At 44.5% G+C, this 144,179-nt stretch overlaps 1 protein-coding gene across 1 annotated transcript; it reads right to left on the bottom strand.

Moving 5' to 3' along the window:
- Positions 1-51,632: 51,632 nt before the first annotated feature.
- Positions 51,633-115,810, bottom strand: LOC147725230 (vomeronasal type-2 receptor 26-like). The gene is made up of 3 exons (XM_086918217.1): positions 115,589-115,810; positions 112,120-112,243; positions 51,633-52,534 (listed from the first exon to the last, which is right to left on the bottom strand). The coding sequence occupies exons 1-3, from the start codon at positions 115,808-115,810 to the stop codon at positions 51,633-51,635; spliced, it is 1,248 nt and encodes a 415-aa protein (XP_086774343.1).
- Positions 115,811-144,179: the final 28,369 nt, after the last annotated feature.

Here is a 144,179-nt window from a genome sequence, read left to right as displayed (position 1 = left end):
CAGCCTTAGCCGGCTACATACCTGACAAGGACATTGAAGCAATGTCAGATGAACAATTACTTAGTAATATATCAAATATAATAGAATTATACAGTTAAACCCCAACTGTCTGAAAATCCTGAAGAGGTCTTTACTAAATACACTCCTACTCCTTCTAAAAAGAAGTGGGAATACACAAAACAAACTTCTAAAGAGAAGCATTCTTATTCCAGGGGTAGGTCTCCTCAAAAGGAGCCCTCTGAAAGGAGGTATAACCTCAGGAATAGGGATAATTAGAGAAAACCTGATAGATCTCAAGATACTGATACATGTTTCTCTCGTACCTTTCAGACTTTGTCACAGAAATCCGAAAGAAGGGGACGGACAGAACACAAGGAAGTCCAAAGACGATCAACACGTTCAGAAAAACAAGAAACCTAATTTCACCAAAAAGAAGGTAGCAGGTCTGAAAATCAGACATGCCGAGGATCTTGAGGACACCACTCAAGAACGGAGAATGGGCTCAGACAATGTTGGACAGCGCAGCAGAAGTCACCATAGCTCACAATAACTTGAAGGATCATCTGGAGACAGTGGACTTGAATGAATTCATTCAAGTTGAAACTGCAGATACCAGGTTTAGTTCTCCATATAAGTTATATGAAATAACACTCTGGTTAGAGGGATTCATACCAAGAAAGATAAGAGCACTCTTTTGGGAGCGACTTTCTAAGGGTTATGATATTCTTCTCGCTGAACAGTACTGGCCACAAGAATTTGTCAGGGAGTGCCCACATAACGAAGACATCATTATGCCAGCCTTCTTCAATCACATTCCAATTCATTTAAAATATACTTATGCCAGGAAATGGGCAGTTGCCCAAGCACCAGCATTATACAAAAATCATGTAGGATGGGAACACGACTCTCTTCACCATAAAATTCAACTAAAAAAATCAACCAACTGCACGAATACACTATCTAGTTAAGCAAGAAGCTAAAAAACAGGTCAAGGAGATCTTAGATCAACTTGAATACCAGGGGATGACTGAACCATGCACCTCACCAATGAACAATCCTTTGTTATCTGTCTCCAAACCAGACAGTACATATTGTCTAGTTTTGGACTGTAGACATTTAAACTCTTGTTGCAAAACATTTGCAGTACAAAATGCACACAGTGCAGCATTAATGAATAACATTGTGCGAAACAAATATAAAACCACATTAGATATTTCAGTTTCTTCTGTCTAAACATTGCACCTGAAAGAAGGTATTTGAGCATGTTTTCAATTATCGGGACACAGCGTCCTTGCTGTCGTCTCCCTCAGGGATGTAAGAATAGTCCTAGATTATTCTCAGCAAGAGTAACAGAGTTACTACAAACTTATGATGATGAAGCATTGTCATATGTGGATAACATCTATCTAACGGACGATGACTTGGACAGGCAATTGAACAGGGTGAACACCATTATATTGGGCTTTGCCTCTGTAGGGTACAAATTCAACTTTAAGAAATCAAGAATTGCCCATCTCAACAACCTTTTTCTAGGATAGGAACTTTCAAGTGAAGGCAAATGCCTGGCAGCAAACTTTCTAGAGAAATGTGCGCTGCTCCAACCTCCAAAAAGGCTGAAAAACCTACAGTCCATTCTAGGTTTTCTGAATTTCTGAAGAACATACATTCTAAACTACGCAGAAAGGGTAAAATCTCTCTACAAATTAATCAAAACTGATTTTAAATCAGTAAATTGGACACAAAAACACACTGAAATTTTGCGTTCATTACAAACAAACATGTTAGCAACGAACCGTTAGCAAACACGCGTAAACATACACAACTTAGTGATCGGAATCATTCTAGGACAATGCGGATTAACATACTTAACTTTTAACGAAGTTAAAAAAGTACCAATAGGTTACAAATCACATTTGTACACACAAGCAGAAATGATATTCACTTCTACAGAAAAAAACTGACAGCTGTTCAAACTGCAGTAGCAAAAGAGAGAGCCCTCGCACAGGGTAAGCACATTATGGTTGTTACACCTGTACCTGCCCTAGAGGCAGTGACAAAAGTAATCATTCCTAATGCTAAAGCTTTACATTGAGATGGATGCAATGGGTTAATTCTCTTGCTGCGACTGACGTTGATTACGTTTTTGATCCTTATTTGAAAACACAAGTATTTTTACAATACGAGCAAGAGTGTCCTCTGCCTACTGAAATTCTGCCTCTAGAGCAGTATAAATCTATACATTATACTGAAGGATCAGCTCAACCCACTATGGGGGTAAACAAGCCTATAGTGCGGCATGCCCGATCGTTAAAGGTAAATTGCACGATGGCAAATCCATACCAATGGTCACTAAAACACAATCTCTAGGAGATTGTACAGCTCAGTGAGCTGAACTACAAGCATCCAAGATGGCACTTGAAAATACGGATCGCAAATTCCCCACACTCATAGTGTGCGATTCGTATTATTTTGTTCAATCTTACAATGAATATTTGCAAAATTGGCTTCAAAACGGTTTCAAAGATTTAAAAGGTGGCACAATCAAGCATAAATTGCTTTGGGAACAAGTAGTTCAGTGTCAGAAACCAACCAAGACCCTTGCAGCGTAGACAATTTAATGTGCGATTTCGCCCTCAATTGCGATCTAATGCAGTAATGCGGGCAGAAGACAACACCAACATGGCTGTCGTGCGGGACGCTGAAGAGCACTCGCTGAGCGGTCTAGTTGTTTAGGTGAAATCTCATCAACCAGGTGAAGCGCGTTGGGAAGTGCGCACTTCACCGTGAGGAGTCGGAGGAGCAGTATCGAAGAAATTGGAGTCTGAAGAAAATCCTAATTGTAGTTGGAATCTTTGTTTTGAGAGCAGTGAAGCGCAGTTTTGGACTTTGAACGGAGAGTCGTCGAATCCGGAGGCGTCTGAGAGAATAGTCTAAGCCTTGAAGAGAGACAGTTCGGAGTTCGGAGGGTGGCAGGATAATATTTAGTTTTGCAAAAAATACGGAAACGAACTGTGATGTTAAAAGTAGACGACAAGAGAAATTGAGAATTGTTAACTGACTTTAGTTAGCTGAGGAAACTATCATTGAGAGAATAATTACCGCGCATGGTGGGCAGTGAGGTCAATTGACGCACGTCGTCCTCCATCTCGAGTCTTCTGTGAAGAAAAGATAAAACAGATTCAGGTTACTAGTTAATCACAATAGTAGTAAGGAAATACTGAAATATCATAATGGAAAGTAGAAAGGAAAGAAAAACAAGAACAGAAACTTACCTGGAAATAGAAAGAACCCCACATATGCAGCAAGCTTCAGTAGTAGGACAGGTGAGCAGTCTCTTCTCTGTCCTATTCCCCTTTCCCCGCAGCTGTCTTTTGGCATTCCGCAGTAACTCTTGTGGGTGCTGGGGATAGAGGTTGGGAGTTGGGAAAAATGCATCATTCTGCTCCCGCGCAAGTTGGTTAAAGAATCCAAAGGCAACTCTGACAGAGTGAAGTGCCCAAGTGATTTTTGCACCTGAGCAGAATGGCAAAGGGTCTGGATTTTAAAAGGTTAGGAGAGATTCTGGAAGCGTTGCAGAAGGAGGTAGTAGCAGTTAGAGAGGAGAACCGAGAACTTAAACAAGAACTATTATCCTCAAAAAGGGAAACCTCAGATTTAAATGTAAAATTAAATACCCTAGCCTCTGAAGTGAGTTTTAAAGGGACCGCCTCTTCTTTAGCTTTTGGGGAAGGTACAGAAACTACCACGTCCCTTAAGTCTACTACACAGGTTATTCATTCCCTATCTCCAGTGATTCCCCGAGCAGCCCCAGAGAGGTTCAATGGAGACCCGCAGAAGGCTCAAGTGTACCTTGCATTTTGTGTGCAGACCTGCCTTATTTCCCGATCCACAGTCGCGAGTGGCATTCATACTGTCGTATCTCAGTAGTGACGCAGCAGCATGGTCGATGCCGCTAGTATTCCGGAATGATCAGGTGCTGTATGATATTGAAGAATTTAAAAAGGAATTTTTGCGTATCTTCGATCGGCGTAAGTCCGCCCTAGCAACTGATAATGAACTCTTGGAAATTAAACAAGGAAATCGAGATTTGATCGCGTATTTAGAGCAGTTTAATAAATTGGTGGTCGAGACAAATTGGCCAGAGGACAAGAGGGCTGCGGTGTTTTATCGTGGATTACGAGATGAACTGAAGGATGCCCTAGCGCAAGTACCAAATCGGCCTACCGAGTTTTCAGCTCTAATAGACCTGGTATTGGAAATAGATTTTTGCCAGAGCGAACGTCGTGGAGAGAGATGAAGAGATTATCGTGTGTCCACTCCCAGATTTGATCGAGTTAGGATAGAAGGCAATAAGTGAAACGATTCCTCCTCTGCAGGAGAGCATATGCAAATAGGAACAATCCAGGGACCACTGTCCACGGAAGAGAAAAAGCGAAGACGAATGAACAAACAGTGTCTTTATTGTGGATCTGGAGGGCACTTTGTTCGAGAGTGTCAAATAAAACCAAAACAAAAGCGGGCGGAAAACTTGCAGCACCATCAGTAAGTGGAGTTGGCCTGATGGTTGCAAGAGAAGATACAACTCCAAAACAACATTCAGTGGCGAATACTTTACAAGCAGCCTCTCCGCATTTGGTGATTTTGGTGACATTACAGTTCAGTGAGGCAACCTTGAGTCAGGTCACTGTCATGGTGGACTCAGGAGCTACGGGCAATTTCTGCGACTTAAAGTTCGCTAAGCGAGTGGGTCTTAGGGAGATCATAAAAGAAAAGTGTAAGCCAGTTCGAGTGGTCGATGGGACTAATCTTTCATCAGGGCCTATTACCAGTCATACGGAATTGGTGAAAATAACAACGGTAGAGGGACACAGTGAAAGTCTACATTTTAATCTCATCGACGCGCCACAATTTCAGTTAATCTTGGGGTTACCGTGGTTAACTGAACACAACCCAACAATTGATTGGAGTGCTCGAACAATTACCTTGGACTCTCTGTATTGTAAGGAGCATTGCCAGTCCACATTGGAGAAAGGCTTGGAGAAGTCACCAGCGGAGTGTTTGAGTTTTGACGCAAGAACTGTGTGTGTGATTCAAACTCAGGAATTGCCGGAAATGTATCAGGAATACCTGGATTTCTTCAGTGAAGTCCAGGCAGAGAAGTTACCACCCCATCGGGAATTTGATTGCCGAATTGATTTGGAGCCGGGATCAAATTTACCCTATAGTAGAATTTATGCGCTTATTGAGAAGGAAGATCGTCATTTAAAAGAATATCTACAGAAATACTTGGAAACTATTTTTCATCCCAAAAAAGGATGGCAGTCTTCGAACCTGCATTGATTACCGGGCAATCAATCGCATAACTGTTAAGAACCGGTACCCGCTGCCACTAATATCAGTATTGCTAGACCAGGTAAAGCAGGCTCAGATCTATACCAAGCTGGATCTGCGGGCGCTTATCACCTCGTTCGAGTACGAGAGGGGGATGAGTGGAAGACTGCTTTTCGCACCAAGCAAGGTCTCTATGAATATCAACTGATCCCTTATGGCTTGTGCAACGCACCGGCCTCTTTTAAATATTTCATCAATGACGTACTAAAAGAATATCTGGATAGAAGTATAATTGTATATATCCACGATATATTGATTTACTCGAATTCAGAAGAAGAACATGTGCGGCATGTGAAAGGAGTTCTGCAGCAGTTGAGAAAAAATGATTTGTTTGTAAAGCTGGAGAAATGCGCCTTCCATGTAGACACAGTGGAGTTCTTGGGCTTTGTTCTGACCCCAAAAGGGATAACTATGGACGAAAAGAAGGTTCAAGCAGTAAGAGAATGGGAATCTCCAAAATCTGTGAAAGGGGTGCAGAGTTTCATAGGTTTTGCTAACTTCTACCGGAGGTTTATTCGAGACTTTTCCATGAAAGTGGTGCGAATGACTAAACTGGGGACCCTTTTGGTGATTGCGTACCTGGCCCTTGGCTCCTTCTTTGATCTCTGCGTGCTTTCCAGCGAGGACTCGCCCAGCGCCTCGCCGGACCCGCTTCGCGGCTCCCGCAGCGCTCGTGGACTTTGGAAGCTGCTGGCTGCTGACTGCTGGGAATACCTCAGAGGGGAGCGCGGGGCAGGCGAGAGTGTCGGAGGGGCGGCGAGCATACAGGCAGGGACTCCAGTGTCCAGGAGTCCCTGCGCGCCCAATCTGCTACACCTGGGCTGCTCTCCCCGCTGGCCACGCCCCCGCCAACGGAGTAAAAGCGGATCCTGCCCACGGCCCACTGGGACCCTTTTGGTGATTGCGTACCTGGCCCTTGGCTCCTTCTTTGATCTCTGCGTGCTTTCCAGTGAGGACTCGCCCAGCGCCTCGCCGGACCGGCTTCGCGGGTCCCGCAGCGCTCGTGGACTTTGGAAGCTGCTGGCTGCTGACTGCTGGAAATACCTCATAGGGGAGCGCGGGGCAGGCAAGAGTGTTGGCGGGGCTGCGAGCATACAGGCAGGGACTCCAGTGTCCAGGAGTCCCTGCGCGCCCAATCTGCTACACCTGGGCTGCTCTCCCCGCTGGCCACGCCCCCCGCCAACGGAGTAAAAGCGGATCCTGCCCACGGCCCACTGGGACCCTTTTGGTGATTGCGTACCTGGCCCTTGGCTCCTTCTTTGATCTCTGCGTGCTTTCCAGCGAGGACTCGCCCAGCGCCTCGCCGGACCGGCTTCGCGGGTCCCGCAGCACTCGTGGACTTTGGAAGCTGCTGGCTGCTGACTGCTGGGAATACCTCAGAGGGGAGCGCGGGGCAGGCGAGAGTGTCGGCGGGGCTGCGAGCATACAGGCAGGGACTCCAGTGTCCAGGAGTCCCTGCGCGCCCAATCTGCTACACCTGGGCTGCTCTCCCCGCTGGCCACGCCCCCGCCAACGGAGTAAAAGCGGATCCTGCCCACGGCCCACTGGGACCCTTTTGGTGATTGCGTACCTGGCCCTTGGCTCCTTCTTTGATCTCTGCGTGCTTTCCAGCGAGGACTCACCCAGCGCCTCGCCGGACCCGATTCGCGGGTCCCGAAGAGCTCGTGGACTTTGGAAGCTGCTGGCTGCTGACTGCTGGGAATACCTCAGAGGGGAGCGCGGGGCAGGCGAGAGTGTCGGCGGGGCTGTGAGCATACAGGCAGGGACTCCAGTGTCCAGGAGTCCCTGCGCGCCCAATCTGCTACACCTGGGCTGCTCTCCCCGCTGGCCACGCCCACCCACCTATTAGCCTATGAGTCTGTTGTTTCTGTGTTTAAAGGTGACCAGTGCTACCGCTTCACAGGAGCGTGCCGGGAGAAGCCCGGGACAAGGGCGGGACCGTCTAAGGCCATCATAGGCCGGATTAGGCTGGGCTGGGCCTACCCTCTTTAGTTTGTTTCCCGAACATTGGTTTCTTTTCCTGCTAAATTTCTCCCTAGTACTGCACCTACCACGGTTAGTTATGCCTTCTCCGGCTAGGGAGGGCACTCCCATGAAGCAGGGAGGGGCTAAAAATAGGACCCTAGATAACTATTTTCACCGGGCTGCGGGAGAAGGGGACAAGGAGAGTACCCTGATCAGGCTCAGGGCGGAGCGTAGACGCTCTATAGAAAACATGAAACATAGGCCCCTTGGTGAAAACTCCACCTCACTTAGGGAGGAGCCAACCCCAATAGACGATGTTCCCCTCATGCTGAGGGAATGTATCAACATCCCACCGGACCCAACCATGAGTTTAACCCCTGCTAATAGCCCAAGCCCAAGCAGGGTGACCATCGACCTAATTTCCCAGCCCCCACCGGCCTCCAAAGCCAGGAAAGCAAAAACCAAGCCAGCCACTGTGCAAGGGGTATATGGGCCTCCACCGAATAAACGTAGGAGGAAGTCGAGGGGTGCTCAGGGTAAAAATAAATCAAAAATCTCTCATTCTGAGTTTGAGCGGACATCAAAACCCCCCCACCTACTGAGAGATTAGCGGAAGAGGTACACCCTAAACCACTGTACAGGCTGCTACTGCACCCGTTTTGATAAATGACACAGGAAATAATGCTACTAGTGTCCCCCTCTCTGTTGTCCCGTTAGGAAATGTGGATTTTTTGCTCAGGTCCTTATTATTACCAATCAGCGAGAGCATCAAAAAGGTTGAGATTAGACTCACCATCCTGGAGTCTACATTAAACAGCATGAAAACCTCGGCTGGCCTCCAGGGTAGATATCCTGAGATTATTCCCACTTCCACGGCTCCCCAGCAGCCCCTAAATAGGGCAGCGAGTTTAGCCCCCCACAGGCCGCCACTGTTGGGGCCCCGCCACAACCCACCAGGACTAACTCTGTACCAGCCAAGCCACCTAACTCCAACAGGTCACCTTCCCCTGTAGTCCCAGTTCCCTTAATACAACCCATTGACAGCATTGCTCCCACACCTTTAATGAAGCCTCCCCCCAGGCCACGTAGGCCTAATCTACCCCCAGAGGCAAATGATTATACGGTTGTTATGGCTGGTGTTCCCCCACTTGAAGCTGGCGAAGCTGAGAACTTTTGCTCATTAAAAAGTAGGGTACTCAAGTGGTTGAACGTGAACAGACCCCTCCCGGTATATCTTAATAATGAAATCATAATGGTTAGAAGGGTGCCCTGGGTGGGAAAAACACACAAATCCATAATAGGGGATTGCATACTGGTGAATTTCAGAGATGCTGGAACTGTTACCCATATATGTCAAGGGAAGAATAGATCACTGGAATCAACCATTCAAACCCTCCATGTGTCTTTCTTTTTCCCCCCTATCCCTATACACCCCACTCAAACCCATGACAACTGGACGAGGGTCGTTCGGAGGGGAAGACATCATGAATTTAACCCCTGGCCACCATCTCGCCGTCCGGAGCTACCCTTTCACAGCTTCAACCGATTTAGTTGTCTGAACAGTCTTGAGGGGGTTGATTGACACACGGGCAGGCTTTCTAACTCAATAGGTACTGTCCCTCTAGGAGACGGGAAAAAAGGGGTCTTAACAGGGGAGTTGGAGCAGCAAAGCCCCCGTGTAAAGCAAACCTCATCTAGCTGGGTCGGGAGGACTGCGCCAGTTGTGTCCATGGTTACAGATATTGAAGGCACAGGAGGAAGACAGGGGCGGGATACAGGATGGGCAGAGATAGAGACACAAACGTGGTTCCAAGGGGGAACAGAGCAGGTCTATGAGGCACTGAGAATTATTTCCTGGAATATAGCAGGTTTGGCAGCCAAATTTAACAACAAAGAGTGGCGTGATTACATTAGTAAATTCCATGTAATCAGCTTGCAGGAGACATGGGCCCTTGATAACAACTTCCACATGCAGGGGTATAAGTGCTTTTTTGTACCAGCGCAAAAATCCAGATCAGGGAGAGCCATGGGAGGACTATCCATTTATGTAGATTTAGACCTCCCAGGCAGCTGGTCCACCCCAGATTGGAACTCCCAGGATATTCAAGCAGAACGGTTTTCTGGGAAGGGGCTAGGACTCACTGTTTTCAACATTTATAACAATGAGGTCGGGGGAGACCACGCCTCATTTGCAGGAGAGCTGGAAGACAGACTGGGCCAGGAAATAACAGTCCAGAAAAAAGGGCAGTCATACGCGCTGCTGGTCATGGGAGACTTTAACTACCACCTATGTTCGGCACTGGTCCCAACAGATACAGACTGGTCTGAATGTCCTGTAGAGAATGGGCCGCATTTCTCCCACACGCCGACAGGGTCAGCTTTCAGGAAGCTCCGGCTTAACTACGACCTAGAGCATACTATCAATATGATGGGTACGCAGAAGGATGGTACACTCCCACCTACATTTAAGGGCAGAGGATGCTCATCTATTATAGATTACATCCTGGTCTCAAGACCCCTATTAAATAGAATCATTAGCGTAGGGATTGAATGGAGCAGTTTCCGCGACCACAACCCACTCGTTCTGGAGCTGATGTATCGGGTGGGTTTAAAAAGTAGAGACCAACGCACAACCACGGAGAAGGTAACAGATCAGGGCAGAAGATTAAGGTGGGCCAAAATAAACGGGGATACATTTTATAAGTCCCTGGTGGATGCTGGTAAATCCGCTATTAATGACTGCATAGACATAGATGTCCAAGGACCGAGGCTACTCGAAGCATTCGGTCAGATAGCTGACCTGATTGATGGCCTATTAAAAACTAGTGCGCCCACAAGGAACCATTGTAACCCTCGATGGTTTGATAGAGAGCGCTCAAAGGCTCTGAGGGAGCTTAAAAGCAGCCTTAAAAATAAACCAAGGGATTCCCAAAAAATTAAGGCGTGTAGGGAGAAATATAAGAAAGAGACCAAGAGGAGGAAACTTGCTCTGCAGGGAGAAGCGTGGGCAGACCTGAGGGAAGCAGGGGAAAAAAAGGATATGTCCGGATTCTGGAGAATTATTAACAAACCTACTTTCCAGGAAAATGACACCCCGGAGATAGGGTCTAATATCCTCCCAGAACAGTGGGTCACTCACTATAGGGGCCTGTATAATTATGAGCCCGGTACTTCCGATGAGCCACCTGAGATTCCACTTCAGGTCTCAACTGCAGTATTTACCATTAAGGAGATCACTGCTGGGATAGAGGGTTTGACCAAAAATAAAGCCCCTGGCCCTGACGGAATACCCCCTGATTTGTTCATGAGCTGTATAAAACTATGGGCTCCCTTAATGACCAGGGTCATAAATACTGCCATCACCTGTGGTCTGCCACCGTCCTGGTTCAAAGCCATAATTGTGCCGATTTTTAAGAAGGGCAACAGGGACGACCCCAAGTGTTATCGTCCTATCTCCCGGATTGATGTATGCGCCAAACTCCTGGGTAGGGCGATCCTTAATAGACTGTCCGAGTGGACCGAAGAAAATAACATCTTTTCGGACACTCAATACGGATTTAGGACGGGGAGGTCCACTAGTGATCAATGCCTGAACCTTTATATGCTGACTACCAAATACATTAAGGCTAGCGATGAATCCATTTACATGGGATTCATGGATTTGGCAGTGGCATTTGATCACGTCACCAGGGAGAAACTTTGGGCCATGATGTCTCACATGGGGATAGAGGGTGACCTAATTAACATCCTAAGGGAACTTCATAGTGACACCACGGCCAGGGTTTGATTCAACAGGGAGGGGGGGCTGACTGACTCATTTCCCTGCAAGAGTGGAGTTCGGCAAGGCTGCATTCTTGCCCCATTTTTGTTCTCCCTTTATATAAACAATCTGGAGCAGTTTTTGTTAGATTTAAAGGCAGACTGCCCAAGGGTGGGGTCGCGTCATATTCCCGTTCTGCTTTATGCAGATGACGCGGTCCTGCTTGCACGCACACCCAGGAGCTTACAAATCTTGATTGACGGATTTGTTAAGTTCATGGGCTCCCTAGATCTTTTTGTTAACCTGGGCAAATCTTATGTGCTTCTGGCTGGTAAAAAACCCTGCTCTAAATTTACTTACACAATAGGAAGCCACATAGTAGAAGAGGTCAAAACATTTCCCTACCTAGGTGTAATTTTTGATGGTGCCTTACAGTTCAACTCCCTGGTTGAGGAGCGCTGGAGTAAAATGATCGCTTCTAATGGGGCTATAGCAAGCTATGGCAGGAGGTTAGGTAGATGGAGCCCGGAACAGGTGATGAACCTGTACAGCTCCATATGCTGCTCCAAAGTAATCTATGGGGCAGAGGTATGGGGCTTTGTTAATACTACAAGAATCCAACAGGAAGAAAACAAATACCTAAAAACCATCCTGAGGGTACCCCCAAGTACTGCTGGTTTCATAGTACACAGGGAACTAGTGAGGCCCTACCTAGATGATTTGGTAAAACTAAGGCCAATTGTGGCCTGGTTAAAAATCTGGGTTAATCCTGATGCGTCTCTAAGTAGAGAAATTTTAAAGGATTGCTTAGAGAGGGACAAATGTATGTGAATAACATGGCTCAACTATGTAAAGAACACCTTAGAGGAACTAGGTTATGGGAATCTCTTTACCAACCCTCTATTAATTGCAGCCCAGCACAAGATGCTAGTAAAGAAAGCTTTTCTGGAGCAGAAATCACTACGGAGAGCTGAGGCTGAAGGGCTTAAAAAGACAGTGAGGGCCCACAACCTGGTTAAGAGTATTGAGGAAATGGAGCCTTATTTGTACCTTATGCACAATGCACAGGACAGATTTTTGATGTGCCGTTTTAGACTCAACCTACTTCCATATATATTGGCATCACCAGCAGGGTTTTCAACAACAATTGAGCAGAAGGGATCCTGCGGCTGCGACAACAGGTCTCCGCAGGATTCCCTTCACTTTGTTTTACTCTGCCCTTTTTTCACAATGCCCAGGCGCAGATTCCTAGTAAAAATTTTAAAACAAGCTAAATTGGAACATGCTAGTGAGGCACTAGTCTTTTTACAAAAAGCATCGGACCCTTTAACACTGTGCTGTATAACGAGTTTTATCAAAGTGGCAGTCCGACTAAGGGTAACCGGGGGAGAAGAATGATGTTTTAAAAATGGTTATTGATTCTTTTTTTTAATGTGTCGCACTCCTTCTTCGCTTTTGTCTCATGTTAATATTAATTTTTAGCATTGGGATCTTGAAATTGTTTAATGACTTTTTATTCATGTAAATATGTATGTGCTTTTATGGTGATTTTTAATCATTGAATAACATTTCCTTGAATTGAATTGAATTGACTAAACTTCTCAAGAAAGGAGTGCCCTTTGCTTGGACAGAAGGAGCAGAAAAGGCTTTTGAGGACCTCAAGCAGGCCTTTACATCTGCCCCTATACTTTTGCACCCAGATCCTGCCGAACCATTTTTTGTTGAGACTGACGCATCCAATTTGGCCTTAGGTGGGGTGTTATCCCAACGTCATAAGTCAACTGGCCAGTTACACCCTGTGGCTTTCCGTTCCAGGAAACTAACATCCGCAGAAATCAATTACACGATTACTGAGAAGGAATTACTCGCCTTCAAAGATGCATTCAAAGAGTGGCGTCATTATTTGCTGGGAGCGCAGCATACAGTGACGGTCTATACAGATCACCAAAATCTGAAGTTCCTGAAGTCGGCTCGCACATTAACGCCCAGGCAGCTGCGTTGGTCGTTATACTTCGCAGACTACGATTTTGTGATAACTTATTGACCAGACGCTCAGAATGGCAAGGCAGATGCATTGTCACGACTGGATTATGAGGAAAATCCGGAACAGGTGGTTCATCAAAACATAATTGCAGAGGAACGAATCATTGGGTCAGTACTTCTGGAGAGTTCAAGTGGAGAACCATCCTCAGGCATGAAGGAGGAAGAACTTCAGACTTGGGCACGGCAAGATCCTAGCAGAGAACTTCGAGGACATCTGCCTTATCACAATGGAGCCTTATACTTACCCACTACTGAACTGCAACAGAAGGCACTTTATGAATGTCACGATCATTTTTTAGCTGGGCACAAGGGAATGCAGAAGACTGAAGAGTTGGTGAAGAGAAGATTTTGGTGGCCAAATATGACTAGAGAGATTCAACAGTATATTGCTACCTGCGAAAATGGTGCAAAAGGGAAGTCAGAGAGAATGGCCCCAAAGGGATTGTTGCACCTATACCTCGCCCCCAGGCCCATGGCATACAGTCACAGTAGATTTAATTGTGGAATTACCCTCAAGTCAGGGTTACAATGCCATATTTGTCTGAGTAGATGCCTTCACCAAGATGGTTCATTTTATTCCATTAAAAGGTGTACCAACTGCTAAGGAACTGGCACAACATCTTCGTCAGGCGGTGGTTAGAGCTCATGGGATTTCAAAGGGTGTTTATTTCTGATCGAGGCTCTCAATTCTTGTCTCACTTTTGGAAATCTTTCACAAAAAAGTTGGGCATTGATACTAGGTATACAACTAGCTACCACCCAGAGTCAGATGGGCAGACAGAAAGGGCCAACCAAGACTTAGAGCAATATATCCGATTGTGCCTGTTTGATCATGAAGGGGATTGGCCTGACTACCTTTGGGCGGCGGAGTTTGCTCATAACAATGCGAAGAATGTGTCCACTGGGTTTACTCCTTTCTACCTCAATTCTGGGAGACATTAATTTGAAGTTAAGGAGGTGTTAGACACTAAGATAAGAAAAGGGCAACTATACTACCTGTTAGAATGGAAAGGTTATGGACCCGAAGAGAGATCTTGGGAGTTGAGTTCTGATATACATGCCCCATGTTTAATTCAGAATTTTCATAAGAAATATCCTTTGAAGCCACATCTGGGAGGCCCTTCCTTGCGAGGGGGTACTGTCAGAAACCAACCAAGACCCTTGCAGCGTAGACAATTTAATGTGCAATTTCGCCCTCAATTGCAATCTAATGCAGTAATGCGGGCAGAAGACAGCACCAACATGGCTGCCGTGTGGGAAGCTGAAGAGCACTCGCTGAGTGGTCTAGTTGTTTAGGAGAAATCTCATCAACCAGGTGAGGCGTGCTGGGAAGTGCGCACTTCACCGTGAGGAGTCAGAGGAGCAGTATCGAAGAAGTTGGAGTCTGAAGAAAATCCTAGTTGTAGTCGGAATCTTTGTTTCGAGAGCAGTGAAGCGCAGTTTTGGACTTTGAACGGAGAGTCGTCGAATCCGGAGGCGTCTGAGAGAATAGTCTAAGCCTTGAGGAGAGACAGTGAGGAGTTCGGAGGGTGGCAGGATAATATTTAGTTTTACAAAAAATACGGAAACGAACTGTGATGCTAGAAGTAGACGACAAGAGAAATTGAGAATTGTTAACTGACTTTAGTTAGCTGAGGAAACTATCATTGAGAGAATAATTACCGCGCATGGTGGGCAGTGAGGTCAATTGACGCACGCCGTCCATCTCGCGTCTTCTGTGAAGAAAAGATAAAACAGATTCAGGTTACTAGTTAATCACAATAGTAGTAAGGAAATACTGAAATATCATAACGGAAAGTAGAAAGGAAAGAAAAACAAGAACAGGAACTTACCTGGAAATAGAAAGAACCCCACATACGCAAGCTTCAGTAGTAGGACAGGTGAGCAGTCTCTTCTCTGTCCAATTCCCCTTTCCCCGCAGCTGTCCTTTGGCATTCCGCAGTAACTCTTGTGGTTGCTGGGGATAGAGGTTGGGAGTTGGGAAAAAGGCATCATTCTGCTCCCGCGCAAGTTGGTTAAAGATCCAAAGGCAACTCTGACATTCAGTTACGACAAGGACTACAAAACACTCATGTGGTACATATGCTGAGTCATCAACGTGATGGCGTTCACGTTGAATGGAATTCATTGCTGATGAAGCCGCAAAGGGAGCTGTGCAAACAGCTTCCCTAGCTGCAATCACTCATTCAAAAACGAAAATAGGTGGCAAAATAATGCTAGCTGTCAATGCGACAAGCAAAGGCAGCTTGCAGCTTTTTACCTAATACGTTTCAACTCAAATACTCATATATAATTGATCCAAACACTGTTCCTTTTGCTCGAATCCCTGGAGTGGGGATAGAAAGATTCCAAACAGGAAACGTAGAGTAACTTTGATATACAAAGCACATTTGTGAGAGGGTCTGATACATCAAGGAATCTAAAAAAATTATATTAACTGTAAAAGAGACGTACTGGTGGCCTTGAATGAATGCTCACATTAATATGGTTGTCATTGACTTCATAGACTACAATAGAGATCGCAGCACAGAACGCCGCCATATACCTGAATATAGCATAGCCAGCCCAGTACAGACACCATTGTTAGACAGCATTAGATTATCTACACTCAGACGTTCCTATGGACAAATGCAATCCCACAAATATTGAGACAAGATTCATTTGGATGTGGCCTCAGGTCTTGGCTGACACTCAAACTGTTATAAATGATTTGCAAGTCTTTATCAGCACATACGCAGTCGGCCGGCTACATTCTGACCAGGGTCCTGCGTTTAGCTCTCAAGCTTACAAGGAGGCCATGGGCGTTGCATTGCGGTACTCTAGTTTGTGAGAGTAAAAAAATGGGACATCAAGCAATTTATAGCAGCTAGGGTATTAGGCTTGGGTGATGGGTGGGTCAAACATCTAATAAGTGTCTAACATAGCCTTAACAATTTGCCAAGATGGGGGGCGTGGCCAGCAACATGGCCGGGTAAGACTTGTGCCTGTGTTGCTCTGGCTACCCATAATGATCCGACAAACTTAATGGCGACCTGAAGTCCTGGAAATCAAAGTTTTGCAGCTTGCGGGGCTCCTGCTCCTCCCTGAAAGTAGCAAGCGTTGCTCGAGGGCTGTGGTGTCCCGTTTTTGAGAGAGGCGGGGATCGGGTTGGAGGCCCGGTGTGCGACCGAAGATGGTGCTGACGAAGAACTGGAGGTAGTCAAGGGGGTTTTGGTGGTGCCGCTGATCACCGGGCGCATCGTAACCAGAGCGGTGCTTCCTTGCCAGCCTGCTTGTGACCACGGGGCAGACAGCGTCCTGAGGAGCTGGTGGAAGTCCGGAGGAGGAGCAGACTCAGGACTTGGCCCGTGAGCCCATCTGAGGCCTGCAGTGTTGAAGGAGGCGGGCTGGCACTGAGGTGAGCGGCGAGACCTGTGGAGGCCCACGAGGAGCTGAGGCCTTTCTGTGAGAGGAGCGGGCTGCAGATGGGGCCCTGAACCTTGACTGCGGCCGGAACATCCCCAGGAGCTGTGTAGGTAATGGGGGGAACCTGGATTGCCGGCGTCTTCGGACGGGAGGAGATCGACATACTGCAGGGCTGGCAAGGAGTTTTGGAGCGGCCCTTCCCGTTCCCGCACCCCCCTCGCTCATCTGCCCACGTGCTGTGACTGGTGCTGGACCGAGAAGGCCCTGGAATGTAGCGGAGATATTGGCGGGCGCTCCGCAAGGAGGAAGCCCACATTACACACGTTTTTTGAGAAGGTTAGGCTGGAGGGAGAGCGCCGGCCCCGGGGAGCGATGCATGGAAAACTGAGGCCCTGATGATCGCAGGGCAGTGCATTGAGTTGGAGCATAGCACCCACCCTGTCTAGTGGCTGGAGAGAGGGCCAGAGAGGCAACCAAGGCCCGTTACCTTGTGGGAGTCTGGAGATACCAGCGGTAGTGCGGCACAGGTGTGGGGGGAGCCAGAGGGTTGATGTGACTTTACGGGGGGGCAGCATTGAGAACTCAAGCGGCCCGTCATTCCCTCCCCCTCCTCACCCTTCGTCCCCCTGTCACAGTAGAGTAGCCGACTGTGGAGAGAGAGGTCCGGCGGCGTTTTCTTGAAAGGCGACGGGCGGTGCTGCCTTGATCCGGGGCTCAGACTGTGAATCCCTCTGGACGCAGGAGAAGTGAAGAGGTCTGCGATCCACTCACGGGTCAGGAGCTGGGCATACTCTTAAAGCATCCTTGGTGTCAGTGGGCAGAGTTGTTTGTGTGGCATCTGGTGAAGGTCGGAGGCAGCGGAGCCCGACCTGCTAAGGACTGTGAACCGTGGTGTGAGGCGAAAGAAAACAACGTGATCCTGATCAGTGGGGTCACTGCAGGGATGCGGCCAGCACACAGAGCACCATGGGTAAGAAAAACTCGGTTCCCAAGCCCCCTAGACAGTGTACCCTGGACCGATATGCCATGGCACCCCCCCCAGGGGGGAATTCATCTGGATCGCAGTCGGATACAGCCCTTCTGATGGGGGTCATACAAGCGTCTCGGGAGGCCCTGGAGAACAAGATTGGAGAGGTGGGCACGGAGGTCAGGACCTCACAAATTTAGCAGAACGAGTGACAGTCTCGGACACTAGAATAGGGGAGGCTGAAGACACCATACTGGACTTGAAAAAAGGTATGGCGGACCTACATTCCTCTCATAAGCAGCCTTTGTGCAAGGTGGATGATGCAGTAAACAGGGCGAGATGCAACGACCTCCGCTTTGTGGGCTTTAGAGAGGGACTTGAGGGTGCAAATTTTGTGGAGTTCCTGCCCTCCTGGCTTCTCTGCACTTTCTCAAAAGTCAAATTTTCGATTTGTTTCATCATAGAAAGGGTGCACAGAGCGCTGCTGGTGGAGCCACCGGCAGGAGCAAGACTGTGGCCAGTTATTGCTCGCTTTCTAAATTTTTTGGACAGAGACATGATTCTGCGGGAGGCTCGAAAACTGGGGGAAATCCGCCATAAAAATGCCCACATAATGATTTTTCGGGATTAGAGACGGGAGGTGTAGAAGCAGAGGCGCTCCTTTGACTTGGTTAAGGCTAAGCTGAGAGACCTCCGAACCCAGTACATGTTGTTATTCCCTGTAAAGTTGAAGGTGATGTACAAGGAGAAAACATATTTCTTTCAATCTCCGGAGGAGACATGGCAGTGGCTGGAGGACCGACCTCCTCTGTCGCGACAACAGTCTGGGGTTCAGAAGACATCAACAACGGACCGACCCGGGGAAGGCCCGCGAAGATCACCAAAGCTGCAGAGATTGCGGCAAAGACATGGCAGCCAAAAATTGGCGGTTACCGCGTACCACAAATAAGGATCGGCACGGAGGAGGCTGCAGAGTGCTGTCTCTCTTGACTCTAATCAACCAACGGGTTCCCGGTTCTGACGGATGTCTGGAGATGGCTCCACCCGGACGCTAGGACTTACTTATTCTTCTGGGGCCCATGAGGTGTATTCTAGGTTGGACTATGTCTTCCTTCCCCGTCATGCTCTCAGCTCTGATGATCAGGCAGAATATCAGGTGCGGGCGTATTGGACCACTCACGACCAGTGTTCCCTCGAACCTGCGCGCATGAGCACCCGCACACCTCCGTGCCCCGGAGTGCGCACTGCTGTGTCTGTGGCGCGCACACAGCGCACACATCCCTGAGAGCATTTGCTCCGCCTCTGCATTTAGCAATTGCTCCCTCCTGCTAAATGTCTTTTGTTTTCTAGAGTAAGGCTGTGGGGTTCATTGCGTCGTTTTAAGTGCACAGCCCGTCACGAGCTGCGATTAACACTAATGCTTTAAAGAAAAGCACAAATCTGTCCGCAGTCACACTCTAGAAAACAAAAGAAATGCTGCACCAAACACAGCGTGTGCTTTTAGAATCACTTAAAAGCACACGCTCTGTTTGTAAGCTAGCTGCATTTCTTCTCTAAATAGAGCTGGGCTGCGGGGTGATAGTGTGCCTTTTTTATAAAGTTTTCATGTTAATTGCAGCCCATGAAAGGTGCTGCCATTAACATGAAAACGTTAACAGAGGCGGACAATCACCCCGCAGCTGCGCTTTGTGACAGAATTCATTTTAAATCCATAAATAACTTCAGTGTTCCAAAAGCGTTTATGCCAAAACATCTTTCCTTTGATTCTAACAAGTTTAGTGGCATCTTCCCTCTGAACACCTGCATTCTAATGGGCATTTTGTATTTGGAAATCCTTATGACTCCAACCTCCACTTATAAAGATAGAGCATTGTAAGTGGTCTCTGCTAATAAGTACACACTCTTCTCTCCATTTATTTAGAAAGCTGATAAAACTCATTTAAGTCGTTTTTATTCTACAAACGTTTTACAACAGTTTTTGAGCTTAATCTCCTTAATAATTCTAGCAACAAGAAACCAATTTGGTTTACCTTGCACTTTATAAATTAACTAAAGATAATGGACACAATAACAGACCGAAATAATGTTCATGGCATACTGAGGGCATCTAACTAAACAACTTGCCAATTCACAGATTACTGTTACCCTTTGTTACAAGAGATGTCTCACAGTGCACCCCCCTGAGACGCACAGAGCTCAAAGGTCACAGATCAGACCAAGCAGTCGGTATTCATTTAAACCAGCAGCATTCTTTGCTAATCATCTTTGAACAAATCCATCAACAAACTTGCATCACAGAAGGGTGCCACCAGAGAAGGTCCTTACCAGTCTTCTGCGAGATTAGGATGGGGTCAGTGAGGCATCCCTTATGTTGGGAACCCTGGGATCTCAGGCTCCTCTGTAGGGCCATATATGTCGCCTGACATTTGAGATGAGAAGACTTCTAAAGGCCTGGAGATTACAAAACTACAGACCCTTCCTAGCCCAGAGCCAGGAGCAATCCCAAAACACTGGGCTCATATCATGAATGTCCAGACTCACTGCGGCAGAGGAAAGACCCTGAATGCTACAATGTCCAGAATTAGCCCAATGAATAGAAGTTTTTGTGTGGGGCTTAGAGCACTTTACATCACACTCATTACACAGAGACAATTAGTCATATGTGTGTAAATCTCTGTATAGGAAATTTTACATAAGACAAAGGACTACAAGGTGTAGGAGTCACATGACATCCATACTAGAATGCAGTGCAGTTTAATAGTGATTGATCTGCAGAAACACACTGAATTTAGAACGTAATACCATGGTTGAGGGTAATTAATTGCTATTCACATGAACCCTTTTTGCAACATTAGGATAATCAGACTGGGGAAAAAACATGCAGCTCTTTGATGACAGTTAATAGCTCGTTTGTTCTATGTAGGATTTTGACTTATAAACTGTACAATAACCCACTGACCCATTTACATTATGTGCACGTTGTGATCTGCATTGTACATGTGATTTGTAGCAGGCAAATTAGCCCCCTGCGCTACCATTCCATGAGTCAAACTTGCCACTTCACACATCATCTCTCTCAGGAAGAACATTCATCACTGGAGTTATCATGACATTTTTATTGTTGCCTAAAATTGCTGGAGGCCAGGAAGGAGGCAGCAAGTGCTTTTAGAAACATAATATACTTCCAAGCATGTCACCCCACCCGAAGTCAGCGCCCGGTGCGATCGCACTGCCCTGGAGCCACCTTGCTCAAGGGTCCTGTGACCTCAGTGACTGTCGCGCTAGGGTGTGCTGGTTCATAGGCCTGCCTGCAAGTCTGGAGTCAACTTTGGTATGGTTTGCGGTTGACAGGCCTTTAGGATGAACCCGCAGTTGCCACCGTTAGGGTACACATGATGGTGCAAAGACACCAGGGCTTCTAAGGTCTAGCAAGGGAATGTGCTCCCTCAGGAGAGTGGTCTGGTGGACTGGTCATGAAGGCTGAACCTGGTTCCCCAGTTCCAGATTCAGCAGCTCTGACCATAGTGCCACATCCTATCCTCCACTGAACACCATACTGCCCCATTGACAGAAACTTGCACTGCCTTCGGTTACAACCCAATTGTGGCCTGCTATAAACTCCTAGATGCAACACAATTCAGATTACACATTAGACAAACGTAATATGCTGCCTAAAAAAAAAAGTTACAAAATCATGGATAAAGCAAACACTCATAGGGAAAGCAAGTTAAGTAAAGCATGTGAAATGTAAGCAGGAGCAACATGGTTACCTTGATGCTTTTACATGAATTATTCAGATATCAGTGAGTGCTTTTGCCAGCGGCAGAGGAGAAGTGGACACTGCCCTTGTCTTCTCTGGGCAAGAAGGAAGAGACAAAGTCCTTTTCCTTCCCTACCCGGCCGCCCCGAACTGCCACAAACGCTGAGTTTTATCTTTGGGACTTGGCTATTTCTGCTATCCTGGGATGCATGTTCAAAATAAAAAAGCAGGGGAGCGGAATCTATCAAATTAAATTAATTAATTAAAGAAGTAGGGGCACTCCATGCCTTGACGATCCCGCCCACTTCAACCACTGCATGTGTGGTGCTTTTAGGAAGCAAGCAGACTACTTCGAGGGTTAATGATCGTCTTTCTACTAGAATGGCTGAGCTAGAGTGCATGAGGTTATTCAACATGATTGGACAGAGTCAATAGAAAAAAATGTTTGTACTTGGAGTTGGAAAAGAAAGGGAATCTGATGGACATAGTTTGTTTGGCAGTGAGAGGCGAAAACCCTGGCAGAGCTGTATTTTCATTCTATTGCTGACAAATGTTTTATTCCCTTCTCTGTGCAGAATGCAGAGTATTCTAATGAAAGCTTTACTCTTGGGGTCCTGAATCACCTGTACCCCTAAAATGATGTACCCTCACCAGCAGTTACCGTGTGACAAAGCGTAAGACTGCGGCTCCCCATGCTTGTGGAGGTGGTAGCTGAGGTAAGGGTTAGGTAACGACCTGAATCTCCTGAAGTCCATTTTTCAAGATTTTGTTTTTGACTTTTGAGAGGTAAAGCAAGGTTCATTGACGGTGAGACTAGTTAAACAACGCTGATTCGAGAAGTGTGGCAAAGCAGATTATTTCAGGTTAATCACAGCGCCTATCATGAGCTGAAATTAACATGAAAACGTGAACAAATGCACACAATCACCCCGCAGCCCAGCTCTATTAAGAAAACAAATGCAGCAACATAGCTGCTAAGGTTTCAAATTGCTATGTTTGATGGTTTCAAAGCTGCCTTAACACTGTTCCCGTGGATCTGTATGTGAGAAAATGCACCGTCTTTTCACTTTTTTAAGCAAAAGTTTGGAGTGATATTTTGCGCTGCACCAACACGCGTGCCTGGTTACTGGCGCTCATAGCCTTGGTAGCAGCGCACATAGATCTTACACTTAGAGGGAACATTGCTAGTGACAATAAGGACTAGACATAGGACAAGGGGCAGGAGCTGGCGACTGGCGGCATGGGATCTTCAGAATAAGGACTTGCCGCGGGATTTAAGGCAGATGTGAAGGTGTATTTTGTGGAAAATCTGGGCTCAGTACAGGCAGGGGTGATGCTATGGGAAGCTTTAAAGACAGTCATGCCCAGAATAGTCTAGCGGGGGAGAAGAGGAGAGTGCAGGGTGATCTAGATGACCTTGAGACTCGTATATTAGAGCTTGAGCTGTGACATGTGGTGGATGAGTTCTTCAAGGCCAGGGACCTAGGCTTGACGGCGGAGATAGGGCAGTATCTGGATAGCATTGAGACCCCCATCTTAGCAGAGGAGACTCAGGTGAGTCTGGAGGAAGAGATAACAGTCACGGAGGTTAGGGAGGCTATAGCTAGACTTCGCCCGGGGAAATCTGGTCGAACGGGCTCCCCGCAGAATTTTGTTTTAAACGGCTGACCTACTCAATTTCTATTTCAAAAATACTTTATTCGGTTTACAAGTTTGAAAACCATAAAAGTTCACATTTCATTCCTAAAAATATAAAAACCACAAATATACATATAAAAAACATATTACACAAATTCCCATTACATACAAAAAGAACTTCATTGGTTTTATAAGAGAGAGGAAAGATATTCAAGGGCACAACTTAATCAACGGTTGGAAAATTACTTGATAGAATACATTAGCCACATTTTTTAGGGGTCCACGCTATTTCTGTACCTAAAGCAAATTTTCAAAAAAGCAACCATAAATGGTATACACTCTGGCTTTAACAGTTGCATAAAATAGAGAGCGGGCAAACCTGATAAGATTTAACTTTTTTAATAATGGCTTTAAAAAGAACCTCCGAGGGGCATCATAGAAACTACAAAAGAACATAAAACGCAGCAAATCCTGAGGAGACAAATTGTCGCAGCCACAGGGTGCTAACACTTGTCCTTTATGAAACCCTCTCGGGACAGCCAGTAAAAGATGGAAATAATCCAGTCGGAACCTAGTTAATAAAAAACGCTTGTGAGCCGACAAAGGCCACAACAGGTATGGCTCCATATCTGGGGTAGACTTAGGCATTAAATATTTGCGGACACTGTTTTTTGACAATTCCATTCCATCTCGGTTTAATCTTTTTACGCATAATAAAAGATTACTTCACAAAAACCGCGTCTGTTCTGGTGATGCAATCGGGTCTTAAAAAAAGGTCCGGTCGGCCCAACTCTCCAAAACTGCCCTTTGAGTATTTCAACCAAGGTATCCGGATCTTATGATCCAGGCTCAAGATTTCTTTCAATAACTCTTGGGTTATGCCGAGAGCTTCATTCAGCCAGCAGTTCAGCCAAAAAAGTAATGGGCGCATAGCCAGAATATCACTAATAAAAGTTAATCCGGTCTCTTCGTGGATTACTAAATTTGAGGTGCCTTTCCGGACCCCCAACAACTGTTTTAAAAAGTTATTTTCTACCACCTGAATACCCTCTAGGCCTGAGTATCCCCACAATTCACTGCCATAACTGGCAATCGCAACCCTCTTTGCTTCGTAAATTTTTATCATTGCAGCTATGGGGTGCTTACCCATTTTTCTAGCGAAATTAAAAATCGCACCATCGGTCCTAGACAATTTTCCCCTTTTCTTCCTAAGTAAGGGACCCAATCCAGACGATCATCCATCAAGACACCTAGGTAGGAGAAAATTGATGTTAAAAGTATTTTTTCTCCATTCACCCAAAAGGAAGACTGCTTCTTGGGGCGCAACCCTACTTCCATTGCGTACGATTCAGAGTTGCTTTTGGTCAAATCACGTTCAGCCATAAACCTGTGAAAACTGTCAACCAAGATCTGCAGGCTTTTTTGGAGTGTGAGACAGAAGAACTGCGTCATCTGCATATAGCAAGACGGGCAGTTCCCTGCGTCCTACGGATGGAAAATCAGCCCCTGTTTATCTCAAAGTTTTATCTAGATCGTTAATTTAAAGATTAAAAAGAAATGGGGCTAGGATGCACCCCTGCCGTACACCCCTTTCCGTATTAAAATTCCTAGAGACCCTCAGCTCCTGGGTGTATCTAATGTTTGCCTTGGTGTCTTTATGCATGTTCAACAGGAGATCCACCAGATTTGCCTCCACCCCCATGGCCCTCATGGATTGCCACATCTTCCCCCGATGGACACAGTCAAATGTGGAGGAAAGATCCATGAAGGCCATGTAGATGGTCCCCTGGCGGGCAACAGTGTACTTTCCAAGGATCAAATACAGGTTAAGGCATTGCGCTAGAGTAGAGTGACCTGGGCAAAAACCATATCGGATATCCGAAAGAATCCTATCTTCTTCTGCCCAGGCCGTCAATCTATTTAAAACAACCCCGCCGACAACCTTAACCACGGAGTAAATGAGGGAAATTGGTCTATAATTCAGAGTACTGTTGCTATCGCTCTTTTTGAAAACAGGTACGATTGTGGAGATTCCCCACGACTCTGGACATCCTTCCCTCGCTGCAGCATTAATCACTGCCACCAGGATCGATGCCCAGAGAGTGGGATTAGATTTAAAAAGATCCTGTGTAATACCATCCGGGCCTGGTGCCTTATTACTTGTAAGACTGACAATACCTTCCTTTACTTCTCTTTGGGTAAATACAATCACATTGTTTTCCTGAGTTCTTTGCTGCAACCGGGGTGTAGTTGAGGCACTTTTGAAAAAAATGCTGAAGTGAGACACCCATTCCCCTTCTGTTATGTTGGTACTCAAATCTTCAGCTCTGTCCTTTTCAAAGAGGGGTCTGTTAATTGTGCTCCAAAATCTAGAACAACAGCGTAGAGTTGAGGGTTCTAAAAGTTCCTGCCAAGTAGCCTCCTTCAATTCTGACTTCCGATTAGCCAGTATGTTTTTGTAATTATTACAGAGACCACTCATCTGAGATCGATCCCTGGGATTTGCTTTCAAAGTAGCTTTTAATTCTCTAGCCGCTTTAGAACACAAAGGATCAAACCACCTGGGGTCATCGAGCAGCCTATTTTGTACCGGGACTGATAGTAGTGCCCCCACCTTAGAGGCAATCCCTTTAAAGGCATTTAAAATACCTTTGGTGGAAGAATCTGGGTCCACACAATAAGCGAATTCTGCCGCACATGCTTCACAAGTCTTTTCATGAAAAAGGGACGTGCGGCCACATGCATCAACCTATTTAGGAAGTGCAAACGGTGCGAATCGGTAAATTCGACCGTTTGCGATTCCTAAATAGGTTTTTGGGATGCATGAAACAGTTTTGGGAAAATCGCTATTTTTAGCGAATTCCTAAAATGGGATTGCTTTTAAGGAATCGCAAATTTGCGATTTCTTAAAAGCAATGCATAATTGCTTTTAAAATTGCGAATCCGCAATTAGGGGGTGCATATTACCACGAGGGTGAACCGCGTGGTAATTTGCGTACATTTTTTAAAATGCTCAAATTAGCATTTTAAACACTGTCATGTTACAGACACACATGTCCTTAGGACAAGTGTGTGTGAAACATGCACTTTAAAATAAATTTATGGGGTGCAGGGGGGGTTCTTTGGACCCCCCTGCACCCATGGAATGCATTAACACTTTGCGAATCGCTAATTGCAATTCGCAAAATGTCAATGCCTTCCCATTGATTCCTATGAGCTGATTAGAAACTAGAGAAACCTTTGGCAATTCTTAGCAAAAAACTAAACCTATGCTAAAGACCATACTTACTTCTTCCCTCGTACTAGACTTAGGGTAGGTACATTGGGGTAGGCGTATTTTAGAAGCACCAGTTAAGTATTTTAGCCTGTGGTATTTATGTATGTATTTTTATATGTCATAGCACTAGAAAATCTTATTACAGTATTATTTTATATCTCTGTTTATGCTGTACTTATGGCACCAGACAATGATATTACTATTTACGCTGTACGCATTATACAATGCATTCTGTATAACGATTGTAGCAGTTCACCTCTCTTGTATGAGAAAGAAGACTGTTCAATAAGCCCCTTTTATTGAAACGCCCATCTCTCTATTTTCTCTGCAACTCTGTAGAAATGAAGCATGCACGATTGACTGAGTAAAATAGTTATCTATTGTTTCCACGACTCTGAAGATATTTGTTCCAGTCCTAGAGAAACAAAGTTGTCATGTTTATGCGGTTCTCTGAAACGAATCCCTTCTTGTGTATTCGCGAAAGTTTCTAGTGACCTCTGACCTAGCTGGCACTCACAATTAAGTATAGTATATTTGATAGAGACATACTGACCTAAGTTCTATGTCAAATCTATGGGGTATATTATTCCAATGTGCAGAGCCAATTGGGAATATAGGAACTACACTACACTCCTACCTAGTAGCTCTTTCTGCACCTTTCCAGTTACTTATCCTACCTAGCAGTTCCTTCTACCTAGCACCTCCTTCTCCTACCTAGCAGCTCCTTCTCCTACCTGGCAGCTCCTACTCCTACCTAGCAGCTCCTTGTCCAATCTAGCGGCTCCTTGTCCCGCCTAGCAGCTCCTTCTCCTACCTAGCAGGACATGGAATGAGCTACCCTTTCATCTACGGACCTCCCCATCTCTTTCAGAGTTCCAAAAGTCCTTGAAGACTTAGCTATTCAGCTGGTCCCTGCCAGTGGCTGGACACCCTCACAGGTGACAAGCAGAGCTGTACAAATCTACTGATTGATTGAATGATTAATTTAGAGCCAAGTCAAAAAACTTTGACTTAGCTCTAGGTCCGTTTATTCATTTTTCCACTGGCACACCCATCACTATTTGCAACTTGTCAGGCACTTGATAAAATGATTTGTAAAAGTCAGAGATTGCCAACATCGAGCCCTGCCCGAATCACCGATTTGCAAACTTTACCATCAAGGTTTCTCGTAGCAGAGATGAAGAAGAGCGCGAGCAGTGAGCGATCCCTGGTCAGACACTTCAAGCGTTGTGTTGTGCGTGACCACAGTCATGAGTTTCCAGGGAGAGCTATCAGGAATGGGACGGGCAGGGGCATAGATTGAGGGACGATGTTCAGGGTGTGACACCCCAGATGCATTCTTGCCTGGGTAGTTTGGTATCGGGTTTTGTTGTCTAACCACTGCATGTAGTCGTTTCTAAATGCGAACTGTGCATTTTGAAAATGCTAATTAACATCAACTTCTAGTTGATGGTAATATGTGCATGCTTTGAAAAATGCACAAAAATGCATTATTCAAAGTGCCATGTAGGGTACACATGTGTGTGCTTTACATGTGCACACTTACCTTTTTTTGTGGGGTGCCTCACGGGTGCCTTGGGCCCCCGGGCTCCCTTGAATTTACATTTGCTATTTGTGATTACCAATTAGGTAACTATAATTAGCGAAAGCAATACCATTCCTTCCTATGGGCCTGTAGGCGCATAGGAATTAATGGAGTCACATTGCCGAATAGCGATTCGCAATTTTTGAATCGCTATTAGGTTGTGTGAAGGAATCGCAATTTTTTTTGCGATGCCTACATGCATAGCATTTTGCGATGTACAAATAGGGAATCGGGAAAAGGCTTGATGCATGTGCCCCATACATCTGTTTTTAACTAGCACGAAGGACTGTAGATTGTTGAAAAAGTGTCAAGATACAACATGATCTCTTCACATGGACTCGCTCCCCCTCCCAGCTCCTCTTCAGACCTCAGCTGTGGTCTTCCTTCAGAGGATGCCCCCTCAGGGGCTGTTTCCTGGATCCTGTGCCCTGGAGGATAGTCCCTGTTTTCTTCTCTTCTCTGTGCCTCTGTTGACTGCGACAGAGTCCCCTCGGACTGCGCGGTCCCTGCTATGTACAGTCTGTCGCGGAACAACAAGCGTCACCATGAGGCGGACGTTAATGGCAGCGACTGTTTTAGACGCAGCCCTTGTCTGAGGTCCCCTGAGCCTGGCTCTCTCCATCCTCAGTGCCTTGAAGGCACAAGAATCTGCAGTCAAACTCATATCAACAGAAAATACATGTTATTCAATTTACCATTTATTGATTTCACATAATAAAGAAATGTGTTCTGCTCTGTTGGACTGAAGAAGGTGGTAGGTCAGTGACTGACAGCCTCTGAGGTACAAGTATTCAGTCACTGATGTCCTGAAGTGGGGCAATAATTGATTTGTTAATCCAGATGGTCCTCTTGTATCTTGCACTGTCACCAAGTCACCTTGCTTTTCAAACAGGAGGGACATTGAGCCAAGCTCTGGTCGGCTGTCTGGATGAAAACAGAACCCAACTACAAGAGAGATTCAAAGTGCAGATCACAGAAGCATTGCAAACGTGTAAAAAGCAGGGCAAAGCTGGGTCCATAATGTTGAATGTGAAAAAATCTATTCAGCAAATGCAGCAAATGTGTTCCATATTCTACTGTTTGGATTACAAGGCGTGGATTTAAAACATAGAACTAACCTGCCCCTTTACTGCATTATATGAGAAGCAAAAACAAGCAAAAAACAGTTTGCTTCATTTCAAACCAAGACTGAAATATGCTCCCAACTTTTGAAACAGTCTAAAGTGACTTCTTCCTCTTAAAATAAACTTGCAGCTCCTTGGTAAGGTTAGTGTGTGTTACACATACTTAATAACATTCACCGCACACTCAGGCCCAGATTGATGCAACACAGGGCATGAAGCAAAGTTGTTAAGCTGTGCTGCATTAAATGGAGAGAGCAGAACGTTGCCATATATACAAAGAGGCGGCACACATCTGCCCTCTCCATGCGCTGGTGAACTGCCCATAGCTGTGCACTCTTGTGCCATGGTGCAAGGGTGTCTGCATTAAATGGAGAGAGCAGAGCGTTGCCATATATACAAAGAGGCGGCACACATCTGCCGTCTCCATCCGCCGGTGAACTGCCCATAGCTGTGCACTCTTGTGCCATGGTGCAAGGGTGTCTGCATTAAATGGAGAGAGCAGAACATTGCCATATATACAGAGAGGCGGCACGGATCTGCACTCTCCCTCCGCTGGTGAACTGCCCATAGCTGTGCACTCTTGTGCCATGTTGCAAGGGTGGCTGCATTAAATGGAGAGAGCAGAATGTTGCCATATATACAAAGAGGCGGCACACATCTGCCGGCTCCCTGCACTGATGAACTGCCCATAGCTGTGCACTCTTGTGCCATGGTGCAAGGGTGTCTGCATTAAATGGAGAGAGCAGAGCGTTGCCATATATACAAAGAGGCGGCACACATCTGCCCTCTCCCTGCACTGGTGAACTGCCCATAGCTGTGCACTCTTGCGCCATGGTGCAAGGGTGGCTGCATTAAATGGAGAGAGCAGAATGTTGCCATATATACAAAGAGGCGGCACGGATCTGCACTCTCCCTCCGCTGGTGAACTGCCCATAGCTGTGCACTCTTGTGCCATGTTGCAAGGGTGTCTGCATTAAATGGAGAGAGCAGAATGTTGCCATATATACAAAGAGGCGGCACACATCTGCCCTCTCCCTGCGCTGGTGAACTGCCCATAGCTGTGCACTCTTGTGCCATGGTGCAAGGGTGTCTGCATTAAATGGAGAGAGCAGAGCGTTGCCATATATACAAAGAGGCGGCACACATCTGCCCTCTCCCTGCACTGGTGAACTGCCCATAGCTGTGCACTCTTGTGCCATGGTGCAAGGGTGTCTGCATTAAATAAAGAGAGCAGAACGTTGCCATATACACAAAGAGGCGGCACACATCTGCCCTCTCCATGCGCTGGTGAACTGCCCATAGCTGTGAACTCTTGTGCCATGGTGCAAGGGTGTCTGCATTAAATGGAGAGAGCAGAACGTTGCCATATATACAAAGAGGGGGCACACATCTGCCCTCTCCATGCGCTGGTGAACTGCCCATAGCTGTGCACTCTTGTGCCATGGTGCAAGGATGTCTGCATTAAATGGAGAGAGCAGAACGTTGTCATATATACAAAGAGGCGGCACACATCTGCCCTCTCCCTGCACTGGTGAACTGCCCATAGCTGTGCACTCTTTTGCCATGGTGCAAGGGTGTCTGCATTAAATGGAGAGAGCAGAACGTTGTCATATATACAAAGAGGCGGCACACATCTGCCCTCTCCCTGCACTGGTGAACTGCCCATAGCTGTGCACTCTTGCGCCATGGTGCAAGGGTGGCTGCAATAAATGGAGAGAGCAGAACATTGGCATATATACAGAGAGGCGGGACACATCTGCCCTCTCCCTGCACTGGTGAACTGCCCATAGCTGTGCACTCTTGCGCCATGGTGCAAGGATGTCTGCATTAAATGGAAAGAGCAGAACATTGGCATATATACAAAGAGGCGGCACACATCTGCCCTCTCCCAGCACTGGTGAACTGCCCATAGCTGTGCACTCTTGTGCCATGGTGCAAGGGTGTCTGCATTAAATGGAGAGAGCAGAACGTTGCCATATATACAAAGAGGCGGCACACATATACCCTCTCCATGTGCTGGTGAACTGCCCATAGCTCTGCACTCTTGCGCCATGGTGCAAGGGTGTCTGCATTAAATGGAGAGAGCAGAATGTTGCCATATATACAAAGAGGCAGCACACATCTGCCGTCTCCCTGCACTGGTGAACTGCCCATAGCTGTGCACTCTTGTGCATTGTGGTCAGCATAGATTGTGTACAGGAAGGGATGCCTTCCCTCACAAATACAAATCTTTAAATGCATGTCCTCTTTGTATGTGTGCTGCAGGATGCAACATACATGCAAAGAGGGAAAACAAGGAGAAGTATAAGTATTTCTCCTCATTCCGTCAGCCTCAGGGAGGATCAGGAGTTTGTCAAAAATCAATGTCTACAATTCTTTGTAGATAAGGCGTTGCTTCAAAATCCATGGGAGGATGCATGGGAAGGCATGTGCTCCACAAATAGAACGCATCAGTAGCACAAAGCAATGCACTGGCTTGCCTTACTTTTTGGAAACATCCAATGCAAAACAAATAAATCTGATGCTCATGTCAGTATGACTCCGAATACCATTTTGCAATGTGGCTGTGCAGAAAAGCAAGATGGAGATTCCTGACCACCTTATTGCATTGACTGTAAGGTTGCGTGAGGGAACTTCTGTAGAATCTTAGGGCCACACAGGCCCTAAGATTCTACAGATTAGAATTACTTTCTATACCCCACCTAGATGCTCTTTAGCACTAGCTAAAATAAACGAATTAGTAGGAGTAGGACAGGTGGACATTCCTTTTCGCACCTCGCAGCACTGCATTGGAATGAGCTGCCTCTGGAGTTACGACTAACCGACGAATTCACGACGTTCAAGAAGAAACTTAAAACATAACTATTTCCCTAACCACCGTCTGCCATGACCCCATCAATCACAACATGCTTCACCATTTCTCTGTTACTCCTAGCGCCGTGATATCCCTATGGGATGAATGTTGAGCATTATAAATAAATAAATAAATAAATAAATAAATAAATAAATAAATAAACTTATGCTCAGGTCAGGTGTGGTTGTTTGGGTGAAGGGACCGAGGCTTTCCCCATCAAGAGGAGGGCTGAGGTTTTGTGAATTCTGAACCCGTTTTAAAAATGTCATGGTTTTGTTATGAATTTGATAGTAGCAAACCGTAACTAGCGAGTACGGCAAGTACGAGTGATTTCGTCATGTTTGAGCGAGGGATTCACTGTGAATTTAGGTATTTTGTTCTGAACCCTGGGTTCAATTTTGTGTATGGCAGCCATTTTGTGGTTGCCCTCACGTAGGCAGATGACTGCGGCCGAACGAGTCCTTAGTACACGTACACGTTAGCTGACTTCTGGATGACCCGAGTGAACTGACCTCGTTGCCTGAAGCTGACCTTGCTAAGCCAGTTCCTTGCCCGGTAGCTGATCAAGATTGAGGATCAAAGCACAGGACATTGTAGAGTTTATTGCACACACACACACCCCTTATCCTGCTCCTTATCTATTTATTTTCCTTCATTTATGGTCTATTTATGATATGGGTTGTGGTCTTTTATTAGGGGTTTTTTCCGGCTTGTGCAAGAAGGAATGTTGGGCTTTCCCGTGTAATTATTGGTGGGCCGGACAACTGAAAAGTGGATTTGTCGTCATGCGATACCTTTTGTAATGTTACCTATGATTGGACAAATTGTAAATAGTGGGTGTTTGTCCAGAATGTGATTTTTGGCATAAAAGAGGATGACTTGCCTTACGAATTTGAGCAGTCTCCTATGAATATACCTGTGTTGTACCTCGTGGACTTCTGTTTCTGGTTGCAGCCAATAAATTCGATCTTTGACGTCACCGAGAATTATCCCGTGTCTCTGTATTCTAAGACAGGTGAACCCGAAGACTTTGGGCGTGCCCCTGGCTCCGCTGGGTTCTAAAACCCGGTTCTTCAGTTGGCGCCCAACAAGGGGCGACTTCAGCTGTACCGGTCCAAGCCTGAAGATCATGAGGAGCTTTGTGAGGAAATTCTGGAAGAGGGCCCCCATTTCATCAACCCTGGCATGTCGAACGTGGACTGAAGATTTTTGCTACGAGGCTTCCCTCTTTCCGACGGCTACGAACGACTGCTGCCCTGACTGTCGCCCAGTCTTGGACCCTTTGTGATGATTTGTATGGCAAAACGATAGACTGGTCTTCTGGTTACGTGACTGATACCTTAGTTAAGTATAAGTGGGTCGCTCCCAGTCCTTTGTTTTGGGTTTTCCTTGGGTCTTTGATTTGGTACTTGCAAGCACCAAAGCTGAGGGACTCGTATATTTATGAGACTATCGTTTTTGGTAATCCCTTGAAGTTTGAAGCTAGATTAGTGAGCGAAGATGCCTGGTCTTAGCAAAATTTGGAATTTGTTTTGTTGTAGTTGTAACAGGGATTCCCGATTGGAGGACTGGTGTCCGATACCTCCGGTTGGAACTCCGACTTATGAGCTCTACTCTAAACATGGCGTGGGCCCCATTACGTTTAATGAAGTATGGGTCCGCTATACTAGGAAAGATGGTGTATTAAAATGGCCACATCATGGTAGTTTCGAATCAGAGATCTTGGATAATTTGGAAGTTAAACTATTTAAGAAGAAAGCCCGTCCGGCGATGTTTGACTCTTTCCGCCTCTGGCGTAAGGAAGCCAAACAGCGAGAAATTAAACAAGCTAAACGAGATAAGAGAGAAAAGGGTATATCGATAATGCAAGCTGCTAGGCAGTTTAAAGAGAATGAAGAAGATCAAGCGATTGAGGAGTTACATAGGCAACATAAAATGGCTATCGATAAATGTTATCCAGCTTTGCCACCTCTTCTACAAAGTGCAACGAAGCACTCTGAAAAGGATCCTTTGATGTCACATTTGTTGAGATTACCATCCCCTTATGTGCAGAGTGCTACGGCACCTCCGCAACCTCTAGTTGTTCAGCCTCCCTTTGTTGCTCAGCTGCCAGCTCCTCTTCAGCTGGTTCCTCCTCCTCTGGCGCACCCTCCTCTAGGGCCGCCGACTTTGCTATCAGTTCTGCCTCAAATTCCTTTGTCTTCTTCTCCTGTACTTGCGACTTCTCCTGCTACTACTCCTATGTTTATTTCATCTCAGAATACTTTGTCTCCTGTCCTTATGACAGCTTCTCCTTCTGTTCGAGAAAGAATGACTGATACTGTTACTGGTCTTTTGTCTCCTTTCTTTGGGTCATTGAGTGTGACCCCTGTTTCTGCATGTAAACAATTACGTAGCCAGGTTCCTGGTCCCGAAGAACGGGCAGTGTTAGATCTTTTGGCACATAGATGGGTTTTGAATACTTTGAGATACAATCTAGAGTCAGTTATGGATGTCTTCCAGCAATGGGAAGCACCGAAGCAAAGGTACGTCTTCAATGTTATGTGTACTTTCCTATGTGAGGAATGGGAAGATAGTGAGTTGGGTCAGATCCCATTGGAGTTACTTAATGTACAGTCCGAGTTTGCGAAAGGGACGATAGTGGGTCCCGATGTTGAGAAAGCAGTTGCGACGTTTCTTGAGTTTAGGAGTGAGTTTCCTTCTCAGCCACTGTTTGAGCCTGATCCTTCAGTTAGGAGAAAAGTGTAGCAGTATCCAATGAGAGAAGTTCCTCCAGCATGGCGCGAAGCGGTAGCTGCTGGTCTGAACAATAATCCCCCAGCTGTAGCAGCTCATTTTCATAATGTATGGGTACATGTTCCGTAGAAGAGAGCTGAAGTTTTGGCTCTTAAACAGTTTCTACCTGACCCCCATAAGAATCCTGAAGGGTATTATAAGGAGTTGTCCCAGACAGTTGACGCATGCATCATGAAGTTAGCTGACATAGATATGTTGTTGGGTAACGTAGGGTGAATATTGTTGCTGCGGATGGTAGACAGGTTGGTGGAGCTAAGCCTGAGCCTTTAGTTGCAGAATTACCTGGCAGGATTATCAATCTTATGAAGATGATGATGCCTGCTATGCGAGTGAATTGGGATAAGTTAGCTGCATGCAAACAGAAGAAGGATGAAAGTGTGTCTGATTTCTTCACAAGGTTTGAAGAGATGTTTATCGATCACAGTGGTCAAGATATCAGTACGGAAGGTGGCCAAAGGTTGTTTGTGGACAAGTTTGTTCATAATTTGCTTCCCGATTTGTGTAATAAGTTGAAGGATTCTGAGAGCTCATGGGCTGTTTCTTCTTCGGCCCAGATATTTGCTACTGCACAATATTACCAGAATACAGATAAAGACGAGAAAGAAAAAGCAGAGAGAAAGACTAAAGATTTAAAGACGAAGGTTCTTTTGCAACAGGCGTATCCGCCTCATTATAATCAGCGTGAGTTTCAACAACCTCAACAGTTTCAGAGAGGATCACAAAAGCCCGAGTCTTTTCAGCAGCGTGTTCCAGTAGGCCCTAATCAGTGTGCGGATTGTAAGGAAGAAGGCCATTTCAAGAATAGTTGTCCGGTTCTGTTACAGCGTGCAAATGGTGTGTCTGGTGTGAGAGGTCGAGGTGTTCAGCAAGTACCTAGGGGTAGAGGACGTGGTGTGTTCCCCCAGAATGGATGTTCCTTTCCTCCACAGAATTCTATGGATTGTTTTGATCAACAGAATGTCGCGTCTGGTCAATCGACTCAATACTATGCTGATGATTACTATGTTGAGAGTGAGAATGCTGACGGTAATGATTGCTAGTACAGCCAGAGACAAAGAGAGGGAGTAGTGTCAGTTCCAGTAGATCAGAGTGGACCTTATGTTGAAGTGATTACATCAGGTGTGTCAGAGCCTTTTCTGTTGGAAACTGGTGCAGCGAAGAGTTCTATCATGCACTCTAAACTCCCTGGCGCACCTTTGTCTGGCGCCCCAGTTCGTAATCCCGTTTCTAATCCCTTGTCTCTTTCTGTTGGGCCTTGTGAATTGGGAGCACCCCTCATTCTGATGATAGGTTGTGGTGAGAATTTGTTGGGTTTGGATTTATTGAAGAGATTGCATGCAACATTGCATTGTTCTCCTTCGGGAGTGCAGCTTACATTGGGTAAGAGAGTGATCTCTCCGATGTATTTGTCTAAAGATCGGCTTCCATTGGAATTGCGTTCTCTCCCTGATACTCTTTGGGCTACTGGTCCTAACTACGTGGGTCTTTTGGAGATTCCACCTTACGTTGTGACTCTTAAAGCGAATGCTAGATTGCCACGTATTCCCCAATATAGGATTTCTAGTGATGGTGAAAGAGCGCTTTTAGCGATCATCTATGATCTGATTGAGAAAGATGTGATTGAGGAGACAAAAATTGATGTTAGCAACAATCCTGTTTTGCCTGTCCTGAAACGCACTGACTCTTCTCAGCCGCCTGTCTGTAGGTTTGTGATCGACCTTCAAGAAGTGAATAAGATTGTTTTACCACAGTTTCCTGTTGTTCCGGACATTACTGCTTTGTTGACTATGATCCCTGCTTCAGCTGCCTGGTTTTTGGTTATCGATCTGAAGAATGATTTCTTCAGTATCCCGATTGCCGAGGAGAGTAGAGATATTTTTGGCTTCTCTTTAGCAGGCCGAAGCTTCCGGTTTAAGCGCGCTCCTCAAGGCTATTGTGAAAGTCCATCCATCTATAGTCAGGCTTTGAAAACACAGCTTGATATGATTGTCTTGCCTGCTGGTGCTGCTCTTATTCAGTATGTGGACGATCTGTTAGTTGCTGCTGATGATGAGGAGATTTGTAAAGAAGCTACTCTTTCTTTGTTGTGACATTTGTCTGACCTTCATCATAACGTGTCACCTTCGAAGTTGCAGTATTGTCGACAAGTAGTGACCTACTTAGGTCATCTCTTATCGAAGGAGGGAAGAAGGTTGACCCCAGAGCGAATTCAAGCGATTGCGCAAATGACTGTGCCAACCACACAGAGAGAAGTGCGTGCTTTCTTGGGTATTACCTCGTACTGTAGACAATGGATTCCGAACTTTTCGTTACTTGCGAAACCTTTGTTGTCACTTACTCTTAAGGATACTCCGAATCCTCTTCCTTGGTCTGACGAACGTCAGAAAAGTTTTTCTGAATTGCGTGATGCATTGTGTTCGGCTCCGGTGTTGGGTACTCCTGACTACAGTAAGCCTTTTACATTCTATGTTCACGAGAGAGAGGGTTCTGCATTGTCAGTTCTGACACAACAGTTTGGTGACAAGCAGCGTCCATGTGCGTATTTCTCGTCGACTTTGGATCCGGTAGCGAAAGCGTTTCTGAGTTGTTTGAGAGCTACAGCGGCAGCGGCTGTTTCTATTCGACAGTCTGCTGGTTTGGTGATGGATAGTACGTTGATTGTGATGGTTCCACATGCAGTGGATACTTAATTAAACAGGACCAAAACACAGCATTTGACTAGTGCGCGATTGTCAGGTTACGAGTTGACGCTTTTGGCGAGTCATGTGCATATAAAGCGATGCAACACGTTGAATCCAGCTACGTTGTTGCCGATTTCTGTAGAGACAGATGTTCAGGAACAGCATGATTGCTTTCTTAGGACAGAGGTAGAAATGAAGGGTAGGATTGATCTGAAAGATACTCCTCTTTCGAATTCTGATGGTACCTTATGGGTGGATGGTTCATGCTTTAAGCTTCCGAATGGCGATACGACTACAGCGTGTGTGGTTACGACTTTGCATACGATTGTTGAAGCTTCACGTATACCACAGAATTAAGCTCAAGCAGCAGAGTTGATTGCACTAACGAGAGCGTGTGTGTTGTCGAAAGGAAAGAGAGTGACTGTGTATACTGATAGTCAATATGCGTTTGGTGTTGCCCATAGTTTTGGGCGTTTGTGGAAGGAACGTGGATTCCTTACTTCACATGGTACAAAGATTCCGCATGGACAGTTGGTGAATGAACTTTTTGAGTCACTTACGTCGCCGACACAAGTTGCGATCGTGAAATGTAGTGCACATAAGAAGGTTACCGATGACGTTGGTCGTGGTAATGCGTTTGCGGATGAAGTAGCGAAAGAAGCGGCGAAAGATGTGACAAGTCGAATGTATGTTGCGGGTCCAGCAAGATGGGTTCCTGATAGAGGAATGTGTGAAGAGTGTGAAATCGATTCAGGCTGAAGCTACTGAGAAAGAATTAAGTGTGTGAAGAGAGAGTACGGGAATGTTGGATTCGACTGGTTGTTGGATTGAGTTGTCAGAACATCAGCAATGGTTGTTGCCTGATGCGTATGTGCTACCAGTGGTTACGATGGCACATGGAATGGCTCACATTAGTGCGAAAGGGATTTGTAAGTTGTTGGCTCCAGTATGGGAGAATGCTGGAATTCCTAAGGGTGCGGAGAATCTGGCCAAGAATTGCATGGTTTGTCTGATGTATAATCCTGGCAAGGGAACTCCAACTCCAGCTGGTCACTTTGCGCCTCCGTCGTATCCGTTCAAGGTGTTGCAATTGAATTTTATCCATATGGAGAGATGTAACAATTTAAAATACGTCCATGTGGTTGTCTGTGCCTTTTCAAGATGGGTAGAGGCTTACCCCCTAAAAGATAATACTGCCTTATCTACAGCCAAAGTCTTGCTCAAGGAATTTTTCCCTAGATTTGGTTTGCCAAGGATGGTGTGGAGTGATAATGGAAGTGAATTTGTGGGCCAGATTATGAAGAGAGTGTGCGAGGGTTTGGGCATTAGGCAGAAATTCCATGCTGCAAATCACCCCCAATCAGCTGGTTTAGTTGAATGCTATAATGGCACTCTGAAGCTGAAGTTAGCCAAGATTCAGTCGAGTTCTGGTCTCCAATGGCCCGATGCTTTGCCGTTGGCACTTTTGTCAACTAGAACTACAGTGCATTCCTGAGTAGGACTTAGTCCATACGAGATCGTATTCGGCCGCCCGGCTAATGTGTGGGGAGTGCCGAGGTCGACAAAGTTTAGCGAGATTGAATATCCTGTGTTGATTGATTACTTGTATGACCTGACGGCTAAATTGTGTGTCTTACATCAACAGGTTCATGATAACCTCCCACAAGCATCTGAAGATCCAGGACACGTCAATAATCCTGGTGACTGGGTTCTAGTGAGAAATTTTCAATGGACCAAGAATGATCAGCCCCGGACCACATCAGGTGCTCCTATCAACACGAACATCAGTGAGAGTCCACGGCAAGAAGAACTGGATCCACGGCGTACATTGTAAGAGGGTCCCGTTACCTCTGCCGTACGACCAGTGGGTCCGTGAAGGTGTTGGTGATTCAGAGACAGAAGGAGTGCTGAAATTTGTGCCGTTTAGCGACGCACGCTTGGTTGGAACAAGGTCTGAGCGAGAGGACGACGATATTTTGCAAGCAGCAGTGCCTCCTTCTTTGAGACTGGACACCACTGAGCCTGAGTTGTTGTTCCGAGATCAAACTGTGCCTGGTAAAGGCCGCTATAATTTGCGACCAAGCAACAATGGACAATTAAAAAAATGATTCTTTTTTGTTTTTGAAAACTGCACTCTCTCATCCAAAAAGCTGTTTTGATCTATTTTTCTTTTTCAAACCGCCATCCGGGTTCAGCTGTAGGGTCGCAGTATCAAGACTTAGAGTGGCAAACCATGTAGACATAAGGTAGACGGTTCTGATTTGTTCTAGGGCATTCCCTGGACTTACAGAAGCACACCTGAGCGAAGAGAACCACCTGCCACCAACAGAACGGTTAAAGGAAGGAGTTTTTTGAGATCGAGAGAGTTGTTGCAGAAATGAACTTTAAGACAAAACTGTGTAAATTGATGCGTAGCAAATGTTTCTTAATAACGTGTCTTTTGGTATTTCTTAGCATGACGTTGTCTTTGGTGGGCTGGATTGTTTTCACTAGCCAATTGACATCTGCACCCACCTCCCAACCTATGTCTTTTCCTACTACTACTTCTTTGCATTCTTTTCATACTTTGCCTGAACATGAATTAATTAGAAGATCAGAGTTTGTTAATAATTCTTTTGTACAGCTTCTGCATCAACACCAGTTAGTAGTGAACACCACTAATTGTTGGGTGTGTAGTCTTATGCCACATACTATGGATAGAGGTATTCTTATCTGGTTCTGCCATTCAGTTATAATGGGTCTGTATGGGCGTATCAGATGATGTTTATTTATGCCTAAAAAGTCTATCCCCTGCGTTCCTTGAAAGATAGCTCGAGTAATAGTGCCTTAGTGAAGGGAATCGGAGATATGATCAGAGGTATTGATACATATGAGACTATTCCTAAAGATGAGGCATTAGCTTATATCGGATGGAACGCGACTGGATATATGTTAGTCTGAGTGAAAAGCAGCGACGGAAAAAGTCACCTCCGATTTGGATCGTACCCCATCGTGGTTATTTTTGTCTGCAAGGTAGTGGCAAGAATCCGAGAGCTCAATTGGGGAAGAGCGTTTGTACTCGGACGTATGTCTTTGCGTCCCAGACTTCCCCACCATTTTTAGCAGCTAAGGGCACGTCTTTTGTCTGCTATGATAGAGCATATACATGGTTGCCCCCTGATTTTTCGGGAACCTGTTATGTTGCGTATTTGTTACCCCCTACGTATACTGCTGCTGCAGATTACCACAGAACGAGAGTTGTTAGGGGTGTGTTCGATAAGGAAGATCCTGCTGGACAAGAATTGGGAGACTTTCTCAAGGGTTTCCTGCCGCTATGGGGACCTATGGCAAACAGTAGAAACATACGGCAATTGATGAGAGTGGTTGAGTCCACTATGAATGAAACTGCCGGTGCCCTTAGTAATTTGACTGCCGAGCTTCAATCAGATTCTCTTATGACATTACAAAATCGTATGGCTTTAGATGTCATACTTGCAGATCGAGGTGGAGTATGTAAACTGATCCAATCGAGCTGCTGCGTTTTCATACCAGACAATGCTCCTACAGTATACCAAGCCATTTCTAAGTTACATAATGTTAAAATCTAGTTTGCAGCGTGAACATTATCGGCGCCATCTTGTCCCTTTTCTAGGCCCATACGTGTGAGTAAGCGACAGCCATTTTGCGAACCATGGCCTCTCTACCCATTGCCGATCAACAGCGCATCTCTCTGACTTCGCAAGCATTCCCCGCGCACAGAGCGGTAGCCTAACACTACTAAGGTTATCAGGAGAGAAACTAGACGAAGTTTGTGGTCTTGCCCGTCACCGAGCCTCTTGAAGGTGATGGAAGCTACCAACAAGAAGATGATGGAAGCGCCTGACATGAAGGTGATGGAAGCAACCGGACGTCCGAAGACCCACTACAAAGACCCAAAGACTGACAAAATGCATAGATCAAAGACAATTGCCCTTTTCATCGCTCTTCTCTTTTGCCTCCTCCTTATGGCCACCTTCTGGATCGTGGAAGAAAGTGCACCCGCCCATGAGACTTTGATACCCACTGTGCAACCCACCACCAAGAGAGAACACTATCTCATTTCATTTTCACCCCAGCTCTGAGAAAGACGCAAAGGAGTTCTGGAACAATTCATTCATGCAGTTGCTACACCATCACAACCTTGCTGCCAATGCCACAAACTGCTGGATCTGTGGGCTGCTACCACATGCAACTGAACACACTATCCCTTTCATCCCCTTGCCTTTTTCCATTCATGGGTCCTGCCTTGCCTGGTAGATACTCTTGCAAGAGAGTTACAAGGACAACGCAACATCTGGTGAAACCATTTCGCACTTCTACAATGAGTTCTGGCTGAACAAGACTGGAAAGACTTCTGCTCCCTTTTGCCCTTTGACATCCAACACCACCTTTCAAATTAACATCCCTGCAAAGGAATGAATTGAAATTCAGGTGTTCAACAATCCAGCCAGAGCCACCTTCTCTTATCTCCGGAAGCGAACTGCTGCCACACTGACTGTGGCCCTATCTGTGGTGAACGTTTCAGGCCTTGTCTCCATTGAAGGTCATGGAACAAAACCAGTGGGTCACAGCTACGGCCACATCACAAAGACCTCCACACGCCTGATCCACCCTCCTTTGTTGCCTCCCCGAATATGTACTTTGTCTGTGGAACCAAAGCCTACACCTAGCTCCCAAACGGCTGTGAAGGCACCTGCTACATCGCTTTTGTCCTTCCTCCGACATATGTGGCACCAGCAAATCATCACCGATAAAAGCAAGCAAAGGACATTGAACAAGCAGACTCAACTGGAGCGCAGTTCCTAGATGCAGTAAAGGGACTCGTTCCATTCTGGGGCCAGATGGCAAACAGCCGTGCCATCCGACATTTGACCCAGGCATTTGAAATGACTATGAACATCACAGCTGGCATCCTCACGAACAACACAGCTGAGCTTCAGGCGGTCCGCCGGGTGGCTCTTCAGAACCGCCTTGTCCTGGATGTGGTTCTAGCCGATCGTGGAGGAGCATGCCGCATCATCGGATCTAGCTGCTGCACCTATGTGCCAGACAACTCACCCTCAGTCTACAAGGCAATTGAACATCTCCACAGACTCTCCTCAGAGATTCACCAAGAACAAGAAGGATGGTCGTTTGGAAGCTGGTTCTGGAGTACTGTAAAAGACTGGGGGTGGAGGTTGTTTATGATCATATTAATACCAATTGTAATAATACGTGGATTCTGCCTGGGTATTCAATGCTTGCCATCTCTGTGCTCACTTTTTGCGAACTGTATCTGCCCTAAGACTCTGGATTTTGAAGCTGAATGAATGAAAGCTTTATACGAAGTGGAAGTCCGTAACATAATGGGGATAAATACAGACTGACAAGCGGGCTAAATATGTTAAAAGGGAGGACTGTTAAAATCTAGTTTGCAGTGTGAACATTATCGGCGCCATCTTGTCCCTTTTCTAGGCACATACATGTGCGTAAGCGACAGCCATTTTGCGTACCATGGCCTCTCTACCCATTGCCGATCACCAGCGCGTCTCTCTGACTTCTCAAGCATCCCCCGCGCACTGACAGCCCCTGCATTCTCATGCCCGGGCCATAAACCACCCCTTCAGCGCAGCCCTACCTCGGAACTACATCCCGTACCAAACCAACACCTCCCTCCATCTCTTTCATGACCACAAATCCTTTGATAACCCACTTCCCCCGTGCCCAATTGTCCGAACTGATCCCTGGTCATCACCTAGCCCTGCGGATGTAGTTTATTGCTCCTACTGTAAAACTCACCCCTCTTCAAAGGAGCTAAGATTAATCAATGCTTCCACCCCATGAGATCTGATCGATCGCACACATTCCGGGAACCGGCGGAATGTCCAGCTGTGCGATAGTCATCACCTACTGAGATTGGGGTGGGGACTTCTACTGTAGATATGTGTGGGAACGGGCCTGAAGCGGGGATTCCGAGGATGTCCCTTCCTTGCATTAAAGCATTTGCAAGAATGTGCCCTATGTAATAAACTGCAATAAAGTCATAAACCTGTGTATATGAGGCCAGGCCTCGGAGATGCAGTTAGAGCACCTCGAGACGATACCCTGTTTGTCTGATCTGACGTGTTCTGTTCCGACGGAATAAACCTTGTTTTCCTGCTTTCCAGTTTCCCGCGCTCGCCTCTTTATTTGGTAATCTTCTAATGGTATGAGAGGCGACTAATGCTAAATCAGTGTCAGAAGGTTGTCTACAGGTACTGCTTTTTCCACAATAAGATCTCCGAGTCTGTACATGTGGACGAAGGAGATTGGTCATTGACTGGATGCTTTTGGGGATTGTTATCTACTTGGGGATGGAAGATTCTGATGATCATTGGGATGGCTTTAGCTATTATTTTCTTGTTTTGTCTTTGTGTACAGTGTGCTCCTGCTATATGTAGCCTTTGTGCTACTACGTGTGTAAGGAGACCTGTCTCGAGAGAAGTACTGAGTAATAGGATGATGCTCCAGCAACATCTTGATGATCTGATGAAGATTGATATAGACCTAGAATCAGATTGACGTGAGTTTAGGTTATTGCCTATGAATTCTGAACCCGTTTTATAAATGTCATGGTTTCGTTACGAATTTGATTGTAGCGAACCGTAACTAGCGAGTACGGCAAGTACGGGTGATTTTGTCATGTTTGACCGATGGATTCACTGTGTATTTAGGGATTTTGTTCCGAACCCTGGGTTCCATTTTGTGTATGGCAGCCATTTTGTGTTTGCCCTCACATAGGCCGATGACTGCGGCCGAACGAGTCCTTAGTACACGTACATGTTAGCTGACTTCTGGATGACCCGAGTGAACTGACCTCATTGCCTGAAGCTGACCTGATTGAGGATCAAAGCACAGAACATTGTAGAGTTTATTGCACACACACACACACCCCTTATCCTGCTCCTAATCTGTTTCTGTTCCTTCTTTTATGGTCTATTTATGATATGGGTTGTGTTCTTTTATTATAGGTTTGTCATACTATTGACTAGCTTGGGATTCTGCCAATGGAGTTCATATTCAAGACTAGTCTTCTGGGTGGTACAGGTTTATAATCATCAAGCCTTGGGTCTGCGTTGTATGGTGCAGTGCTGTGGGGTCATAATGATATGAAAGCTCCTGAGGTTGCAAAAAATTGGTCCCTAAGACAATTGCTGAGTTTCCCTGTCAGTACCTCACTGCTGCCCCCATGGCTGGATATGGGGCTCCGATCAATCACTGAAGGGGTGGGCATTGGACCGATCTTATACTGGAGAAGGATCTGGGCCACCCCAGAATTGGAGTCCTATTGATTATGGTTGGAGGAAAAACTCAATCAATCCAGGTCAAGAAATCTACCCGGGAAAAAGTTTTTGGGTGAAACCATGAGAGCAATGAGTACTGTTAGTCTTACGGGGGCCCCTTGGGAGGTTTCTGTGCCTATCCCTAAAAAGGTCCTTGAGAGACATTATTAGCAGCTTAAACTGAACTCCTTGTTATCTAGGACAGCCCAGGGATCCCTGACTGACATTTTTTTCCAATTGAAGGATGGGCAAAAAAGCAGAGGCGTGTCTTGAGGAGTTTCACCCTGCACAGGTGTGGATGCTGTGTATCTTATCTCAGTTTGGGACTTTGCAGCCATATTCATTCACGGCTGGGTGGGCTGGCACCACAAGAGGAACACGGCTGCCTTCCCGTCTTGTGGAAGGTCTTCAGAGGCAGTGGTCCATGTTGCATATAAGTCGGCGAGGGACAAATGGTTTGTTCCTTTATGCCATAATTTAGGAACCCGGAGACACGTGAAGGCATTAGGATTTTGCAGTCTGTTACAAGCCGAACCCCAGTCTACCTCATGTCAAGATTATTATTTTGGCTGTAGAAAAATAGTAGCAATCATTTAATCCTACTGAGTAGTAACACATGCGTCTCCAGAGGTGTCATCTCCTTTCTCCACTTAGTAAATGTAAATATGTTTGTATTTATATAGCGCACTTCTACCCTGAGGTCTCGTAGCGCTGTATTTATACCGCTGTGGAACCCTTCCTGGCTTTCCTGTGAGATTTCCACTCCTGGGCACCCCCAAGGTGAAGCCAGGCATCCAAGCGCTGCTAGGGCCGTTGTGGAGATTTAGCAAGCTATTGCCCAGAGTGGGACCCATGATTAGACTAGGCACCGAGGCAAGAATTATCAGGTCCAGGGAGATTGAGTCCAAGAGCCGCCGAGGTGGGAATTGAACCCAGGTCCCGGGCCAGACCTCTGCATCAGGGTCTGCAGCTCAAACCATTGAGCCACGCTTTTCCACTTAGTCCCTTGACTAAACTTGCGCAGTTTTGTAAATTTACCGGGACTGTCACTTATAGTTGGTACTTTTTAGTCACAGCCTAGCTTCACTTTTTGGCACTGATTTTAGTATCTTATCAGTGTTTTATTGATTTGTTTATGTTTTTAATTGTATAACAAAGTTGTATCAAAGTTGAATATTTTAAATTGGTCTTTTATTGATGATATGCTGAAATAAAGATCATCTTGCACACTCAATACACCCAAAGGGTTTTTAAACAAAACTGGAATCCTTGAGCACACGTCATACAGGAAGTCCACAGAAAGCATAAGTCCAATTACCAGTTGTCCAACTTTCATGTCTTTATTACTTCTCTACCAGTTAACACGGCGTGTATTCTCCAAACTGCAGACTACACAAAGGTTTTGATATTCTCTTTATTTTTGTGATAATGAGGTGTGTGAAGGATTATTACCTAATAGTCTATAGCAAGCACAGACTAATACTAATCCCTGATGAAGTCTTGGGCGATACGCCTTTGTGACGAAACGGTAAATCCAACCACTACCCAACTAGTGCTGTAAACCTGTGTGAACAGTAGGTTTGTAGTTAGGAATAAGTTATCTGTAAAGGAGAGGTGTGACAGGCCCTTTGCTGAAATACTGAAATACTGAAATATGTCTACTCTAGACGAATATTTAAATGCCCTTCATCAGGTAAGAACACATCCTTTCAGCTTCACCCACCTGTAGCTCTTAAAGGAAAAATCTGAGAATCTGAAGGCTGATGCCAGGGACACACGTATGTGAATCTCCACTGTCCCTTCACAACTGACTACAGAATCAGTGTATGATCAAACACACCTGGACACAGGCATTAATTTGTACATTGATAAATAGACATTCAGGCCCACATTTCTAAAATGATCTACAGGGGAACCTTAAACTGATATTTTGGACTTCTGTACATACATGAACAAACATTCCTGTATTTAAAATCCTGCTCTCCAATGCAGCCTGAAGACAGTGTCCCTTAGCCAATGCAATTTAGCAACATAGGAATCAAGAGATGTCCACATGTTAAAAGAAAGAACGTGTGCGTTTTTAGGGCTACAAAGTGAGGATAATTGGTGTCTGTTAGGATAAATTACCCTATGAGCAGACAACAATTTGTTTTAATAAAGTAAGTTCTGTTAGAAGCCATTCTGGAGGAGCAGACAGGTTATTCTTGTGAAAGCACAATGAACTCTGTGCAGCGAGGAAGCAAGAGTGATATTTTTTAAGTTAGGGAGACTATTACCACCATCTGTTTTAGTGAATTCCAAAAAAATCTATAATGAATACAAGGAGCTGTCTTATTCCAAATAAACTAGACAATCAATTTATTCTGATTATTATTCAAGGTAAATGGTAAACTTAACCGTAGTATCAATAATGTTAAAACAATTATTAGATTGCTAACTGTTGGAAATGGCTCTCTCTGCTGGGTCACCCCCAAACCTTTTGCCTTTTCCCTCTGCATTTTGCTGAGTTTGTTTTGTTTGCCTTAGGACTCTGTGTACTTTACCACTGCACTGCTAACCAGTGCTAAAGTGCATGTGCTGTCTTTCTAAAACATGGTCTGATTGGTACATACCTAATCGGCATATTTAATATACTTATAAGTGCCTTGTAAAGTACACTACACGTGCCCAGGACCTGTAGATTAAGTGCTACTGGTGGTACTGCAGCATTACTTGTTCCACCCACTTAAGCAGCACTTTAAAACAGGTGCCGGACCTGCCTGTGCAGCCTGAAGACAGTGTCCCTTAGGAAAGGGTGCTGTGTAATTAAGAAGTAGGACATGCACATTTACATTTTACATGTTCTGGAACTGAAAATCTCCTACATTTGTATTTCAGTACTGTGAAGCCTACCCCCCCATAGGATAACACTGGAGATTCTGCATCACATTTATCATGCTGCAATTCCTAAACCAGAGGAGGTAGCTTCATATGGTTTGGTACCTCTAAACTTGTACTTTAATGGTAAAGTCAAATTTATCATTACAAGTATCAAAATGAAGCCAACCTTAGGTCACATGAGTGGGTGTACCTGACAGTTGAGACTTTGTGAATTCATCCCAGACATTCACACAGTAGTAGGATTAGCCTATCTTAAATGGCCTTCCTACTGCCATGATGGGTTTTGGAGCTAAATATAGGCTACGCTGTGCCACCACATAGGCCTAAGAACCCTGTATTGTCTGTGCAGCCAGCTAGGAGGCAGGGCACTCCTGGAATGTCAGAGAACATTCTGGAAATATCTCCAACCGTCTAAGAGCAGGTCATCAGGGTCTAAAAAAGGGCTCTCAGGCCCACTCTTCAGTTCACCGCTGGACCTGCGGAAGGACTCTGAGGGGACTGCCTGCTGTTGTGACCTGCTGTGCTTTTTGCGAGACTGCCACTGTACCTGGAAGGACTGCTTTGCTGCCTGAAGCCTGCATTGAACCCTCCGAGGCCAGCACTGCTCTTCAGCCTCGCATCTGTACATGTATGCAGGTCTATAAGAAGTGACTCCAAGGGCTAGTTTGGTGGCCTATTGGTCAGACCCACAGAGACATAACAGGCTCCTATGATTTGGAGCCGCAGCTGGGCCCAGCCTGAGTGAGTCCTGAATGCCCAAGAGGTCTCCGTCCACTCCTGGACCCTTGATTGTGTTTCTAAAGGTGCCCATGTGGCCATTCCCTAACACTGAACCGTAAGCTAGACACACATCATAATTCCTGTTCTACGGATTGGATGTTTATCATTTTAGTGTTAAATCATGTATTAAAAGGGACACTATTTTATAAATTGGTTTGGGATTTTGTTGTTTTGTATAATCACGTTATTACTGTTTGTGTGGTTTATAAATACTTTACACAGTGCCTCTAAGCTAAGCCTGAAATGTGGTGCCACGGCGGTACCCACGGTTTAGCAGAGGTAATTTAGTGTCCTTTTGTGGTTCACCCTGCAAGGGATTGCAGCTGTTGCTTGTGCAGGGCACACACCGCAGTCAACCAACGACCCCATTTCTAACCATTTTGACCACTTCAATGTTACTTCACCAATTTAATGAAGCAGGAACTGCTTGATCAATAGAGGATGAAAAAGCAATATCAAGATATCTGAGTTGAAGCGGGTTCCATATCATTGTCCTCCCTTCTAGCATGTCAGGAGTTAAAAAACATTCAAGGGATATATTCATTTTTTGAGCTAGCCACTGTGCATCCAAAGGCGGAAGCATTTTGTTTGATAATATAAGATAATTGGAATCAAGGTAGAAGACTCGCTAACAATAAAAAGTATAATCCACCGACTTCTAGAACAATATCCTTTATCAAAAAACCTGTATTGTCTATCCTATTTTTGATGTAACATAATAAATGTTATATGGCAATAAGAAATAAAAGGGGTGAGAGAAGACCTTGTTGTCTAGTAAGATTATGTAAAGTAATAAATGAAGAAAAAAGCCCATTAATATAGATATTTGCTGATCAGCTATTAAATAGGGCCATGTTAAACACAATTAGGACCCAAAAGAAAAAACATCTAACATAGCAAATTCAAATTGCCATTTCACCTTGTTGAAGGCTAGCTCAGCATTGGAAGCTAATAGGACGCCAGGAATTAAAATGTTGGCAATAAAGGATAGAACAGGACATACGTTGTGTATTATGTGCAGAAAGCTTCCTTTCCATTAAACTTGTTTGGACAGATTGAAATATTATTATTATTATTATTATATCTGATTTTGTAGAGCGCTCAGCTACCCGTAGGTTTCCCGGCGCTAAGAGAACAGAAGTAAAAGAGGGCAACGGAAGTTAAGGAATCGGTTACAGAGAAAACAGCCAGGTTTTCACACCTTTGCGGAATTTGATATAGGATGTTTCAGACCGCAGAGGGATGGGAAGTGAGTTCCAGAGCGCAGGTGCCAGGTGGGAGAACGAGCGTCCGCCGACTCTGGCACGCTTGAAGCGGGGAACAGAGAATCTGCAGTGAGTGGAAGACCTAAGGGGGCGGGAGGGACAATATTGCTGGACTAAGGTGGAAAGATAGTGGGGGGCTTTTCCAGCTTTGATGCGGTGCATAAAGCAAAGTGCTTTAAATTTGGTCCTAGATTCTATGCGCAGCCAATGAAGGTGAAGCAGGGAAGAAGAGACTGAGGTTGTTCTCGGTAGGTTACAAAGTCGACGGGCAGCCATGTTCTGAACTACTTGGAGCTTCCGGGTGACCTCCTTACAGGCACCCAGAAGGAGTACGTTACCGTAGTCCAGCCGCGATGTCACTAGGGCCTGGACCACTGACTTCTGGGTATCTGGAGGCAACATCCATGTGATCTTCCTCAGCCACCTGATGATGGTGGTACAGGTGGCCGAGACCTTGACCACATGTTGTCTCATGGATAACTGATTATCAAAGAGGACCCCCAGATTACGTGCTGAAGTTGCTGGGACCGGTAAAGGTCCCATTTGCTGAGGCCAATGTTGCGGGCCCCAGAGGGCGGAATCCGGCCCAAACAGGAGAAGCTCTGTTTTATCGCCGTTCAGCTTTAGCTTGTTAGTCAGCATCCAGTTGGCGATGTCAGTGAGTCCAGAACAGAGAGAAGAGGAAGGGGAGTGTTGATTAGAGGAGAGAGAGAAAATAATTTGGGTATCATCAGCATAAGAAAAAATAGAAAGTCCAGCCTGTTCAGCAAGAAAAGCAAGAGGTCTGACATAAAGGTTAAAAAATAAAGGACTAAGAATAGAACCTTGGGAAACGCCATACGGAGAGTTGTGAACAGTGGACACAGAAGAGGGGGAGAAAACCTGGAAAGTGCGATGAGAAAGAAAATCAGAGATCCAGGCAAGGGTGGGGCCGCAGATACCCACAGACTTCAAGGCAGACAGAAGGATGCTATGGGAGACGGTGTCAAAAGCGGCACTCAAATCCAAAAGGATTTCCCCTTTGTCTACCTGGCGCCTAACTGTCTCTGAGACTCCCAAAAGGGTGGACTCCGTAGAGAAGCCTGCCCGGAAACCAGACTGAGAAGGGTGGAGGACGTTCGCTGATTCAATGTAGGTGGTGAGGTGACGATTAACATGTTTCTTCAACACCTTTGAGAGGCAGGGGAGCAGGGAAACGGGCCGGAAGTTGGCAGGGTTGCTGATATCCGCATTAGCTTTCTTCAGCAGTATGGAGGCGAATATTGAGACTAACCTGTTAGCTAATATTTTATCATACATTTTACAGTCTTGATTTGATGAGCCATATTGGTTGATAATTAGCCACTATAGTATGATTGTTATCTTGTTTGGGAAGAACAGCAATAATCACTTCTTTGAAAAAGCCCTTAATAGCAGTACTAGGTGAAATAAAGAAAGAATGGAAGATAATTGTTTTAAAATTTTTTATGGAAATCAGCAGAAACACCACCTGGACCAGGTATTTTTCTTGAGTTTAGGGATTTAATTGCTAAAGAGATTTCCTGCAGGCTAATAGGGTTTCCTAACTTAAGTCTTTCTTCTGTAGTAATTTGAGTCAATTTACACTATGATAAAAATGTGTTAACAACATCCTCTTGTACTATTGGTCTCTCATGAAGGCCAGACTAAAATGATAAAAATGTATTTGCAATCTATTTGACGGTTAGTAGTAATTTACCTTCATGTCTTGTGTAGCATGGTTTTGATTTTGAACTCTTTTGATACCTAAGTAATTGACAGAAATTCCTGATGAATTGGAGTTAAAATAGTATATGGCTTTTTCCCTTCATTTTCTTGTTTACTTAAAAGTTGGTTATATTCATACCTAGCAATTTGGAGTTGAAATTTGCACATATTACTCCGGGAGGATATGAAGAGTCTTTCTTTACTTCAATCTTTGGGCCTGATTTAGACTTTGACAGAGGGGGTTGCTCCGACACAAACATGATAGATATCCTGCCCTCCGAATTACGATCCATTATAGCCTGTGGAGATCATGATATAGCGGACCGGATATCAGATACGTTTGTGACAGAGTACCCCGTCCTCCAAATTCTATGTACTAGTGGCTAGCATAACCACTCGACAATGTTTCTTCAGTGACTACAAATTACATTTAATATCTAAATGTTCTATCCTATTTCTATCCATCCTAAAAATAGTAAAACATTTAGGAAAGAATATACAGCCTAACAGTCCAGCGCTGGAAGCCAAGATGGCAAAGATCTCCACGGCCACCATGTTGCGGCCCTTAGTGCTGAGGTAGGCAGGAATGAAGGAGACCCAGACACTGCAGAACACCAGCATGCTGAATGTGATAAGCTTGGCCTCGTTGAATCGGTCAGGGAGGTTCCTGGCGAGAAAAGACACAATGAAGCTGGCAAAGGCCAAGAGTGCCATGTATCCAATCACACAGTAGAAGGCAGTGACAGAACCCTGGTCACACTGCAGGATTATCTTCCCAGTCTCAGACTGTGTGTCAGTGCCAGGGTGAGGGGGAGAGGTGAGTAGCCAAGACAGACAGATTGTCACTTCTCCTAGTGTGGACAAGAGGACAATAGAGCCTGACACCCGTGATCCCAGCCATCTGCTTAATCTGCTCCCAGGCCTGGTGGCATTAAAGGCAATGACAACAGTGATGGTTTTTGCTAAAACGCAAGACACAGCAACAGTAAAAATAATCCCAAATGCAGCCTGTTGGATCAGACAGGTCCATGCCGCAGGGCGTCCAATAAATAGGAGGGAGCAGAGAAAGGCCAGCATTAGGGCGGCGAGGAGTGTGTAGCTGAGATCCCGGTTATTGGCCTTGACTATCGGTGTGTCTCGGTGTCTAATAAAGATTCCCAGCACTGCAGCTGTGGCTATAGAGAAGGATACAGCTGAGAAGACCAAAGTCTCACCGAGGACATCACTGTATGAGAGGAAAGCAATGGTTTTGGGGATGCAGCCGTCCCTCCTGTCATTGGGCCACTTGTCCTCAGGGCACTTCAGGCAGTTTCCCACATCTAAAATGAAGCAGATATTTTATAGGTAAAAATAGAAGCCATAAATGTTCCATCAATGCTAAATATAGCAGTAGTAGTAGTAGTAGAAAGCTTTATTCGATTTTAGTACAAATATAAAATCATAAAAGCAACATTCAATATATACAATTTCATCTACATCAAACATTACACAGTAAAAAAAGTAGTAAACAAAGTGTGTGAACACACATACAATAAAGCTTTACATCCATACTGTAATTCTAACAGCTAAAAATACAAAGATAGGCATATCGGTCAACAATGATCTAATAGTTCTATAAAATTGCCGTTTGGTTCCAAAGTGGCTCAGATTTTCAGACAAGTTTTTAAGTACATGACTATACATTTAGCACTTGATACTGAGTCTAAGAGTTGTAATGCCATAAAGGCGGGACAACATCTTCTCAGACCAAGGGACGATAGGATAGGAATAATCCATCGTTTGCATGGTACTACATAATATTTACAGAACATCAATACATGTATATTTGACTGTTCAGAGGTACCATCACATGGACAGTGGGTCTTGGGAATTGACCAGTCCTGTCTCCCTGGAAATATAACCAAACGAAAAAACAAATTAAATCTGAACCGGGTCAACAGATACTTTTCATAAGTTGTCAAACAAAAAGTAAGATACGGCTGAATGCCCAAGGAGCATTGAATAGTTAAAATGTGACAGTTTGTGACTTTTTGGGATTCTTGGGCGAAGCGGATTTCCCCCAGATGGGATAAGCACAGCAACCGTAGGGCCTTTCTGGTAATGTTATTTAAGGATGCCGGGTCATTAAAATATATAAGAAGGTCCAGGTCCTTTAGGAAATCATGGACATATAATAACCATGGAACATTCAACCAGTTATCTAGAGCCAGACAGTCTTTGATTAATGTACGGGTCAGGTGACACTGCTCCGTCGTCCAAATGCGGTGCCACAATAGTATAGGCTGGATTTTTATATGGTCTTCAATATATTCCATGCCTATTTCCATGTGACAGGCGTATGTTGGAGAGGACTGGGGGACAGCCAAGAGGTAACAGATGAAAGTATTCTCAACCCTTTGTAAGTTAGACACAGGTACATAGCCCCACACCCCGGTGCCGTATATAGCTGCGCTATGGCATTTGGCGTAGTATATTTGCAAAAGTTCTTTGGGGGGGCGGCTTACTTATTTTTTGGGAAAAGGCAATCAATGCGGAAGAGGCTCTTAAAAATAGAAGATATCTACTATCGGTGGCCGATTTCCAGGAGGAGGTATTATCAAAAAGAATGCCTAGATACGGATAGGTCTTGGTACAGTCCAACTTTGCATTATCAATACAGATCGATTTATGCTTAGATCTCTTTTTCCCGAAATGCATGACCAATGTTTTCTTTATGTTGACCTTAAGGTCCAACGAGGCCATGAATTTACAGTATGAATTTAATTGGATCTGAAGTTGGACTGGGGTTCGGGCCATAACTACTGCATCATCCGCATAGAGTAACACAGGGATCGGACGACGGGCGATTTTTGGAAGGTCCTGACTCCCTTCTAGCATGGCCTTCTCAAGGCCATTTGTATATAGATTAAATAGAAAAGGAGCCAGGACACACCCTTGTCTGACTCCCCTGGTTACTCCGAACGGATGGGTGAGCTCCCCATTTACCCCAAATCTTACCCTAGCCGAAGCGCCTGAATACAGCTCACGTAAAAAAGATGTTATACAGGGGTCCACGCCAATTTCCGCCAGGATTGGCCACAGCCTAGATTGTGATACGCAGTCAAAGGCTGCGGTCAAGTCCACATATACCAGATGGAGATTGCCTTTCTTTGCCCGAACATATTTTCCAGCTAAAAGGGAGAGATTCAAGGCCTGCTCTACGGTACCCAAACCCTCCTGGAAGCCGTATTGCAGGTCTGTCATGATGTTATTGTCTTTGGACCAAACCTGCAATCTCTCCAGGATCAAGCGACCAGCCACTTTGCCAAGTGAATCCAGGAGGGAAATGGGCCTATAACATGTTGGATTATTGCGGTCTCCCTTCTTGAAGATAGGGAGCAGGATGGAAGTAGACCAGGTTTCTATAAGTCCTCCTTTTAAGGCGGCCTCAATTACTCTAGTTAGTACTGGTGACCAGAGCTCCTGGGTGTGCGTGTAGATGTCCAAAGGCACACCGTCTGGCCCGGGTGCTTTGCCAGACTTTGAAGAAGACAGAGCCTTAATTACTTCCTCATGGTTGAAAGAAAGTTCAATGGGGTAAGGAGGAGGGTAGGGATTTATACAATATTGTGAATTGTCACCCTCAAAAATTTGAGAAAAGTGAGAGACCCATTCCTCTGATGGGATCGCTACTTCCACGCTTGGGACAATTCTAGTTGTGTTAAGAAAGGGAGAATTAACCACTTTCCAAAACTGTAAGCTGTCTTTCCTATTACAGCTCTCATGGAGCTTCTCCCAAAGCTCTTTTTTCCTCTCTTTTTTACAGTCTTTTTTCACCTTATTATAGAGTTTTCTCAGCCTACTAATCTCTATTTGATCCCTCTTTGTTTTATGTAAAGCTAACTGTAGGGCAGATAGAGTTTTACGACAGTCTGAGTTAAACCATCCTTTTTCTTGTTGGGCAATCTGTTTTTGTTTACGGAGGAGCTCCTTACTGATCACATTAGTTATGTCTGTAAAATTATTCAAAATTTCCTCAGCTGTGGAAAAGGGATTGAGACATACTTCCAACATAGGGAGTGATTTAGTAATAATTTCTGCGTAATGATGTCTGGATCGACTTTTGCCCATTTTACAGAGTACCCATTACTTTTATTCAAGTTTAGAGCTTTTTGGTTCAACAAGCCCAGGTTGTCAGTTGGGGGGGATCCAAATGATGCTCTAATACTCAGGCTGTTAGGGAAGTGATCACTGCTCACATCATCTCCTGTACGGAATGATTGCAGGTCATCCCTCATGTGGTTCGAAGTTAGAATGAAATCAATTATTGTGCTACAACCTCTACCATGGAAAGTAGGTGAAAAATTGATAGATGGAACGACCAACTCGTTGGCGAAGCCCAAGCCTAGCATAAAAAGTTTCTCATTTAAGGCATTCCCGACATTTGAAAGAGCAAAATGGGTTAGGGGACTCCCCTCTTCGTCCACAATACCACATTTAGAATTTGAGTGTTCACTACATAGGGGAGTATTAATGTCCCCACCCTAGATTAACTTAATTGGATAGGAAAAACTATGCTCCCGCTGCTGCTCTACAATGGCAGTTATCTTATTAACAGTTTTCACCAGTTCAGGGGGTAACATGTTATTGTAAAAATGTATCACTAAGTATTTAGATCCTCGCTCCGCTGACAATTCTACTATTTGATAGTTCTCTTCAGATGCTATTACGGTAATTTTCTTAAGTAAAAGGGTGTTAGCTATGTAAATAGATAAGCCACCCTTCGGTCTGCCTGAAGACGAGGGACAAGCACTTGAGAAATACAGTCTGTACCCGTGTAATTGGATTTCGGATTCAGACCATGTTTCTTGACAGCATACTATAGTGTGCTTTCTGACTATTTCTAGCCAATTAGGTTGCTCAATCTTAGTCCGCAGACCTGTGACATTCCAAAATATAATTGAAAGAGTCAGGGTGCTCGGCTTTGAGACCTTTGTGGGGTTTTGCCGCTTTGTTGTCTGGAGTTCAGCTGGCTTTTTAGGCAGTGGAGGGGCATTGTGTTGTGTAGTATAAAGCTCTTCAGAATGTGAACCAGCGTCGTTGAAGTTATTTTGGGTAACTGTTTTATGTGAGGTGTTATCATTAGGATCTACAGAGGAAAAGGCTGTCACTGCGGTCTGACTTTCGGTCGGTATAAGAGGCACCTGGACTTGACCGCTGGGCTCGGCTGTCAGGGCACAGTTGTCCGGAGCTCTATTTAAAGGATCCATTTCGACGGTAAGCACATTGCAATGACCCTCTTTCAAATTACGCTTTACCGCCGTGGTCACCTTACCCTGGAAATAAGAGTTGTAGCAAATTGATGAGATTGGAGTATGTAGTCACTCGTTATCATCTAAACCTGATAGGGTGTTATAGCGGTCCTGGGTAGAAATCATGAAGGGTCTCACAGAAGGGGGGTGATTATATCTCCGTTCCCATGTGTGAGTGCCTGTCCATGGCGAGGTATAAGGATCCCTCCAAGGCCTGATCGGATCATCAAATTGCTGGGGCATAGGTCGATGCCTGTTCACCTGATATGATAGAAAGGGCCTAGATGGAGCTGCCTGCTGATATGGAGGGAATCTGGGGTACTCCATATATTGATCAGGATATGGTCTATTAGGCGGATTTACCTCGTCAAATAGGGATCTTATTTCATCTACCTGAAATTTAGTCATGGGCTTAGTATTAGTCGGGAAGACCAGGTTTTTGGGGTAAAAAAACATAAGGTCACGGGCTGTAATTTCATTTGCACCATTTGGTGAAGACCATTCAAGAATATGTGTAACTGCCCTAGGGTCCCTAAAATGTATAATAACAATATCCCCGTAATGTTTTTTGTGCTGGGACCTAGCCAGGGAAGACGCCTCACATGTAAGATTTCTCCATTTACATGTGGGGGAAGTGATCGATTTTTTCTTAGCCAAAAAATTACCTTATTCCTTAATTGGTTGTAATTTTCATTAATGTTCTTTTTGGCGTGTAAACCTTCCTCCAGGGGCAGAACTCCGGTAAGTACCACCACTAGTGGTAGTGCTTCTGGAGGCGAGTCTACGTTTGGCCTCTTGGGGATGGTCGTCCTTACAGGAGCTTTGTCAGCACTAATTTGAGAGTTTTGCTTACCCTTTTGTACTCGTACGCTAGCGCTGTTTTTATCTGATATCGGTGGTACTTTGCTTGATGTTGGGTTTCGGGTTACCGAGGTAGGGGTCTTAACAGTTGTGGTAGCTGATAAGTCTATGATATTAGACGGAGCCTCCTTCACAACCAATGCTACGGGAGGGGGATCGAGAGTCTTTGTTCCTCCTTTGATGTCAACTAGTGTTTGTTCCAGGTTACCCAGTTGTTGACCTATTTTTTGTAGCCTCTCTACCAAAGGTAATATAAATGATCTAATTAATTTTTCAATGTTTCCCATTAGAAGAGTGCCTAATTGGTCAAGTGTTGGTGGGACATTTCGGAAGACAGGACAGGTGGCACTGATATCGGAGGAGCGAGATTTTTTGATTTGGTACAGTCTAAATGGTTTGATTTGGGGTTTTGGGGTCTATTATCTCCTTTCTTTCTTTATTTGGAGGGAGGTCCTTTATGCCTGGGTTGTGACTGGGCTTGTGTGTCACTGTTGGCAGTAATGACCTCCGGAGATGGTGATACTGACAGACCCCCAACCGCGTGAGACATGAGTTTTGGGGAAAACAAAAGATCTATAAGAAGGTCATTGGTTGTGGCTATCGGTGAGGGAGAATTTTGTAGAAGTAGTGGGATACCATTACTGTTAGTGGGAGAGACTTCATTGCCAATGCTTATACGGTCAATAGGGGGTAGTGGAGACAGGGCCTGTTGTGCAGGGCCCAATGAGGACCGCTTGTTCTTTATTAGTTCAATTGAGCGACGTCTATCAGCCCGTCGTTCAGCTAGGGTAAAATTTCTCTCTGTCCCCACTAAGGTCTTTTTAAAGTACTTATCCAAGGTTGCCTGTTTGTCGCTACCGCCTTCCATACTAAGATTAGATTGGACCGGAGAGGTCATTTCATCCACCTGATACACACAATGCAGTAACGCGAACACAGTGTATTTTTAAATTATTCACAATAATCGTTACCTAAGGTTGTATTTGACAATGTGGTGCGAAAGAATGCCTTCTAAGCGTGCGTCACCGGGAGGGTTCAAATCGGCTTTTGGGAACACCAGTGGAAGTTCCTAACACACACGGAGAAGAGGGGGGGCCCGGGCCGGGCTCCTCCGGCCTCTGAGGAGCTCAGAGGACCCGGGCTGCGACCCGCGCGCGTCCCGCGAGGGCGCGACTCTGTCGCCTCAAATACTTCAGAGAAGTGGGGGCGGGAAGAGGACCAGCTGTGGCGAGTTGGGATCCGCACAGCCCGCTGGTCCTCGCAGTCCCGCTGGGTCAGGTATGGATCTAAGGCACCGCTACAAAGTTCTTACACGAGCGGCACCCGCGAAGCGGGTGCCACGAGAGGTTGCCTCACGAACCCAGGAGCACTTTCAGCAGTTTGCACAGTCCAGCAGCAACAACCCGCACAGAGTCGAGGAGCTCAGCATGCTCTCTCAGTGCAGGGGAATCCAAGGAAGGGAATTCAGCTCACTCCTTTTCAATACGATGTGAGGTGGGGGCGGGAAGAGGACCAGCTGTGGTGAGTTGGGATCCGCACAGCCCGCTGGTCCTCGCAGCCCCGCTGGGTCAGGTATGGATCTAAGCCACCGCTACAAAGTTCTTACACGAGCGGCACCCGCAAAGCGGGTGCCACGAGAGGTTGCCTCACGAACCCAGGAGCACTTTCAGCAGTTTGCACAGTCCAGCAGCAACAACCCGCAAAGATTGCAGGAGCTCAGCACGCTATCTCAGTGCAGGGGAATCCAAGGAAGGGAATTCAGCTCACTCCTTTTCAATACGATGTGAGGTGGGGGCGGGAAGAGGACCAGCTGTGGCGAGTTGGGATCCACACAGCCCGCTGGTCCTCGCAGTCCCGCTGGTCAGGTATGGATCGAAGGCACCGCTACAAAGTTCTTACACGAGCGGCACCCGCGAAGCGGGTGCCACGAGAGGTTGCCTCACGAACCCAGGAGCACTTTCAGCAGTTTGCACAGTCCAGCAGCAACAACCCGCACAGAGTCCAGGAGCTCAGCACGCTCTCTCAGTGCAGGGAAATCCAAGGAGGAAGTTCAGCTCATTCCTTTTCAATACGATGTGAGGTGGGGGCGGGAAGAGGACCAGCTGTGGCGAGTTGGGATCCGCACAGCCCGCTTGTCCTCGCAGTCCAGCTGGGTCAGGTATGGATCTAAGGCACCGCTACAAAGTTCTTACACGAGCGGCACCCGCGAAGCGGGTGCCACGAGAGGTTGCCTCACGAACGTGGGGGCACTTTCAGCAGTTTGCACAGTCCAGCAGCAACAACCCGCACCGAGTCCAGGAGCTCAGCACGCTCTCTCAGTGCAGGGGAAATATAGCAGTATGTTTACAACATTGTTAGTTAAATTTTGATATTTAGAGAATAATTATTTTGAAGGGGGTTGTTCTTTTTGTGATTTATTTACATACTAGTATGCTTTTCTGATGTCTCGTAGCTTTTGAGACCCAACTCCGGATACTAAGTGACATGAATCCATTGGCCTTCTCTGTTTCAAATTATTTAAACAGAAATCTTTTCATAGATGATAAACAGCCTTAAGCATGCTAATTCTACTCCAATCCCACTCAGATATATTGCCAGCAAGGAGTTAACAACCATGAGGAAAAAGGTCAGCTGGTTTATAACCATCATCAAAACAGAGCTGCTTACTCTTTACAACACAGGTTAGGCTGAAAATATTTTTCCAGCGGATCAAAGTTGTCTGGCTGATTGGTGGAAGCTCAGGCAGTGATTGTTGTTGCCTGGTCCTAGATTGTGAAGGGCCTTGTAGGCATGGGTTAATTGTGTGAATTGGTATCTCTTCTTTACTGGGAACCAATGGAGTTTGAGGTGGGGGTGATGTGGTGCCCACAGGGTTGGTGGGGTTCAAGATGAGTCTGGCTGCCGTGTTCTGGAAGGCCTATAGAGGATCATTTACGGATCCTAAAGTAGATGCCTTAGTTCAATCTGCTTGTAATAAAGCCTTGTGTGCCAGTGCATTTGGTGTTAGTGGGGAGCCACTTGAAGATCTTCCATAGCATGTGTGGAATGAAGTAGCTGGCTGATGAGTCTACGTTGACCTGGGATTTTAATAGACAGTTTGCAATAAATTATGATGCTGAGGTTCCTGGCGTGATCAGACTGGAAGGGTGCTGGTCCTAATTCCACTGGCCACCACAAAGTGTTCTAGTTGGTGGAGATTTTGTAAAAGGTCAGTACGTCTGTTTTGTTCATGTTGATCTCTCAACCACTATGTGATGGTCACCATGCCCCTGTGGAATCTGGCTCTGGTGGTGATGTGGTTCCCGGAGAGGCATATAATAAGTTGAGTGTCGTCTGCATTTGAGATGATATTGAGCCTGTGGGATCTGACAATGTTGGCCGATGATGTAATGTAGGTGTTGAAGAAGGTGGGACTCAGGGGTTAACCCATCGGGACACCGCAGATGATTTCCTTGGGCTCTAAGTTAAATGAAGGTAGACAGATTTTCTGGGTTCAGACAGTGAAGAACGAGGTGATCCTTCTAAGGTTGTTCCTTTGATATCGATTTTGTGTAGCCTAAAGAGTATGTGTGCTGGCATCTGTGTGAGTGTGTGTACGAGAGATATATGGCTGAGTATATGGTGTCTCCTAGGGTCTATGTGTCTGTAAGTATTTGACTTTTTAGATGAGTCTTAGTATGCACAGGTGTTAGACTGGGTGTCAGTGTGAATTAAATTGTGTTGCTGACTAAGTATTTTTATCAAAGTCTATGTATGTGAGTACGGGCATACATATAGGTGGTTTGGGACTGTTTAAATGTCTGGAAGTAGAATGGGAATCTCTTTATATATATACAATATGAATGTGGTTTGTTTGTGTTTCCTAATGTGTGTCTCTCTGTTTTTGCCTGGGTAGATCTGAGTGTGTATGCGTCTGTCAGTGCCTCTCTTTTGGAAAAGAGTTAGCGTCATATAATTTACATTTCTTTATAAACTTTACATATAACTAAATAAAAAACACAACATTAATTAGTACTCAAAAAGTCACTGTCAAATTATTATAGAGCCAGGTGTTATCTTATAGACTTTTAAATATTTTTTGATTTGGAAGACATTTTTGACAGTTTTCATCATCTACAAGTGATAATTTAACATTTTTAAAAATGAAAGCAATAAGGTTTCCATCACTGGTTTTAAATATGTCAGTGCAGTAAAGGATCAGGGTGTGCAAAATTCTCAATTTCAGGAAATGACTTCAATACTCCCTTGTTTACAGCCTAGGGTAAACTAATTCTTAATATTCATTTGCTTTTTCTTTATACACTAGACAATCCCAAATGTCCACAGGCTTCACCACCATGGATGCATCGCATTTACAATACGGCACACCATGGCTCAAGGATTGACAGATGCGTCATGCATCTGATGGCGTAAAGGTAACGCCTTGCTGGAGTCATTTGGCAAGCAAGAAGCAACTCTAGCAATGCTCAGGAATGCCTATTCCTATTGTGCTGCTCACTCCTCATGCCTGCTTCAGTGATGTGGAGACAAGGATCCTGCAGCGGTGGAGAGTACTTTTCCAAATATATTGATGCCTGTGTGTGCATTTTGAATGCATATGTGTCCAATGCACACATATGCATGATACATATGGAAAAATTAGCAACAGCTAGTGGAGATCCACTGGTATACCAAATGCACAGCTATGATTAAAGTATAGTACTGTAGTACATAATAATTGCTCAGCATGTAATACAATTAGGACAACCAATTTATCAAGAGAATGAGGTAAGCAGTCAGTTTGTCATTTCAATGTTGAATAAAACATAATTATAGCATAGTAGTGAAAATACAATCAAACCACAGAAAAATTGTGTATTTTTCACTTTGATAGATCAGGTGAACAAAAGTAAACGCTGTGTATTTCACAAAATATGGTAATAAAGCAACATCTTGGTCAAGCCCAATGCATTTCGGGATTGTATCCCTTCTTCAGGGACACTGGTAATAAAAAGAAAAACAAGCTTTAAGTACTACATCACGAGGAAGCAATAAAGATTTGAATATAGTATTGATACAGAGCATGTACAATGGCCAAGGATCAGCAGTAGAAAAGATTTGAATATAATTCCTGATGTTCCTACTAGTAGTCAAACTAAAACAGTGCTTGAAAGAACGCCTTCACCATGAATTTACTCAATAAAGTTAGTAGAAAGTGCAAAAAAAATGTGGGTGGTGTTAATGGAACATGTGAAAGGAGAGTATTACCAGTGATTGCAAGAATAGAGTGGAATGACATCTGAAACGTGCAGTGTATACACAAAGGCAACCTGCAATGCACTTACTGAAGTCCAATAAAGAAAGCGCACCCTGCTGATATACGCTCAGCAGTTGACGGTACCAAATCTGCATAAATGAGATATAGCCCAACAAAGCCTTTATGGAGAAATGGCAGGCAGTGCTCACTTGATTTGATTTTACTTCTCATAGAAGAACTGTCCAGAACCATCAAAGAATTTGAGTAGGAAATTGACATCATCAAATCTGATTTGTCCAGTCGATGTGTTGTAAGCAAACCTCAGCTATGCCTACTTAGTGCAAGGGTTCGCCCTTCTCTGCACAGAGTCCTCAGACATTAGGTAGAAGTTGGCAATAAAACTGGAAAATACAAAAGCAAAGTTTAAAAACCTTTAAAGGTGGTACTACAGTCCATACAACACTCTTCAGTATTGTATGGAGTAGCACACCGAACCTAAGCACATGGCCCCTTTTATACACATTGAAGGGGCTCAAGAGAAGGCGGTACAGAAGACAAGAGCAGTTTCATGACCATACAAGGACATATTGGAAGGCACAATCGATAGATGGGCAGAGTTACCAGTCTTTGGTAACTGGTAAACACATTCCTATCTGGAACCAATTAGTCACAGTAATTGACCCTACTGCGCATGTCTGGACATGCTGGAAGCAGGGAATAATAAAAATATCCTATTGCCGGGCAGACTTCAGGCGCAGTTAACAAGAAGATAGGACAAAGCATAAGACAAGCACATGGCAATGTATGGCATACAAAATGGCTGTTACAAATACAAAATTGAGTCGGCACATTTGTTACGATAATGGTTAAGACGGAGCATGTCTTCTGCAAATGCTTAACCTAATCGCCGCTGATTTACAACAGACGCCCCTTTCAACATTAGCTGAACACATTCGACTTTCTGGGAAAAGCTAGATACTCATCCCTTATATCGATGATCATCATGCTAGCTATCTCCCTTTTCAAATCGTTCTGCATTTTGACTTCAGCGATATTGCTTTTGGTCGGTATGCAAGCAGTAACATACATAGAACATATCATTGGACTGCACTGAATACATATACAACAAGTGAAAATTATTGCAACTATTATACATCGGGCTGTTAATACTTTTCAGCCCCAGGCAGAAATCAGATGCCAAAGCCATCCTATAAAAGTCCATGTACCATTTTCTGTGGAAAGGTCTGCAGCGATTTTATGAAGTTTATTAATTGCTTTATGCACTGATGGGGTGTGGTCTGGTATGAACATGCCGCAGCTACTACCTATAACACGACATGCACCACCTCTATCTGCTAGCATAACGTCCAACACCATTCTATTCTGCAAAGCTACAATTCTAGCAATTTGCAATTCTTCAGTGATGTTTCCTAAAGCTACAGCTGTTTGATCTGTTACAGCTTCCACTACTCTAGTCAGTCGTCGCACCTTTCTGCTGTTCAATGCAGCACCCACAAAAAAGAACAATCCTAAATTAAAATCTATATATTGTTGTAGACTAGTGTCAGTTTGATCAATGCTATCAGTAGTCAAAGTTCTTTTGTATATATTTACAGTAATACTGTTAAACAGTTTAAGATTTTGATGATGCAATGGAGGTGCTAGAAACACAGGGGGCAATAAAAATGATACATAACAAATGCAGGTCCAGCCGGCTGGCAATCGATACTATCCACGATTTCTGCACACAAAATAAGTTTTGTGTGAAGCTAGAAAGGTACTAATATTTAAGCCATCTATATTCAATACAGCAATACATTCACTGACCCCCACAGGGATATGTCCAATGCTCTGTACACATAGTTCTGCTTGTGTTTGAGTAACAGAAATAACAAAATGTTCGGCATTGGATGAGTCTCTTGTGTTGGTGAAGATATATGGCGTTGAAATATTGTCCGGTCGATATTATTCCCAATCCTATTTAGTTCCATTCACCTTAGGATACCCATCTTTGTCTTGATGGCACTCTTTATTTAACAAGAAAAGCAGTCTACCCACTGTAGGTTTCCTGGTCGCAAAGAGCAAAGTATACCAGGCTCGACAAGAGCCATTATGCAAAAAGGGGGAGGTATGAATGATGTACCTACTTTCTTTTGATGTGCAGGCATCATCCCACAAATCCAACAGTTTGTAGCGTTAGTAGCGATGTGGGTGAGATGCAACATTTGAATGAACGTATTATTGAGATAAGATTGTCGATGTTTCAATTCTTGATATGGGAGCATAAAGAAATAATGCTCCTCTGGTGTAGGTGTAGTAACAACAAACAACTCACCAGCAGGAGTTGTCTCCTCAACAGACCATGTTATTGTTGCCGCAATCACGAAAGCAACAACAAACCCTACAGCACAAAAAATCTTCTTCTTCTTTTCCATTTTAGTCACAACGCAAAACAAATCTTCCTGAAAGTAAAGTAGTTGTCAGAGCTCTTACCCCTGGGTAGCCGTTGATTTCTTCACCACGGGCAAAGACGGGTGTCACTACTCTAATGCAGGGCTGATCCCCCCCTTGCCTCATCGGCTCTCCGCTTCACTGACCCAGGGAATGCTCAGACAACTTTTACAAATGCTGCAGATTTCTCTCTCGGTCTCAAATTATATCTTATTGCTCCATGGACTGTCTGGTCCGGGAAGAACTCCCCAGATCTGTCAGGCGTCACAGCACAGCCTCTCTCTGCAGTCAGAACCTCTCGGTGGTCGGTCAACACAGCAGGCTCCACCAAAGTCGGGAGTACTCGTCGACAATGGGAAACATGGACCCAATTTTTCTGATTCGTGACTCGAACTGCTGTTCTCGTAGCAAATTGCACCTTGCCTCCAAACTGCTCGACCTCTCAAAGGACTTTAGAAGGACGAAGTCGCCAGGCCGGAGGTTGTGACCCTCACCTGTGGATCTGTCAGGAAGTGCTTCTCGAACCTGTTGATGAATAGAAACCAAGTTATCAGTTAATTGTTATGTTATGTTATGTTATGTTATGTTATGTTAAAAGGTTTTTTACCGCGCACGGTCACCAATTGGTTTCATGGCGCTCAGAGACAAAGCAGGAAAGAAAGGCAGAGGGGTTTATTCGTGGGCTAGCTGGAAAAGATGGGTTTTGAGGAGTTTACGAAAGCATATATAGTCTGGACACAGTCGAATAGTGGAGGGAAGGGAGTTCCAGGTAGAGGGGGCAAGGAAAGAAAAACAGGAGCCGCCATGTTTTTTCCGTTTAAACCTGGGAGTGGTTAAAAGGTTGTGAGCAGAGGATCGAAGATTCCTAGAGGGAATGTGATGCTTAAGGCTGAGTGAAGTGAAAGCTGGAACAAGACCAATGAGTGACTTGAAGACAGTACATCCCAGTTTGAAAATACATCGTGAGGCTACTGGGAGCCAGTGCAGTCTCCTCAGCAGGGGCGAGACATGTTGGTGCTTAGGCTGTTGAAAGACCAGTCTGGTCGCCTGATTTTGCACCAGCTGGAGCCGATGCAGATGGTAGGCAGGGATACTGGACATATAGTGAGTTGGCATAGTCTATACGGGAGGTGACAAGGGCCATGATGACAAGTATAAGAGCCTCTGTCGTGAGGAACCTTCGAATTTTACCAATTCTGCGCAGATGGTAGTAGCATGCAGAAGTGACGGCGTTGATTTGAGGTCTCATAGACAGGTCACTAGAGATAATCACGCCGATGCTCCTCACGGTATCGACGGGACAGGGTGGGGGGCCGAGAGATTGGGGCCAGAAACTGGAATCCCAAGGGTTGGAGGACCCTCCTGTCAATACCAGCTCTGTCTTGCTGGGATTGAGCTTCAGCTGCCTAAAGTGCATCCACTCAGAGATGGTAAGCATAGTGGACTGAAAGTTGGTACAGGAGACAGAAGAGGAGTCGATGGGGAAAATTAGCTGTAAGTCATCCTCATAGTTGAAGATGGTTACTGGAGTGTGAAGAAGGGAAGCTAGAAGAGGCTGCATATAGAGATTGAACAGAAGGGGTGAAAGAGGAGAACCCTGAGGGACACAGCAGGAAAGTGAAGAGTAGGAAGCAGAGAAGGTGGATAGATGAACCGATTGAGAGCGTTGGTGTAAGAAGGAGCTGATCCAAGTTAAGGCCAAGCCCTGGATGCCTGCATTTCTGACACGGTCGATCAAGATAACGTGATCGACCGTGTCAAAAGCTGCCGACAGATCTAATAAGAGAAGGGCCTGGGTGAGGTTCCTATCGGCACCTTGTCTCAGCGTATCCATCACAGCCACAATGACAGCTTCGGTAGAGTGGGCCGGTCTAAACCCGGCCTGTTGGTCATCGAGAAAGGAGGATTTTTCAATGAATGCGCTGAGGCATTGGGTGACATAAGTCTCCAAAACTTTCCCCAGATAGGGGAGGAGGGAGATAGGCCGATAATTGCTCAGAACAGATAGATCAGCACCGGGCTTTTTAAGTATGGGCACAAGGACAGCTTGTTTGAAAGCATCGGGGACAGAGCCTGTAGCAAGTGAATCATTGAGGAGAGCCAGGGGGGACCTGGTCAGGCCAAAAAGGTAGCTTTTAGATTTTGAGGGGGGCAGCAGTCATTAGAGGAGCCAGAGCTGACCGTGTGTAATAGGGAAGTGAATTCAGTCTGGGAGATGGGGGGGGAATTCAGACAGACAGCAGGGATTCATGGGAGGTAAGGAGCAGACGCTGGAAGGAGAAGGGGAAGGAATATTGTTTTTGGTGTTAGAGATTTTCTCAATAAAGAATAAATTGAGTGAATCACAAAGAACTTGTGAAGGTTGAGGTTGCGCAGTGATACGGTCAGGCAGAGAGAGTTCTCCTACGATTGAAAAGATGTTCTTGGTTTTGGAAGCAGAACTGAGAATTTTCTGGGAAAAATAAGACTTTTTAGCCGAAAGGATGGATTTTTTATACAGTTTTAGTAGGTTAATGTAGGTAATTTTTAGTAGGGGATCGAAGTTGCGCCTCCATCGACGCTCAGCTTGTCTAAGAGCTAATTTGTTCTGTTTGAGTTGGTCGGTATACCAACGCTGCGCGTCGTGTGGGCGTTTGATTTCAATGACGTTCATTGGGGCGACCACGTCGCTTGCCTGTGTCAGCCATTTATCAAGAACGGTGCTCATTGGAGGAGAATCACTGGGGATTGTATTAAGTAGAATAGAATGAAACTGAGAAATATCAGCTCGCTTCCAATTGCGTGCCATGAAATTAGCAATGGGAGGTGGGCGGATGGGTAAAGAAAGATTCAGTGAAAAAGAAATGAAAAAGTGGTCCGACCAAGTACAAGGATAAACTAAGGATGGAGAGATGTCTAGATTAGCCGTCCATACTTGGTGTAATGAAATACAGGCAGGTTCCGCAGGAGCGTCAGGAATCCGATGATAATTCCACAGCCTTCCCCTGCCGCCTTCCGACTCTATCAAACCCAAGAGTATCGAGAGGCTCGCCAGGGGAAAACAGGGAGACAAAACAAGGAAAGGCGGGGAAGAAACAAAAGAAGACTTAACTGTAATCTTCTGTGATGATTGGACACCAGCTGGGCGGAATTCAGGAGGACATTGGCTGAAAATAAAATTATATATCTAACAACAGTTTCTACTATACATAAGCCTCTATGTTCTCTCTATATCAATATTACATACCACCAATGTGTTGTCTGATGTTCGGGAATGATGTACAGGAAGGGGAGGTTTTTTCGTCTTGAGCTACAACTAGAGTAACGGAACAGGTTTGAATAATAACACTCTTTTCACCATGAACATACACTGTAAATTCTTAAAGAACAAACTCTCTCACTGGTTTTGATGCACAAGGCTGTCCAACGTATGTGTCATCCAGTAGTACACTTGACAAGCATTCAATGCCAACATCAGCACAGGGCCATGAATATCTAAATAACAAAGCACATGAATGAAAACCACGGAACATCAAATGCCTTGAATAAACAATTTAGGCAGCGCACAGTGCTGTTACCGTGATGCTTAGATGAGTCTGATGTCTTTTGCCTCCAATGGAATCCACGCAGGTGTCCCCAAGTACAGAAAAATAGGTGACCGAGATAATGAATAAGGAGGGGGCCAGCAGTAATGCAGTCAAGTAAGGAATGCCAGGAACAAATAAAGCGGAAATGCCGAATGGCTGAGGGAACTCCAGCCAGGAGGCGTACGGGGTGGACAAACTACCTAAATACCTAAATAAAGAGACCCTTAGGCCACCTGGCCGGATGGCGGAGACTAAGCCCGGCCGCCGGGCGGAGTAGCAAAGGGAAAGGGAGCAAAGCACCAAGTGCCCGGCCAGATGGCGGAGACTAAGCCCGGCCGTCGGGTGGAGCGGCAAAGGGAAAGGGAGCAGAGCACCAAGTGCCCGGCCGGACGGCGGAGACTAAGCCCGGTCATCGGGCGGAGCTGCAAAGGGAAAGGGGAGGTAGAGTAAGCGAGCTCCAGCAGAGTACAAAAGCGGGAGCCTCGGGAACTCTCTGCAACCAACGAAGGACAGAAACTTCCTCCAAGTCGCACTCGAACGACAGAGACCAAAAACCGGAAGTCAGGCACAGGGAACAGGACGGAACAGGAACACGGAGCTAGATGCTAGAACGTAAAGCGTCAATCCCAGGGCTCATGTTTTATTTATAGGGGCTTGGTCTTAAAGGTACAGTACGTGTATTCTTCGGGGCGCAATTCTCGGGGCATGACAGTACACTCCCCCCACAATTCCTCTCCCCTACTTTCCGTTTGTCAGGATGCCTCAGATGGAATAACCGTATCAATCTAGGTGCATGTACATTTGATACCGGTTCCCATGTCCGCTCCTCTATTCCCTAACCCTTCCAATGGATCAAATATTGAAGATTCCTTCCTACAATACGGGAATCTAGAATCGCCTCCACCTCATACTCCTCCGAGTCCTGAAGGATTACAAGAGCTGGTCTCTTAGGTAATCGTGTACCTGGCTCAACCGGCTTCAACAGCGAAACATGGAACACGGGGTGTGGATCTTGAATGAAGGGAAAAAGTTCCAGTTTCATAGCCACCGGATTGATCATTTTCACCACCTTATATGGGCAAATGTACTTGGGGTTGAACTTGCGTGGACCTCCCAGAGCTATGTATTTAGTGGAAACCCACACTGCATCACCTGGCGTGTAAATGGGTTCTAACCTCCTGTGTAAGTTTGCCCCTTCTGTATACCTCACTTGTGCCATCTCAAGACAGTCTAATGCATCCTTCTGTACCTTATGTAATCTTTCCAATGTAAATGTAAATGTATGCAAATGTATAGGCATTTATATAGCGTACTACTTACCCGTAGGGTCCCAAGGCGCTTCGACCGCTGCGAAACCCTTCCTGGCTTCCCTGAGAGATGGCCCCTTAATGGGTATCTCCAGGGTGAGACCAGGCATCCCCGGCGGTCTGGTGGGGCCGTTAGTGAAGATGAGGCAAGCTAATGCCCAGAGTTGCCGAGTGTGATCGCTGATCAGAGTGGACACCGAGGCGAGAGAATTATCGAGTCCGCTGACCCTGGTCCAGAAACCTGCCGCGCCGGGAATCGAACCCTGGTCCCGGGCTGTCCTCTGCTCTCGGGTCTGCCGCCTCTAACCAGTGAGCCACACTACTTCACCCAGTGAGCCACACTACTTCAATCTGTCAGAGGCAGCAGGGGTGGAACAATCAATAGGGGACCCTGAAGGCAACAGTTTTGGGTGAAACCCATACAAACAAAAGAAGGGGGTGGTGTTGGTGGATGAGTGTGGACTGTTATTGTACGAGATCTCAGCCAGCCATACAAACTCATCCCAATCCTTCAAGGAGTGCAAAAACTGATTTGTATGTATTGCTCAAAACACTGATTAACCCTCTCTGTTTGTCCATCTGTCTGAGGGTGATGACTTGAGGATAACCTAACGTCTATCTGCAGCAAAGAACACAAACATTTCCAGAAACGTGACACAAACTGGGCACCCCTGTCGGAAACCAGGACGGAAGGGAACCCATGGAGTCGGATTATGTGTTGCATAAATACAGAAGCCAATTCACTTGCTGTGGGCAACCTCTGTAGCGGTACAAAATGAGCCATCTTTGTGAACAGATCTAGCACTACTAACAAAGTGTTGTTTTTCATCTTAGTGAGAGGTAACTCTACTATGAAATCGAGAGACACAGTATGCCACGGACCAGGAGGAGATGCTAATGGCATGAGTAAACCCATGGGATTAAGACGTGATACCTTAGTTTGAGCACAAACGTAACAAGTCTTTAAATAGGACTCTATGTCTTTGGCCATTTCAGGCCACCAAAACTGATCTCTCAAAGCCTTGGTAGTCTTCTTAATCCCTGGATGACCAGCTACAGGATGAGAGTGATACCATTGCATAGCCTGTTCCTGCAATTCCTTAGAGGGTAGAACCACTCCCCCCTGGACAAAAAACCAATCCACCCTTTACAGACACTTCTCGGGATCCCACCAAGGATGCAACATCCACTGCGGCCTGACTGCTCTCTACTTGGTCTAGAAAATCTTCTTCAGTTGACGTTCCTCCAATGATACTAGGTCTGGGGATGATGTAAGGCGGCTCTACAACCTCTGTGGGGGATTCAGAACCTAAACGTGATAGAGCGTCTGCCTTGCCATTTCTTCTTCCTGGTCTGTATTGGACGGTGAAATCATACTCACTAAAAAATTGGGACCATCGTAATTGTCTCATAGAAAGGGCCTTGGCGGATTTGATGTATTGTAAGTTGTGGTGGTCTGTATATACCACCGCCGAATATTTGCCCCCTAACAAATACTGTCTCCATTCTTCAAATGCTTTTTTAATGGCGAGAAGCTCCTTATCTCCCACTGCATAGTTGTATTCTGCAGGGGTGAACTTATGTGAGTAGTAGGCCACAGGATGACACTCTCCCATTGTATCCTTTTGAGACAGCACTCCTCCCACAGCCACCTGCGAAGCATCCACCTCCACCACAAAGGGATAGGATGGATCAGGATGTCGTAATACAGGGGCACAGGTGAAGGCCTTCTTCAGAAGACGGAAAGAAGTCTCAGCTTCTGGGGACCACACAAAAGAGACTCCTTTCTACAACAAGCTGTGATAGGTGCCACCAGGGTAGAAAAGTCTTGAATACACCGTCTATAGAAATTAGCCAGACCCAAGAAGCTTTGAATTTCTTTCACCGTACGAGGAGCTGGCCAGGCCAATACTGCGTCTACCTTGGAGGAATCCATACGAAGACCCCAAGGGGAAATGACATACCCCAAAAAAGGAACTTCTTGTGTGTGGATAGTGCATTTCTCTAACTTGCAGTACAAGCGATTTTCCAGTAATCGTTCAAGTACATTGCGCACATGCTGCACATGTTCAACCATAAATGGAGAAAAAATCTAAAGATCATCTATGTAAGCAATAACATATACTTCCAACATATCCTTTAACACTTCATTTATAAAAAACTGAAATGCTGCAGGAGCATTGCAAAGCCTAAAGGGCATCACGAGATACTCAAAAAGACCGAATTTGGTACAGAAAGCAGTCTTCCATTCATCTCCCTCCTTGACCCTCACTAGATGGTATGAGCCACGTAAGTCTAGCTTGGTGAACAAATGGGCATTGCGGATTCGGTCAAGGAGAGAGGTGATCAAGAGTAGTGGATATCTATTCTTTATCGTGACGTCATTCAGTTTCCTGTAGTCAATACAGCAACTAAGACCCCCTTCTCTCTTGGGGATAAAAAATAGAGATGACGAGGCTGGGGAACGGGAAGGTCTGATGAAGCCTTTTTCAAGCATAGTATCCAGATATACTCGTAAATACTTGTTTTCTTTTTCTGTGAGAGCGTACACCCTACTACATGGAATTCTGGCCCCTGTTTCTAGGTCAATTCGACAGTCATAAACCCTATGTGGAGGGAGAATGTCGGTTTCTCTGACATCAAAGACTACCTGTAAGTCGCGATAGCAAGGGGGAAGTTCTGGATCACCCTCATTATTGGCGAGTTTGGCGGATGAGTTATCCACTGAGGCTCCTAACACTTGTGCCCCTTTATCCTGGGGAAAAGATATCATAGAGGTCTCCAGTTTATATCAGGATTTTGGGATCTCAACCAAGGAATACCCAGGAGCACCGGGAATTGCGGGGAACAGATAAGATCATATCTTATGTCTTCATGATGTTCTGTTTCTATAGTAATGTGCAGGAAGGCGGTATGATGCGTTATCGGACCCGATACAAGTGAGCTGCCATCTATAGTGGTAACATGACTGGCTATCTCTTTCCTGGTATAGGATATCATGTTCTCTTTAGCCCACTTCTCGTCCATATAATTCCCTGATGCACCAGAATCCACCATGACTAACACATGTAATCCAAGTTCGCCGTGGGAATAAAATGCTGACACATAGATGATTTGTAGGAGAGCGTTCGTAATCAGAGGAAGAGGCCGTTAATCCAGATCTACCCGGAATCCTTGTCTCACAGGATTCCAGGCTTCCTAGTTTCCCGAATACCTAGGGTTTGTGGGTTTTACCGGACAATCTCTCAAAAAGTGACCTGCTTTCCCACAATACAAACAGAGTCTGAGTGTTCGTCTTCTCTGCCTTTTCTCTGGTGTAAGGGGTCCCCGTACTATGCCTATCTGCATAGGCTCACTCTCTTCACTGGGTTTTTCTGCTACACTCTTCCTCTCTCTAAGAGGCAAGAATCGTGCTTCAGGTTTATCCCTCTCCTTCTTTCTTTCCTGGATGCGATGATCTATCTTAACCACCAGGTCAATCAAATCAGTACAGGACGTAGGTAAATCCACTATTTGGGAAAGAGCATCTTTTAAATCATCTTAAGCCTTTATAAAACATGCTACTGCGTTTTTCTTCAGGCCAATTGGATTCTACTACTAACCTACGAAAGGAGGTAATGTAGGTTACAAGGTCCTGGTTACCTTGTTTTAGACTCAATAATTCCGTATCTGATGAATGAGTGTAGACGTGTCTGTCGAATAATTTACGGAATTCCCTCCTGAAAGCTGTGTAGCTATGCAACAGTGGATCATCCCTGTCAACCAATGGTATGGCCCAGTCTGCAACCGCCCCACTGAGATATGAAATAACAAAGGCCACCTTTGCCTGCTCGGATGGGAAGCAGCTAGCTTTACAGGAAAAATGAAGCTGACACTGACTAAGGAACGCAGCACAGCGTGCTGCATCTCCTGCATATCGTTCAGGGGGGGCTAGTGGTATGGAAGGAGGTGTGGTAACCTGAACTATTGGAGAACTACCCCCCGTAGCCCCAGCTGTTTGTTGTCTTTGCAAGGCGTCTACTCTACTCATCAAAGCCTGGGTCTCAACCTGTAAGTTCCCTAACATATTAGCCACATCAGATAGGGAAACGGCATCCAGATCCATGACGCTCGGGCAGAACAAACCACTTAGGCTTTACGTTCTGTAATGAAATCCAGGCAGGTTCCGCAGGAGCGTCAGGAATCCGATGATAATTCCTCAGCCTTCCCCTGCGGCCTTCCGACTTTATCAAACCCTAGAGTATCGAGAGGCTCGCCAGGGGAAAACAGGGAGACAAAACAAGGAAAGGCGGGGAAGAAACAAAAGAAGACTTGACTGTAATCTTCTGTGATGATTGGACACCAGCTGGGCGGAATTCAGGAGGACATTGGCTGAAAATAAAATTATATGTCTAACAACAGTTTCTACTATACATAAGCCTCTATGTTCTTTCTATATCGATATTACATACCACCAATGTTTTGTCTGATATTCGGGAATGATGTACAGGAAGGGGAGGTTTTTTTGTCTTGAGCTACAACTAGAGTAACGGAACAGGTTTGAATAATAACACTCTTTTCACCATGAACATACACTGTAAATTCTTAAAGAACAAACTCTCTCACTGGTTTTGATGCACAAGGCTGTCCAACATATGTGGCATCCAGTAGTACACTTGACAAGCATTCAATGCCAACATCAGCACAGGGCCATGAATATCTAAATAACAAAGCACATGAATGAAAACCACGGAACATCAAATGCCTTGAATAAACAAGTTAGGCAGCGCACAGCGCTGTTACCGTGATGCTTAGATGAGTCTGATGTCTTGCGCCTCCAATGGAATCCACGCAGGTGTCCCCAAGTACAGAAAAATAGGTGACCCATATAATGAATAAGGAGGGGGCCAGCAGTAATGCAGTCAAGTAAGGAATGCCAGGGACAAATAAAGCGGAAATGCCGAATGGCTGAGGGAACTCCAGCCAGGAGGCGTACGGGGTGGACAAACTACCTAAATACCTAAAGAAGGAGACCCTTAGGCCACCCAGCCGGACGGCGGACACTAAGCCCGGCCGCCGGGCGGAGTAGCAAAGGGAAAGGGAGCAAAGCACCAAGTGCCCGGCCGGACGGCGGAGACTAAGCCCGGCCGTCGGGCGGAGCGGCAAAGGGAAAGGGAGCAGAGCACCAAGTGCCCGGCCGGACGGCGGAGACTAAGCCCGGCCGTCGGGCGGAGCAGCAAAGGGAAAGGGGAGGTAGAGTAAGCGAGCTCCAGCAGAGTACGAAAGCGGGAGTCTCGGGAACTCTCTGCAACCAACGAAGGACAGAAACTTCCTCCAAGTCACACTCGAACGACAGAGACCAAAAACCGGAAGTCAGGCACAGGGAACAGGACGGAACAGGAACCCGGAGCTAGACGCTAGAACGTAAATCGTCGATCCCAGGGCTCATGTTTGATTTATAGGGGCTTGGTCTTAAAGGGCCAGTACGTGTATTCTACGGGGTGCGATTCTCGGGGCATGACACTTGGTCGAGAATGTGTCCTTTAATATGGGTAGCAACTGAGATGTGCTGTTTGCAGTTCAAGCCATATAGCATATCTGTGAAGTCAGCAGACAGACTGCTTTCCCGGGGGTCCTTTGCCCAGTAGTTAAAATCGCCTATGATAAGGATTTTGGCAGAGTTAATAACTAATTGAGAGATAAGGTTGCCAAATTGTAGGGGGAATAAAGGCATATTATCAGGAGGACGATAAACAAGGACACATATAAAAGAAAATTGAGGGGAGGTGAATTTTAGCGTGAGAATATCAGTGTACCAAATATTCATTTATTAAGACACAAGGGATATCATACACAGAACTCAGTTTAGGAATTCCCCATATATTCATGGGCCTGCCAAACAGAACCTCATAAGGTGTGAGACCTGTTTGAGAATGAGGCACTGATCTGATTGACAACAATGCCAGTGGCAACGCATCTGGCCAATTCAGAGAAGTAGAGGCCTGTATCTTAGCTAATTTCAGTTTCAGAGTAGCATTGTATCTTTCCACCAAACCTGCTGATTGTGGGTGGAACACTGCATGAAACTTCTGTTTGATCCCTAATCCTTTCAGGACATACTTTATAACGTCCCCTACAAAATGAGGTCCGTTATCGCTCCACAGAAATCTACAAACACAATAGTGAGGAAAGAATTCCTTCAAAAGCACCTTTGCCGTAGTAATTGCAGTATTGTCCTTTGTGGGGTATGCCTCAATCCATTTACTGAAGACACATACCACCACCCAGACATACTTCAGATTATTATAGTGTTCAAGCTGAATATAATCCATCTGCAAAACTTCAAAAGGTGCAGTTGGTATAGCAAATCCTACTGCTGGAGTTCGTGTCCCTTTTCCAGGATTAAATTGCAGGCAAATCATACAGGACTGTACTACTCTCTTAGCAGTGCTAGCAATTTCTGGATGCTCCCAGACTTGTGTAAGCATTTTTACTATTGCTGAAGCTCCAACATGTGCTAGCTTATGTGCCATCTGAACCATAGGTTGTACAAAAGCTATAGACAACTTCCATCCATCCATCTGCTTGTTTCGCCAACAAACTTCATCATCTAACTCTCTTTCCCTGAACCATTGCTCTCGTTCTTTGTCATAAGTGGTCCTCTGTATCTCTAGTACTTCCTTCCAAGCATCGTGCCACCGCTCAGCTTGTGACTTCACTACATACATAGAAGTAGTGTCAGGCTGCATCGCAGTCTCAAGTGCCACTCGATCTAAAAAAGCATTTCCTTGTCCCACCTTATCTGTCACCTTTTTATGAGCACTGCATTTGACTATAGCTACTTTCTTTTGATATGTTAATGCAGTCAAACGATTATGCACTAGTTCTCTGTGCATTATGTGCATCCCGTATGATGTCAGAAAGCATCTTTCCTTCCAGAGCAGGCCAAAGTCATGCGCCACTCCAAAAGCATAGCGGCTATCTGTATAAATATTCACACACAATCCTGTACTAAGCTCACACACTCGTGTCAAAGCTATTAGTTCGGCTGCTTGAGCTGACTTCTGTGGTATGCGAGCTGTCTCTACTATCGTGTGAAGCGTAGTAATTGCATATGTGGCTGAAGCTGTACCATCCGGTAACTTCAGACAAGACCCATCAACCCACAATTCTCCATCCACATCTGGAAGGGGCGTATCTTGCAAATCAATACGACCCTTTGTCTGTTCCTCAGTCATGAAAATACAATCATGTGTTTCCTGCACCTCAGGCTGAGTCGCCGGAAATGGCAACAACGTGGCTGGGTTTAGTGTTGCACATCTCTTCAATGTAATGTGAGGAGCTAACAACGTCAGCTCATATCCTGTCAGACGTGCGCTAGTTAAGTGCTGCATCTTTGTTTGATTCAAAAGGGCATCCACAGCATGAGGTACCAACACCAACAGTTTATGTGATAAAACTATCCCTTCACTCTGGCGTATTGACACCGCTGTTGCTGCAACCGAGCGAACACAACCAGGCAATGCTCGAGCAACAGGATCAAGTACTGCTGAAAAATATGCACAAGGGCGTTGCTTATCACCATGTGTCTGAACTAAAACTGACAATGCACATCCATCCCTCTCGTGTACATACAATGTAAAGAGCTTCGTGTAATCTGGAGTACCTAACACTGGTGCTGAACAAAGAGCTTGTCGTAACTGTCGAAAAGCACTCTCACACTCATCTGTCCAAGGAAGGGGTGTTGGAGTATCTTTTGTCAAAAGCGCTAACAAGGGTTTAGCGATATATGAAAATCCTAATATCCATTGCCTACAAAAAGAAGTAAGACCTAAAAATGCTTGAACCTCTTTCTGTGTGGAAGGTACTGGTGTGTCTAAAATTTCTTGAATGCGATCTGATGTGAGTGCACGCCCCTCCTTGGACAAAAAGTGACCTAAATAGGTTACCTTTAGTCTACAATACTGCAGTTTCTTTCTTGATACCTTATGGTGATGTAAGGCAAGGAAAGAAACAAAGACAGAATACATTTCTCAAATTGTTCAGGGGTATCGGCTGCTAACAAAATAACATCAACATACAGAATGAGCGCCACACCCTCGGGTAGGACAAAAGAATCAAGCTGTCTTTTCAATGCTTGGCTGTAAATACTAGGACTCTCAGTATAGCCTTGAGGAACTCTACAAAATCTGTACAATTGATTATTCAAAGTGAAACCGAACAAATATCGGCTATCAGGATGAATAGGGATCAAAAAGAAAGCGTTTTTCAAGTCTATAACAGAGAACGTAGAACGTAGTTGCAGTAGGTGGAACTAAAGTAAGAAGTGATATCAGAGACCACTGGATATTGCGGTACTACTATCTTATTCACCTACCGCAAATCAATACTAAATCTGTAGATCCTAGTATCAGTGTCTTGTTTCAAAATTGGGAGGATCGGACTGTTACAAATGTTAAATGGAACTTCCTCAACAACTCCAACTTCAATAAGATCTTATACAATTTGTATGAGTGCTTCCTCACCCTCCTGTGAAATTCAATATTGAGGTAAACGTGGCAACACAGCTCCCTCCTTTACACTAATATGCACTGGTGGAATAACCATCTGACCCACATCGGTATCTGAAGTAGCCCACAGAGTGTTAGGTAGGGAGGCTAATGCAGCATCCTCTTGAACAATAAAAAACTTTTGTCCGTTACAGGGTAATTGTCATTCAAAATCACTCGCACTCCTTCAGGGGAACATCTTATTGTTGCTCTGAAATTCTTGAGCATATCAAGACCCACAATATTATCTGGTGTATTTGGGGAAAGCAAAAACGGGCATGGAGCAGCAAACTTATCAACATGAAATGCAAGTGGTTGTGACAATGGGCTAAGGGAAGGTGTTCCATCGAACCCTATCAATGTAATCGTTAAGCCAGACGGGGGAGCCCTTGGAACCAATTGTTTAGACAAAGCGCTTCGAGTAGCTTCTGTATCAACCAGAAACTGATCAGTAGAACCCAAAACATGTGCTGTAACATAATGATCTCTGATCTACTGGAACTTCAACTGATTCCTTACCCCATCCTACGCAATCCTATGCATAAGCAGAATCATGCGACTCAGGCTGCACATAATCAGACATCTGGTATTGGTTGCGCCTATCAACAGTATTGAACCCATTTTGTACCCGCACATTAGAATCAAACCTAGCCCGATCATTCAGAGCACCTCTGGGTCCTGAGTTCCCCGAGCGATTCCTCATGGATCCTCGGCCACGGACATAGCGCTGTGAGCGCAACAATGGACACTCATCCGCCCAATGACTAAATTTCCTACAATACGCGCATTGATCAATGGCCAAAGAGGGACGAGTATAGGAGGAATTAGAAAATCCTTGTCCGCCTCTATCGTTACCTCGAAGAGGTGGACAATAAACGGGGGATAATGTAACTTTTGTTTTTAATTCTTTAGACTTTTTATCCTCGTTGCCCTTCGCTTCTAATTCCTGACGTTCCTAATATTGAACATATTTTTCAGTGGAGGGAGGCACACCTTCTTAAACCCCATTAAAGTGCTCTTCATTGTTAACTGTCCTTTGTTCCAATTGCGTGCAGAACGTTTTTTTAGGCATGCCCAACTGCCATAAGTCAAAAATCATATGTGAGGTGGGACTAACAACCTTACCTTGAAGGGGGGGTTGTGGTTGTCTTCTTAACCTAGAAACATGTCTGCTCGTTTGGTGAACTAATAAAGCTGTATCTGTGACAATGGCATTTTGCTCCAACACAGCAAGAGCTGACGAGTGTATGGGCGTCAGGCCGATGCAGTGATTGAAGCGCTGCGTCAGGGAACCTCAGACCTCCAGGTGGAGGTAAACACAGAGAAACCAAGGAGGAACAGCTTCGAGGTGACCCCGGTGAAAGAAGATGGAAGCAGTAAGTAAGACCACGCCTTGGGGCAGAGGCTTTGGGACTGGTGTAACCTATTAAAATAGTCTGGCCTGTTCGAGCAGTAACGGACCCCCCTCCCCTAGCGCCTTGAGACCCTCTGGGTGAGTAGTGCGCTATATAAATGCTGTGATTGATTGATTGATTGATTGACTACATAGCCCCAAAGCCAATCGCACAACATTATGCCGCTATTTTGCGTGCACATTGATTCCATTCCTCAATCCATTTTTTACCATATTAAAATTTTTAACCTTACTTTTGACTCATTATACAACTTGTTACACTCATTTTAATCCAAAATCCACCAGGGGGATATAATGCCAATTTTCAAGTTTCTGGTATTCAAACTGTGCCAATCCTGGCCTTTTGAAGGAATACAAGTAATGCAGGAGTCCTTCGCAAGCAGTCTTTATTACATGTTAGAAACCCAATGCATTTCGGGCAGCTTCGTGCCCTTCTTCGGTGGTCACTACAAATAATCACAACACACATAAATAATTATCAGCACTTGATGTAATGAATAAATGTCTAATATAGCAGTCATTTAGTTACTTAATCACTGTGATATTGAAAACATAATCTCGTAGTATATAGTGTCATCATCATTTCTCCCCAAGTTGTTTTTAATCCTCCATACACCAACCCTACACCAACCCTTCAAACAGGAATGCAAACCACTTTCTTCCCCTCTTCCCTGCATCCGTTCTGAACCAACCTAATGCTTCCCGTTGTTTCACCTTACTCTTCTACATATTCGTAATATTGAGCCATCATCAGGACGGATGCCGGAGAAGAGGTGGTCAAAGAGCTTTCGCTAGCTTTCAAGCGGCTAGCTACTCCTGGTAATAAATTTGTAACATACTTATCTACAAACAAGTGTCGGCCTGTATCTTCCGTCAGCAACTGGCCACTGAAATCATGACAAGCTTCCCTCAAAACGTGTGCAGAAATAAGAAACTGATTCATCTGTCTTTTGCTTACAAGATGCTAGGATAGTCCAATCAATCTTTTTAGGGGGAATATTCGTTTTTTACTTAGCTAATATTGCACCGGGAAGGTCTAAAATCAAGTGACATGGCTTTTTCGCTGGTTCCCTGTCCTCATCTTCCCTCTCTATCTCCTTCCATTATGCCCCATACGCTGTGCTATAATCTATTTTACGCACGGATCTCCACATATCGGGCGTCAATATGAGCCCGAAAAATAAATCGATATCAGCTAATGTCATGGTACAAGAATTTAAAGCTCCCCCAACTTCCTCATAGAAAGCGTCAGGATTTTTACGCGGATTAGGCAATGCAGCTTTAAGTGCCATAACATCTGCTCTATTCCAGGGAGTATATACCCAATTATAAATAAAATACCTTTTAACATCTACAGAATATTTATCATCACTTGTACCTGTTCCTTTGGGAGGAACATATAAAGGCGCGGCCTCTTGCATAGGCTTTGCATGCACTATAGCGGTCTTCTCTGTTTCAAAAATAGATGATTGTTTCCCGTCGACCAATCCTGTTCGTTCATCTGTTCTAGCTTTCCGTTTCTCCTCCCGTAGACAAAGCGCCTCATTTTGATGTTTAACCAGCCGCCTGATCGTATCAGTCATCTGGGAAAGAGTAAAAAGACCTTTATGTAATTGTTTACAATTGATTGCCACATCATCAGGTTCGAGAACATCAGATACTTTTCGAAACATATCAACAGCTCCTTCTGCAAAATGTTCAGTAAAATATATCTACTCTCTATCTTGCCATCCCTTTAAAGTCTCTAAAATATCATAAACAGCAACAATATCCTTAAGTGACTGTCGAGCAATCTTTCTAAGTTCAGCCGCACAATCGACCGGAATCATGGAGCGGTTGTCACATTTCGTTTTATCTGCCCCGGAATCCTCATCTTCGCCAGATGGAGCAAAAGGAACGATATACGGAGGCGGACGATGATCTAACAAAGAAAAATCATCTTGCGATTTATTAAGGACAGTATAAAGAGGTTGTCGAATAGCATATTGGCCAGATATGTGTAATCTATGCTCCTTCTCCTGTCTCTCTTCCAGCTCTTTTGCCTCCTTCTTTCTTAGTTCTTGCGCTTTTTCATACACATTCTTCCACTCTTTCTCAATCAGTGCTTGCTCACGTTTCTCATGCTCACGTACTTCTTTCACCCACATTCGCGCACACTCAAACATATCTTGTCTAGATTTTCGCTTAAACATACACTGTTCCACATACTCAATTTTCCGCATATCAATGACCCATACTTCGGCCAACATAACTCAGGATCCTTTTGCGTGTATTTCCTCCACAATGTGCTGTACATTATAGAAGAAAGACCATATTTTAGATACATGTCTCTATGAGGCGTCCCCTCTGGGGGAGCGGGCTGCGATTCCTCAAGACTTAACTGGTTATTTCCACAAAAGCAGCACATCCTATGGAGTGCGCTAAAAGCAGGCATGCCAAAAATAGTGCAAAATATGCAGTATTATAATCAAAGTAACACTTAAGGTATCCGTAATACGTTGTGCTGTTCAAATCAAAATCGCATTGTAGAGAAAAATCTCCTCATTACCTGCCTATATATGTTGCAACTCATATATTACACATACACATACACATACACATCATTGACTAGTCATTCCAAAAGTGCCACAGTAAACGGCGTATCCTAAAACTGCCTTGCCACTCCCAGGCTTCCAAAACCCACAGCAAGTACCGTACAACGGTTCTTACCAATCACAGGGCATCCAGATTCCAACTGCCAAGTTCTAAATTTGACCAAACAGCCACTGCACGGCAAGCCAACAGAAGAGTTCTCAGTCAAGGACCGGCAACACCTGGATGGTCAGATTGGAAAGAAAGGAAAAAAAATTGGATGCCAAGACTCAGGTCTCTTGTGGCATGCCATCTGGCTTGCGATCGCGTCTGCAGTCAGATTCCAATCCTTCGTCACGACCACTCCTTCAGGCATCCGAGTCGCCGATGAGCCCCACGTGCCGGGCACCAATTTGTTGTAAGCAAACCTCAGCTAGGCCTACTTAGTGCAAGGGTTCGCCCTTCTCTGCACAGAGTCCTCAGACCTTAGGAAGAAGTTGGCAATGAAACTGGAAAATACAAAAGCAAAGTTTATTAAACCTTTAAAGGTGGTACTACAGTCCACACAACACTCTTCAGTATTGTATGGAGTAGCACACCAAACCTAAGCACATGGCCCCTTTTATACACATTGAAGGGGCTCAAGAGAAGGCTGTACAGAAGACACGAGCAGTTTCATGACCATACAAGGACATATTGGAAGGCACAATCGATAGATGGGCGGAGTTAACAGTCTTCGGTAACTGGTAAACACATTCCTATCTGGAACCAATTAGTAACGGTCATTGACCCTACTGCACATGTCTGGACCTGCTGGAAGCGGGGAATACTAAAAATAGCCTGTTGCCGGGCAGACTTCAAGCGCAGTTAACAAGAAGATAGGACAAAGCACATGACGAGCACATGGCAATGTATGGCATACAAAATGGCCGTTACAAATACGAAATGGAGTCGGCACATTTGTTACTATAATGGTTAAAACGGAGCATGTCTTCTGCTAATGCTTAACCTAATTGCCGCTGATTTACAACAGATGTGAGGCAGAGTATTGGCGAATCAAATTTTAGGATTTAAACAGTAAACTTGATGCCTATGGTAAAGATATCCAAAAGAGAAAATTGCGGAAATTCCGCAGAGATACCATAGACTACAAACTGAACGAGGTGAACACCTGGGCAGAGGTGTACGCCCAGAGACGCCCATATCAGAAACCAAATACATCTTCTCAAGAGTCTGTTGTATCAGACAATGAGTTAAATCCTTCCAGGCCACCAGCCGCAGTTCAACTTGAGTCAGTGGCGTCTAGTGCTAAGAATGGAACAGGGGTGACCTCTCATTCAACATCATCTACAGTTCCTACTCTTTTAGAGAAGGGTCCAACCAGTGGCAGACCTCCAGACACAAAAAAACAAGGAGAAGCAAAAGACAGAGACAAAGAAGTGAAGGACAAAGAAGCATAAGCACGGAGCATGAGGAGCAGAGGCAAACCCTTGCCATAAACATTTCCTCAAAACAACTGACAGAGGCCCAAGAAGCAGTTCTCAATAAAGGCACATCTTTTGTGCCCATTTACCACACAAATCAATTGGAATTGGAAGTTTCTACTTTCAGATTCATGTGCAATCTAAGATTAAAACCCTTTTTTAATAATGTGGTACCTACTCCTGACACATCTTCTACACCCTCGCAGCAAGCAACGGATTCTGAACTCAGCCCATTTAAACCTAAGAGTACATTCATGCCACCAGTGTCTCATAAATTACTAGACACCTTTGAATCACTTGTACGTCATGATCTAGCGAAACTCAACCTGCAACCACAAGTTAAAGCCAATTTGAAAAAGAATGAAATGTACATGCTTCGACAACTCAGGTCTGATGAAAACATCACCTTTCAAATGGCTGACAAAGGCGAAGCTCTTGTCCTTATGGACACCAGTTTTTATGTAGAGAAGGTGACAAAACATCTGTCTTTAATGCGAGTTATTTCATTGACTTTGTTCATTTTGATACTATGACCAGGATATGAGCAACTTGGCACTTAGAAGCAGGGTCTTTTCTCGCACATGCGACCTGTCTTTAAACGTGGAGGTTAAGATACCGATTTCTCCTATAATAGGAAATTTGCATATATTGGAAGGCAATGCCTCACAATCGACCGGAAAGAGACAGAAGTTTTGGACGGAAGAGAACGATGCTTCTGCATTACTAAATAAAAAGGTGGGTTTAATCTATCGTATACAGTCAGAGATGCGAGACACCTTTGGAGATATGGATAGACCTCATTCCCCTATAATTATGATTATTTTTTACCAGCTGAGGGGAATGCCACGATCTGAACCGGCGAGGATATTTGATACGATCCTTTAGTAAAAATCATACCAGCGAAAACAAAATCTTAATTTTTTTGGGGGTAAGAGAAGCCTTAATACCTTGATCATATTTCTGACTGCACAAACAATATGGAGATCATGGTATTTACACTTTGATCTCTTGACTTTTAGGGAGCCACAGTGGAATCCTTCTGATCTAGGATATTCAGAATCATACACGGTCTATTTACTGAAACCCTCCCTAATGGGCAAAGATTAGTAATCTGTTGTTTTTAACGTAAGTACCCTAGTGCTAATTAACAATGCGGAGCAAGTTCACTATGTGAGATCTTTGGAAATAAATGGCGATATCAGGTGGATGAAATATGAATCCCTATTGCTATGATATTGTCATACCTTCTGTTATTGATCTATTTCTTCCCTCATTCTGGGTGAATGCCTACCTCTTGAGGATCTTATTGTTGATTGGTCACGTGGGGTTGTGTTGTGTTATTTCCTAGTAATTATATGAATTGGTGCACACATTGTTGCTCTTTTTTTAGGATTATATCTGGTGACTGTATTTATTGTATATATATTAGGTCCCCTGGATATATGGGTTTGGTTATCGGGAAGAGGTCCTGAGGAAGGTGGCCTTGCGCCGCCGAAACACGCGTCGACCAAGTGCGGGGTCTCATACTGTGACCTGAGACCTGCAGATTGGCAGGGTGTCTCTGCCAATTGGGATTCAGTTTCCTTTTTTCAGATGTTGTGGCTATGAATGCAGTGAGGGTATGATTGTGTGTGAATGTTGTGACAGACTGTTAGCTACCAGGGGCAAAACTATTTGGTTGAGTTGTTTTTTTTTATATAGCTATGTATTGTGCTTACCTTATTGTGTGTTTTTTGTATTTTTTGTATGAACCATAACATTGTCTATGAATTTAATACTGATAAAATGTCTTGTATGAAAAAAAGAAGTTTTTCCACTTCTGAATAACTATGAAAAAAGATTAAAATAAAAAAGAAATGATACATTGGAAATAAAACTTTATACTTTTTGAAGAAAATGAATAAGATTGTTGTGTATCTGTCACCAATATTATCTTAAGAATTGGATACATGTTTGTATTGAAATATTGTGGCCGTGAGGGAAAACTGTTCTCCTTGCTGTGTCACAACATCTGTGTGATACCTCTTCTTACATTAAATTGGATCAGGATCCTACAACTAAGATTATGGATACACCCAACCAGATATTGGACAAAGCGGAACAAATGGCTTGGATAACTACATCCCTACGCAGTTTTCTGACAGTGCAGTATCCTAGAAGACCACAATTGTATATGCTTCCTAAGGTGCACAAAAGATTAACTGATCCTCCATTTCGTCCGATAGTCTCTGGCTGCGAATCCATCTTTGCGCCAGCGGGACAACTGGTTGATCACTTTCTGCAAAAATGTGTGCAATCTTGGTGCAGTTATGGGGGAACTTGCTCAACAATCTGTCATTTCAGCTGGATTTGAGCTTTGTAAGTAAGCTCTGTATTCCCCAGGAAAAGTTTCAACCAACTTTTAATGGTAGGGGAATTAAGTCAGTAATTGGCTATACCCTGTCCAATACAATTTATCATTGCAATGTCATTACGATTAAAACTGAGGACATTGCTCTTAGTGACCATTTCCCTATTAGTTCAATTTTCAGTTGGGGGGAATATTGTGACCAACCACTTAATGTAATAGAAAACCTGTACAGGCATGGTATCTCTTTGAACAGAACTAATGGGTACTCTGTAAAGTGGAGTAAGGTGGATCAAATAGGGTTTGTTCAAAGCCTGGTAGCGCACCGTCTAACAGATTTTATGATTTGTCTTGGGGAGAAGATAATTCCCCAAGAGGTTAGCGCAGCATTTCAAAACATCACTCTCCAGATCAGTAGTATGTTAACAAGGAACATACGGGAAGGGGGTAATCCTAAGGCCGAGGGATGGTTTAATTCCTACTGCAGTAAGGTGCACTCTGATTTAAAGAACATCTTAAAGAGCGCTCCTAGAAACCCCTCAGATATCAAGTGTGCCAGAGCAACTTATAAATCAGCGCTGCAGAAATGAAAAAAGGAATTAAAAGAGACAGCCTGGGGAGCCTTGCTTAAGGCATGCTCCTTAAGGGATAACAATGCCTTTTGGAGCGCGATAAATGCCCCCTTTTTCGCAGAAAGGAAATGTGATACCATGGAGACTGCCATTGAGGAGACTGTCTGGGTCAATCATTTTGCCGAGCTTTACAAGAAAGATGACTCGGTTAATTTGGGTAACCCTAGTACTGATAAGCCTGTTACTCTAGAGTCTGTCTCCCAATCTTTTTTCCCAATAAATATAGTTTTTTCTTTATCAGAGGTGGAATTGGCCGTTACTGAAAGTTCAAACTGTAAAGCCCCGGGTCCAGAACTCCAGATGGCATTCCTATCAATATTTATAAGGCAAATATTGCTCTCTGGGCACCGCTCCTGACCAATGTGTTAAACAGCTACAATATAAGCAGATTCCCTTCCACTTGGCAGGATGCGATTGTTGTGCCCAGTTTTAAAAAGGGGGATCGAAACGACCCAAAATGTTATCGCCCTATCTCCTTGCTTGACTCCTCAATGAAAGTAGCAGGTCGAGTCATTTTAAATAGATTACAGATATGGGCAAATGAAGAGAGTATTTTATCTAAATTTCAATATGGTTTTAAGTCTGGTCTGGGTACCATCGAACAAGGACATAACTTGACGATGTTGATAGAAAAATATAAGACGGCCAAAAAAGGAAACCTATTTATAACATTCGTTGATCTCAGTTCAGCATTTGACTGTCTGAGTCACTATGTTTTATGGGAGTTGATGTAAATATTCGAAATTTTCTCAAGGAACTATACAGAGGGGCTGGGGCAAAGGTGCGCCACGGTAAGAAAGGTGAATGTACGAAAAAATTCTTAATACAGAAGGGTGTACGCCAGGGCGGCATCCTAGCTCCCTTTCTTTTTAACCTTTATATCAATAGTGTAGCGGACCATTTATCAAAATTGGCTGTGGATTTGCCCCAAATCAATGGCGCTGCAGTTCCCATTCTGCTTTATACAGATGATGCGGCTATTATGGCAAGAACCCAATTGGGCCTCCAGAAGGCTTTAATTGGATTTTCAGAATACATGGGATCTAGGGGCCTAAACATTAATATTGGGAAAACCCTCACTATGTGCTGCACTTCAAAAAATAAGGTTGTTTGTAATAGCTTTTTAAATCAGTCAAAGATAGAAAGTTCTAGCACTTTTTCTTATTTGGGGGTTGTTTTTAATAAAAAAGGGACATGGATCACAGCCAAAGCTACTAGGTGCATAGCCTTTTCAAGTGCTATTGGGGCACTTATACAGTTTGCCAACAAACCGGGAGGTAGACCAACTCGCATATTGCTCGATATTTATAGAGCTAAATGCGTGTCGACTGCTACCTATGGAGCTGGTATTTGGGGTATCGTAGATTGCCAGGAAATTCAAATGAAGGAAAATAGTTTCCTGAGATATTTGTTAGCTGTTCCGAGATCTACCTCAACGTATGCCTGTCACATGGAATTGGCTATGGCTTATATATCCGATATAATTAGGATTAGCCCTGTGTTGCTTTGGCACAGAATTTGGACCTCTGTCGAAACTGATTTTAACAGGGCGATTATCACAGACTGTTTGCGATATGAAGGGTCCAAAAACATTCAATGGCTCTCTTATGTTATGGTATTCCTAACAAATATAGGGCATCAGGAATTTTTTAATATACCCGCATCCCTCCTCTCCATATCGAGAAAAATGTTAAAAGATAAATGCTCTGTCTATTTGGCCGACCAACGCTGGTCTACGGAGGGGAAGAAGACCTCAGTCCTCCACCATCATTCACTATTGCAGGGTTCTGGTTGGCAGCTTTATCTGTCCCCTGAATTGCCCATCTACGACAGAATGCTTTTGGCACGGCTAAGAATGGGTAGTTTTTTTAGGATGGTTACCTTCCCATCCGTCAATGATTGGTCCAAAAACCTAATCAATTGCCCATGTGACAATCATTCTGCACAGTCTATAATTCACTGTGTTCTTTTCTGTAAATTCTTTGTATGGGGAAGAAAAAGATAATTAATTCCACTGTAAAAGTTTGAGACAGTGTAGACCAGCGCTTTTTAAAATTCTTCTGTTACAGGATGAAATAACTATTAGCGCTGTATCCAAATTCTTAAAACTTATTATAAGATGCAGATCTTCTATGGTCTGATTGATTTCTGCACTATACCTCAGCACTTTAACTGTAACCGAATTGTAACTTATGGAAAGAAATGAATTTGGACAGAGTAAGTTTTACCTTTGCACTTGTTTTAAAGTCCCTATGTATCTTATGATAGTTGTTTGTATCTTTTTTCCTAAATATAATCAGTTTTGTATTGCAATTGAATTTTAAACTTGTATGTTTTTTCTATGCCGTGCTTTTATGATCCTTTTATGGTATCGAATAAAGCTATCTTTGACTTTGGTGCAGTTATGTGAAAGACACCACCCATTTTTTTAACCTTTTACGTCAAAACCAAGATATTTTCCAAACATCTTGGTTATTGTGTACAATTGACGTCACGTCATTGGATACTTCTATACCATTGAAAGAAGGAGTTGAGGCTTGCGAGTGTGCTTTGCTACAACTGCCAGATACCAGTGTCAACGAAGTTTTTTTGCTGGAATTACTCACCTTTTGTCTACAACACAGTTATTTGAAGTGGCAGGATTATTTTTATTTACAGGTGAGTGGAACCTCTATGGGTTTTTCGGGGGCCCACTCGTATGCTAACATTTTCATGGCGCCGTTTGAAAACGAAAACATCTTCATGCAAGATGACTGGCAGATCAATCTGGCCTTTTATGTCAGATTTATTGACAACATATTCCTAATCTGGAAAATCCCAAAAGAATCATTGGAACAATTGATTTCTGAATTGAACACCAAGCATGAGAGGATTAAGTTTACTCACTCCATCAGTCACAACAGTATTTCTTACTTGGATATACTAATCAAGAAACAAAATGATACTTTTGAAACATCAGTTTTCACAAAACCAACAGACAGGACCAATTTGCTGTTATATTCCAGCTTTCATCCACCCTCGCTCATCAGGAATCTTCCATACTCTCAAATGCTGAGAGTAAAACGTATACCTTCTAACGTCAACATATTACAGTATACTCTTCAAACACAACAAGACACATTTCTTGATCGTGGCTACCCCAATGCTATTCTGACTGAAGCAGTAAGTAAGACACAACTTAAACATCGAGATAGCTTGCTTACTCCTCAGGCTAAAATTGAATCTAGTCATTTAGTATTTGTGTCCAAGTTTTCGACACAATCAAATTCCACCAAAAAAATCATTAAATCCAGGTGGGATCTCTTAAGACATGAACCCGATTTCAATGGATTATTTGATGAAGAACCTCTGTTTGCCTACACTCGGAGTAAAAGCATCAAAGAAATTCTCTCCACAAAAATGACAGAAAAGCAGGTATTTTATGGAATGCGTGAATGTCATAACTGCGTTCACTGCAAAAACGTCATAACAGGCAACATTATCCATCATCCACATTCAGGGAAATCAATTTCTCTCAAATACAATGGAGACTGCAATTCATCCAATGTCATCTACACAATCAAATGTCCTTGAGGACTCTTATATTTTGGTAAAACGTCACACAAAATAACCCCTTCGAAGCTAATGACGAGCTGGGCTCGTCATGGCGCTTACCTGCCGTGCGCGGATGACAAGGCCAGCTCGTCATGAATTATGGTGATTTTGGATCTTCAGCGCAGGACGGGAAAACGCCTAGCAGTCATGTGGTTAAAAATCAGAATTACAGAACGTAAAAGCAGTATTCGCACCAAGTCCATTAAGTCATATTTCGCTTCCCATTGGCTAGAACACCATCATACAAATGCACAACTACAGTTCACGATTCTAGAATCCTTAGCCTTTCAATCAGGTCAGAATCCAAACACATTATTAGCTCAAAGGGAAGCATGGTGGATGAAGTATCTTCAGGCTCTTGTTCAAGGAGGTCTGAATGACAGGATTGAATTACAATGTTTTCTGTAGTGTGTATTTGACTTTTACTGTTGTGCGTGCCAGCGGCAGTTCTCTGCAGTTTTGTAAATGTGTCTCCTTTTAGGTCAAACCTTGCAGTATTTTTGTGCTCTTATGGTTCATGGATGTCACTTTAATATTTGGTTGCCGCTTCTTTATTTCACTTATTTTTTCTTTTCCAATTTTCTTTAGTATCTACACTACATTACTATTTTCTGCTGGTGTTTTCGTCTCTACCTTCGCTTCTTGCTTAATATTTGTCTTGTAGTCCACTCTGTTTGGCTCACACTATCTAGTATGTCAGCTGACAGCTCATTCACCTTGTCACGTTCACCTTTACCCCATTAGGGGATGTCCTTGCGTTTTTTCGTATCTTTTCCGGAGACTCACATAGAATTGTCGCATACATATGGCTTTTAGCATCATAGGTTTCTCCGCTTCAGGTCCCGCACGCCTTAGTGGGTTTTAATAGGATCCTTTTTTTTGTTATGCATCCCATGACATCTGTTTTTAACATATGGCACCCAACCCCATGCACTACAGCAGTCTCCTTTGTGGCATCATGCTAGCCATTTCTAATTGAGCCCGTCTAGACAATTTTTCAGTACATGTATTTTTACAGTCAGTTTTTCCTGATTTAGAGAGTCTAGCTTTTTTCCACACATTTTTTAGTTCATGTTAGTGCACCAATATTTTTCGTGAGGTGGTTACTATAGTAGGATACTTGCTACCATCTCTGTTTTTTTGATTTTGTATTTGAATCCGGAATATCCCTTTGTGAGTTCAGAGAGGATATACCATTCAGTAGTCGGCCCCACTGGCACTACACCACTCTAAGATGTCTGCCGTTGTTAGTCTCCTTTCTAGTTTCATTTGTCGAACATTGTCAGACGAAGTCTTCCTCGTAATCTGATGTGATTATATAAGGGCCCACCTCTCGATACCTCCAATTCTGATTGTAATTATTACACAGAATATTGAAGTGATCAAGTGGGGGGGAAAGGGGAGTTGGGGAGGGAACAGCTGGGAGGGAGATCTGAAAAGGAAAAAGTTAGACACACACTAATACCTATTTACTTATATTTCAGTAAATTTTCCTTAATGTAAGCAGCAATCTAAGCATGGAGTTTTCATGTAAAACTAGATTCACTTCACAAAATTCTGTGGAATAATATCGCAATTAAACCTCTTGCAATTTGACCTTTTATACTAATTATTCTCCAAATGCTTGATATTTCTTTGCACATAAAACATCTGTACTTTTCTGATAATAACTCTCTCAGAAAAAATAGCACGATTTACATTATCTTCTGTAAATTGTTCACTGTTAGATAGTATCAAAACCTTTAAACTTGTTCACATAGCACAAAACTGTGTATTGCAAAACACTCTAATTTTATCTTGTTATAGCTTCATAATCAAGTTACATGTAGAAAACATAAGCAAGAGATTTATCTTGTTTCTGTGCTAAGACAATAACTTTCTATTCAAAATATTATGTTGGGTTTACTTCATACCAAAAACATTGAAGATTTCTAATTCCTTAAATAATATGATAAAATAAACTGAAACAGCGTTTAAATCTTTCTTGCTCTTTAGATTCTGTAAATACAAAAAATAAAAACCTTTTTGTGCATTAAATCGCCTTTATACCTAAAGAGTACGACCTACTCTCAATTATAGGTTCATCTGCAAACTCTGGACCCCAAAGGAAGAAATTCCTCAAAGAAATCCGGTCCAAAACCACCTTCTCAAAGACTGCCGGAGAAGTTACCAACTCAAGAAGCTCCTCCGGAAAGATCTGCTCCAGCGCGGCACACACGAATCTGCATCAAAGGGTTAAACAGCATACCAAAACACAGAGCCTGCCTGGAATCAACCTCCTTCTCAGAAATCTCCAGAATAGTGAGCACAGATCCTTGGGTGTGGTCACGTACATCAACGTAACCACACCCGCGTAATTTCCCCTGCTTGCGGCGTTAAAATGCGACAGCATGCCAAATTGCACGCATCTCGCGGTACGCGGTTGCCAAAGTGCACGCATCTCGCGTACCCTGCCAAACTTCACTCATCTCGCGTACCCTGCCAAACCTCACTCATCTCACGGACCATAGGGAATCAATGGAATTTTTAGGGCAAAATACATTTCCAAAGCTTAGCCTGCCCTAGCCCTATAACAAAGCGACCACCAATGTCCAGCAGGGGAAGACCCATGAGTCTTTCCACATAAACGTTTGGGACATGGCCGTAGGCCAAATGGGGCAGGCCCTAGACCGCAAGCGCCCCTGGGCCTGACAGTATTCCCCCCTCCCTGGAGCGGTCTAGGGCCCGGCTTCTAGGGATGAAGGAGATGGAAACGTCGCACCAAGCGAGAGGCATGAATGTTCTCTGCCGGTTCCCAAGAATCGTTCTCAGCTCCGTAACCTTTCCAGGAGACAAGATACCACAATCTGCTTCTCCTTAGTTTAGAATCCAGTATGTCCTTTACCTCGTATTCCCAGTTACCCTGAACCAAAACTGGCGCTGGCTTAGTTGCAACATTTTGTCTAGCTGGTTTCAAAAGGGATGTATGGAACACTGGATGGATTCTCAAAGTTTTTGGAAGTAACAATTTGAACGTTACTGGATTGACTTGACGAAGTACTGAATATGGTCCAATAAACTTAGGATGAAACATACTTTTTTTTTTGAAGGTTAAGTTCTTGGTAGACAACCAAACTTTATCCCCAGCAACATATCTTGGACCAGGTCTATGATGTTTATCATACTGCTGTTTGTACTTTTCCTTAGTTTGTAGTAAACGTTGGTGAGTTTGTTGGTGAACAGTTTGCATATGTTGTATAGCATCCTGTACTGCAGGTGTATCACTTACATGTTTGGGCAATACTAAAGGAATTGTGTTTGGGAAATAGCCATAGAGAGCCTCAAATGGAGATGACCCAGTTGAAGAATGCGGTGATGTGTTATAAGCCATTTCTGCAATCCAAAGCAAATCATACCAAGATCTCTTGGAGTCTTCTACGTAACATCTTAAGTATTGCTTTAATGTCTGATTTAATCGTTCAGTTTGACCATCAGTTTGGGGATGGTAACTAGTAGACATATTAGATGTGATTTGTAGACTTTGACGCCATTGCTGCCAGAATTTAGATGAAAACTGAGACCCTCGATCAGACAGTAGCACTGAAGGCAAACCATGTAATCGCACAAAGTTTGTTAGCAGTATTTGCGCTAATTGTCCTGCTGTTGGCAATTTTTTAAAAGCAATGAAATGGGCATATTTTCTTAAACTGTCCACTACTACCAAAATTATTGAATGAAGATTCACTAGTGGTAAATTTGTGATGAAATCTAAAGAAACATGTTCCCATGGTTTGATTGGTGTTGGTAAGACTTGTAACAAACCTTTTGGTTTGCTATGATCAGTTTTAAATCTAGCGCATGTTTCACAGTTTTGAGCCATCAAAGGAACATCCTTTTTGAGAGTTGGCCACCAAAACAAGTTTTGAATCTTTTCTACAGTCTTTTTTGGACCTGGATGTCCTGCCATAGGATGGGAATGTAGCCAATTAAAGACTCTCTCATGTAAATCCTTGGTTGGAAGGTAGATTTGATTTCCATGAAATGGTATTCCTTCTTTGATTGTTTGGTTTTTCTTCTTGTTATTCCATTTCTCCCATTGTGATGGAGGAAAATTCTCATGTATACTGTCTAAGAACTGATCAGCATTCAACAAACAGATCACTTTGTCAGGTTCTATTATTGCTTGTGGAGTTCCGGAACACACTTATGTAATGTTGAGTCTTTCCTGGATAAAGCATCCGCCTTTTTGTTGTCTTGTCCAGGTCGATAGGTTACTATGAAATCATATTCTGCAAAGAACATCATCCATCTCATTTGCCGTGGAGTTAACATTCTGGCTGAACTCATGAATTGTAAGTTTCTGTGATCTGTATACACTGTTACTGTGAATTTTGCTCCCATAATATAATGTCTCCATTCCTTGAATGCTTCAAGTATTGCAAGTAACTCTTTCTCTGCAATTATGTAATTCTGTTCAGCTGCATTCAATTTACAGGACATATAAGCAACAGGATGCATTTGACCAGTTTTGTGATGTCTCTGAGATAAAATGGCTGCAATTGCAACATCTGAGGCATCCGCTTCGATTATAAAAGGTTCATTCACATCAGGATGCATCAAAATTGGGGCTTCAGTAAAAGCTTTTTTCAAACTTTGGAATGCTTCATTTGCTTCTGTAGTCCATTCGAACTTCACCTTTTTTCGTAACAGACGAGTTATGGGAGCTACGACTGCTGAAAAGTGATCGATAAATCGTCGATAGAAGTTTGCGAAGTCCAAAAAACATTGCACATCTCGAACAGATTTTGGGATTGGCCATTCTGCTACTGCCTTCATTTTTCTATCAGTCATTTTCATGCCCGTTGGTGTGAGCAGTACTCCAAGAAATTCGACCTCAAAGACATGAAAATTGCATTTGGATAACTTGCAATACAGATTGTGTGATTGTAATGCCTTTAAAACTTGTTTGACATGACCTTCGTGCTTTTCTTCTGAATCTGAATAAATTAAGATATCATCTATATAGACAATAACAAATAAATCTAGAAATTCCCGTAGAACATCATTGAGGAAAAACTGGAAGGCTGCTGGCGCATTACAAAGACCAAACGGCATTACCAAATATTCGAACAGTCCATATCTAGTTTTAAATGCAGTTTTCCATTCGTCTCCTTGTCTGATTCTCACCAGATGGTATGCTCCTCTTAGATCAAGCTTGGTGTAAATTACTGCTGTTTTTACTTGATCTAAAAGAACTGGGATTAATGGTAAGGGATATTTGTTTTTGATGGTGATTTTGCTCAAAGCCCTATAGTCAATGCACGTTCTTAATTCACCATTTGCTTTTGGAATAAAAAACAAAGGGGAGGCGGCTGGTGACTTTGAAGGACGAATGAACCCATTTTCAAGATATTGATCCAAGTATTCTCTCAAGTGTTGATTTTCTGTTTCAGAGAGTGCATAAATCCTACAGTTCGGTACACATGAACCCGGCATATGATCGATTTGGCAATCATAGCTGCGATGAGGAGGAAGGACTGCTGCTTTCTCTTCACTGAAACATTTTGTAACATTTGGGTAGAATTGTCTCTTTTTCTTCTGCTGTGGCAATTTGACTGATTGTTTTTGTGAGAGTTCCCATACAAGATGATTGACAAAAATCAGATTGGAATACAAGTTCTCTCTTTTGCCAGCGCTTCGACCGATTGATAGGCCACGCCCCCCTTGGAGGCCACGCCCACAGCATAAAAGGGACGCTGATCACTAGCGTCTCCACCTGCTAACACGCTGCTCCTGAGGCGGAAAGCCGGGAGAGTGCTTCACTTTTTAAAATTGTTCTCTTGAGTTCTTTTGTATTTTAAATTGAATTTCACTCACCCCAACCCTCTAAATTTGACAAGCGGACCCTCCGCTGAGCAGAAACCGGCGTGTAAAACGCTTGCCAGCGCTCCGACTGATCGATAGGCCACGCCCCCCTTGGAGGCCACGCCCACCGCCCACAGCATAAAAGGGACGCTGATCACTAGCGTCTCCACCTGCCAACACGCTGCTCCTGAGGCGGAAAGCCGGGAGAGTGCTTCACTTTTTAAAATTGTTCTCTTGTGTTCTCTTGTATTTTAAATTGAATTTCACTCACCCCAAACCTCTGCATTTGACAAGCGGACCCTCCGCTGAGCAGAAACCGGCGTGTAAAACGCTTGCCAGCGCTCCGACCGATCGATAGGCCAACCCCCCCTTGGAGGCCACGCCCACTGCCCACAGCATAAAAGGGACGCTGATCACTAGCGTCTCCACCTGCCAACACGCTGCTCCTGAGGCGGAAAGCTGGGAGAGTGCTTCACTTTTTAAAATTGTTCTCTTGTGTTCTCTTGTATTTTAAATTGAATTTCACTCACCCCAACCCTCTGCTTTTGACAAGCAGAAACCGGCGTGTAAAATGCTTGCCAGCGCTTCAACCGATCGATAGGCCACGCCCTCCTTGGAGGCCACGCCCACCGCCCATCTACTCACTATCCCATAAGTATGTGCCTCCCCAGGAAGCGCAGCGGACGAGCGCAGCGGGCGCGCCGATTGCGCGCCAAAGGCGCGCCTAAGGAAGCCCGTCTGCGCCCATCCGCGACCTTCCGAGGCCAGAGGACACTCATTCTGCCTCTCCCGAGCAGTACTCCCGGTTGCAACTTATCGATCTGCAAGGCAAGTGGTCTCTACCTGCTACCACCATAGCCCGTATCTCCAATCTGGGATTATTGTCTTCTCACAACCAAGGCAACACTAACTCCACGGCCTCGTCTCCAACTCACCATTCCCCAACCGCATCCCCGGCTGGCCCTTCCCCCAAAACAGTTACAGCAATGTATCTCAATACCAGATCGGCAGTCAAACACCAGCTCGACCTTTTCACGTTACTCGATTCCCAGAAACCCGACGTTTTATTCCTTACCGAGACCTGGTTCTCGGAAAGTTCTCTCCCCTCCCTGCTGGCTATACTCCCTCATTCTTACTACGCCATTCGTGCCGACCGCACCTCCGGTAGGCCTGGTGGAGGGGTCGCTTTGATCATCCGTAAAGAACTCACGTTCCACCCTTTAGCTTCCCCTTCCATGGGAACATCAGACTGTTTAGTTGTACGCTCAACTTCCCTTACCCCCCACTCACATGGGTTCTTATTTATCGACCTCCGTCACCCCCTCAGACGTTTCTCCCCAGCTTCCTAGACCTAATGGCGACTCTGGCAGTTAATCATTCTTCCATTATAGTCTTGGGAGACTTTAACTTTTGGCCCTCTGACCCAGCGGAATGTGCTACTTCCAAAGAGTTCTCCAACTCACTTCAATCGCTCAATTTCACCTCAGTCGTCAAGGCTCCCACGCATTGGCTGGGACACATCCTTGACCAAATCTGGTACCGCGATTGCCCGGTCACTTCACTATCCATCTCCCCTTGTCTTTGGTCAGATCACTCTCTGATCACCTTCTCCCTATCCCCCTCGTCACAACCTAAACCCACTCCGGTGAGAAACACCTGGGCACGTTTGTGGAACCGTGTTGATATTAAGGCCCTATCTACCACCCTTTCCTCTTCTAGCCCCGACCTCACTGGACTACCCTCCTCTGGACAAGTAGAAACTATTAGCAACTGGCTGAGAGTGGGCTGTTACACCATCGCCCCTCTAAGGCGCATTTCGTCTAAACGCCTCAAAGACGTCAACCGCTGGTTTTCGGATGATCTAAAGACCCAGAAACTTAACCTCCGCCATGCGGAAAGACAATGGAGACAGAACTATTGCCCTGTTTCCAAAACCCATTACACTGATCTTCTTGTCCAATACAAGAAATCCATTCTGGAAACAAAAAAAGCCTATTTCTCATCCAAAATCCAGTTCGCAGAGAACCGGCCAAGAGAAATATTCTCCATCGTCCAAGAACTCGCTTACTCTGACAGAGCCTCACTCAAACCTTCCCCTTCACAACCATTATGCGATTCTCTTAACTCCTTCTTTCTAGATAAAATCAGTAAGATCAAAGCCAAAATTCCCCCGCCTTCCGTAGCCTTCACCGACCCCTGCTACCCACCAGCCATAGCACACCTTGACTCAATTCCACCTCTCACGATTGACTCACTCTCTTCCATCCTTCCACTGGTTAAATCCGGCTCCCCGCTGGATCCTTGCCCTGCTCATATTTTGAGACAGATTTAATCTCACTGTCCCTCACCACCCCTGACCCTTCTCAATAGTTTGTTGTCCCAGGGCATTGTTATCCCAGCATTAAAATCGGCAGTGATCGTTCCGATCCTAAAAAAAACAGGGGCGGATCCTTCGGACCCAGCCAACTTCCGCCCCATCTCTCTTTTGCCTTTCTTGGCAAAGGTATTAGAACGGCACGTTGTAAAAATCTTGAGTGAGTTTGTGGAAACACATGGTGTCTTGGCCCCGAGACAGGCCGGTTTCCGCCCGGCTCATTCAACTGAGTCCGTAATAATATCCGTTCTGGATAACTTATGACAAGGAATGGATACCAATCAACCTCAGGCCCTGGTCCTTTTGGATCTTTCCGCCGCATTCGACACGGTGGACCATACCATCTTGCTTTCACGTGTCGAGGCGGCGGGAATCGGAGGGTCAGCCCTGCTATGGCTATCCTCCTTCTTGAGAGACCGGACCCAGCCAGTTCGTTTGGGAGAGTATTCAGCTGAATTTCGACCCATCCAGTGTGGGGTTCCTCAAGGATCTTCCTTATCCCCTCTTTTATTTAACCTTTACATTGCCCCCCTTATTTTTGCTTTACAGCAACTGGAGGTCTCTGTGTACAACTACGCAGACGATCTCCAGCTCATCTTTTCCCTCTCTTCTTCCCCTGACTCAATAACTAATTTTCAGTTTGTCATGACCTTCATCCAGGACTGGATGAATTTCAACCACCTGAAACTCAATCCCGATAAAACGGAGTTGGTGTTGACAGGTGGTTGCTCCAGTCCTTGGTCCCCTTCCTTTTGGCCCCCTTCCCTAGGCTCCCCACCTACTCCTGTTCCTTCCGTTAAAACTCTTGGGTTTAAAATCAACAACAAACTTTCCCTACACTCTCAAGTCTCGGCCGTAGTATCTTCAGCTTTCCTCTCCCTCAGGACAATACGTAGAGTCTCACGGTTCTTCTCCTCCGAGGCGCTCAAACTCATACTTTTGGCCATGGTAACTTCCCGCCTGGATTACGGCAATGCCCTCTATAATGGCATGCCCGACTACCTTATGAAGCGCCTGCAATTGGTACAAAACCAAGCCGCTCGGCTGGTTTTTAACTTACCAAATCACAGCACGTCACACCGCTTCTCACTGCACTGGCTCCCTGTCCAGCAACGTGCCTTATTCAAGCTAGGCTGTACCATCTTTAAAGCCCGGACAGGCGCTGCCCCTGCCTTCATCAACGCAGCTGTCCAAAACTACATTCCTTCGAGAAACCTCCGATCCTCTTCCCACCACCTTCTCGTGGTCCCCCGCTTCAAACGGAAGAAGTGGGGGGGCTCCAAGTTCTCGACCACTGGTCCAACCTTTTGGAACTCCCTTCCATCCTCCTTGAGAACCTGCACCCAGTACCCATTATTCTGCAAAGGCCTCAAGACCTTCCTCTTCACCCAATCCTTCCCGTCTTAAAAAGGCCAGACTCCCCATCCTTTCAACCCCCCCGAGTAGCAGTAGACAGGTAGCGCCAAGAAACCGCTGGATGTACGAGCGCTTTAGAAAACCTTTTAAATTCAAATTCAATAATTGGATTATGTAGACAAAGACATGGCATTCCAAAAATAAAGCCGTATTGAGGTGCTTGGATTACATCGAATTGAACCTCCTCTCTATGATATCTCTTTTTTGAGTCTTCACAACACATTATTACCTTTGAGGTTTGTATGGTGACTGGACCTCCGGACAAAACTTTTCCATCTACGGCTTGGACTATTTCAGGAGTGTCTTTTTTCTCACAGATTATACTCAATCGCTGGGCGGTTTTTAAATCGACAAAGTTTCCTGTGGCCCCAGAGTCAATTAAAACTTCCATTTGCCAGATTTTGTGAATCAGTTGTATTTGAACTGCTAATCGAAAATGTGCTTTGTAATTACTTACACAAGAGTTTATTGAAGGGTAAGCAATGGTTCCCAAGATATCCCCTTCTACCAATCCTGGGCATGTTAGTTTCCCGACTCAAAGTCTTTTGTTTCCAAAACTGACACTTTACCTGTGGTTGGAGTTTTATTCTTAGGTTTCAACATACAATCTTTCACAAAGTGTCCTTTGCGTCCACAATAGAGACACTGTCCATTTTTGCGTCTATTCTCTTTCTCGTCTTTTGACAATGGTTGTCTAAGGGTTCCAATTTCCATTGGTTCAGAGCTAGATTCAGAATGTGTGAACTGAGTTCTGGGTTTAGTTACACTTTTCCAATTAGGTTTCTCTCCTCTTTTTTTATCACCCCTTCGTTCTGATAGTCTGTGATCCAATCTCAAAGTTAGATTAATTAAATCTGAACAAGTTGTTGGTTGTGGGTCAATTTGAGCTAACACATCTTTCAGATCGTCCTTCAACCCTTGATAGAAAAGTGCTGTTTTTTTTTCTTCAGGCCAAGAGGTTTCTGCGACCAATCTATTAAAATGTGACAAGTAGGCAATGAGATCTCGATTTCCTTGTCTTAATTGTAACAGTTCTCGATCTGCAGACAAAGTTACTGTTCGTCTGTCGAATACTTTCTCAAATTCTTCTACAAAGCGCCGCCAGTTATACAATAGAGCGCTATCTTGACGTACTAGCAGAACTGCCCAATTTGCAGCATCTCCAGACAGATAAGAAATTAGAAAAGCTATTCTGGATTGAGGGGTGGAAAATGCTGCAGGTCTACAAGAGAAATGCAATTCTATTTGTGTTAAAAATATTTGAACCTTAGAAGGGTCTCCTGAAAAACGTTCTGGCGCAGCCAGAGGAATTTGTGGTGGAACAGTTACTGATATATTTGTGGAAGCTCTAGTGTCTTGCGCCTCCTCAGGAAGGGGAGTGTTCAAAATCTGAATATTATCTACTTTATCAGACAACAATGCTGTAGCAGCCATAGTTTCATTTAAATGAAATGAAATGAAATGAAATGAAAATGTGATTTGTAGAGCGCTGCAGCTGCCCTGAGGCGTCCAGGCGCTAAAAAAACAGAGAAAGCCCTCATAAGGTTACTTTGTTAAGCATTAAACAGGAGGGTTTTTAGCTGTTTGCGAAAGCTAGTCAGGTTGGGGTTGTTTCTCAGCTGCAGAGGGAGGGTGTTCCAAAGTTTGGAGACATTATACGAAAAGGAGCGTCCTCCTGCTCTGGCTCTACAGATTCTGGGAGTCTTGGCTAGAAATGCCGTTGAGGAGCAGAGGGTCTTATTGGGCCTGTAGGGAGAAATCAGGGAGCGGTTGATGTCTGGGCCCGTGTCCCAGAATGTCTGGTGGGCAATGCAGAGCACTTTGAATTTTACTCTGTCCCTAACAGGTAACCAATGTAAGGTCTTTAGGCCGGTTTTTATTGAGGTCCTCCGAGGGATTCCCAGCAGCGCCCTGGCAGCACTGTTCTGGGTGCGTTGAAGCTTTTGCAGGGTGTAGTCTGGTGCTCCCAGGTAGAGGGCGTTGTTAAAATCCAGACGAGATTGGATGAGGGCCTGTATGATTATCTGTTTGGCCTCGAAGCGGAGGAGGGGAAGGACTTTTTTGATCACCCTGAGGAGGCCAAAACAAGTGGCTGATATCTTGGTGGCCGGTGTGTTAAGGCTCAGAGATTTATCGAGCCAGACGCCTAAGCTTTTGATGCTGTCTCTGGGGGGTGAGGCCACTCCCATGCTTAATGGCCAGATCAGCTCTATGGAGGCAGGGGAGGCTGGGCCCAGGAGCATTAGCTCAGTTTTATCGTCATTGAGCTTTAGGCATGAGCTCATCATCCACCTCTTTACGTCTTCCAGGCAGGCCGCTAGGTCTGGTGGTGACTGGAGGCCGCTCTTCTGTGCAAGTGAGACCACCAGCTGGGTGTCGTCCGCATAGGAGATGATATTGACACCATGCGGACGAACAATCCCAGCCAGTGGCCTCATGTATGCATTAAAGAGCGTAGGGCTTAAAGAGGAGCCCTGGGGGACTCCGCATCCCAGAGGACGACTGGATGAGCGGGATGTACCGTCGAAGACCTTAAAGGTTCTGTCAGATAAAAAAGATTCGAACCATGTCAGGGCATCTCCGGTCACTCCTAAGTCGGCAAGGCAGGTTAGCAGGATTTTGTGGTGTACCGTATCAAATGCGGCACTTAGATCGAGGAGGATCACTGCCACTGATCCTCCTCGATCCAGGATCTGTCTTGCCTCCTCAGTTACAGCCAGTAGGGCGGTCTCTGTCCCAGGTTTGGTGCGAAAGCCTGTTTGGGAGGAGTCGAGGAGGTGGTTTTCCTCGAAGAACGTTGTCAGGATGGTATTGACGTGTTTCTCCAAAATTTTCGATGCCCATGGGAGTAGCGAGATCGGGCGATAATTACTGGGGTTGGCCGGGTCAAGGGAAGGTTTTTTCAGTAGAGCCCGTACCATAGCGTGCTTCCATGTTGTGGGAACTGTCCTGCTTACTATGGAGGACTTCAGTAGATCCAAGAGAGTGGGAAAAATAGTAGTGCTGGCCAGGCTCAATGAGCCTGGGGGAGCAGGGTCGCATGGGGAGCCGGTTTTTATTTGTTGTGCCAATTTCTCTAAGGTTTCCAGTGCTATCAGGGGAAAGGACTCCAGCCGCTTGGTCGGGTTTGAGGCCGAGTGCGGGCTTTGGACAGGTGAGTCGGTGGGCGGGTTGGAAAAAGAAAGATACATTTTATTAACTTTTTGAAAAAAGAATTCCACCAGATCATTGCACTTGGATGGTGAGTTGTTATTGTCTGTGACCGGTGACGGAGGGAGTTAACTATACGGTAGATTTCTTTAGGTTTAGATTTCGCCGTAGTGATTTTAAGGTTGTAGTAGGCAGCTTGCGAGGATTTTATGGCCAGCTTATAGTTCCTGATGATTTCCCTTTAGGTGGCTTTTTCTTCGGGATTGTATGAAGTGCACCACTTTCTCTCCTGTCTTTTACAGAGACGTTTATGGTTTCTGAAATCTTCTGTGTACCAAGGAGCTGTTTTGCTATGTCTCTTGGAGTTTGGTGAGTGCTCTGGAAGGACCGAGTCAAGAGAGGTGGTTATCAATTCTTCGTATTTTGTATTGTTAGAGGTTGGGTCTTGGGAGAGAGAGAGGGTCTAGTGGTGCAAAGAGCTTGCAGCCAGTTGTCAATGGGGAGTTTAGACCAATTACGAGTTTTTCTTGTAGTAAATGAGGAAGGGGGTGGTTTACTCGTGGTCCAGTTAAAAAGCTATTAAGAAATGGTCTGTCCAGGGAAGTCTGGTAATGTTGCCCACTTTGAGCTAGTCTGAGTTACTGAAGATCGGGTCTAGCAGATGCCCCTTTTCATGTGTAGCAGAGGGAACCAACTGCTCAAGTTAAAATGCGGCCAAGCTTGACTGTGTCTCTTGTGCCGAGGGGTCTAGCGGGTTATCAAAATGGATGTTGAAATCTCCAAGTAGGGTGAAGTTGGAGGGAGGGAGAGACAACCGACTGGGAGGTCACTGAGAGTAGGGAGGAGTTGAATTGTCCTATGGGACCGGGAGTGCGGTATATAAGAATACCGGTGAAGTAGGCATTGGGAGAGAACTCGATGGAGAAAGAGAGGTTTTCACAGTCCTCAATGTCTTCCGCTAAGTGGCGGCAGGTATAGCCTTCTTTGTAGATAATCGCGAGGCCGCCACCTCTGCCCAGTGGTCGGTCGGCCCGCGCTATCTGATATCCTGGGATGATGGCTTGTGCCAGGTCTGGCTGAGAGTCTTGGTTCAGCCATGTCTCGGTCAGAAAGATTGCATCTGGGGAATATTCCTCCAGTAGTAAGGAAATTTCTAGGCAGTGTTTTACTAGGGACCTGCAGTTAAGAAGAAGCATGGAGTAGTTTTTTACCTCGACTCTGGGTTTTGTGGTTGTGGTGCATAGGTCTGACTTGCAGTACTTGCAGTGTCGAGGGATCTCCAGGGGGTGTGACGGGGTTCCACACTTGGGAGAGATAGGTGGCCGTAGCTGATAAAGGAGGCTTGGGCTATATACCACTCTGTCGTCTCTGGTGGGGGCAGGGGACATGGCCCTTGGGCCCGGCCGGGCGCGGACGAGTGCAGACGAGCTTGCCTTAAGCGCGCCTTCGGCGCGCAATCGGCGCGCCCCCTGCGCTCGTCCGCTGTGCGTCCTACGAGTGAGCATGGTTATGAGGGTGGGAGGGGGAGGGAACAGACAAGGGGGCGTGACCTGTCGAGTGGGCGTGTCTCCTCTTCCCGACAGCTTCCAATCAGCTGTGCGGGGTGCTGGCTGATCACGTAGCGAGTGGTGAGTGAGTTTTTAAAATCAACACACAAGTGAACACAATTTACAGTTTTTAAAAAAGAACAGGGCGTCTCCCGGCTATTTGCCTCAGGAGGGGTTAGTCTGAATAAGTGCCTCTTTCAGTCAGCGCGCGCTTATGTACCAGAAGGGGGCGTGGCATGTAGAGTGGGCGTGTCTCCTCTCCGCGACAGCTTCCAATCAGCTGTGCGGGGTGCTGGCTGATCACGTAGCGAGTGGTGAGTGAGTTTTTAAAATCAACACACAAGTGAACACAATTTACAGTTTTTAAAAAAGAACAGGGCGTCTCCCGGCTATTTGCCTCAGGAGGGGTTAGTCTGAATAAGCGCCGCTTTCAGTCAGCGCGCGCTTATGTAGCAGAAGGGAGTGTGGCCTGTCGAGTGGGCGTGTCTCCTCTCCGCGACAGCTTCCAATCAGCTGTGCGGGGTGCTGACTGATCACGTAGCGAGTGGTGAGTGAGTTTTTAAAATCAACACACAAGTGAACACAATTTACAGTTTTTAAAAAAGAACAGGGCGTCTCCCGGCTATTCGCCTCAGGAGGGGTTAGTCTGAATAACCTGCCTGCATTTTTACGCAAGTAAATCATCCATGGTGGCCATTATGTCAACACAGTCAGATCAGGAGGAAAATAATTTGTGGGCTCACTATTCTGTCAGACGAAGTCTTCCTCGGAATCTGATGCGATGATATAAGGGCCCACCTCTCGATAACTCCAATTCTGATTGTAATTATTACACAGAATATTGAAGTGATCAAGCGGGGGGAAAAGGGGAGTTGGGAAGGGAACAGCTGGGAGGGAGATCTGAAAAAGAAAAAGTTAGACACACACTAATACCTATTTACTTATATTTCAGTAAATTTTCCTTAATGCAAGCAGCAATCTAAGCATGGAGTTTTCATGTAAAACTAGATTCACTTCACAAAATTCTGTGGAATAATATCGCAATTAAACCTCTTGCAATTTGACCTTTTATACTAATTATTCTCCAAATGCTTGATATTTCTTTGCACATAAAACATCTGTACTTTTCTGATAATAACTCTCTCAGAAAAAATAGCACGATTTACATTATCTTCTGTAAATTGTTCACTGTTAGATAGTATCAAAACCTTTAAACTTGTTCACATAGCACGAAACGGTGTATTGCAAAACACTCTAATTTGATCTTGTTATAGCTTCATAATCAAGTTACATGCAGAAAACATAAGCAAGAGATTTATCTTGTTTCTGTGCTAAGACAATAACTTTCTATTCAAAATATTATGTTGGGTTTACTTCATACCAAAAACATTGAAGATTTCTAATTCCTTAAATAACATGATAAAAAAAACTGAAACAGCGTTTAAATCTTTCTTGCTCTTTAGATTCTGTAAATACAAAAAATAAAAACCTTTTTGTGCATTAAATCGCCTTCATACCTAAAGAGTACGACCTACTCTTAATTATAGGTTCATCTGCAAACTCTGGACCCCAAAGGAAGAAATTCCTCGAAGAAATCCGGTCCAAAACCACCTTCTCAAAGACTGCCGCAGAAGTTACCAACTCAAGAAGCTCCTCCGGAAAGATCTGCTCCAGCACGGCACACACGAATCTGCATCAAAGGGTTAAACAGCATACCAAAACACAGAGCCTGCCTGGAATCAACCTCCTTCTCAGAAATCTCCAGAATAGTGAGCACAGATCCTTGGGTGTGGTCACGTACATCAACGTAACCACACCCGCGTAATTTCCCCTGCTTGCGGCGTTGAAATGCGACGGCATGCCAAATTGCACGCATCTCGCGGTACGCGGTTGCCAAAGTGCACGCATCTCGCGTACCCTGCAAAACCTCACTCATCTTGCGTACCCTGCCAAACCTCACTCATCTCGCGGACCATAGGGAATCAATGGAATTTTTAGGGCAAAATACATTTCCAAAGCTTAGCCTGCCCTAGCCCTGTAACAAAGCAACCACCAATGTCCAGCAGGGGAAGACCCATGAGTCTTTCCACATAAACGTTTGGGACATGGCCGTAGGCCAAATGGGGCGGGCCCTAGACCGCAAGCGCCCCTGGGCCTGACAAACATAGCGTTCAACACGCTATATCAGTTGCTACACGCTGCGGAGCTCTTTACAACTTCCTTTCCTCCAGCGAATGCGCTAGGACACAGCTCTTCAACTCAGTAAGTTTAGTGAGTGACGATGCAGGTTTAGCCTGGGGTCAGGCGGCTTTTTAAGACTATGAGTAGCTTATCACTTTTCTGATGGGAATTTGTATGTTTTCTTGTTTTGTAGACCTCTCTACTTTTCACCCTGAAGGGTTCCCCGACAAAAATGTTTTGCTCACAAGATTGAGTTCTTAGGACCGTTGTCCTCAAGGTACTTTGCGTTTGCCGGCTATACTGTTTTAGTTCAGCTTAAACACACATTGTTCATTTAAGTGACTGGTTATTTTTTGGCATTATAGATCATCTTCACTTCTTTTATCCCACTTGTGTGGTAGCATTGAGGTAGTTGCATAAGTAAGTACACTTTTTCAGTAATAGGGTTTAGAAACTGGTTGATTATGTGTTTGGAGACTCACGTTTGGGCTCTATCTCATTTATGCAGATTTGGTACCGTCAACTGCTGAGCGTATATCAGCAGGGTGCGCTTTCTTTATTGGACTTCAGTAAGTGCATTGCCGGTTGCCTTTCTGTATACACTGCGCGTTTCAGATGTCATTCCACTCTATTCTTGCAATCACTGGTAATACTCTCCTTTCACATGTTCAATTAACACCACCCAAATTATTTTTGCACTTTCTACTAACTTTATTGAGTAAATTCACAATGAAGTCGTTCTTTCAAGCACTGTTTTGGTTTGAGTACATCAGGATTTATATTCAAACTTTTTCTACTGCTGATCCTTGGCCATTGTACATGCTCTGTATCAATACTATATTCAAATCTTTATTGCTTCCTTGTAATGTAGTACTTAAAGCTTGTTTTTCTTTTTATTACCAGTGCCCCTGAAGAAGGGATACAATCCGGAAATGCATTGGGCTTGACCAATATGTTGATTTATCACCATATTTTGTGAAATACACAGCGTTTACTTTTGTTCACCTGATCTATCAAAGTGAAAAATACACAATTTTTCTGTGGTTTGATTGTATTTTCATTACTATGCTATAATTATGTTTTATTCAACAATGAAATGACAAACTGACTGCTTACCTCATTCTCTTGATAAATTGGTTGTCCTAATTGTATTACATGCTGAACAATTATTATGTACTACAATACTATACTTTAATCATAGCTGTGCGTTTGGTATACCAGTGGATCTCCACTAGCTGTTGCTCATTTTTCCACCTGTATCATGCATATGTGTGCATTGAACACATATGCAGTCAAAATGCACACACAGGCATCAATATATCTGGAAAAGTACCCTCCACCGCTGCAGGATCCTTGCCTCCACATCACTGAAGCAGGCATGAGGAGTGAGCAGCACAATAGGAACAGGCATTCCTGAGCATTGCTAGAGTCGCTTCTTGCTTGCGAAATGACTCCAGCAAGGCGTTACCTTTACGCCATCTGATGCATGATGCATCTGTCAATCCTTGAGCCATGGTGTGCCGCATTGTAAATGCGATGCATCCATGGTGGTGAATCCTGTGGACATTTGAGATTGTCTAGTGTATAAAGAAAAAGAAAATGAATATTAAGAATTAGTTTACCCTAGGTTCTAAGCAAGAGAGTGTTGAAGTCATTTCCTGAAATTGAGAATTTTGCACACCCTGATCCTTTACTGCACTGACATATTTAAAACCAGTGATGGAAACCTTATGGCTTTCATTTTTAAAAATGTTAAATTATCACTTGTAGATGAGGTAAACTGTCAAAATGTCTTCCAAATCAAAAAATATTTAAAAGTCTATAAGATGAAAAAGAATACACTGAAAAAGCGGAACACCTGGCTCTAAAATAATTTGACAGTGACTTTTTGAGTACTAATTAATGGTGTGTTTTTTATTTAGTTATATGTAAAGTTTATAAAGAAATGTAAATTTTATGATGCTAACTCTTTTCCAAAAGAGAGGAACTGACAGACACATACACACTCAGATCTAACCAGGCAAAAACAGAGAGACACACATTAGGAAACACAAACAAACCACATTGATATTGTATATATATAGAGAGATTCCCAGTCTTCTTCCAGACATATAAACAGTCCCAAACCACCTATATGTATGCCTGTACTCACATACATAGACTTTGATAAAAAATACTTAGTCAGCAACACACATTAATGCACACTGACACCCAGTCTAACACCTGTGCATACTAAGACTCATCTAAAAAGTAAAATACTTACTGACAGATTCCTTAGGAGACACATATTCTCAGCCATATATCTCTCGTACACCCACTCACACACACTCCAGCACGCATACCCTTTAGGCTAAGCAAAATCAATATCAAAGGAACAACCTTAGATGGATCACCTCGTTCTTCACCGTCAGATCCCAGAAAATCTGTCTATCTTCATTTACCTCAGAGCCCAAGAAAATCATCTGCGGTGTCCCGATGGGTTAACCCCTGAGTCCCACCTTCTTCAACACCTACATGAAATCATCGGCCAACATTGTCAGATCCCACAGGCTCAACATCATCTCAAATGCAGACAACACTCAACTTATTCTATGCCTCTCCGGGAACCACACCACCACCAGAGCCAGATTCCACAGGGGCATGGTGACCATCACATAGTGGTTGAGAGATCAACATGAACAAAACAGACATACTGACCTTTTACATAATCTCCACCAACTGGAACACTTTGTGGTGGCCAGTGGAATTAGGACCAGCATCCTCCCAGTCTGATCACGCCAGGAACCTCGGCATCATAATTGATTGCAAGCTGTCTATTAAAATCCCAGGTCAACGTAGACTCATCAGCCAGCGACTTCAGTCCACACATGCTACGGAAGATCTTCAAGTGGCTCCCCACTAACAACAAATGCACTGGCACACAAGCCTTTATCAAGAGCAGTACTTAAAGCTTGTTTTTCTTTTATTACCAGTACCCCTGAAGAAGGGATACAATCCCGAAATGCATTGGGCTTGACCAAGATGTTGATTTATTACCATACTTTGTGAAATACACAGCGTTTATTTTGTTCACCTGATCTATCAAAGTGAAAAATACACAATTTTTCTGTGGTTTGATTGGATTTTCATTCCTATGCAATAATTATGTTTTATTCAACAATGAAATGATGACAAACTGACAACTTACCTCATTTTCTTGACAAATTAGTTGTCCTAATTTTATTACATGCTGAACATTTATTATGTACTACAGTACTATACTTTAATCATAGATGTGCGTTTGGTATACAAGTGGATCTCCACTAGCTGTTGCTCATTTAGTCGGGCTAGCCGCCCTTCCACCAGGCAGCACGCAAATTTTCCTTAACTTTGATAAACTATTTTGATTCATAGTGAATGAACATAGTGAATGGTATTATGCGCACATGTGGAAAAATACCATATATTCATTACTGGGGATCAGCCTATAATTGACTCAACAGTAGATCATCAAAAACAGGATCATGTTCCTTGGGGTGAAGATCCTGCTGTGTGGGGGTGGGCTGGAGAAAGTGATCCAGTTTGAAGTCTGCCTAGAAGAATAAGAAAGGGTTGAGTAGACACCACAAATCCTTTATCATCACCATGTTGTAGCAGGCAGTGGGACTGCCACAGTCCGCTCATGGAACAGGCAACTTGTAATATGCGCATCTGTGCAGCTCCCCAGTACTGCCCTTTGATGGCTGCTTTTCCCCGAACATAAAAACAGCTATCTGCTGACCATCTTGTTGGTCCAGCTCCGGTCTTCACCATGAAGATCTACACAACTTTTAATAATGTGGTCAGCTGACGAGCTCTCCATGCTCGGACTGTCTTCTCGGATGCGCTCGTACACAGGACTGCCAAAACTCATAAAAAAGGCCCTAGGTGTTAGCATTTTCTAGAAAATAGCGTTAAGTGGCTGATTTTGATGACTGAACATGGAAGTGTTTCATTGTCATTGTCATTTTTATGAGGTGTTAACAGATGTCAGTCAGATCATTTTGAGTAACGGTGTAGTCAAATTAGTTCAAAAAATGGGCTAACCTAGAACTAATTGCAATACAATTTCTGTGAGTGAATTTCCCATAGAATGCGATGGTGATACCACTTTATCATTACGCGTTAATCCAATATGGCGGATTTTTCAAAATTATTACCCATTATTTGAGATATAGGGTAGTACTGTTTATATGCCCATGTATGGTATCATTTTATATGTTTTTAGGGACGGGAAAGTAAAAAATAACATAAAAATTTGTTGATGATGACCATAATATCAAATATTTGTGGAATATGTCAGACAGACAAAGTTTGTATAATTTTTTCATGACTCATATGAGCACAAACGAAGATTCAGAATTAATGAAAAGGCCACTGGGTCAAACTTGATGGTTAGTCACAAAGAGTGCAAAGAGTGCATGTTCGTGCAGACTAGGTTGTAGACAGAGAGAAGATGCTTCATCTACAGAGATTAAAGAAGTGAAGGGAACACAATACCGAGAAGCCTCTACACCGATGTAGAGTTTGACTGGTCTCAGTGAGGACACATTCTTCATTACTCTACTGCCACAAAGACAGATAGGCACTAACGCCAGCAATCACATAGATAATGTATCCATGTTAACCACCACAATGCTTGGTCAATACTCTCCAGTCCCTTCTCTGGATCGCGAGAGAAGATAAATATATCTCAAATCTTAAAATAAGTAAAATACTGTGCTGGTTTGGCACCAGAAGATTGCAGCCCTGATATTGTTCAGAAACATTTTTGAATTCAAGATATCTCTTGCACAGTATTTGTTCCATTGCGGTTAATCACACATAATCTACACCCACAAGAGGGATATGTTTGTACATAATATTCACGCCACAAAATTTATATTAGATGATCTTATCTGGCATGAAAATCCCTGTAACAACACCCCACTTAAACTATTACTAAACAATATTAACACAGGAGCAAACACCCTACTCAGTCCATAAGCTGAGAAATGTAACAGCTGCTTTTATACATGCGTGTGTTCCTGCTCATTTGACTACTTTACACATCTGGCTTCTGGTCTGTAAGAACTATAAGGTGTTCACTTACCTGTCCTGTCTGAAAACTCCCCTTCGGCACACGGCACACAGTCAAAGCAGCAGGTGGGCCTCCCTTCTATTGGAACCTTTCGGTACCCAGGGGGGCAGCTCTTACTGCAGACAGAGCCAGGAATCTGTGAAGAAAAAGGGGATAAATGAAGAGATTAGATGTAAATTCTTTACTGAGGAACAAAGGGGACTGCTCTCACTCCAGAAAGAGCAAGGAATCTGTGAAAAAAGAGGGAATAAGGGAGGAAGATTACATGTAAAGTCTGAACTGAGGCCCCAGGAGGCAGCTCTCACTGCAGACAGAGTGAGGAATGGGAGAAGAAAGATGGAAAAGAGGACTCAGATTAGAAGTAAAAACTGAGCCGAGGGCCGAGAGTCTCCAACACTCACGAAGGCAGGATGCACAGAGGTGACACTGCAAATCTAACAGTATGATCAGGGTTTATTGTGCTCCTTTATAAGTTATTACCTGAAGGCACCAAGCATTGAGAAGCAATATTACCATGTACCAAAAATGGAATGTGGAAGATACTACATGCCTGTTTAGCAGTTTCCATTCAGGCAAAAGGTAAATTGAGCAAGCATTTATCGGTATGATTCCGAGAACTCTTGAACATGATATACAGGTTATTTAAAGGTTGTATTGACAAGTGAGTATCTCATTTTGTGGAGGCCACATCCTCAGTGCTATATTGTGAATACTGAGGATGTGACCTTATGCCCTGGTATGCATTGCGGAGCTATGCCCAGATACCACGGTCCCTCCACACACATAAATCTTTGACCAGCAGCAAAATATTGTCCTGTGCGGGAAAAGAGTATTGACTTTTTAATGATGTCAGTGTTTCTCCCAAAATCCAATCCACCCGCTCAACATGAGGAGTGATAAGAGAAAATATAGATCCCCAATAAAAAGGTGGGGCTCCCACAGTTAGCACACCAGGGAGACAGCGATGTAGGCTTTAAACCCTACATCTCACTCTGTCACTGAGGATGGTGGGGAAAGCCTGCTTGGTACCAGAGATGCTACTGAAGGAGATGGTGGATCACAGGAATAGAGACTCATGTGTCTCCATGACAACCAACAGCTTCATTCTACCGAGGTCCACTGTTCCCCCATAGTAGCCCTAGACGCACTGGCTGTGGGCACTCTTGCCCTCTGCTACTGTCACATCCCTTACTTGGTATATATCCAGACAGAGTATGACTTAAGGAGATCAGGAGGGGGAGTGTCTAGGAGAGGTGGGACAGAGACCTCAAAAAGAGCAGGAAGGGTTCATGTAAAACTGCAAAGGAGACCTGTGGGAGTAGCATCACAGGAATGATCATTTGCACAGCTAGTGACCTCTTTATTTGCACCATTGTTGTTTGACTAAACATAACTCATTTGCCTTCATCTTTTCGTTTGTGGTCATACTGTAGAAATTGCTCACAGTTCTTGATGGTAAACTACTCACGTGTATGTGTCCCATGTCACGCTGCCCCCAGCATATCATAAATAAAAGCCTTTGATTTCTAAATATTAAGAATAACCACATTATGTTATTCTGTGTAGCTTTAAATATGTATTTTGTTGTATATATGTTTAAATGAGTATTCGCACTTAAGCAAAAGATCAACCATTCACTTGGAGATATTTCAACATTCATTTGAAAAAAACGTATCTTCAAATTAAGACCAAAAGGCAAAAGATCCAGGAAAGGGAATATGTAAGAGCAGAGAATGTAACATGTGTAATGCAGTGTAAACATGTGTGTTTGGAGGAAGAGGCACACCTACATCTACGAACTTTTAAATGGCAGCTTGCATACTTCAGTTGTATGTCAGAGTATCATACACATTATTTAGGGCATTATATTTATGTCAGATGGTGCTCTAAATTTGGTGCTATGGTATGAGGCTCTTTGCTTGCAGTCCCCTAGGGCCCCTGAGATGTACTGAAGTGAGAGGGACTCTGCGGACTGTGCTCTTGGACATCAAGCTGGGCACCAGACATCGGGCTATCAAGGGCCTCCAGAAGGTTAGTACCAGTGCACGGTTAGAGCTGGTTATCCTGGCCAAGCAGCGGAGACTTCCAGGGACCAGCAGGACCCCATTAAAGGCTTTTTGAGAGAAGGTCAGAGCTTACTAACCAACAAAGGCAGGCGAACCCTCTGTGGGCCTGCAGGATCCTACCCAGGGCACTTTGAGGCAAGGCTGAGCAGAGTATGGCGGGGCATGGCCGGGGGCTTCCACCCATCACAGATTCAGTTTGGACGCTGACTCGAGGCCTGGTCACAGCTTCTTAATAGAGAAAATCAGGGGGCTATCCTCCTGGGCCTGCTGGACTCCATCCCGGGCACTTTGAAACACATCCGGCTGAAGAACAGAGCCCAGGGCTGGAAGCTTTCATCCCTCACCCAGTCAGAACTCGGATCTGGGAACTTGTCAGAGATTCTCAAATCAACCAAGATTGGCATCCACCCTGGGCCTGCTGGACCCCATCCTCAGATTTCTAAAGCACATCTGGTCCAATCATTGAGCTCAGGGCAGAGTCTTCCACCCCCAAGAATTCCAGAGCTGTGACCCAGGGTCAGGGCAGAGCTTCATAACCCGGCCAAGCAGCAGAGCTCTCCCAGTCTCTGTCTCAAGTGCTTTCATACCCAGTAGAATAGCCAATATAGCCCTGATGGGGTATTTACCCACTTCTAACCTGAGAACTGTCCCCCCGGGGTTTGGTCAAAGATTATTCACACATCCAAGAAGGGGAGGCCTCTCCTAGACTGCAGGATCCTGCTCCAAGCACACCTTATGATACTCTTGACCAGCACAAAGTCCCCAAGTAAGAGGGTCCTCACCCAGGGACCACCAAAACACTACTCATTCCCCCCCATGACAGAAAGGGACATTCAGGAAAAACGATCCAGCATCCTGGAGCCCTCACTGGGATTGAAGCTTCAAATGAGTCCTCAGTGGGACTTCCGGGGAGTTCAGAATTCTGAACAGCGAGTCACATCAAAGAAATTATGTTTGTTGTTCATTTATTTATTTTACGTACAGTGATGTTGGCATGGCACATTTTGCATCACCCATGTAGGTGTGGTAAATGTCACACAGACATCATTTCACACAACCTCCTATTTTAATTTTCCACAATTCCACCAATAACCTCGGGCCATTGGCACCACCAACATCGACACCCCAATCAACCATCCCTCTTATTTTTCACTCACTCAATCGTGGACTCATTATTTCACCCACTCGTTCATTCACACATGCACCTTATGAATGTTGTCTAAATTTTAGTCTGCACAGAACATGTGGGTATATTTACTTACTTATCTATTTCAAATGTAAACAGCATCTTTGCAAAGCTTTGTCATACCTACAGACACAGAGCATGAAGTTATTTAAGCCTAGTGCAGGCATTATACAGGCACCTAAATGGAATATTATGTGAAGATATACTCAGGTGGGAGTCTCACACTCACCAGTTCCACGTTGGGTCCCTCGGAGTGCCATAATATGGAGCTTTGGTTGATTGAAAGTTGGTGTCCTGGTGGGGCTGAGAGGTCAAAATGTCCAACCTTGAGGCCAGATATTGATCCATTGGGAAACTTAACCCAGTTTAAAATGTCATACTTTGCTGGCATGACTCTTGTTTCATCCAAAATAATGTTGTCACCAGTCGTCATCTTAAAGTGTGACTTCATAAGAAACTTGTTCCGCTGTTAAAAGAGGAAAATATGTATTAGTTAGTGTTAGAACTGGCTATTTCTGGTTGGCTAAGGCTGACGCCAAAGCCAGGCAGAAACCACCATTCTAGTCAGGGCAAGGGAGTCACACGCCAAGATACAAATTACACAAACATGCCAACTTCTAGAAGTTGCACTTCCGCACTAGACACATTCATACCGCATACATCATTGCGCAGCATTCAATCCACGAGTTAGCACATACCAAACTTGACTCTGCAATCTCCACACATCAGGAACTACCCTGGTCATATATATTCCCCATGCACTCCTATGGGAGGGCAGGTCACTCTCACCACACACACAGAGAGCTCACGCACTTTTCACTGTGGTAAGTGCGCAGAGGCCTAAAATCACTAGCACCAGGTCACAGAAACAGGCTAGGAAAAAGCAAAATGTTCCAGGGTGAACCTGCAAAAAAGGTCCAAGTCCAACACAACCCCCTTCCAGACAAAACGCAGGGTAGACCAATCCCTCCACTGATGGGCTTCCCGCTTTGGGCGACAAAACACGGACACGGGCCCGCACAGCAGGGACACCTTCCGGTTCTACGCCACTCTGAACGCACATGGATTTCCCTCAACAATAGCTCTCTGGCCCAACTAGGATACCTCACTGGTACTCTCTAGTCATCCACGGCCAGGACCAGGCCCTAGGCCATCCAAATGTCACAGGTCCTGACCACTTCACAGAGTGGGGGGCAGTAACCCCTGGCACACAATAGCCATTCTCCACTCTCCCTCTCAGTGTAGCTACAACTACCACTGATCCTTCAACCTAGGGACCATACCCTCAGGCTGAGTAGAGGTCACGGGCAAGAATATCCGACCCTACCTCTATTTCTGGGGTTCCGCACCCTCCCAGCGAAACACCCACCAGAACACAACTCTCCCACCAGATCAGGACCTCTCTCCATCACTGGTCTTCCACCTGGGATCTGGAAATTATTTCACTTCGGAGGTACAAAGCACACAGCACAGTCCCTCTTCAAGCAGGTGGGGGGAAACAGCACACAGCAAAGTCCCCTTTCCTCTACCTTAATGGAAACAACAAACTGCAGGTGAGCCCTAGATCACACAACAAGGGCAGCCCCCTCAGTCTCATCAGCTGATTTACTTTGGCAGAGATTCCTTCTGGACCTGGAAGTTTCCTAATCTCCCAGCCTAGGGTCTAAACCCTCAGGCTGCACAGGGGTCAGAGGTAAGGACACCGTCCCTCTGTACCCCCCTCCAGAGTTCTGCACCCTCCCACCTTGGAGCGGTACCCCTGGAAGCCAAAACCGGTCAGGACACTGATTACAGATGCCCTTCCCTCCAGATCAGGCTGAACCTGGCCTCCCCCCTCCTCGGGGAATATCCTCCAGAGGCCCCACAAATGCTCAAGCACTCTAGACGGTCAAATGCCCAGCGAACCAGGACTTCTGCACCCTCCACTTAGGAGCGGTACTGCCCAACACCAGGACCGCCGGAGTTCTGGTTACAGAAACTCCCTGTCCTCTAGACAAGGGAAGATCCTCCTCAAATTACCTGTAAGTACAGCCTAGGCCCCTGACCTGGCACTCCCTTAGGGAACCCTCCAGGCCCTGAGAGAGGTTTTAGGGCCAACGTGGGACACACCGTCCCACACTCACTCCGCCTCCACTGAGACAGGACGTGAGCCCCTACACTTCTAACCATCCTAATGGGATCTAGCTGGGCTACACATGAACCTCTTCCCCTACACAGGATCATCAGATACACAAGCCACTCCTTTTAGAATCGCTCCCGAATGCCTCTGCAAGACATCTAGCACACCGCCAGACATCCACCTTCTCATCCAGTGCCTCTGCAGGACCTCCTGCACACCACCAGAGGTACACCTCCTGTGCAAGCTTCTTTTATTACAAAAAAACTCACACCAACTCCTCCAGTTCAACACACCACTCATCCACACACTCCCCCTCCAGACTGGTGAGACAGTTCCTCACTGCCTCTGACTCTCAACCTGTACCCCTCTTACTGAGCACCAGGCACCATACTCTGGGAACTGGGAACGGGACTTCACGCACTGGACATATTTTAGCTGCCACCACTGGATCCTACCATACTGGGGAATCCAGACACACACACTACACTCAGGGGATAACCACCCTCCCGAACTAGCCATTTCTCCTCCACACTCTCTCTCTTCCATCTACCCACACAGGGACAGGAACAGGGATTGGGCACTGGGCCCAGCAAGGGATTCCTTATCTATGTGAACCTCCCCCTCTACTGGTGTCCCGCCCTGTCATTTTCTCTCATCTGCCATTAAACATAAAAGCGCAGGAACACCATTTGAAAATGACACTCTTGCGGAAAAACAAAAATCATAAACAATAATCCCAAACATGTGACTATTTAAAATGCAGAGTTTTGTAAGGTAGCCAGCTGTCGCTGAGGTACTGCACAAACACAAGTCCTAATCCCACCGCTGCCACCAATGTTAGAACTGGCTATTTCTGGTTGGCTAAGGCTGACGCCAAAGCCAAGCAGAAATCACCATTCTAGTCAGGGCAAGGGAGTCACATGCCAAGATACAAATTACACAAACATGCCAACTTCTAGAAGTCAACAATAGAAAAGCGCCAATGCTGCCATTAATTGTTTCTCAAAATATCATCATCTCACAATCAATTTAAACATAAAGTGAGGGGATCTAAGTCTCTTGAATAAATCTTCAATTGAATTGACTTTTTACTTCATTTGAGTTTTTTGATTTTTTCTAGATAATTTCTCAGTTTGACAAAACATATAACATACAAAATATGAAACACATTATGTACATTTAAAACACTCCCCTTCCAACACTCACACATACACACACTTGTGAATCACAATCAAACACTCTCAGGCACACTCTACAATAAATGATACATATTAACAGTTATTCAGAAATCAATATAGATTGTTTATCTATACTGCCATAGATATTCCTTTGAGCCTATTTGTAAATCTTCACAGGAAATTTCTATATTCTTTTTACATTCTTATGGCATGAAAAAACACAAGGTCTACGCGTTTCGAACTCTTCATATTTATCGAGTTCTCATCAGGACCACACACTCTATATAAGTGTAACCAAATCAATTAGTTGAAGTCCTCAGCGCTCCAAAAGAAAGCGGTTCTCCGCCGCTATATATATATATATATATATATATATATATATATATGGGCGGCGGCCAGAGAACCGCTTTCTTTTGGAGCGCTACTTAATGAGTCCTGGAAGCACGTTCCGGAAAGTTATTTATTGACTCGTGAATTGGACATCACCAAACAGCAGATTCCGGCTCCCAACAAAGGCTCCTCTCCTTGAAGGAGAGAGCATTGAATAAACAAATAAACATACAACCTTCCGCCAACCAAAAAGAAAACTTAGAAAGGTGGTGTACACAACAAGACACACCGGTTGTCCCGCGCTGTGTGCCTGAGGACTTCGGCTAATTGATTTGGTACCAAACTCGAACATGCACTCCAAACACATCAGGAACTACCATGGTCATACATATTCCCCATGCATTGCTATGGGAGGGCAGGTCACTCTCACCACACATACAGAGAGCTCACGCACTTTACACTGTACCACAGTGAAAAAGTGTGCAAAGGCCTGAAATCGCTATCACCAGGTCACAGAAACAGGCTAGGAAAAAGCAAAAAGTTTCGGGGTGAACCTGCCAAAAAGGGCCAGGTCCAACAGTTAGCATGGGTGTAGAATTGTTGGGGGAAGACCTTTTAATAACTTGGATGTGTAGGAAGGACATACATGTTTGACGCTCAGATGCAGTTTATGCCCGTGATCACATGTAATAAAAGTAATATCTATCTCATTTTTTTGCAGATATCCCATCACTTTTAACCCTATTTTTGACTGATTCTGGTGTTTTCTGAGTCTGATTGTGTCCTCCTGGGCCCTGCTAAATCGTCCCAGGTTGAGTGGTCTGTTTATTAAGAGATATGGAAATTAGGACTAGTCATACTTGGCTCTGACAAACTACCTACAAGTCCCCGGTATATGATAGGGCTACAGGAAAGAGTTTGTTCTTATTCATTCTATCATAATCTCACAATACTGTGTATAGAATAGGGGGATGTTGTACGACAGTCATCTGTCGATATGATGAAGTGCATTGAAGACCTGTCAGCTTTAAGGTATTCTACCCCAAACATTTTGCCCCACTCCTCCTATTTTTTGCTAATTCCATTTTTTTTAAAACAATTTTTTACTTTTCTATTTGTCAATAGAAAAGAGAAACAGAATAAACTGTATCATCATAATCAAAACATAAACATCTCTAAGAAGAAGTTTCAATATAAAATTAACTAGTTGTGAAGAAATAAGAACATGAGAGAGTCGAATAAATTTCATTAGTTGAAGTGTAAAGCAATGTCCCCTATATTGTATTAAATTTACATATTAAGCGAGCTCCCTTTGATTTAGCTAGCGCATTTGATAAACACCCTAAATAACGATTCCAAAATATAGACTGCCCAAAATATTGAATCAAAAATATAGACAGCCCAGAATATCAAATTTCGGGTATGAAATATCGAATTCCATAATATCTAATTTAAAATACTGATTTCCATAATATCACATTTTTTTAGTATTATGTATGATAGTATATGTATTAAAATTATGTATTGATTTTGTAATGTAAGTTTAATTTTTTTAAAGTAATGAATGTTATGTGATTTGATTTTTGCGTAATTTTATTCGGTAGCGGGTTGTGGGTTTATAGGAGAATAGGGTGGGAAGTAATTTATTTATAGTAAATTGAATATACATTTTTATTCATATGTACTGATAATTAATTGATAATTAATTAATAATTGGTAAATCCTTTTTTTAATTGGTAATTCTTTTTTAATAATTCGTAATTATTTTTTTATATTTGTAAATAATTTTTTATTAATTGGTAATTATTTTTATTAATTGATTAATTGATAATTATGTTAATTGTATTATTTATTTGGAGCGGTTGTGGGTCTATAGGGGAATAGGGTGGGAAGTAATTTAATTGTAATAAAGTTACTATTTTTTTTATTTATATGTATTGATTATGAATTGTTTAATAATTATTTATTATTTGGCAATACATTTGTATTAATTGGTAATTATTTTTAATTAAGTTTTTTTTTAGTATTGATAATTAAATTAATTTTATTTTATTATTAAATCATTACTTTCCCTACTGCTGCAGTCTCTGGAGTAGGAATAGTAATTTTTAAACGTACGCTATCCAATGCTTTCCCTACTGTTGCGCTTTCTGGAGTGGGAATAGTAATGTTTACCCCTCGCTGTGCAATGCTTTCCCTACTGATGCACTCTCTGGAGTGGGAATAGTAATTTTTACCCCTACGCTATCCAACGCTTTCCCTACTATTGCACTCTCAGGAGTGGGAATAGTAATTTTTACCCCTACGGTATCCAATGCTTTCCCTACTGTTGCACTTTCTGGAGAGGGAATAGTAATGTTTACTCCTACGCTAGCCAACTCTTTCCCTACTGTTTCACTCTCTGTAGTGGGAATAGTAATTTTTACCCCTACGCTATCCAACACTTTCCCTACTGTTGCACTCACTGGAGTGGGAATAGTAATTTTTAACTTCCCGCTATGCAATGCTTTCCCTACTGTTGTACTCTCTGGAGTGGGATTAGTAAGTTTTTACCCCCCACCCCGCTATCCAACGCTCTCCCTAATGTTGCACTCTTTGGAGTGGGAATAGTAATTTTTACCCCTACGCTATCCATTGCTTTCCCTACTGTTACACTCACTGGAGTGGGAATAGTAATTTTTACCCTCTCACTATCCAACAAATTCTCTGCTTTTTTTACATTACATTTATTATTTTTACATTTTAATGTTTTACATTATTTTAAGTATGTTTTATTTAATTGTTTTTCATATTTGTTTAGGTTTATATCATTTTTAATGGATTTAAAAAAAATATATTTTAGTTAACTATATTTTTAACATTCTATATTCTGGATTCGATATTTTGGTACTTACCTGTTTGTAGATAGGGATTCGATATTCTGTACCTCGATATTTTGGAGTCAATATTTTAGGCATTCTATATTATGTATATAACAGAAGGAGAGAGTCAGGGAAATTACATAATCTATGTGAGGTGGGAACTCCTGGTCCCCGGAATAAATTGTTACAACAATGGAGGAGTATCCCCCAGCAAAGAAGGCAGAGAAAATTCTCTGTTTCTAGGGCATAGCGCTCGAGTCAGCACATTATGCCCCAACCCGTTGTCGGACAATGCATATCCTTATAGAAGACCCCTCACTCACCAACCTAGTTGGTGACATGCTTCATCATTGGGGTCCCACCCCATAGGCCGAATGCCCACAGGGTGTGCTGCGACACCTGACTACAGTGGAGCTGGTTAGTTTTTCTTTTATATGTGCATACCTATAAAAATGACAAGTGTGTTTAAAAGGGCCAAAACTACTCACTTCAAGTATTTATTCTCGAGTGCTTGAACCCCTGTAAAAACAGTGTGGCACCCGTGCCTAGTTAGGTAGGCTTTGGTGTCTCAAGGAGTTTGGTGTGTTAAAAATAGCGAAGTGTGCTATGTGAGATTTAACAAGAAAAAATATTACTAATAAGGTCTACATGTTTCAACCATTGATTTGATTCTTTGGTTTTCGTCAGGACCGTCGTTATTGAACTGGGTGGTCCGCACACGCTAAGGTGCACCCTGCCCTCGTTCAATTAGGAGACTGCAAAATTGCGATCTCATGTAAAAGGGTGTGTCTTTTCCTTATTCGGGAGAAAAACCTGTAAGACAAATGGGGGGACAAGGTTGGGATCTTGTACCAGTGTAGACAAAACAATGAAGTACACTTAACATATATTCTGCTGGTCGAAGTCACAACCGAAGGATCGATAGATGGAATCATGCCAATGTCATGTTAAAATGGTAGGGTCCATCTACTTCGATCAGAATAAGAGTGCTCCAGTGCTAACAACCGGAACGTACTTGAATTAAAAACCAGCGCCCAGATGAGGTGTCGGTCTGGCTTGGCAACTGGGTATCTAGTGAGAAGGGGCCGATGTGAGGGAGAGTGATCTCTATCGTGCTGCGTTGTAGAGCGTTGTGATATCGTTATCAGAGACAACCCGGGTGGGCGGTTACCTATACACAGCGTAGGTGGGTTTTTACGTGTAGAGCTGACGTCGCTATAGTGAATCACAATGGCGACAAAGTAAAGCTTACACTTGAGACGATAACTACCGCTTCATGGGCATCTGCATTTCCAAGACTGCAAGTGTCCGTCACCTGTATCAGTTTGGAAACAGAGGCAGTGAATGAGCAGGGTTCTGCCCGTATCAGATAGAAAAATAATAGATGCAAGGGTATAGTGCGGCGGATTGCTGTCCCGCACGTAGGTCAGCGTGATTACACTTACTTGCGACTTCTGTTCATCTCGCAGTAAACCTACTTGGTTACTGCTAAGGGTGCCCCGTGGAATGACCGGCTGTCTGCGAGATGCCGAGAAAGTAAGCCGTTCCACATTTCCTGGTTCGCTCGTGACCCTGAGCGAGCTAATCGTAGTGCGTTACGGGGGAGGGAACTTTTTCCTATCCCGATCGCATAATGACTAGAGCGTGACATGGTGCGGTCTCGTTACCATGGCAATCATGCTAGCCAGTTCGTTTATACGGGAGGAAATGATTTCTTTGGAAAATTCAGGCATGTTGGTGCAAGGGCTTTTTCCCTGAAGGTGAATTAATTAAGTCTGTGGGTTTTTTGACAGAATGGTAAAGGAAAGGGGAATGACAGGTAAATCACAAGTGACTTTGATCAGTCTTTCTTGTTATTTCCTTGGAAATTGTGGCGCAGAGTGGCCAACTGGTTCATGAGAGCACGCTCTGCTTGTATGTCAAATCTGTAGGAGAAAATGTTTACCCCATCACTGTGTTCCACGGGATATTATCGTTCAAACCAGTCTTGTGGGTAGAAAGTCTGTACACCCACCTCTGTTCCTTCCCGAACAGGCGTTGACTAAGATTGGCTCCAGGTTTGATCTGCTCGATAATTGTCCACTGCAAATCGTCAGGTGTATGCCCAACCAACAAATAATGTTCAGTGAGCCTTGTGTTGGTTTTTTTTGCGCCTAATGGTGCTCCTGTGCTCTCCAATGCGTAATTTGACTTTTCTGCTAGTCATTCCTACATAGTGTAGGTTACAAGGACATGTTAATCTGTAGATGACGTTCTCACTGTTAGTTTGCCCTCTGATTGTCCAGGTCTTGTTGGGTTCCAACTGTAGTGTCTTAGTGTTGTTGGTGAATGGGCAGACGCTACAGCTTACACATTTATAGTGGCCTGTCACTTTCGGTAAACCCCATAAGTTGGTTATTGTTTCTCTCTCTGGCGTCTCTTTCTTTGGTCTGGTGTTGACTATTGTATCTTTGATGCTTCGTGCCTTCCTATACGAGAAAAGGGGTTACTCCCATCTCACGTTACCTGTGTTAAGTATTTTCCAGTGTTTCCCTATTATCCTGGTAACTTCATTGGAAATGGTGTTATACATGGTAACACAGGTCAAGGGGGTTTCATCCATTGATTTTGTTACGTTCTCCAGTAAAGCCGCTTGCGGCTGGTTTCGTGCTCGTTTCTGGCTTTTGTGCAGGATCTTTTCTAGGTACCCCCGGTTCTGCAATTTCTGGGTGAGGTCTTGGGCTTGCTTCTTATAGTCGTCAAGTTCGCTGCAATTTCTGCGGATCCTCAGAAATTGGCCGTAGGGTAGGTTTTCATGCAAAGGTCTCGGGTGAAAACTTTCAAACCGTAGTAGGTTGTTTTTAGCAGTGGGTTTGTAATGAGTGACCGTTGTCAACTTCCCGTTCTCTTTTGTTATTGCCAGATCTAGGAAGACCAATGTATTCATATCCTTCTCATACGTGAACCTTAGGTGGTCGTCACATGTGTTAATCCAGTTGAAGAAGGACACTAAAGTTTCTTCTGTACCCTTCCATATGGTCAGCACATCGTCGATGTACCTTCTCCATAATAAAATGTTGGAACTATAGGGGTTGGTATTGCCGAGGATGTACTTCTCCTCAAAATCATGGACATAGAGACCCGTCACGCTCGGCGCAAATGTACTGCCCATAGAAGTGCCCCCAGTCTGCAAGAATATCTTGTCCTCATACTCAAAATAGTTTCTTTTGAGGGCCAATCTGGCACACTCCAGAATAAATTGTCTTGGGGTTCTCGATGTCCACTCCTCCTTTTCTAGGGCCTTCCTAAGTACCTCCAGTGTGGCATCCTGGGGGATACTGGTGTAAAGGCTCTCAATATCGAAACTCACCAGAATAGTGTCATTATCCACGGTGAGGTGATCCAGAATTTGCAGTAAGCTTTTGGTATCCTGTAGGTACGTGCTAGTTTTCTGTACCAAAGTCTTAAAGAACACATCACAGAATCGTGACAATGGTTCCAAAAGGGAACCCAAACCTGAAACAATAGGTCTACCAGGAGGGGGCATTTTGTTTTTGTGTGTTTTCAGGAGTGTATAAAAGTATGGTATCCTCCCCTCACTCTTACATAAGAAATCTGCCTCCTGTTTTGATATGTATCCTTCTGCTTCATCGTACTCCACAAGTGATTTTATCTCGCTTTTCAGATCTTCCGTTGGGTCCACCGGTAGTCTCCGGTAGTTGTTGTGGTCTGCCAGTAGTCTGAGACATTCATTTTGATAAGCTTCTCTATCTTGCACGATAATCCCTCCGCCTTTATCTGCGGGTTTGATTATGATGGTATCAGAATTTCGTAAATTGTCCAGTGCGATTCTCTCCTGTTTTGTGAGATTCATGAACGGTTTTTTAGGTGTAGTATTTTCAACATCATTGAAGACGGCTTGCTCGAAAGTAGAGATTTCCACCGGAGTCATATGTGGTGGTGGCATAAAAGTAGATTTATTCTGTAGCCCTGTCTCATTAGAGTCTACGTTCTCCTCGGTGTTGGTTTTCTTCTCAAAGAAAGCTTTCAGTCTCAGTTTCCGGAAGAATGATGGAAGTTCACAGTGAAGTTTAAATTTGTCTAGGTTCGCTGTGGGCACAAAGCCCAGACCCTTATCAAGGACTGATCCCTCATCACTACTTAGAGGTCTGGTAGAAAGATTGGTCACTAAGTTCTCCGATTGCTCGGCCCTGCCTGTTGGGGTTTGTTCCTATTCTGGTTCGCATTCGGTCTTCCGGTGCCCAGTGTACTTGACTGCCCTTATTGGGGTTCTTTCCTCTTCCCCGCCCTCTCCCGCCCGGTATAAAAAAGGCGGTCTCTAGGGGTTAGGTGGATGGAATGGTTGCTGAAAGGGTGGTAGCCACCCGTACATCGGGACGTTCTGTGGGTGGTAATAAGGATCAGGGAAACTCTGCATAGGCATTGGGTTAAAGGTTGACCAATTACCTTGCCCCCTGCCACATCCTCTGCCTCTTTGTTTGAAGCTTCCACCGCTTGAGTCACCACTGGAGTTCGATGCATTACTTGATGCGTTGCTTGAGGCATCTGAGTTATCATCTCCTTTAGACTGTGGTACATATTCTGGATCTGAATATGGGTATGCCTTAACCATTGAGAACCTCTTTAAGTCCTTCTGGAATTTTGTCTCTTTTTGCTTTGTCAGATTATCCTTATAATCCGTCATCTCATTATACAGCTCATCAAGCTTCTTTTTAAAACCTGTGATGGTGGTTTTTAAAATCAAAACTATCCAATCATGCGTGCAGTGCTACGCTATGGCTGCCCAGTCTTTTCGGAATAATTCATCTTCGAGAAAGATGCGGGGAGCATAGGAGACTAAGAGCCCCTTAGGTGCCATATTGTTGCTCAGGTATTGCTTGAGAATCGTCCCATGTAAAATAGTCCTGATTCTATTCCTCTTGAATTCTGTCAAATGTTCCCAATCCTTGGTTGTAGAAATGCTCTGAGCTATATTTGCATCCGCAAAGATAGATAGATCACTCATAACCTCCTCTATCTCGGCTGAGGTATAGGAGAGACCCTGATTTTCGGCCATGTTTGTAATGGGTTGTGCCAGTGTAGTACAACTATTGTGTGTATCTCTCGCAGCTGTACGCTGCCTAAATGTATATAACAGAAGGAGAGAGTCAGGGAAATTACATAAACTATGTGAGGTGGGAACTCCTGGTCCCCGGAAGAAATTGTTACAACAATGGAGGAGTATCCCCTCAGCAAAGAAGGCAGGGAAAATTCTCTGTTTCTAGGGCTTAGCGCTCGAGTCAGCACATTATGCCCAACCCGTTGTCGGACAATGCATATCCTTATAGAAGACCCCTCACTCGCCAACCTAGTTGGTGACATGCTTCATCATCGGGGTCCCACCCCATAGGCCGAGTGCCCACAGGGTGTGCTGCGACACCTGACTACAGTGGAGCTGGTTAGTTTTTCTTTTATATGTGCATAACTATAAAAATGACAAGTGTGTTAAAAAGGGCCAAAACTACTCACTTCAAGTATTTATTCTTGAGTGCTTGAACCCCTGTAAAAACAGTGTGGCACCCGTGCCTAGTTAGGTAGGCTTTGGTGTCTCAAGAAGTTTGGTGTGTTAATATATGTTAAGTGTTCTTCATTGTTTTGTCTACCCTGGTACGTGATCCCAACCTTGTCCCCCCGTTTGTCTTACTGGTTTTTCTCCCGAATAAGGAAAAGACACACCCTTTTACATGAGATCGCAATTTTGCAGTCTCCTAATTGAACGAGGGCAGGGCGCACCTTAGCGTGTGCGGACCACCCAGTTCAATCACCACGGTCCTGACGAAAACCAAAGAATCAAATCAATGGTTGAAACATGTAGACCTTATTAGTAATATTTTTTCTTGTTAAATCTCACATAGCACACTTCGCTATTTTTAACACACCAAACTTCTTGAGACACCAAAGTCTACCTAACTAGGCACGGGTGCCACACTGTAATCTCGTAATATGGTGGTTGGAACAACAATATCTCTATGCTCGAACCATCACCACCGATAAAGCGGTCCACGGGACCCCTAAACTTGTAACAAGGCCCTTCAAGTAGTTGGCAGTTGGCTTTTGTGTCTCCCTCCCAGATATTGACACAAAGGAAAATTGGTGTTGACAGGATGAGTCATCCCTGTCAGGATGACGGGGGGAGCTGTAACCTACTATACATCGACATGAAAGGGATTGATCCAGCACACTCAGAAAGAATATCACACTAGTCTATTCTGAACCCAGACAATCCAGAGAAAGGAAACTACAAACACATCTGTGGGGGTTAACTTGGGAAGCTTCTCTCACTTCAAAAGTGCGCACCAGGCACAACTATTGGACACTCAGGCCCAATGCTTCAGATCATCGCTGGATTTGAGCTGCCAGAAGGTGAGCCCAGCTGCTCTCCTGTCATCCTGCTCTGCCTGTGAGAAGAGCTGCTCTACTCTCCATCTACCCGATGAGGAAGGACTGATCCTGTACCTTAAATCTAAGACCACCAAGGTGACTCCAAGGGCTTGTTGACTCACCTCCGGCTCTGAGATACAGGGACACATCAGGCTTCTTTGTGCTGGCACAGTTTGACGCATCCTGATGCAGGACGAAACATCGCACTTTCTGTTTGATGGCTCTTCAATTACACACTGCAACACATCCAATGCTGGCAACAGCTGTAGGCATTTGAGTTGGGTTTCATCCCTTCAACCAATAACCAACCAACCAAGTTCTCACATACAGGAAGGGAGACAAACGTTTTTGTAGCAGTGACACCTTTGTCAGTGCAAGTCTGTTCATCTGCTCTCACAAAAGCCAGAAAACCATATCTCCTTTTGCTGAATGAGCATAGCTTTCACAGGCTTGTCATTAACTTGTGATCAGCAAAGCTACTGCTGGGGGGTAATTTGGGATATTCAACATACATATTTCACCCAAGCCACAGTTGTACTTACTGTAACTGTCCCATGCAGGAGCTACATGTGCACAAGGTTCCTATCCCTCATAGGAGATGTGTGAGCATGCTGTTATTACCTGTTACTGCCCATGTAGGAGCTACAGGGGCAGGAGGCTTCTATCCCACATAGGAGATATCTAAGCATGCGTTACTGACCCATATAGGAGATACATGTGCATAAGGTTCCTATCCCACATAGGAGATATGTGAGCATGCTGATATTACCTGTTACTGCCCATGTAGGAGCTACAGGGGCAGGAGGCTTCTATCCCACATAGGAGATATCTAAGCATGCGTTACTGACCCACATAGGAGATACATGTGCATAAGTTACAGCTAAGAAAGGGTGAAAGACGGGGGTTCCATCAGTTCTCACCTGATAATTAACACATTATATTTAATGCAAAAAAATAGAAGTGATCCACACAAAGGAGGAATGTTCACCGTTCATTCACAAATAAAAACATAAGAAAGATCCTGTGCGTATTTGTATAAATCCAATTGGAACACACTGATCGTTTAAATGTTCATTTTGTAATCACGATAAACTCTTTAGTTAATACATTATTTAACATGTTGAACTCCCCACATCAATTATTATTTCAATTCTTGGACTCCACAAGTACATTTTTTTTTTACAAAGCTGATTCTTCCCAGTAGCCAACACGTACTTTGTCGAGATTATCGGCTTCTTCAGGGCTACAAAATGAGGAAGATTTTCTAAACTAAACATTGTAAAGATTTATCATAATGCAACCATAATTGCCACCATTAATAAATGAAGGTGTATTTTGCCGCATGTCTACAATGTGGACACGTGCATGAGCACAACGTGGGCAGATGTGAAAAGACATATACCACCATACAATTACATCTATAAATAAAGTTAAAGGAATTGCTACATAAGACAAGGGAAAATGGGTGTAGAAAGAAAATAACAACACCTTCTGATATACCATTGACTTATCAATATATTGCCGTATTAGACAGAAATCACAGGGCCAGGGTATTCTAGTTCTAGAACCCACATGCAGGTTAAGAGCAAAAATGGGGCATTAGGCCCTTTACCTTGTTGTGTCTAAAAAAGTCAGAATAATGGCACAGCTGTGCCATTAAAGAACATTTCATGTCCACTTGAGCAATGCAGACGTTATTTTTGTCAGTAAACTGATCTGTCAAGATTTATATTTTGCCATGTGATTGTCTCCCATCTATCTGGTTCCTTACTCACCCTATTGTTATAATGAAACACATAACGTTTGTGACATTGACACATCCAAGGTAAGGTAGTTCCAATGTTAATCAACATTCTGTAAATAACCCATATATTAGTATGATATGGGTATGTTACCCTTTTATTGCAATCTTGACTGAAATCCAGTGCCTGCGTGTGGCATTCAACTCAGCAGTGAGTAATGTGGTTATCCCCTGTGGCGATTACGCAACGGTTGATATATGAATTCGTGATCCTGTACCGGGTCCATGTAGGCTTTGTAAGATGTACAGTGAGTCGATGCTGTCTGTTAAGGTAGTTTCTAATCTTGCCACTAAAGCATTGCTATGTTGCATGTGAGCAGATTCACAAAGCTTACTGATCTCAGCCAAAGTTGGTCGCCGGGAGTGCACGTTGTTTAACATTGGAACTACCTTACCTTGGATGCGTACACTCCAAGAACGCTATGTGTCTCCTATTAACAATATGGTGAGTAAGCAACCGGACATTCGGGCGACAATCCCATGATGATATATATCTTGACAGACGAGTTTACTGACAAAAATAACTTCTGCATTGCACAAGTGGACATGAGATCTTCTTTAATGGCACAGCTGTGTGCTATTAGCGCAACTTTTTTTAGACACAACAAGGTAAAGGGCGTGATGCCCCATTTTTGCTCTTCACCTGCATGTGGGCTCTAGAACTACATTACCAAGACCTGGTGACTTCTAACCAATACAGCTTTGTATGAGTTAGTCAACTGTATATCAGAAGGTGTTGTTATTTTTAGTTGAAACCCACAATTCTTTTGACTTTATTAATAAATATAATTGTATGGATCTCCCATACTGCCAGACTACGAGAAGCTCCAGAACGAGGATGTGTTGGTCAGGCGCCAAAGTTAAGGACAAATACCAAAGGAAGTAGGCAGTGATCCAGTTACCATAACCAATTTGTCCAATTTAGATCTCTCGGATGAAGAAAATAATGTCGTATCATAAGGACTATCTTTCTGCACAAGAAATAATTTTAACTACATCCAGACTTGTATAGGCTTCTATAAATTTGTGAGAAATTGAAAGTTGAAGAAAGTTTTCTACAATCAAACAGAAAAACAAACAGAGAGAGAACTAGACCAGAGAGAAACCATCCCCCTTGAAGCTGAGGATTTAAACACTCTGCATGAATTACACCAACTAGAGAGGGAATGAGAAGACATGGGACTTTCTGACTCCATAAGAGACAGTGCAGATATGTTCGGCTTGGACATTTGCAATTGCATCAAAACCCCATTTAAGCCCAATTCCATGTTTGTCCCTAGTATACCGAAATACTCAATTGATGTTTTAACAGACTTAGTGGTGAAAGATCTGAAAGCATTATCAATTGAATACAGTGAAGGATTCTTGAGGGGTAACAGCCAAATGACAAAATATATGCTGTGGTTGTGCAACAGAACAAAAGGGGAAAGTTCGTAGTAGTCCGTCAATCTGACAACGGGGGTAACGTGGTTCTTTGGCCGCTTGATCTGTATAACAAGGAAGCTAGGCTGCAATTAAGGTATATCACATACTATCAGAAAGTGCCTAACAGTAACCTGGTAGAGTCTAAGGACAAGTTTCACAAAGACCTAGCCAGATGGAGAGGGTTAGGCATGCTATCGCAAGAAGAGTATCAGTTTCTTAATGTAGACAGCCCGGTAACATCTATACTATAGCTCGTTCCAAAAATACACAAGAATGCAGAGGTCCCCTCTAGTAGGCCTATAATTTCAGGCAGAGTTAGTCTATTTGAACCCACATCTAAATTCTTAGACTATTTTCTACAGAAATTTTTTAAACAGCAACCGGCCTACATTCAAGACACAAGGGATTTCCTGAGGAAAATTGAAAAAATGGTATGGAGGGACACATTTCTCTTAATCACACTTGGTGATTCATCCCCATATACGAGCATACTTCACGAGGCTGGTTTGAGAGCACTGAGGCACTACTTAAACAAAAGATCTATAACACGATACCAGGATTCTGCCTTGTTGGTTGAAATTGGGAGATTATTCCTTGAAAACAACTTCTTTATGTATAGTACAGATACCTACAGATAGGTGAGAGGGACGGTCAGGGGCACCTACGTAGCCCACAGCTGTGCAAAGTTGCATATGGGCTGGCGGGAGGAGCAGGTGTTCCGGGTACAATATGCTGAGGAATAGGAAAATAATATAATCCTATGGACGAGATTTATAGATGATCTCTTTTTGGTGTGGGAAGGGACAAGGGAAGCTGCTAAGCAGTTTGTTTGGCAATTGAACAATAATTCTTTAAATTTGGCCTTCACTGATACCATTAGCAGCTCGCATGTTGGCTTTCTAGATGTAGAGGTCTATGTTAAGAACAATTCACTACACACATGCCATTACAGGAAGCCCATGGCTGGGAACTCAATGTTACATGCTAGGAGCTCCCAACCCCAGATAATCAAAAACAGCATCCCATACACAGAACATCTCAGGATAAAGAGAAACTGCAGTGAAGCATCAACCCTCCACCAAAAGATCTTATCATCAGATTCATGCAGAGAGGCTACAACTCACAGGTACTAAACCAAGCAGTAACCAAAGTGAGTAAAATCAAGAGAACAACATAATTGCACCCCGTTGAAAAGGCTAGGGAGGAGAAGAAAACTAAGAATGACATACGCCTGATCACCGGCTACAATGCCTACAAAGGGTGAGAGACTGCCTAAGCAGACATTGGCAGCTGGTGGAGAGGGACCTGGAATTAAGTGTTCTTGTCTCCTGTAAGCCATTAATCACCTTCAGGAAAGCCAGGTCCCTGCGGCAGGAGCTTGTCAGTATTAGCATGGAAATTGGCATGCTGAAGGATGGTTGAGGGCTAGCACAGCCTTTTTTAAGTGTGCAAAGTGGATGATTAGTAAAATAGCAGGAAATGTTTTGCTTTCATTTTTTAAAACTTTCTAACTTTTATTAAATCAAAACATCTTGAAAGCAGTGATCAGTTAAGGGGGCTCGGGATACCCATAGAACAAATTTGTATCTCTCCACCCTTCTCTGCTAGTTAGGAGCTGGAGATTGTCTGCCTTCTCTTGTTGACATTACATGTGTTAAAGTTGGATCTAAAGGTCAAAGACAAGGTGAACTGAGATACAAATGAAGGGAACAGAGTAACTTCACAAACTTCATGCAATGCTGGGGATAAAATGTTAAACTTAACTTGGTATCATTTACCAAAAGAATGCACAGACTTGGAAATAAGCACAAGGCATTTCTGAAATCCCCAAATCATGCTAAATATTATTTAACAGAGACATTCCAAGGAAATCCAAAAATGTGACAAAACTACAAAAGTAAATTCATCACTATGAAAGGAAAACTGCAGAAGATACGGATAGAGAGAGCCATCAAGACTGATCATCTGTTTTCATGAGAGAATGGTCATGGTGCCTTGAACAGTGCATGCAACAATCCTCACCTTCCAGGGCTTGAAGTCCTGCTTGGGGCTCCCAGCAGCAGATCCTGATCTGGACTCAGACACATACATGTCATGTAAGGCATGTGCCAAGGCGTAGACAGCCGTGTACACACTGTAGGTGAACCGATAAGTAAAGGCGTTGATGGAGGGCAGATCGTAGACTCTGAGGGACTCATTTCCTGAACATAGAGGTAAATGTGGTAAATACGGATGGACCAAATCAGCTTTAGAGTCAATGATACATCCGAATATTGAAACCCAGAGCTCCCACAGGGCATTGTCATCTGGAAACTTCACTGGATCCACATCATAGAGGAAATCTCGAAATCCCACAATCTGTCCTTCCTTAATAGAGAAAGTGAGGGACCCATTTAATACAGTCAGGTCATCTAATCCAGTCGTCGTTTTAGAAAAAAACATGCTTACGGTTCCAATCCAAATTTTACGGGGTACCCTTTCCCAATAACCATAAAGAAATTGTCTTGTCATTGATGCGCTGGTGCTGTAGATGATTACAACCTGAGCAGTGCAGTTCTGTATGGCATGAATAATGTTATTAATCCTTCTAGCACTAAGGGAAGGTAAGTCTGTTGGCAGCGTATAGGAAAACTCCACGCAGCCTCCGCTCTGGGTGATCATCGTCTTCAGGTCTCGCATCGCTCTCTCTCCGCTGTCATCGGCCGAGGCCAGGATCCCCACCCAGGTCCATCCAAAGTGTTTGAGCAGCTGAGTGATCCCCGCGTACATGGAGAGCTCATTCGGGACAGTACGGAAGAAGGACGGAAATCTCATTTTGTTACTGAGGAGAGGATCAAGAGCGCCATAGCTGATCTGTAAAAAAGAGTTACGATAATTTAAAGACATTTTTAATAGACACATTATGTTAGACACCTGCCCATAATTGGCCAGATTACATAAAGAGCACTGAGAGGTTTCTAATAGTCCCACCTCTGCTAAATGTGCAACATGTGCGGACATATTCAACTAAAGAGAGGGATCATTTAACTGGTCCAAGATACACATGCCCAAATGCGAGTGACATTTTTACTTGCCATGAATTATTCACATTGCCACACTCAGGCAACTCTCTCTGGATAAGGCGAACAAATACTGGATGGCCCACACTAAGAGAGCCCATGAATGGGGAGATGAATCTGACAAGTTGCTATACTGGCTGATAACACAACTTGGTGTTGTGGGTGGTTCCAAGTGAGGTCGAACCAGACAGCGCCAGCCACACAGTGGGTACATCCATTGCCTCCACATTTGTGGTCCCTCTGTAGCATGTGTCCAAGGCCTGAGAGGAAGTCCACCTTGCCCATCCTTGAAGACATCCTACTGCTGACTCTTTTTTTTTTGGTCTTGTCTTAAGTATATAGAAATATTGGATATTTTTCTAAACTCGTATGGTGTCCTTTTGTAGTGCTTACATTATATTACTGTTGGTTACGTGCAAATTCTTTTCACACTGCCTCTAAGATAACCCTTACTACTCATGCCAAGCTTCCAAGGGGGTAAGCAGGGGTTATTTTAGGAGTGTATCCCCCTTACCCTGACTAGAAGCAAGGGTCCCTATTTGGACAAAGGTACCTACCTCTGCCAACTAAAGATCCCCATTTCTAACACTGGTGGCAGCGGTGGGATAGTACTTGTGGTTGCACTTGACTTACAGTGATTGGTGTGCACTACTACCATATCGCAGACCATTACATGCCAAATACTGTTTCTGTTTCTTTTTGCCTATTTTTGATCTTACCACTGTGAACTTGTTACTTCATCATGCCTGAATCAAGACCATCCTTTCTTGCATCCCTGGAAGAAGCCTTTGAGGAGGAAATGAAAGCGATTTGCAATAACCTAAAGATCCAAGTCAGAGGCCTGACTAGGAAGGAGGAGCTACAAAAGGCACTGGTGGCCTGGGTAGCAGCCAGACATGCCAGTGGGCAATCTGGATATCTCAATGGAAAGGCTGAGGAGCCTACTCCTAGTGTGGATGTGCTTTTGGGAGGGGGAAACCTCTAGACCTGGCAGCAGTGGCCTGTCCCCAGAAGAGCTAGAGGACAGGCACGGAGCAAGGAAGTTCGAATTGGAGAAACTCAGGATGGAGAATGAGAGGAAAGAAAAAGAATAACCATGAAAGAAAGGAAGATGATCTTAGATCATGAGAGATGTCTTAAGGAGTAGGCCCAGCTCAGATGGTGGCAGCAGTTCTTCAGTGCAGGCAGACAGGATTGTGCGCATTCCCAAGAATGTAGGCAAGGAATTCAAAAAGGGAGATGACATAAGAAGGTGGGTTCAAGGGTACAGATCATCTATTCACATGGAAGGGGTCCCTGAAAGGAATTTTGGGGTCAGCGTGTGGCCTCTGTTCCCAGAAGAAGCAATGGATCTCTGAAACCTTTAGGTAAGGGGAAGAACCTCCCCTACATTTACATGAAGAACACTCTCCTCACTAGGCATTGATTCACTCCTGAAAAGTACAGGGATCAGTTTAGGTCCAGTGAGAAGACGGATGCCAACACTTGGTTGGAACGTGTGGATTCATTTTGCAGGTCACTGGATGGCTGGGTGAAGGGCAGTCATGTGACAGATTTTCAGGGTCTCTATAATTTGATTCCATGCGAGCACTTGTCTAGTCTATGTTTTGTAGATCTGCATCAGCACCTAGTTGATAGTAAGCTGACTGACCCCTGGAAGCTTGCTATAGAGGTGAACTGCTGGTTGAGTACCAGGGTTCACAAGAAGGTGTATAGGGTGACTCAGCCAAAGGAGGGCAGGGTCCCCAACATAAGAGTGGGGGTACAAGGGTAAACACAGGAGTTCTCTAAAGGGCCCTAAACTAACACCCAGGATAAAGGTAACCCTCCCCAGGAGACAAGAAAGCTGTGGTCTCTTCAAGAAAGCCTGCGGAGACCGCCCCGCACGTGTTTTGCCTGTGAGCAGGTGGGTCACTTGAAGTGGGCATCATACAAAGACGTGTTGCACACCTTAATTTATCTCAATTTTTTTCTTCTGTTTCATCAACCAAATGTTAATCTTGTGCGTGCTCACCGATGACGTGCCAAGCCCACAAGCAGCACGTGTAGAATTCGACTCATCAAAACGTGGGGCAACATTAGCCCCACACCAGTGGCGACAGCATTTTCTAGAATATGCAATTTGCATCCATTTCTTTAACTCTTCCATATTTTTCCAAAACTTCTTTTTCATCCAGCTCATCTTTAACTTTTCTCAATCTCATTCATTTAACTCCTCCTGCAAGAGTCTGCCAATTTTCTAGGTTTCTCATGTTACAGCGGGCCATACCGAACCTCTTTCCAATAACACGTAGTGAAGCAGAGTTCATTAAAATGCAGTTTATTTAACCCAATGCATTTCAGACCACACGGGTCCTTCGTCAGGGGTAACTGTGAAATCAATCAAACATACACAACAGTAAATGAAATTTCAAAATTTCTTAAACAAGCGTCATATATTGCACTAAACTCCGCAGGTTTATCAAAATTTCATATTCACGTTTTTTTCATGTTTCATAGTGAGCAACCGGGTAAAATCACTGGCGACGGATATCGGGATAATTGGTACACAACTCAGAGCTACCCCCTTTTTTTAGGTGAAGGCCAATGGAGACCTCCAAGAGGATGGGGGGAACTGGCCCAGGGGCCCACAGAGAGGCCAGAAACCCTACAACACAGAATGGGAGAGGATATCCAAACAAGTCTGCTTCCAACCCGAGAACCACAGAGAAATTTCCACTCATCGGAAGGTCTACAGATGGTTGTCACAGACAACAATCCAGTGGTGAACATTTCCTCGTACACATTGAAGGAGGATGAACAAAGAATCCTATCTAAAGGTTTATCCTTTGTACCAACTTCCCACCCGAATATTTTCAACATAAAAACTGAATAACACAGATTTTTTTGCAAGATTTGCCTGAGATGTTTTTTCAAGAACTCGGCTACCACACCAGTAAAATCACAAACAGGGCTAAGGGTCCCTTCAACATTCTTCCCTCCAACAAATGCCATGACTAACAGAATTCAGCCTTCGACACAGTCTGCCACAGCACCCTTTTACAACGCCTCAGAAACATCGGAATCCAAGGTAAGGCACTGGAATGGATCACCTCGTTCCTCACCGGAAGAACCCAGAGAGTCCGCCTCCCACCATTCAAGTCCGAGGCCTCTGAAATCATCTGCGGCGTACCACAAGGATCCTCACTCAGTCCCACCCTCTTCAACGTATACATGAGCCCCCTCGCGGCCATCGCCCGCCAACACAACCTCAACATCATCTCTTACGCGGATGACACTCAACTGATCCTATCTCTCACCAATGACCCCAGCACCGCCAAAACTAACCTACACGAAGGAATGAAAGAAGTCGCAGAAATGGATGAAACAAAGCCGTCTGAAACTGAACTCAGACAAAACAGAAGTCCTCATCTTAGGTAAATCCCCCTCTGCATGGGACGACTCCTGGTGGCCGGAAGCCCTCGGAAACGCACCCATCCCGACAGACCACGCACGGAACCTTGGCGTCATCCTGGATTCTTCACTCTCAATGAACAGACAAGTCAGCGCCGTATCCTCTTCCTGCTTTAACATTCTTCGCATGCTCAGAAAAACATTTCGCTGGATCCCCTCCGAAACAAGGAAAACAGTCACCCACGCTCTAGTCACGAGCCGACTGGACTACGGAAACACCCTCTACGCAGGTACCACCGCTAAACTCCAGAAGAAACTACAACGAATCCAAAACGCCTCAGCCAGGCTCATATTAGACATCCCACGCAACGAACACATCTCTGGCCACCTTAAAGACCTCCATTGGCTACCCGTCAATAAGAGGATTACTTTCCGCCTGCTTACCCACGCACACAAATCACTCTACGACATCGGACGAGATTGCCTCAACTCTCGACTGTCCTTCTACACCCCCTCCCGCCAACTTCGCTCTTCCAGCCAAGCCCTCGCCACTGTACCTCGCATCAACAAGACCACCATGGAAGGCAGATCCTTCTCATACCTGGCTGCCAAAACATGGAACTCACTCCCCGCTTACCTTCGCCTCACCCAGAATCACCTAGAGTTCAGAAAGCTGCTTAAAACGTGGATATTTGACAAATAATCCTCCTCCCCTTCCTAAGCGCCTTGAAACCCTCTGGGTATGTAGTGCGCTATATACATTTTATGACTTGACTTGACTTGACTTGACATTTGGAACCATGGTACAGAAAGATGTATCCAGACTACTGACTACATACAAGCACACCATTCAGAATACTACCAAGTCTGAAATGGCGGCCCTTGTGAGTGTGAAAAACAGTAAGGATATTGTGATCAAATCGGTGTACAAGGGAGGGGCGATTGTAGTGCAAGAAACAACAGCATACAAAATGGAGATCATAAAACAGTTACCGGATGGTGTCAGCTACGCTCAACTGAGAATGGATCCCACCAAGGCCCTGGCTACTGAAATTTTAAGTCTGACCTCAGAAGCTTTGGAGAAGGGATTTTTGAGTAAACATGAATTTGAATGTCTGAATCAGAAACACCCCCGCTTCCAACTATATACACCTTGCCGAAGATTCATAAGGACGTCTCCAACCCACCTGGCCCCCGATAGTGTCTGGCTGTGGTTCACTACTTGAACCCCTGTGCAAGTACATGGACTTCTTTCTCAAACCTACCGCTGAAATGACTCAAGCTTACCTTAGGGATACTATGCAGAAAATAACACTAATCAACAAACAGCCTTTGAGAGGCTTGATGCTAATATATTCATTTGTTGTAAGCAATTGATGTCACTGTGATTGCATGCACCCTGCAGATTCCCACCTCTGTAGGAATTAAGTGCTCTTGAGTAAGATGCATGAAATAGGACAATGTATATATCTGCAGGCATTTGGTCATCACTGCTCATTGATATAGCTTTTTTTTATATACTTCTTTTTTTTTTATATACTCAGGTTTGCCCTACACATTATATGTCCCAAAGCGGCCATGCCGACTGTTGCACAAGTGTATTCATACAGACCGACTTTACACAAGGTAGTGTCTAATATCCACTTTTAGACATTCATGCTAAATTTAAATACTAGTAAGACAATATGTCGGTGTCACGGTGCCACTATACAATCACTGTATGATCATATCTGATGTGAGTAACATCACACTCTACACATTCATGCACTCCAGTCCTGACAGGTGAGTCTGTTTTCAGGCTCTTCTCTAACGCACATGTAGCTGCGTCACGCGACGGGTTGAGCGTCACACGGCGGGTTGAGCGATGATACGCCCTGCGCGTAGCCCAAGGAGCTTATAGGAGGCAGGATTGTTCCAGCCCGTTGATCTCATCCTGAGAACAAAGAAGAACAACATGGTGAGTGTTGCTTCCCCTCCCCTTGCATGAAGCGGTCCGTCCCTGTAAATGGTTAACAGATAGGCTGTGACTTTCTGCCATGCACCCAGCCCTTCTAATGGCATGCGTGGCTATCTTCTGAATGCATTCTCATTTTGACTATTGCTATACTGCATCCATAAGATGCTTCATCACAATAATGCATGCTCATTTATATGGGACGATTCCGTCAACATGTTTCGTTTCTGCACCCCTTTGAATTCCACCGCCCGGTCTTGTTTCCCATGTGGTTTTCTGCGCACACATTGAATGCAGGCCTCTATCCAATTCCCGAGTCGGAAGGTTGAGCTGTTTTCTGCGTTAACCAATTTTGAACACTTCTACAGGGCTATTTTTCGATGTATGCTATTATCCAGTAATGAATACCCACAAAGCAGCTTTCTTAACCGAGCGCCCGCATGTATACCTAACTGTTCGGTTTGTTTTTTATCTCGCACAAGGTTTCAAGGCATGATTTTATTCCTTTTTCAATTATCACAAGAATGAGTGGTTTTTATTTCTTCTAAGGTGTTTCTACACGGCATATTTAGTTTGTATGCGTGTGTTTGAGAATCACGCACATGTTAACGCAGCACAATACTCTCCCCCTTTTTAATCGAACGTCGCATGTACCTATAACCAGATGCCCTGCTCCACTCTGTAAACTCAAAATGGCGCTAACTTCATCCGTGCACTTCCACTATTGGTGTAACAAGGCCTATGACGCTGCTCATTAAGCAAGCATGCACACCATCCCAGATTCACACCAAGTTCCAGAATCACCAGGGTCATAGCATGTTTGCCCCTCGCTTGTTACCGCAATTTAACCATCGGATACTGATTTTCCTCCTCCTCTACCCTCTGTTCGATTTCATCTCGGACTCAAACAACTTGTTGACACCCCCACCCATGTAGCCGGACACACGCTCGACCCTTTCTTCACCTCCTGCAAGCACATCTCCTTCGATCGCACCACAGCTCTCCACTGGATGGACCACAGCTGTGTTCACTTCAGCTACAAAACCACCCTGACCCACAACCGCCCACAACCTATTCCTCGGAGAAACTGGAACAAAATCACCTCCGACCAACTCCTCACATCACTCAACCAAAACCCTCCCACCCTCCAATTGGACCCAAACCAAGCAGCCACCAATCTCAAGCAATGGATCACCCAGAGTGCTGACGAATTAGCACCCCTGAAAAAACACCAGATCAAATCAGCCAGCAAAAAGGCTCCCTTGTTCAATGATGACCGTAAAAAATCCAAGAAGCTATGCCGCACCCTGGAGAAAACATGGAGAAAAAACCCAACCACCGACAACATGTCCACCCTCAAGGCAGCCACCCGCAAACACCACCAACTGATTCGATCCGCCAAGAAATCAGCATTCAAGGATCGTCTCGACAGCAACACTCACAACAGCAAGGAACTTTTCAACATCGTCAAAGAATTCACCAACCCCACCGCAACATCTAACGACATCACTCCCTCCCAAGACATCTGCGATCCGTTATCCTCCTTCTTCTACAACAAAATTGCCGACATCCACAACAGCTTCGAGAATACTCCCAGCGTTCAACCCTCCCCACCTCCATCAGATCCTACTCCGCCAACTAACAACCTTACCGCCTGGAACCCAATCACCACTGAAGACACCTTCCGCCTAATGAACTCTATCCACTCTGGCTCGCCAACTGCCCCCTGCCCCCACCACATCTTCAACAAAGCGGACTCCATCATCGTACCCCATCTACGTGATGTCATCAACTGCTCGTTCAACTCTGCCACCTTTCCAGAAATCTGGAAACACGCCAAACTCAGCGCCCTACCCACAGCAGACCCCTCTGAACTTAAAAACTACCGACCCATATCCCTCCTCCCATTCCCGGCCAAAGTCATCGAGAAAGCCGTCAACAACCAGATCGCCGCCTTCCTTGAATCCAACAACTCCCTCGATCCATCTCAATCCGGGTTTCGAGCCAAATACAGCACCGAAACGGCCCTCATTGCAGCGACTGACGACATCCGAACACTACTGGACAACGGTGAAACAGTGGCCCTCATTCTACTCGACCTCTCCGCCGCTTTCGACACAGTCTGCCACAGCACCCTTATACAACGCCTCAGCAACATCGGAATACAAGAAAAAGCCTTGGACTGGATCACCTCATTCCTCGCTGGGAGAACTCAAAGAGTCTGACTTCCCCCATTCAAATCTGAGGCCACTGAAGTCATCTGTGGCATACCACAAGGATCATCACTCAGTCCCACCCTCTTCAACGTTTACATGAGTCCACTCGCCTCCATCGCACGTCAACACAACCTTAACATCATCTCTTACGCCGACGACACCCAGCTAATCCTTTCCCTCACCAAAGACCCTAACACCGCCAAAACCAATCTTCACGAAGGCATGAAAGAAGTAGCCAAATGGATGAAACATAGCCGCCTAAAACTCAACTCAGACAAAACGGAGGTGCTCATCCTAGGATCTTCCCCCTCTGCCTGGGATGACTCTTGGTGGCCTTCCGCTCTGGGCACAGCACCCAAACCCACAGACCATGCACGTAACCTTGGCTTCATCCTAGACTCCTATCTCTCGATGTCCAGACAAGTCAACGCAGTCTCATCCTCCTGCTTCAACGTACTTCGCATTCTCAAAAAGATCTTCCATTGGATCCCCCTCGAGACAAGAAAGACTGTCACCCACGCACTAGTCACGAGTCGACTGGATTATGGTAACACACTATACGTCGAAATCACAGCAAAATTACAGAAAAAACTCCAACGCATCAGCGAGACTCATATTAGACACCCCTCGCCAAGATCACATCACCGGACACCTAAAAGACCTCCACTGGCTGCCCGTCAACAAAATAATTATATTCCACCTTCTCACCCACGCACACAAGGCCCTCTAGAATCTAGGACCCGAATGCCTCAACACTCGACTGTCCTTCTACAAACCCACCCGCCAACTAAGATCGTCCAATCAAGCCCTCGCCGCTGTCCCACGCATCCGAAAATCCACCATGGGTGGCAGATCCTTCTCCTTCCTTGCTGCCAAGCCCTGGAACTCACTCCCCACTCACCTCCGCCTTACTCAGAACCACATCTCCTTCAGAAAAGAACTTAAAACCTGGCTATTCGACAAATAATGAACCCCTTACCCAAGCGCCTTGAGACCCTCTGGGTGAGCAGTGCGCTATACAAATACCCTAACTTGAACTTGAACTATCTGCAGACTCCCTTGATTTATTGAGGATCTCAGAGACTTCAATACGGAATTGTTCCACTTACCCTTGGATCTATGCCTCACCTGGACTGAACCCGCCACAATTTCACGAGTAAGTGACTGTCCCTCATAGGTATTATTTAGTTGCCTGTTACCTCCCCATCCAGATAGTTCAACTGGTTGACAAGCACCTCATTCTTTACAGGTGTGCTCTCACTCCTGCCGACATAAGCCTGGGAACCTCTGTGTCCAGTGTCTCTCCACCGGCAAATTGTGAGAGCCCCCATCCATTCACGATAACTATATGGATCAGTACCATGTTGGTCACTGGCCTTTCTTTGTTTTTAATCTTTTAATTATGGTCCTGATACACCACCCTCTTTGTCCCCGTTAGGTGTCCCCCGCCCTCCCCACATCCGTCCTGAGTATGACCCCGCTTGAAAGGGTCTGAAGAACCTACACACACAGGGGTCAAAACGTCGACACTTTATTTCTGCCAGTTTCTCTCAACAGTACTTACTTTACTGTGGACTTGTATGCTACAAGGCTAAATATGTACAGATGTTAAAAAATGTAAAAAATATCTTTTTGTTTCAAGGGCTTGTAAACAGCATATGCCTCAACGTTTGACTGTGTTCTTTATCACTACATGTACTTAACCTCCCTCACTCAAATCACTTTATTTCCCCCATCTTTTCCCCCACCTTGGGCACTGTAATGGTAATGTTTTTTACAAAAATGTATGTCATGTAATACATGTTTGAGGATATGCTAACTAGTTTCAGTTTTAGAATACTATTGTATGTTTTCCCCTTCTTTTACACAATTCTGATGTTCTAATTCTGGGACCACCGTAATATATACTGCCTTGCACTCAGGACCCAGTGATTTTGGGTTTACCCTTTTTTGTAACAACTGATTTTTCAGAGCATGGTGTGGGAGCAGTGCTATCATAACTGGAGGAAGAGGGCCTAGACCAGCCTGTAGTCTTCATTAGCAGAAGACTACTCCCCAGGGAAT

This window comes from Lissotriton vulgaris, chromosome 4_1 (assembly GCF_964263255.1).
Source record: "Lissotriton vulgaris chromosome 4_1, aLisVul1.2, whole genome shotgun sequence".
Lineage (NCBI taxonomy): Eukaryota > Metazoa > Chordata > Amphibia > Caudata > Salamandridae > Lissotriton > Lissotriton vulgaris.
This window is presented reverse-complemented; position numbering and strand designations above follow the sequence as displayed.

What these genes read in the sequence shown, in the direction of transcription:
- LOC147725230 (XM_086918217.1), bottom strand. Translation starts at nt 115,810, where the DNA reads ATGAAGTCACACTTTAAGATGACGACTGGTGACAACATTATTTTGGAT. An exon ending in AGGGACCCAACGTGGAACTG is followed by an intron (nt 112,244 to 115,588) that starts GTGAGTGTGAGA and finishes TTTTCTTCACAG; the next exon opens with ATTCCTGGCTCTGTCTGCAG. An exon ending in GGAGTTTTCAGACAGGACAG is followed by an intron (nt 52,535 to 112,119) that starts GTAAGTGAACAC and finishes GCTTCATTTTAG; the next exon opens with ATGTGGGAAACTGCCTGAAG.